Below are 134,350 nucleotides of genomic sequence, written 5' to 3' on the forward strand. Positions count from 1 at the left end.
AACCGTAAGTTTGTTTTCTATGTCTGTGAGTCTCTTTCTGTTTTTGGTAAATAGATTCATTTGTATTAGTTTTTAGGTTCCACATATAAGTGATATCAAATAATATTTGTCATTGTCTGTCTGACTTCACCTAGTACGATAATCTCTGGGTCCATCCATGTTACTGTAAGTGGCATTACTTCACTCTTTATGGCTGAGTGGTATTCGGAGAATTGACATCTTAATATTGAGTTTTCTAACCCTTGGAAATGGTATATCTCTCCATCTAGTTAGGCAGTTTTTCATTTCTTTAGGCAGTGCTTTGTACTTTTCACTGTACAGGTTTTGTATATCTTTTGTCAAATTTGTCCCTGACTCTTTAAATGCAATTGATGTTTGTATATTAATCTTGTATCCTGCCAGCTTGCTAAACTCACTTGATGGTTCTAGTAGCTTTTTACAGATTACATAGGATCTTCTGTGTATACAGTAAAATCATGTATTCAAATAAAGACGGTTTTGCTGCTTCCTTTCTCATCTGGATGCATCTTGTTTTTTCTCGCCTCGCACTGGCTAGAGCCTCCAGAATGGTGTTAAGTAGGAAGTGACGGGAAGTGGCGTCCTTGCCTTGTTCCTGATCTTAGGCCAGTAGCGCTCACTCTTGAACCATCTAGTGCTGTGTGGGCTGCAGGTTTTTGTATTTGGCCCTGTCAGGTTAAGGAGATAGACTCCTAGTTTGCTGAGATTTATTTAATCAAAAATGGATATGGGATTTTGTCAAATGCTTTTTCTGTATCTGTTGAGATGATCATGTGGGTTTTCAGCTTTGGTCTATTAAGATAGTCAGTTACATTGATTGTAAAATCAACTTTGCATTCTTAGAATAAACCCCGCTTGGCCATGATGTAATTTCCTTTTATATATTGTTAGATCTGATTTTCTAAAATTGTAGTAATTTTTTCGTCTATGTTCATGAGGAATATTGGTCTTTAGTTTCTTGAAGTATCTTTTTCTGATTTTGGTACGAGGTAACACTGGCCGCACAGTAAGTTGGAAGGTGTCACCTCCTCTTCCATTTTCTGGGACAGTTTGTGTAGAATGGGTATTATGTTGACAAAAATATTAATCAGTAGTCAATCTAAGAAACACGAAGAATTTTATTTTAGCTAACCTGAGGATGGTGACCTGGGCCACAGTCTTTCAGAAGCTCTGAGGACTGTTCCCAAGAGGTAGGGCGGAGACCAGTATAGGTGTGATTGATTTGAAGGGGTGTGTGCAACCAAGCACAGTTTGGTGGGAGGTCACTGCTGTTCACACGGAACAGATGCCTTAGCTAATGGTTTTAGTGCTTTTCTGAACATGGGAAGAAGCAGAATACTGGGTTTATAAAATTTTCTCCTGAAAATATCTAACTATCTGAGGACCAGTTCTGCCAGTTTTCCCAGAGCACAAATGCTTCATCCTTATCTTCCCTGAATTCCTTTTGGGATGTACTGTGCAGTTGTTAACGACTTGATTCTTGTAGAACTGGAGGATGGACAACATTTTTTATGTTACAGTCCCCTCCCTTTCAGTCTTAATTTCAACCAAGGTTTGGGAGGCATTTAGTGACCGTTTTGTCCCATGGTGCTAGGAATGCTCATTCCCAGCTCAGATGGGGATTTCATTGCTGGGCCCCTCAGTGTGCTGGACTAGGCCCTGTTAACAGTGTAGCCCAAAGCCTCCGGACCACCTGTCGCTCTAGTCATTTATGGTCCAGGAAATGATTCCCTCTGGTTGCTTCTTCCCACATCTAGAGTTACTCTGCTGCAGTCATTGAGCTTATGGAACTATGTATTTGGTCAATTGTTTCAGGTCACCTAGTCATCATTATTTTTATCGGGGGCTCAGTCACACATTTGGTAATGCAGGAAGCAATAATCTTGTTGTTAGGAAGAATAGGAAGAATACAGGTGATAGAGCTGGTAACACTAATAAGGTCATAAGTATTTAAGCTGAGGACCACCATTCACTGCAGCCCAGAGTCTCCCCAGGTCCTCTGACCTGTCTGTTCTGCACCAATCACTGTCTTTAAGGGAAACGACACATTGGCCTTGTCCATAAAGTCCACCAAAGATGTCTGCACGTGTACAAGGTGAGTGGTGGGTCACCGTGACCCCTCACAGGACTGAGAAAGGAATGTTATCTTCTAAGGAGTTACATGGCTGGCTCCAGAAGGAGAAAAATCAGTCTTTGGCTGAGCAGGTATTTCTGCCATGGGGGAGGTCAGGTTAACACATAACGCAGATGCAGATACACACTAGTCGGAGGGAGGAGGCCAAAGGGCAGAGAACAAGTTTATGTTTAAAGTTTTCTTGTCTTGCCTTAAAATATGACTTTCATCAGTTCTTCCTTAAATGCTTGGTAGAATTCACCAGCAAAACCGTCTAGGTCTGAAGTTTTCTCTGTGGGAAGCTTCCTGACTACAAATTCAGTTTCTTTAGGAGATTAAGAACCTTAGTTTCTTGCCACATGGACTCTGGTAGTGTGTGTGTCTTTACGGATTTGTGCGTTTCATCTGCGTTATCTCATGTATTTGTGTGAAATTGCTCATGATGTTTCCTTGTTGTTCGTCTAGTGTTTGTAGAGTCTTTGCTGACGTCACCGCTCTCATTCCCAGGACTGGCAACACGTCTGCCCTTTCGTTTCCTGTCAGTTTGGCTAGAGCTTTGTCGGCTTTACTGATCTCATTGAAGGATGGACTTCCAGCCTCATCAGTATTCTCTCGTGTGTCTCTGTCTCTAGTCTATCGGGGTTTTGGGGGGGTGGTTTTGGCTGCACTGCGTGGCTGGTGGGGTCTTAGTTCCCCAACCAGGGATCGAACCCGGGTCTACGGCAGTGAAAGCCCATGTCCTAACCACTGGGCCACCAGGGTACTCCCAGTCCGTTGGGTTTTGCTCTGGTCTTTATTATCCCTGCTGGACCTTTAGGTTCTAAGCTTCTTCCTATCACAGACAGTGAAGCAATAAACATTCTTACATCTTTGTACCGTGATGGTGGGAGAATTGTCATCTTTGCCGTATGGGGTCTAGGAGAGCTTCCTTTAAGTCCTCTCTTCTTTCTGTTCTTTGTCCTCCTTTGGAATCCTTGTCTGTCATTGTGTTGGCTCCCACCCAGCTGCTTTACTTTTCTCTCGTGGCTTCCCTCTCCGTGTCTTTGTCTTGTTTTTTGTTTTAGTAAATACTGCTGGTGTTTTACCATCTAGTGTCTTGCTGTCCTTCGGATTAATTGTGTTAAGGAATTTTAAGGGTCAGTTTCTATTCTGAGCTATTACATTCATTTCCTTTTTGGCATTTCTTGAGATAATAATTTTTTGTTCAGCCTATTCAGGAGATGGATATTTCGACTGGATAACTTTCTGTCGAACCTTTCTTATAGGCCCAAGATGAAAAACGTGGTGTTCTGTGTGGTGAATTCCTCCCGTAATGTGCTCCAAGGATTTCCTGGGAAACGTTTGGCTCGTGTTTTTATGCTGTTTTCATGCTGTTAGGGGTAAGGTGCTGGGCTGCAAGTTGGCGGGACGTCTGGTTTCCTCGGGCGTTTTAGAGTCTTTGTTATGGTGACTTCCCACTGGAAGGTTTCTTCCTCTTTAATTCATCTGCTTTAAGTTGTCTTTTCTTTCTTGGAGTCACAGCCTTGCTAAGTCCCAGGAGGGTCTTTTCTGGTTGCTGCTCCTCTTGAGTGGAGTTTATTGTATCCCAGGGGTGATGGGGCTGCCAGGAGCCTGGGGCCCTGCAGGTGAGGCTCCGGTTCCTTCTGGCCCCGTACACGCCCACAGAACGCTGCGCTGTGGGAGCGGGCCCTGACGGTGACCTGCATTTTCCGGAAATCCGTAAATCCACCCGTGGCCGGAGTTCTGAGGTGGCTTGAACCAGCTCTCGTGCCTTTGCTTGTTCGAGGCCAGATGCTCCTTTCTGAGCATTCTCTTCTTTTGTGCTTTGGAGCTTTGGTCATCTTGTTCCATTGAAGGTGGAATTTTATTTTCCATTTTTTGTTCTTTTTGTTGTGTTAAAATACAAGAGAACAGGGACTTACCTGGCGGTCCAGTGGTTAAGACTCCACGCTTCCACTGTAGTGGGCACAGGGGTTCTATCCCTGATCAGGGAACTAAAATCCCGTTTGACGTGCGGCAAAGCCAAAAAAATAAAAAAAAAATGGAGAACAGGCCCACAGTGGAGTCGCTTATACTAAGCCCCACGTCACCAAACTGAGGTTTTACTGAATTGCAGTCTTGGCTGTCCCAGAAATGGAATTGTGAACCAGTCAGCCAGGAACCCCCTGATTAGCACTGGGGGGTCGTCTCCCTGAATGACCCCTGCCGTCCCCTCAAGGACAGTGACCTTTGCCCCAACCCGCCTTTTGGCCTAAATCCGTCCTTGTCCCTGCTCCCTTCTGCCTGTAGAAGTCTTTCATTTTGAACATCTCCTCAGAGCTCTTCTGTCTGCTAACGGGATGCTTTACTGCCTGATGCGAATCAATTTTTGCTCTAATAAACTTAAATTTTTTTTTAATTTTATTTTTGCTGTGTTGGGTCTTTTCTGTAGAGATTCCCCATCTGCTCAACCATTATGTCCATCTTTAAATCTTAAATGTATTTATAACAACTGTTTTCAACTTCTTATATGCTAATTGAGTGTCCAGTTCATTTCTGGGTCTGTTTCTTTTAACTTTTCCCATGAGGATGCTTCTTATTTTCCTGCCGTTTTGCTTGTCTAATAATTTTTTAATTTATTTAATTTTTTTATTTTTGGCTGCGCTGGGTCTTCGCTGCTGCGCGCGGGCTTTCTCTAGTTGCGGCGAGCGGGAGCTACTCTTCGTTGCGGTGCGCGGGCTTCTCATTGTGGTGGCTTCTCTTGTTGCAGAGCACGGGCTCTAGGCGTGCAGGCTTCAGTAGTTCTGGCTCGCGGGCTCTAGAGCGCAGGCTCAGTAGCTGTGGCTCGCGGGCTTAGTTGCTCTGCAGCGTGTGGGATCTCCCCGGACCAGGGCTCGAACCCGTGTCCCCTGCACTGGCAGGCGGATTCTCAACCACTGCGCCCCCAGGGGAGCCCCATACTTAGCATTTTTAACATGCTTCAGTTTATTTTTTTACTGTTGTTCTGAGTAAATTTCACAGGAGTGAATCTTTACCATCAAAGTTATTTTCCTATTGATGCAGCTCTGACAGTTCACAGGCTATATTTCCTCCTTTTTCTACTTGTCCACTTTATACATTAAAACAGGAATATTCCCAGAAAGGAAGGCATCCCTGCTGTCCTGACAGGTGTTGAGAGTTTCCTCGTAAAACTCCTGCTGGTTCCTCCAGCCTGGTCTCATGTGAGTGTTTCTTAAGGGTCCCAGGGTGCTGACCCACATCACTCTCTCCCACAGGACCACCAGCAGACGGTGTCACTTTGCACTTGAACAAGTTGTCCACTTGGGCGTAAAAGGTATTAACTTTTGTGGGATGACGGTGTTACATCTTCCCAGAGTATTTTTAGAAGCGTCACGTAAAATTTTGTCTAAACCACAGTCTCTTCATTCATACATTAGAAGTAAAACTATGTGATACCCAGTGTTTTCCTTTCTATTGGGGACGTTCAGTGTTTTCTTACAATTTCAGCTATGTAGAAATAGCATGCTTAAGTTATTAAAAATAAAATGATTGCACTCTGCTTTCCCCCCTAAATGTAACTCATTTTTGTACTTACAAATAGACAAGTAAATGGCTTTGTTGCCAAGAATATGCGGTGCTGGCACTATGCTGTAGGTGAGAAGCAGTGCACAGGGCCAGAGAGGAGAGGACTACACAGACATGAATTTCTTCAGGACGAGCTGCCTCTGTTCATCTTTCTTAAGCTTTCCAGTAATGTCTACCTTCTCGCTTTTTCTTGTTCTAAAAGTGTTGTTTCCAGAAGAAATCATTTTACAGTCTCCCCAAGTGACATGGGATTGGAAACACGCACAAGACATCAAAAACCACGGACAGCCCACCTCCAAGGTATTGCTTTATTTATTTTATTTTTTATTTTTTTGGCCGTGCTGGGTCTTCGTTGCCGCACCCGGGCTTCCTCTAGTTGCAGCGAGCGGGGGCTACTCTTCCTTGCAGTGCGCGGGCTTCTCATTGCAGTGGCTTCTCTTGTTGTGGAGCACGGGCTCTAGGTGCACGGGCTTCAGTAGTTGTGGCACGCGGGCTCAGTAGTTGTGGCACGTGGGCTCCAGAGTGCAGGCTCAGTAGTTGTGGTGCACGGGCTTAGCTGCTCCGCAGCATGTGGGATCTTCCCGGACCAGGGATTGAACCTGTGTCCCCTGCATTGGCAGGCGGATTCTTAACCACTGTGCCACCAGGGAAGTCCCAAAGCTTTCTTTTTAAGCCATTTTTCTGCATGATTTTTCTAGAATAGGAAAGCCTCGAAGGACCAAACTAAGCACACCCCAGAGGAGCAGCGAGCGGGTGCCCAGGACACACCAGGGCCATGGGCGTTCGCCACAGAGACAGGCAGGCTGGGTGAGTCTGGGGACCAAGCCAGCTCCTGCAGGACTTGGTGGGGGGGGGATCTCAGGCAGGCGAGGGGACATGTGTTCTGACCCTCCTGATGGTGGGCTGCTCTTGTCCACCTGTTAACAACCACTCTTAACACCTTGGTGACACTGCACAGGTGACGCGGGGAGTGGGCGGAGTGGCCTATGCTTTTGCTCTCAGCCGACTATCCCGAAGCAAGTGGCGCTGGGACGGGTCGTGAGGGGACCAGCCGTGACCTCCGCCGACCCTGTCTCTCCCTTTGGATGCAGTCAGCGGAGCCCCGAAAGCGAAAGAGGAGTTTTTCAACCCCCTGCTGAACGAAAACCAGAAGTTGGCGGTGAGGAGGATTCTGAGTGGAGACTGCCGCCCGATCCCCTATGTGCTCTTCGGGCCTCCTGGGACTGGCAAGACGGTGACCATCATAGAGGCTGTTTTACAGGTAATGGTGGGTGGGGACGGGGTCGCGGTAAACAGCTGTGTGCTCCTGTCATCGGGAAGCATCGGTTTAAACCATAGATCAGAACGTTGGAAAGAGTTTGAAAAATCCCAGTTGTTTCGTATTTAACAAAGTTTGTTATGTGGCTATAGGACTTTAAGAGCTCATTTCCTACGTTTAGACAGGAGTCGCTCCACTTCAGAATCGAAACTGCACAAGTGTCTGGCGCCTCCACTGAGATTTAAATTGAGTTGTGGACATTGTGTTCAGTGTCCTGCGTCGCTGGGGACTCGGGTCGCCCGTGGGTACCCAGGCCCGGGAAGTTTAGGGTCTGGGAGACGGGGACTCCACCACCTGCACACAGTGGCAGGGCCAGGCTCAGACGCATGAGGGGTGACGTGGGCCCATGCAGCAAGTCCACGTCAGGAGCCCTCATGGGTGGGCCTGGCACTGGCCGCTGACCCGTCCCCTTTTGCCTCCCGTGTGTCCTGGGGAAGGTCTTCCACGCTCTGCCGGACAGTCGGATCCTGGTGTGCGCACCCTCCAACAGCGCGGCCGACCTTGTGTGCCTGCGGCTGCACGAGAGCCGGGCACTGCGGCTGGGCGCCATGGTCCGTGTGAACGCCACCTGCAGGTTCACGGAGGTGAGCGTCCTCCCCCGACCTTGTCCCAGCACCACAGCAGAGCACGAGGACTGTTTCCTTCCTGAAGGTTTAGTGACGTTCTGGGCGTTCCCAGCTATGTTAAATGCTGAAGCTACTCTCTTATTTTTCCCCAAAGGTACAGTTGCTTTTTGGTTCTGTTGGTTTACTAGAAACGCTCCCAGTTTGGTTAACAAAAGAGATTGAATCTAGAAAATGTATGTGGTTGTTTTGGGGAAGGATCTGTGGGATTCACTGTTATAGTCGTGGTTCTGGAGTCTGTAAAACATGGACTAAGTTGATAGGAAAACACAAGACGTTTTGATAGAAAGAGCAATCTTAGATCAATAGTGAGTCGCAGCTAAGAAGTGGCAGCAGGATGAGCTTATCATTCAGAATTCCAGTCAGCTTGGTGACTGTCCAGTGTAGAGAAATGCTCAGTAACCTGGCAGACGGCCTGCCCCCACAGAGCGCCACAGAGACCATCAGGCCGTATTGCAGAGACGGGGAAGACATCTGGAAGGCCTCTCGCTTCAGGGTGGTCATCACCACGTGCAGCAGCGCGGGACTCTTCTACCAGATAGGGTTGAGGTGGGCTCTTGGGGCTTCCTGGGCAGAGGCGGGGAGGAGGTGGTGTGTTCGCGGAGAGTCGGGAGGTACCCGGGGGTGGGGGCGGGAGCAGGGGGCAGGCGCCCCAGGCAGCGAGGCGAGGCCTTGCTGGGCAGGACACATGGACAAGAGTGACCCCGGGAACGTGCCTTCTCTAGAGTCGGACACTTCACGCACGTGTTTGTGGACGAAGCGGGCCAGGCGAGTGAGCCCGAGTGCCTCATCCCCCTGGGGCTGGTCTCAGACGTCAGCGGCCAGGTGAGGCTCATGCGCTGTAGTCGCCCCAACCTTGGCCCCTGCGGGCCACACACCAGGGGGCTCGCTCATGAGACGGATGCCGAGAGCCGTCCCGTTCGTGTCACAGATCATCCTGGCCGGAGACCCCATGCAGCTCGGACCGGTCATCAAGTCCAGACTTGCCACGGCCTATGGGCTGCACGTCTCTATGCTGGAGAGACTGATGTCCCGACCAGCGTATCTGCGAGACGAAGATGCTTTTGGAGCCTGTGGTGCCTACAACCCTTTGTTGGTGAGCTTGGACCCCACGTGCTTCTTGGTGGGACTCGAGCAGAGGGGCCCACGGGGGAGCTCACCACCCTGTGTCCCCTGAGCCACACCCAGGGGCAGGGCCCAAGCAGCCCACCCTCCTTCTGCCACCACCCCCAAAGTGCACCTGAGGCACTTTCAGCAACTCCACGGTCCCAGGAACTCAGGAACTGCTTCCAGGGCCTGCTGAGGGGCTCTCTGGGGGGCCGGCCCTTGCAGGCAGCGCCAGCCCCTCAGTAAGAGAGCTTCAGTCTGTGTCGCTGTGGGAAACGGGAGGGAGCTCTGGAAGTTTACCTGGTAGAGAAGGCAGCGTGTCTGCGGTCTCCCGAGGTACCGGTGGATGTGCCAGTCCCTGGGTTCTCAGCCGACCTCTGATGACACAGAGGGATGGGCCTCAGGGTCTGCATTGCAGGAGCCCTCAGCACCCTGGAGCTCGGGAGCTTTGTGTCCATGGGGTCCCCTGTTGAGGTGAGCCAATAACATTATCCTCTGGGCTCCCCCAGTATAGAGACAAGGAGAGGTTCTCCTCTGGACTTTGAACAGCAAGCCAGGTACGGTGATCGTGGGCAGATGGTCAGGGCAACTGCCTGGGGCCTATTCCACGTTCCAGATTGTCAGCCCCGGGCCCTTTCCCCCTGGAGAACAGGGAGGGCACGTGGGCACAGGGCAGATGGGGCGGCGGGCAGGTGTCCAGGCCAGTACCGTGGGGCCCGGCCCGGCCCAGGGAGAAGCCGTGCTGCTGAGTCAGGTTTGGGGTTTAGATTAGTGTCTCAGAGGCTGGACCTGTCTTGGTGACTGAGTTGAAGTTTGTCAACAGGAGAGTTCTGGGCCTCTGGCCTTCTCACCCCAGGAAAAAGGAAAGACTAGGGTGAACTTCCTGGCCAGTTGGAGGCAGGAAACAAAGCTGTCCTTGCTCCCCGTCTTGGCACTTCGTCCCCCAGTGCCTCGGGGGGCTGGCTGTGGGTAGCCATCCTGCCTCGGGGCCCAGGGCCCGGCTCCCACCGCAGCCAAGCCAGGACCAGCTCCCCGGGCTGCTCTAACGGCCGGGGTCGCGACACAGGGAATCAGGGTGCAGCTTGCAGACAGCCTGCAGCCCCACACAGGGACACTTTCTCTCCTGTTCTTTTCTGTCAGAGCCCAGTCGCCCGAGGTGGAGGTGCCAAGAGCGCTTCCAAGTCCAGTGGAGGTGACGGGGGCGGGCGTCACAGGCAGGGCCGCCCGGGTGTGATTCGAGGTGACCACGCACCTTTCCCCTGGAGGCACGTCGGGTGCGCGTGCTAGCTTTGGCCCTGGACCTGCCCCTGCTTCCTACCTGCAGGTGACGAAGCTCGTGAAAAACTACAGGTCCCACTCAGCTCTGCTGGCCCTGCCATCCAGACTGTTCTACCACCAAGAGCTGGAAGTCTGCGCAGACCCCAGGGTGGTGACCTCCTTGCTGGGCTGGGAGAAGTTACCCAGGAAGGGCTTCCCCCTCATCTTCCACGGAGTGAGGGTGAGTGTGGGCCGGGCTCGGCAGGAGGGCGACCCCTCAGTGCTACCTACGGTTACACGTCTCCTGGTTACCATGTGGAATCTGGTGGTTAACCCAGCATCATTAACCCGGCATTTCCTGAGAGCTTGTGGTGGGCTTGCTCCCTGCTGTTCCCGGGGCAGAAAAGTCAGTGAGAAAGGGGCTCTGCCCCTGCAGGACCAGCCCCTCAGCACTCGGGTGGCTGCACAGAAGGCCCCGGAGGGGGGTGGCCCGAGGTGGGCATCGAAGGGGGGCATCCTGAGGGAGTTGACAGGGTCGATCGGGGGCTGGGAGGTGAGCAGACCTGAGGAAGCTCCTGCCACCGCCCCACCCCTTCCCCCTGTGATTTGATGGTATCGAGGGGGAGGACCAATCCTGGGGACAGAGCCTGCCCTCCCCCAGGGCCTCACTGGGTGGGGGGTCCCCAGAGGGAGGTGTTAGACGCCCGGTAGCACTCACTAAAACCAGGGAGTTTGTACTGGGAGTTTGGTGGTTAGAAGCCGAAGTCAGGTTTGGCGTGAGCCCCTCCCTCGCCAAACTCTCCTGCAGAATTGGGGCTGGAGTGGTGTCTGCCCGTCCTCTCAGCAGCCTGCCTTCCCGGGGACAGCACTCGGCCCCTCGACGTTTAGCTTGACCCGCTGTGTCAGCGGTGGGCTCGTGTGTCCAGGTGTGGCTTGGGGTACCCATCCTCTGGATGGGGGCGAGTTGGAGGAAGAGGGGGCCCTGTGGGGAGACCAGCGTGGTCGCTTGGCACGAGGCCCCTCCAGGAATGCCGCTCCCCCAGCCTCTGCTCAAAGGCTTCCCCAGGTTTCAGGGGCAGCAAAGCAGACGCGGTGGGGGCAGCAGAGCAGTCAGCCAAGAAGGGGAGGTCCGTCCGAGAGCACCCACGCTCCCAGTGGAGGGACTGGCCTTGAGGAGAGGTCAGCTCTGCCCACAGCAACCCATGTGTTTCCTGCAAACTACGTAAGGGTCACAATAGGCTCATTCGCGACAAAAACTGGGTGTAGAAGGGAGTGGTAAATGTGCAAAAACGTTGTGTAGAAGGAAATGGAGACTCGAGGTCCACTGGATAACCTGCCATGGAGCTGTGGGGACGGAGGTGCTCGCTGTGAAAAGAACAGAGTCCAGAAAGGTTACCTTATTTAGTGGGTATTTCTTGGGGCCTGACTGTGTACTGGCTCCATTCTGGGCCCCCAGAAGAAAATGAGGGTGAGGCCTCTGGGGCTGGGTTGCAGGGAACAGGGGGGTCCACTCCCACCGTTGGAGCAAAAGGGCATTGTCGTCCGTTGTTTCGAGGCTGCAGCACTGCCAGGGCCCTCGCTCCCCCACAGGGCACTCCATCCCTGGAATGAGACCTCCAGGTGTCACCTGTATGCTCCCCTCATCAGCCCCTCCCCCAGAGCTCCAGAAAGACCCCCATCTCCCTCACTGCTCTGTCCCCAGCCCAGGGCATCTCACAGAGGGGCCCAGTCGAGGGGGCAGCTGAGCCCCAGCAGTGCCCAAGGGGGGCTGGGCCCAAGGCAACTGGGGTCTTGTCCTAAAGGAAGTGCGGCCGGGAGCCGGGAACCTGCGCCCAGATGGCAGGGCTGAGTGGGCAGCGTGGCTGCACCCAAGCCTCAGATTCTGACCGTCTGGCCTGTTACAGGAGAGGCAGCAGCCTTTGGTCTAATTGGAAAACCAGCTTTGGACTTTATTCTCACCTGTTTTCTGCTTCATTCGTCTCAGATTTATCTCTGCTCCTCCCCTCGCTGACTTGCTTACCTTTCCTTTGCTTGTTGTAGTTCCCACGAGGCGGGCGTGTGGCCCCTGTGCTCCTCGCAGGGGCTCGGGTGGCCACGCCCCCCAGCTCTGCCCTTCCACGCGCGTCTTCGTATCTGTCGAGGTGCTTGAGACTTTATTTTCCCTTTTGACCCAGGAGTTCTAAAGAAGTGTGTTTCCACGTGGTTAAGGATGTTTGGGTGACCTATATTTTACTTCTGAGTGTACTAGGTTCTGATCAAGAACGAGGGCCTGTAAATTCTGCTTTTAAAAACTTGTGGCCACATAGGTATCAGCCGGCCGGCCGCCTCCCCCAGGCCACGAGGTCTGCTCTTGCCAGGACGCACGGGCATTTTGGCAGGGGGTGGGGTCCCAGTTCAGAGACGCGCCCAGCCAACCCTCCTTCCCTGGCATCTGTGCATCCAGAACGAGTCCTTACTGCTGAGCATCCGTCTGTCCTGCTGGACCACAAGTCTGCACGAGAGCAGCGCTCCTCCTCTGTCTCTGCTGAGTCACCACCCTGACTTCTCCCTAGTTCATAGACCCTTCACAAGCTCCTATCGAGAAAATGACGTTTTTGTGATGGACGTGCCATTTTCTTGTCTTCCTGCTAACTCAGGGCGAGGAAGCTCGAGAGGGGCGAAGCCCATCGTGGTTCAACCCTGCCGAGGCCGTCCAGGTCATGCGCTACTGCTGCCTGCTGGCCAGAAGCATCTCCAGCCAGGTGTCCGCTGGAGACATCGGCGTGATCACGCCTTACCGGAAGCAGGTGTGGGTCTGCCCCAGCCAGCTCCTCTGTGCCTTCCTGTCTGTGGGGTCTGAGGAAGGAAGTTGGACACGGCTCTCTCTGCATCTGTACAGCCGCTGTGCCTGTGCCCCAAACGGGGTGGGGGGGCGGGGGCTGGGGACACGTGGTGACCTCACCTCGGCGCACATGCGGTCACTGCGTGTGAGAAGGCCCGTCCCCTGGGCTGAGGGAGCCGCCTCTGGCCCGCACCCTCCAGCCCCTTGTGCTGGCGGGAGCTGAGCTTTTGTCCTTCTCACAATTTCAAGTTGCATCTCCTTTACTAGCACCTCTGGAGACCTTCACACACCCCCAGTCTTGCTCAGCTCATCAGCTGTCCCCCCTTCAGAACCGTCCCCTGCCCCGTCCTCTCCCTCCTGGCTTTCCTGTTGTGGCCACACAGCCTGGTTCCTGTCATAACCACTCAGGCCCCGGGGGTGGGATCCTCTGGACGGCGCTCTCTCCCCGCCAACCCCAGGAGGCGCTCTGGACCCACCCCCACTCTCAGCACAGGGAGTCCTCGCCTCTTTACGCAAAGCCCTGCTCCTGGGAGGTGCTGCCCCGGCCCCGTACACCCCACCTGAGATCGGCGTTTGTGCTGTGAGCGGCTTAGAGTTGATGAGCCGAGATCAGGGGTTGAAAGGCCATGGGGCTCAGTGGTTAACGTTCAGCTTACGCTGTAATATGTAAAGAAATGGTCAGATTTGTGAAATTTTATCTTTGATCTCATCTCCTTCAAAGGTGGAGAAAATCAGAATTCTTTTGCAAAATGTTGATCTGATGGATATAAAGGTTGGATCCGTGGAGGAGTTTCAAGGGCAAGAGTATCTGGTTATCATCATCTCAACTGTAGGTACCCCCGTCCCAGGGGCCTGCGCCAGGCTGGCTGCTGTGCGGGGCCTCCCGGGGGCAGGAGGGGCCTTGGACCATCACCTTGAGCAGTTAACTGTAGGGCGTTCTTTTTAAAAAAAGAACGAAGGACAGAAACCCAGGAAGAAGTAGTTAAATGTTGGAGAAGGAGGGCTGGGATGTTGAAGGGGCGGGATTGGCAAGGAGCCTGCAGGCCGGGAAGGTTGGCTCGGCTCTCAGAAGTCTGTTCTTCTCTTTAAAATTCCCTTTATGGACAGTGCGTGTTAACTGCTGGCAGGTTGGGGAGTTCAGGTAGGAGGAAAAGCAGCGTTGCCTCAAGCCCCGCACCGGAGGTCACCCCTTGGCGTGTGGAGTGCCCCCTTGGCTGTAGGCGGAACGCCGGGAGGCCTGCTCCTCACCCATTGCCTTTCTCTTCTGTGACCACAGATGGAGTCATACTGACGTTGAACGTTTTTAAATGCTTTTTATATATTGAGTTTCTTTCCACACCGAAAAATTTTAAACACTATTTTTATCCATCTCTGGGTTTCTTAGGTGCGGTCAAATGAAGACATATTTGAAGATGATAGATATTTTTTGGGATTCTTGGCCGACTCAAAAAGATTTAATGTTGCAATCACCAGACCCAAAGCCTTGCTGATTGTTGTGGGAAATCCTCATGTTCTTGTCAGGGTGAGCTGGGGCCCAGGGCTCAGGGAGAGGGGCCCAGGGGGGCAGCGGGATGGCTGTCAGGTGCGAGCCCCGCCCCTTTGTGTGTCGTCAGGATCCGTGTTTCGGGGCTTTGCTGGAGTACAGCATCACGAATGGGGTGTACACGGGATGCAACCTGCCGCCCGAGCTGCAGCCCCTGCAGGAGTGAGCACTGCCGTCTCCTGCCCCTGCGGGCCCTGCCCCTGGGCTGCAGCCACCCTCCACCCGCCCCTGGGATGACATTTGGGGTCAGCGCCTCCTTCCTTTCACAGCTTAATGAGCAAACTTCAGTGCCCCTCGTAAGACCACCCTGGGAAGAGGGGGCTGCCGGCCCCCCCCCCACGGTGGTCCCTGAGCGTGAGCCTGAGCTGTCATGGGGACCCCGCTCACTGGACCCCGCATTTCCAAGTCTGCTGCCATGGCCGGGTGTGCGGCCACCCGTCTCTGCCCAGCAGAGCCCCTGCTGAGAAGCAGTGGCCGGAGGCCACGTTCCACACCCCGAGGGACGCCATCTGGGCTGTGGCCTGCCTAGTTTCCAGCCGTGGCCACAGGCCTGAGACCCCTGGTCTGACGTCTGCTCTTGCTGCTGTCAGCTCCGCACGCAGCCTGTGCCCACCCCTGGGCAGTCTCTGCAGCTGTCACCGAAATAAATGCTTGAGTGGGACACTTGCGTGGCCTCCGCATCCAATATTGGGGTTGGCGGTCAGGCTTTCACATGGCCTCCAGGCCCTTGAGCCACGTTCAGTTCACACGCCAGCTGTGTGAAGCCTGGGGGCTCCAGGGCTCTTTGCCCAGAGCTGGGCCGGCAGGGCAGGGGTGGGGGTCAGCATCCTCCCCGCCCTGCATCCTGGTGCAGCTGGGCGGGGCCTGTATCCGAGCCTTTGGAGGCCACAGGCAGGGCCACAGAGACCTTCCCGTGGGTGCTGCAGAAGTGGAGGGCGTGGCGGGAGGGACAGGGCAGACAGTGTCCGCACCAGGGTTCCCAAGGCCACCCCAGGACCCTAGCAACCCCCGTGACGGGCTGCCCCCGCCCCTGCTCCTCAGGGCCTTGTCCCTTTGTCGGCAGCTGTGAGCACTGGAAATGCCGTCTCCTGGCTCACAGGTGGGGAAGTTGAGGCCCCGGTGGCTCAGCCCGGAGCCCACAGTGGCCCCCGGGCCTGGGGTTGGGCTCTCCTAACTGCGGACACATCACAAATGGCTGCCGTGGGTCAGTTGGTGGGGGAATGGCTGGGTTCAGAAACAGAGCCAGTAGCTTGTCAGGACATGAGAAGGTTCTGGCCTTGACCGCCTGCATGGGCTGCCAGGACAGTTGCCAGGTCACTCTGAGCAGCCTCGAGCCCCACCTGGCAGAGTCTGAGTGGAAGTCGGTCCCCCTGAACCCCCTTGGTCTGCACCTCCTGCCCACTTGCCACCTGGCTCTGCCCCCCTTGGTCTTCTCCGTGGCCGAGTCCCAGTCCAGCACACCCTGCTTTGCCGTGCCACCCTCTCCAGAGCAGGGTCTTGGGGGCCGGGCCTCTGACACCAACGGGTGACAGTGGAGACCTAGAAATTCCGGGGGTGGGGGGAGAACCAGTGTTGGCTGAGCACACGCGGCTGGGTCCCACCCTCCATCCTCCGTGGCGAGTAGCGGGATTTGGTCACCACCACGTGCCAGGGCAGGAGCGGCAGGGGCTGCAGGCAGTAAGGGGCTGGGCGGGCCGGGGACACCTCAGCAGGGTCCCAGAGGTGTCTCTGGGGCGGCAGTACTCGGGGCACACCTGTGTGCCAAGGGCAGGAGGGCACTGCACAGCCTGGCTGGGCCAGAACAGGCAGGAGCCCCCATGTGACCTTTGGATGGGGATGGGGGCCGGTGCCCAAGCAGGGACGTCTGCTGCCTGTGGGCAGAAGCGCACGGTGCCTGCCCTCCAAGGGTCAGTCTGTGGGAGGCCGAGCCACCTAGACCAGCATGGAGACCTTGTGAAGCAGAGGTAAGAGGCGCCACAGGGGACTTGCCTGGTGGCACAGTGGTTAAGAATCTGCCTGCCAATGCAGGGGACATGGGTTTGAGCCCTGGTCCAGGAAGATCCCACGTGCCGTGGAGCAACTAGCACGTGTACCACAATTACTGAGCCTGTGCTCTAGAGCCCGTGAGCCACAACTACTGAGCCCACGTGCCACGACTCCTGAAGCCTGCGTGCCTAGAGCCTGTGCTCCACAACAAGAGAAGCCACCACAATGAGAAGCCCACGCACTGCAACAAAGAGTAGCCCCTGCTCGTCGCAACTAGAGAAAGCCTGCGTGCAGCAACGAAGACCCCACACAGCGAAAAAAAAAAAAAGCACCGTGGGCAGGTGTGGCTGCACAGAGATCCCCTAAGTGAAACTTGGAAATTGTGTGTCCTGCCCCTCGTTTGTAAGTTATCCAAGCTTTTTCTTCATTTTTAAAGGTGCTCATGCCCGGCACGTTGTAACTGTTGCCATTTTAAAGCAGAACAGCCCCAGCGGCCTTTTCAGCAGCTCCGGCAGCTCCAAATGCCGTTGCAACTTGACGCTCGCCTCGCCCACTTGAAAAGCACCCCAGCAAGCTGTCCTTTCACAGCTGCAATCGCCGTGTCATTCTTCCTTCCCACAGAACTGCACCCCAGTGCAGAATGTGCTGGGTTGGAAGTTACGGCGTCACGGAGGGTCTGTTCTCCCGGGCACACGGTGGGCTGTGGCCCGCCGCCCCACCCAGCCCCGCGGGACCAGCTGAGAGCTCTGGCCAACGAGGGGCCAGCAGAAGTGCCGCAGACTCGAGTGGACCAGCTCCACCTCCTCCATCAGGTGTCTGGGCGCCCCAGGGCGGCGGCTCCAGTCTCCAGAGTGAGGGGGCCGGTGGGGCAGAGCTCCCAGCCCACCTGCTGTCCAAGCGTGGGGTGAGATGACCCTCCGCCGTGTTGTGCCACGGCCTGTCCTATCCAGCACCCTCGGCTGCTCCCAGACAAAATACCTGCAGTAGTACATCGAGGGGGTCGTTTGTCCTAATCTGTGAGACCATGAGGCCAGACCTGGGAACAGGAACTTCCTCTGTGTGCTCAGAATCGTTAGGTACGTACTCAATCAACACGATGCACAGACATTGCAAATTTTCGTAACAACGTGGAAGTAGAATTGGAAATGCGTCAGTTGAGCCGCCCGTCTTCAAGGGCGAACATTACTTGGGGTTCGCCCAAGTGATAAGACATGGTTCGAGCGTTAGGCTTTCTTCCTATTTTTCGTCTTCATTGATATGCGAGCTGATAAAACGTCACCTAAATAGAGATGAGAATGAAGGTTTTACTGTAGTAATGTCCCTCAACCTTCCAAAGCCCTTCCATGTGTCAAAAGCCACATGTCAATGGATCAGCACGAGAAAGGGCAGGCTGCTCCCCTAATGCCATCCTGCCCCAGAGACAGGATTTGGGGAGAGTAGCCTCCCAGTCTGGGCTGGCTGGGGGTGAGGACCGGAGCAGCCCCTGCTGTCCACCCATGCCCAGGCGGCAGGGAGGGTGGAGCTTGGAGACTCTGCAGGGTCAGAACCCCTGTCCAGGTGTCACCTCCCCACCCAGGCCCCTCTCTGAGATGAGGACAGCGTCAGAGGGGCTGCCGTAATGGGGTAGGGGTGCAGGGCCGCCAGCTCCAGCTGCGCCCTCTGTCCTGTGGGTCCTGTGCGCTCGTGCTGCCAGCATCCGCCGCGCACCCGCTGTGCTCCAGTGGCACCTCTGCCACCTGCCATAGCCACTTGCCAATTCTGAGAGCACGTGGAGACCAGCGGTTTTTCTCCTAACCAGACTAACCAACTGAAATACACCTCAGAAAGCGGCGGCTGTTTGCAGCGGAACTACTACAGGGTGTCTTGGAAGTAACCTGAAGAACCAACGAGACGCTACAGAGAAATAATGGTTCTATTACACGAGGCACAGAAGACGTAAGTAAATGGACGGACGTGCCCTGTCCACGCATGGAACAGCCTGAGGCAGCGCAGACTTCCACCTTCCCGTCCTCCAAATGCATACGGAAAAGGAAAGGCCATGAATACCTGAGGGAAAAGGAGAATGTGGGGGGCCTCCAACAGCATGTGGGATCACGGAAACGTGCTGCTGCAGGGGAGAGGCCAGCCCTGACTGGAGGTGTCTGGGTTGTTGGGGATGGAAGCAGCCCGACTCCCTCAGTGAGCAGTACACAGGTAGAACGGGTGGGCGTCGCTCAGAAACACTGGTGAGTCTTCAAAGGCACAGCGACCCCCGGACTTCCCTGGCGGTCCAGTGGCTAAGAGTCCGCGCCCCCAATGCGGGAAGCCCGGGCTCCATTCCTGGTGAGGGAACTGGATTCCGCGTGCATGCTGCGACTAAGACCCGGCGCAGCCTAAATAGATCGTCCCGGACCGGGGCACGAACCCGTGTCCCCTGCATCGGCAGGCGGACTCAACACCTGCGCCACCAGGGAAGCCCCGGATGAATTACTGAGTGAAGTTGAAACTCCAGCTATGCTAAATATTTGACAAAGAGCACGTGTATATCCTATTACAGTGGGATGGGGACCTTTCATGAAAGAATAAGAGGTGATACAGCGAGTCTCGCAGGCAGTCTGCATGAAGGTGGCAGCTGGGCTCTGCGCCAGAGACCGAACCTAGGAGGGTGCGAGAGGGGTGGTGCCTGAAGGTGGGCACGGGGGTGTCGGAGCGGAGGGGGTAAAGGTCAGGAAGATACGGGCACAGGCCGACCGGGAGAATGCCACTGACCAAGGCAAACGGATGGGGTGATGGGGAGGAGGTGCAGGGCTAGAGAGGCCGCGGGACCGCGTGGAGGTGACGCGGGGTGGGGTGGGGAGGGCACCGGGGAGACGGTTGCAGTGCACAGGCCGTGAGGAGACGCCCCGCAGCGTCCGCCGGCCGGCTGCCCTGCGTGGGGGGCGGCAGTCCCCCGTCTGCGTCCGCAGCAGCCCGGGTGGGTGGGAGCCTCAGCGCCCACGGTGGCGGCCAGGCTTCGGTAGAGAGCAGAGAGCGGGTGCGGGAGGCGGACGAGGAACCCCCCTCTCCGTGGGGCGGCTCCCGGACGCGGGGCTGGAAGACGGGGGCCCAGGACGCGGCCGGCCCCACCGCAGCTCCGCCGCGTGCAGCCACCGCCGACCCTCGGGCGAGGGGAGCCCCCCACTCGGCCTCCCCCTCCTCCCTGCCCTGAGGAAGAGGAAGAACCAGTCATTGTTCATTCATTTTATTTAAATATTTTTTGCCAAGTCATCACCGGCGCCGCATCTGCGTGCGGGGGTGGGGGGGGGCGGGGGGGCGGAGCCACGCCGCGCGTCGCCGCAGGTAAACAGCCCCCTCCCCGCGGCGGGACCGCAGCCGCCGCCCGCCGCTCGGGGCGGGGGTCCCGCCGCCGCCCCCGCCGGAAAGAAGCGCCGGGGCCGCGCCGTGGCTGCAGCCGAGGCGGGGGCGGCGGCCCCTGCGCCCCCCGCAGCCCGCGCCGGCCCGGGCGGCCCGACCCCTGCCCCGGGGGGCGGCGGCGGCGGAGCGCCCCCCGCCCCCACCGCGGGCCCCGCGCCCCGGGTCCCCCGCGCCCCCCATGCACCACCTCCTGGAGCCGTCCGCGGACATGGCGACGGCGCTGCTGGCCGGCGAGAAGCTGCGCGAGCTGATCCTGCCCGGCGCGCAGGACGACAAGGCGGGCGCCCTGGCCGCGCTGCTGCTGCAGCTCAAGCTGGAGCTGCCGTTCGATCGCGTGGTCACCATCGGCACCGTGCTGGTCCCCATCCTGCTGGTCACCCTGGTCTTCACCAAGAACTTCGCAGGTGAGGCCGGAGGCGCGCGGCGGGAGGGGCGCGTGCCCTCCCGGGCCACCCTCGCTGCGCCAGCCGCCGCCGCGGGCCTCCCCACTGGGGCCGGCCGTGTGGGCGGTGCCCCGGGGTCTCCCCGCAGACCCTCAACACTCCCCCACCCTTGCATGTGTCGCCGGTCGCTGGGGCTGCCTTCCTGACCCCTCTCTTCCGATGTATTGAATTTACCTTCCGTGGGCTCACAGCTGGCGGACCCGGCGGTCCCAGGCATCAAGGAGATGTGGGGTCTGGTGTGGAAGAGGGGCGACCAGAAGGGGGAGTGGGCAGGGTCTGAGGGAAGGAGGAGTGGCCAGGTGGGGACCAAGAAAGGAAGTTACAGGTGATGGGGACAGTGGACACCAAAGCACGGCCTCTGGGCAGGGTTCTGGGGCGGGTGGTGGGATGAAGACCCTGAGAAGTGGGCAGATTCTGGTCGGTTGCTGTGGGGGGGCACTGGGAGCCTGGGCAGGTCTTGGGCAGGGGCCCCCCAGGGCAGGCAGGGCCTGGAGGAGCAGCAGGCACTGGTGGGCAGTGGACCCTCCTGGCCTCAGCAGCAGGCCCAGCGCCTGTGAGGCTGATGCAGGTAGAAGAGGAAATCGGACAAGGGCAGTGACCACGGCAGCGTGGACGGGATGAGAGGTTGAAGGTGCCGTCAACAGACGTGGTCCTGATTAGATTCAGTGCATTTGGGGAGCACCTGAGGGCCTCCTAAGGAGAGGTGACCCCAGGTGAGGCAGGAAGGAGGAGTGGGCTCCCGGGGCCCAAGGGTCCACACGCGGCAGGTGGGTGGGCGGCTGGAGACGGGAAACGGCCCCCCACGCAGGGTCTGGCTGGCAAGCGGTCTCAGGGCCCAGATGTCCAGGGAGGCCCCTTCGCAGCCCATCAGCCCGTGGCACGGAGGGCGACTCTCCCCTGAGGGACGTGGACAGGCTTCCTTGCACAAAGGACTCACCCGTTAGGGGTCCCTGTGACATGAGGGTGGACGTTGTCCAGGCTGCCTCATCCCACCCCCGGGGGGGGCACTCCCGGCCTCAGCACGCTCCCCAGGAGCCTGGGGGGGAAGTCAGGCTGTGCACAGGTGTCTCCTGGGGCAGCCTTGACAGATTAGCACAAACTTGTGGCTCCAAATGCTAGAGCCTTATTGTCTCACAGTGCAGAGGCCCGAAGTCCAAAATCCAGGTGTGGGCGGGCCGTGCTCCCGAAGCCCCAGGCAGAGTCCCTCCTTGCCTCTCCAGTGCTGGAGGCGCCGCAGTCCTGCGCCCTCCTTGGCTTCATTGTGGCCGCATCACCTGATCTCTGCCTGCATTTTCACACCTCCTCCTGGGTGTCTGTCCAAATTTCCCTCCTCTTATGAGGACACCAGTCATTGGATTGGGGCCCCCTTGATCCAGCGTGACTCATCTCAACTTGATCACATCTGCAAAGACTCTTTCCAAACAAGGTCACATTCACAGGGACCAGGGCTTGGGGCTAGAACATCTTTTGGGGGAACAATCCTACCCACTCCAGATGCACACGGTGGGGTAGGCTGAGGACTCAGTCGCCGTCAGGCGACCTCCTGTGACAGGGCCCCCACCTTGATATCCTGCTGTGAACCAGCTTCCCCCATGTGGGGGGGCCTCAGCACCTCTGCATCCAGCCAGGCTGGGCTGCTGGGTCTCCCCGAGTGTGTCCTTCATCTCTGCTCCTGGCGGTGCCCTTGGTCTCCCTGTGCCGCCTGCCCTTTCACACCCACCTGCGTGTGTCTGGGGACACTCCTGGGCCCGATGCTGGTCGGGAGGGGCCCGGTGCCTCCCTAGCGAGGGCGAGGCAGGCCTTCTGAGCCAGGGCAGGCGGGTGCCGGTCCTGCGGCCCAGCACCCCACGACCCAAAATCCACTCGGTGGAGCATGTCTGGCGCGTGGGGCCCAGGTCTGCCCCATGGTAATCCTGTTCCAGGTCACAGAGCAAATGGGGAGTGGCGGTGGCTTCACGAGCTCTCCCGCTGCTGAGTGACTGAGGCCGCGCAGTCCCCTTGCTCCCACCGCGGTTCGGGGCAGTGGTGGCTGCCTCTCCTGCTCTCCTGGATCAGGGTCCGTCTACCTGGTGCTCCTCACAGAGCTCAGAATCGTCCCCGGGTCCCTTCTCCAGATGTGAGGACAGTAGGGGACCACTGCAGTGGACCAAAGAGGGGCAAGAGGAAGCAAGGTCAGAAGCTCTGACCCTCAAGGGGCGCTGGAGGCCCCTCCAGCTGCATCCCCCACCCCCAGACAGGAGCACACCCGACCCGTCCCCTCAGCACTGGGTCGCCATCCATCTTCAGGTTCCGAGCCCAGAGTATGTCCTGCCACTGCTGGAAGGATCCACGTCCCATCCACCGGAGCCCGGCTCAGCTCGAGGGGACCCGGCGCTCACCCCCACCAGCCCACCCAGCGCCCAGATCCTCACCTGGTGCCCTGGCGCAGGGGGCGGGGGTCCGACGTGTCTGCCTGTTGGTGACACGTGGGCAAGCACGTGCTGGCCGTTGGGCTCATGGTGAGGAGCCGGCCCGGCGGGGACCTCCCTGGACACCGGGGCCTGTGCGCATCCCCAGGCTGGAGGGTGGCAGGTGGCGGGAAGGCCCCGGTGGCTCCACAGACACCCGCGCTGCGCAGACCCGTTCGGTGGTGGATGGAGGGTCAGCCAGGCGCGCGGCCAACAGAGAGGATGGCGGGGGAGCGGGGCATTGAAGGGCTACCGGCTTCTCCAGATGTTATGTGGGCCCTGGGAAGGGGGGACCAACAGCTGCTTTTTCCTAAACTGGCCAAACGCAGGCAGACCTCGTTTTATTGTGCTTCGCAGATATTGCGTTTCTCACGATTTGAAGGTTTGTGACCACCCTGCGACGAGCAGGTCTCCTGGTGCCATTTCCCAACAGCATTTGCTCAGTTCGTGTCTCTGCGCCATATTTTGGTAATTCTCACAATATTTCAAGCTTTTTCCTTATTAATACATTTGTTACGGTGACCTGTGAGCAGTGATCTTTGATATTACTATTGCGAAAAGATTACGACTCGCTGAAGGCTCGGACGGTGGATAGCATTTTTTAGCAATAAAGTATTTTTAATTAAGGTACGTACGTTGGTTTTTAGACATACGTGCAGCGTGTAGACATAGACCACAGTGGAGTATAACCAGTGCTTTCATACGCGCTGGGGGAGAAAAGAATTTGTGTGACTTGCTTCGTTGTGATCTTTGCTTTAGCGCTGGCGTCTGGAACCAAACCCTCGACATCTCCGAGATGCCTGTAACGGGTGTGCCTCTTCTACCCTCAGTCAGGCAGGGTCTCCAAAGGAACTGGGGCGCTCGCGCTGGGAGGGGACGCTGTTGAGGGCTGGGCTTGGCCTGGGGACCGGGAGCAGCCCCGGGATTGCAAGCGAATTCGGAATCGCACACGCGGCTCCTTCCCCGAAGCAGCCTCGCAAGCCCTGGCAGCTGCTCTGGCTCGATGTTCTCCACGGCACCGCAGTCGGCCCCGCGCGCTCCACGACGGGGTCTCTGGGAGCACCCGGGGCTGCGAGGGCCCTGGCCCCGGTGTCCTCTCGGGGCATAGGCAGGGGCGCTCGGGTCCGGAGTCCACACAGTGCCATCCTCAGGAAAGGTGCCCTGGGTGAGCTGGCTGGGTCTGCGGGTCCCCGTCGGACACCCGTGCTGGCACCGCAGTGTTTGAGCGCCCGGTGCCCAGGCCCCTTGGCTCAGCGGTCGCCCTCACCCCCAACCAGAGTCCGGCCCAGCACCCAGGCCCCTGCAGCTCAAGTCAGGACATGCGGCCACAGCTCTTCCAGGCCAGGGTCACTGCACACGTGTGTCCTGAGGCACCGGCATGACACATCCGGTCTCTGCTAGGCTGTTGGAGCTGCTTTGCAGGTCAGGGAAAGACAGAGACCCCGGTGTAGAGCCCGAGAGGCCCTGGAGCTGGGCCTCTCCTGAGCCAGGGCTCATCCCTCCTCCCTTCCCAGCAGCCAGGGGGCGGTGGCAGACGTGAGAGGATGTGGGGACCCATGGGGGCCCTGCTTCCATCCACGGGTGACCCAGCTCCCCTGTGCCTGCAGCACTCACGGCCAGAGGACAGGCCCCCTCCGTGCCCCAGAGCCGCGGCACCCTCCCAGTTCCCCTGGGGCCTGGACCAGGGCCCTGGGGGTCCCAGGGACCTCTCCCCGCCATCCTTTTCCCCCAGAGAAGAGCGTCTGCCCTTCCTTGGCCTGGAGTTGGCTGTGAGGACAAAAAGCAAGTGAATAAAATGCTGTCTTCTCAACCACGAGGGGGGATCCTGTGCCTTTTCCACGTTCTCTGAGCCCAACTCACCGCTAGGCCCCAAACCTGTGTCCTCGTCAGGGGCCTTGGGCTGTGGGTACCAGCGTTTCCTGACCCAGCGCCATCCTTGGCCAAGCCCATCCCTCGTGCGCCCACGGCACAGCCTCCTCACGGAGCCCCTGGCCTCGCCACCACAGCTGAGCAGAGCTCACCGCCCGTCACTCCTGCCCCCAGCCCTCCGTGACTCCCCAGTGCCTGCCACGTGGAGCCCCAGGTCCTGCTGCCGTGGCCGTTGGACCACACCACCTGGAACGAGCTGTGGGCCCCACTCCGGTGACCCTGAGGCCCACCTCAAGCCCCCCTCAACCCTCAGGATGGTGCGGGGCTGCCACGCTGGTGGCAATGGCTGGGGCTCTGCTTATGTAAGAGGCCAGGTGACCTCCGTGCACTGGGACCGAAGACACTTGCGGGGTCTCCGTGCCCAGATGTGTAGCTGGCCCCCTCGGCCCCTGCGAGGCACCAGCAGTGACCTCAAAGGCCGGGCTTAACGTGGGGCAGGCCTTGGGAGGAGCCTGCACAGACAGACAGACAGGTGCGTTGGTCCCCGCTGCTTCCTGGTCTCAAGCCTCGTGGGGTGAGGGCCGTAAGCTGGAGCGGAGGGAGACTCGGCGGACCCGCCCTGGGGGCCGTTCTTCGGGGCGCGAGGGAGGGTCCAGGCTAGGGCGGGCTGGCATGTATGCTAGCTGTGGTCGGGCTGGGGGCAGTGACCTCCTGTCAGGGGGACGCTGCGCTCTGGGCGGGCGCCCGGGCTCTGCCACTTGCAAGAGGGCACATGTGCCCAGCCTGTGGTGACAAGGACTGGAGCCTGGCCTGACAGCCGAGTGGCCCCGCCTTCAGGGGCCGTGAACGGTGACGCCTGCCCTGAGCACGGCTCTGAGCCGGCCAAGCTCTTCCCTCTGAGAAGCATTCAACGGGAGGCCCACCTGGAGGGCGGGGGGGGGGGGGGGACAGCGTCCCACGTTCTCCGCTGTTGGTTGGCACCTGTCCTTACCTGGGGGGAGACAGCTCAGTGACGACCGTTTTTCCTGCGTGACATTGTGGGCTGGGTGGTGAATCCTTCCTGTCGGATCCCCGGGGTGGCTGCCCCTGCCCACCCAGTGTCCGGGGACCCCAGGCCTGCCCTTCCCCAGGACAGTGGGTCTTGGGGGGACACTCCTCAACTCTCAAGAGCAGGCAGGGCCACTTTTGCTGTTCCTTAGATGTGCCACCGTAACCGGCTCTGGGTAGGTAGGACCCGGCCAAGACACCTGCCCTTCTCAAGATGGAGCCCGTGGCAGTGCCAGGCTGGGGGCTGGTCCAGCTGTGCCACTGGAAGAGAAGCCCCAGCTGAGTGGTGTGGCCTGTGCCGCCCTCTCTAGGACTCGTCCCTGTGTGCACATGGGGACGTTATGGCACTCGAAGGGGGGCCTGAGGTTCCAAGTGCAGGTCGGCCCCCCAGGGCGGGGTGGGCACGGCCGTACCCTCCACCTCCAACCCACCTCTGTCTGTGCCACAGCTGACTGCAGTACGTGGGGGGCAGGGTACCCGGGGGGAGACCCACGCCACCACGCTGAGATGTGCGGAAGGGGGCTCAGCGCGGGGCAGGCGGGAGGGGTCCGATGCCCGGCTCGCCCCCAGCCCCCTCTCCTCTCTGCCCCCAGAGGAGCCCATTTACTGCTACACGCCGCACAACTTCACCCGCGACCAGGCGCTGTACGCCCGCGGCTACTGCTGGACGGAGCTGCGGGACGCGCTGCCCGGCGTGGACGCCAGCCTGTGGCCGTCGCTGTTTGAGCACAAGCTGCTGCCCTACTCGCTGCTGGCCTTCGCGGCCATCATGTACGTGCCCGCGCTGGGCTGGGAGTTCCTGGCGTCCACGCGCCTCACCTCCGAGCTCAACTTCCTGCTGCAGGAGATCGACAACTGCTACCACAGGGCTGCCGAGGGCCGCGCGCCCAAGATCGAGAAGCAGATCCAATCCAAGGGGCCCGGCATCACGGAGCGCGAGCGGCGTGAGATCATCGAGAACGCGGAGAAGGAGAAGAGCCCAGAGCAGAACCTGTTCGAGAAGTACCTGGAGCGCCGCGGCCGCAGCAACTTCCTGGCCAAACTCTACCTGGCGCGGCACCTGCTCATCCTGCTGCTCAGCGTGGCGCCCATCTCCTACCTGTGCACCTACTACGCCACCCAGAAGCAGAATGAGTTCACCTGCGCGCTGGGCGCGGCCCCGGGTGGCGGCCCGGCCGTGCGTGTCACCTGCAAGCTGCCATCTGTGCAGCTGCAGCGCATCGTGGCGGGCGTGGACATCGTGCTGCTCTGCTCCATGAACCTCATCATCCTCGTCAACCTCATCCACCTCTTCATCTTCCGCAAGAGCAACTTCATCTTCGACAAGCTGCACAAGGTGGGCATCAAGACCCGCCGGCAGTGGCGCCGCTCGCAGTTCTGCGACATCAACATCCTGGCCATGTTCTGCAACGAGAACCGCGACCACATCAAGTCGCTCAACCGGCTGGACTTCATTACCAACGAGAGCGACCTCATGTACGACAACGTGGTGCGGCAGCTGCTGGCCGCGCTTGCGCAGTCCAACCACGACGCCACGCCCACCGTGCGCGACGAGGGCGTGCAGACCGTGGACCCCAGCGCCAACCCCGCCGAGCCCGAGGGCGCCGCTGAGCCGCCCGTGGTCAAGCGGCCCCGCAAGAAGATGAAGTGGATCCCCACCAGCAACCCGCTGCCCCAGCCCTTCAAGGAGCCTCTGGCCATCATGCGCGTGGAGAACAGCAAGGCCGAGAAGCCCAAGCCCGTGCGCCGCAAGACGGCCACCGACACACTGATTGCGCCGCTGCTGGACGCGGGCGCACGCGCCGCGCACCATTATAAGGGTGGCGGGGGCGACACGGGCCCGCCCCCCGACAAGAAGCATGCCCGCCACTTCTCCCTGGACGTGCATCCCTACATCCTGGGCACCAAGAAGTCCAAGGCCGAGGCCATGCCTGCCGCCCTGCCAGCCTCCCGGAGCCAGGAAGGGGGCTTCCTGTCCCAGGCAGAGGAGTGTGGGCTGGGCCTGACCGCGGCACCCACCACAGGTAGGGATGGGCAGGGCTGGAGGGGTGTGAAAGGGGTTAAGGACTGAACCAGCTGGGTGGAAGCAGGGAGTGGGCAGGGGAGCCAGCTGCCGGGGTGACGACAGGCGGGACCCTCACTCGAGGGCCCTGTGAAGCACACGGGATGAAGGGCTGGCGGGGACACACGGTAAGGTTGCTCGGCACCTGAAGAAGGTTCTGGAAACGGGCGCTGTGTTCCTGGGGCGGCCAGAGCCCCTCCAGGCCGGCCGCTGTGTGCGGGAGCTTCAGAGCCTGAGCGGGCCAGGCGGGAGGAGGGGGGAGGCAGCGGGTGGGGAGAGGGGCCTGCAGAGGCTCTGTGCTCTGGGCTGTTTGCAGATGCACCGCTCCCCGCAGAGCCAGCCCGGGCCGCGCTGCCCTCAGGGGGCCCGTTTCACATCTGCTCGCCCTCCGCCGCCCCCGCCACGGCCCCTCTGTCGCCAGCCAGCCTGGGCAAGCCTGACCCCCTCGCCGTCCTGAGCCGCAACGCCACCCGCCCGCTGCTGCATATCAGCACCCTGTATGAGGCACGGGAGGAGGAGGACGTGGCCCCCCGAGCGCCCCCGGATGTGGGCAGCCTCCTCACCATCCCTCCCCCACAGCAGATCCTCATTGCCACCTTTGAGGAGACAAGGACAGCAGTGAGTGCTGTGGAGTTCTGAGGGGACAGGGCTGCCCAGGCCGTCGCAGGCCCCCCTGCATGACCGCAGTGCGCCACTGCCCCCAGCGCCCCCGTGGACGCGGCCTCTGCTTTGCCCGGCACCGCCCACACCCTGGCCTCCTGTGCGCATGCCACGGGGCTCAGCACCTCGCCTCCCCGGCCCCTCAGATGGCACCGTCGGGGCGCTGGCTGGGCCAGGGGCTGGCCGCGACCCCCGTCGAGCCCGTGGCCAGAAAGGCCCAGAGCCACCCCCCGCCCCCTGCATCAGGCGCTCGGTTGTGAAATGAAGAATTTATTTTTTTAGTTGATTTTGTCTTAGGCCTGGGACGCTGGCCCATGAGGGGCCGGGCAGTGGCAGGACAACTCAGGAGGGAGCTGGGGGTGGTGGCACGTCAGGGCTGCCCCCTGCAGGGACCGGGAGCCCTCGGTGGGAGGGGCCCCCCTCCAGTCAAAGGTCAACGTGCACTTTCTCCTCGTATCCCGACAAGCCTGTACTTTATTTTACTATGATTACTGTAACTAGCGAGTATATTTATTACCAGGCGGCTTCAGACGCATTCAAAACAAAGGATGTCGTGTGTGTGAGTGTGGGAGCGTGCGGAAGAGAGAGCGAGGGCGCCAGCGTGCCAGTGGGTGTGTGCGTTAGCGGTAAGCGTGCGAGTGTGTGCGTGAGTGCGCACGGGTGAAGCTGGGCGAGGGCGCCAGCATGCCAGCGAGGGCAGGAATCCAACGCAATAACCACGTCCCTCCAAGGCCATCAGCACCCCCCCGCCCGAGGGTCCACGACGCTTCCGTGGGAGCCCAGGGCCGGCGCTGGGCGGGGCCATCCCTATTACCTCAGCCACGGCGACAACGTGACAGTATTAACAAGGCAGCACCGAGCATATCAATAAAGATTATTCTGATACCCCTGAGTCCTGAGTGGTCCATCCTGCCGGAGGCCTGTGGTCCAACTGAGGCCTCCTGTGTCCAGGGCCTCCACCCAACCTGCACGGGGTGGAGGTGCTGGGGGCGGGGGGGGGCAGCAGGGCCGTGGGAGGCGCCCCGATGCCTTCCAGGTCGCGTGGGGGCCCTGCTGCATCCACAGCTGAACGAGAACACGCAGTCCTCATGCGGCTGACACACCGTGGTCTCCAGCTAACGTGCGTGCATGCTGGGCCACGGGGTGATTCACACAGACTCAGTGGAGATGGAGTGCGCCCTCCCAGGAAGCCGGCCCCCCCATCAGACGCTTGAGGGCAGGGGCTGCCAGGTACACTTGGGGGGAATAGCAAGAACTGGCAGGACTCAGGAGGGCTTCCTGGAAGGGGTGCCCCTGATGTGCTCTGGAGGTGTTCATGTCATGGGGATCGCAGGCGCGGGGGTGCTTTCCTCACCAGGCCCAGATGCAGGTGGGGCTGAGGCTGGCCCCGGGCGTGCACCAGGGAGTCACACACCCCATAGGCCACAGCAGGAGACCCCGAGGGTCTGAAGAGAGGCTCCTTGGAGGCAGGTAGCTGGGGCAGCTGGGCCAGAAACCCCTGGGGGCTAGACCAGGTGGGCTGCGGGCCTCAATCACCAGGGGGCTCAGGCGAGACCGGGGTGGGACCACCTGCTGCACCGTGTGGAGGCCTGACTGGTCTGGCCTCCTCGAAGCCCCTCCGCAGGCCCCTCCCTGGAGCAGCCCTGAGCTGGGCAGGCTGGGCTTCCCGGGAGTGCAGCCGATCCGTCATCCAGGGCTGCGTCCCAACTTGGGTGTTTCTGTTTTTGTTTTTCATAAATTTATTTCTTTTCGGCTGCGTGTGGGCTTCCTCTGGTTGCGGTGCGCGGGCTTCTCGTTGCAGTGGCTTCTCTTGTTGCGGAGCACGGGCTCTGGGCGCGCGGGCTCAGTAGTTGTGGCTTGCAGGCTCTATAGGCTTAGTAGTTGTGGTGCACAGGCTTAGCCGCTCCGCGGCATGTGGGATCTTCCTGGACCAGGGCTTGAACCCGTGTCCCCTGCACTGGCAGGCAGATTCTGAACCACTGCGCCACCAGGGAAGTCCCCCAACTTGGGTTTTAGATGTAGGTTTTTATCATCACTCAGGCATGGTGAAGCCAAGAGATCAGGAGACGACTGCCACTGCAAAGACAGTTTATCACAGGTCCCAAGAGGAGGGGGCCCCAGGGCCGGTCAGGAGGCAGGGAGAGGGGACACGTGGGCAGGAGCCTTCACTGGGTTTCCGCAGGGAGAGATGTGAGGCAGGGTGAGCAGGCTCAGGACCGGCCAGCGTGAATAATCTCGGTGCGCTCAGGGCGGAGGGGCTGCCCCTAGTTGTCGGTGCCTGGCCCAGATGATTGGGGCAGGCAGAGGGTGGCCCCGAGGACATAGTGCACCTCATGGAGGAGGGATGATCTGGGGCTGTGGATGGCTGGTTTGCTTGTGACACTGTTTGCTGTCTCTAGGAATTGGCTGACTCTGGGAGTGGCAGTCTCTCCAGGGTCAGCGCGGCCCCAGATGGCAAAACGGTACAATTCATACCCCCTGTTCCCAGAAAGCACTCACCCTCAGCCAGGTCAGGACACTCTCCCCAGCCCAGCATCCCAGGTCATATGGCCAGCTGCCTCTTGGGCTGGCCCTCACCATTTCCACTCATCTGGGGAAGGGACCCCACAGGACCCAGGCAGGCTGACCAGGTCCTGCAGGGTGGGATGAGCCCCTGGCCCCTCGGTCCCACATGGGCAGCCAGCTCCGTGGTGGTGGTGAGCCAGGCACTGGGGCCAAGGTGACCCTGCAGGGGTAGGGGCTGCTGTGCCCACCCAGGAGTCCGGTTCCCACTCACCTCAGGCAGCAGTGTTTGCCACGGGCCCCCCGGCAATCCCTGAGCAGGGCTGGAGCCCAGACCGGCTCTCCACCCCTGCCCATGCACACTCAGGGGCTCTGCTCAGAGTGGAGACATTCCCAGAGACCTGCGGGGCGCGCTGCCTGGCCGTGCGCTGAGTCCACAGTAGTTCCTCATGCACACGTGTCCAGGTGGGGCTAAGGCACACCAGCCACTGAGCCCCACCCCGCCCCCGGTCTCTGTCTTCAGCGGGACTGCTGTGCCCAGCCCTGCCCCCCGAGCCAAGGCCCAGCAGGACATTTCAGGCCAGTCTCCTCCAGAGGTCTGTTCCTTGGTGTGTGAACTGACCCACTGCCCTGGGGAACAGAAGGGAGGCAGCGTCCCACAGAAGCAGACCTCTTCCTGCAGATGCCAGGGATGCCCCCTTGCCCGGAGGGGGCAGAGGGCGCACCGTGGGCATCAGCATTCCTTTGACACACCCTCCACCTGCCTCCTTGCTCCTTCCCTCCAGCCCCGGGCAGGGCAGGTGGAGGTGCCTTCCCTCTCCCAAGAGGAGGGGCTGTGGGAGAAGCTCAGACCCCACCCCAGACAGCCAGGCCTGGAACCCAGGCCTCTCTCCATCACACAGCCCAGCATGGACATCTCAGCCAGACTGGCTCTAGGTCCTGGGGCAAGTGCCTCGAGGGGACAACATTGCGCTCACTCCAGCTCTCTTGTGTGGGTGGCCAAGGTGGGGGGCGGGCAGAAGCGATCTGTGCCAGCACAAAGGAGATGAACAATAGGAACCAGACAGAGAGGGCAGGACAGGGGTCCTGGACCACGAGACGGGCAGATAAACGTCAACCCAGAGCCTCTCGCGTAACAGAGCCCCGCCTGCCGACAGGAGCCTGCCCTGCATGAGACTGGACGGGGCAGCACCTCCCACGTCAGCCAGCCTGCAGGAGGGCCACCCCCAGACTCAGAATGTGGGAACCCGGACCCTGTGCGGGACAGAAGGGCTGGGCCAGCACCCCCTTCCTGGAACCTGAGGGGAAGCCCGGCGCCCAGCTCGGACCGCTGGTGGGCCGGCCCGGCAGGCCCAGACCAGGCCCCGGCCAGACGGGGCTATCCCTCACCCCGGGGCCCCGCCCCCACCCTGTGCCCCCCCCTCCCCTCCAGCCGTCCCACCGCCCCCGCCCGCGCCTCCCCGGACCCCAGCCGCCAGGCCGAGGGGTGGCCCAGGTGCTCACATGGGTGCAATCCACGACCCGAACTCTCTGCTCCTCGCGTTGCACTATCGCTGACCCCTTCGGGCGGGATTGACGGTTCTGTATCATAGCAGGTCATATGAACGTCAACCCCCTTTTACTGACCGGGAGATGCGGCCAGAGAACTTTGGAGCGCTTCGCAACGCCGCCCCAGTCGGGTGGCAGGCCTGGGACTCGAACCCGGGTTGTTAGACGCCGCTTGAGTCCTCGAATCCCGACGCTGGAGGCGGGGCGGGGAGGGGCGGGGCTTTCTCGCGCGCGGCCTTCTGGGAAGTGAAGTCCGCGGCTGCTCGCGCGCGGCCCCCTGGGAACTGTAGTCCACGGGCTCGGGACAGGCTCGCTGCAAGGGCGGGCCGAAGGCGCGCGGAACTACACTTCCCGGCATGCCGCGCTCCGCCCGGCCCTCCGGCCCCGGCCCGTCCGGCCGGCCCGCCCCGCGGCCGCGGTCCGCCCCGTCTGGTGGAGCGACGAGCCGCATGGAGGCCGGCTGAGGAGCGCCGCCCCGCCTTGGTACGCCGCGCGGCACGGGCCTGGGGCGGGGGGCGGCGCGCGGGGGCCCCGGCGGGTCGAGGTCAGCCCGCGGACCAGGTCGGATGCTGCCCCGCATCGGGCCGGGCCCAGCCAGCTCCCAAGCGTGAGGTCTTGGGCCGGAAGGATCAGCCCCGACCTCCGAGGAGTGCGCGCGGGGCCGGAGTCGACCGCGAGGGTCGCGAGGGTTCGAGGGCTCGGATGGTGCAGGCCGGAGGCGGGGCCGGGGGGCGGGGCCCGGAGTCGGGGGTCGGGGCCGGGGGCGGGGTCGGCCGGAGTCGGGGGCGGGGGACCGGGCGTGAGGGGCAGGGTCCCCTCCTCCCCAGACGGCGGCGGCAGGGTCTCAGTGGAGACCCTGGGTCCTTCTGCGTGCCGGAGGCCTCTGCCCTTCAAGCCGAGCTAGCAGAGCTGCCATATGGGCAAAGGAGACCAAACTTCCGAGGCCTTGTAGGTCTTTACTTACCTTGTTTCTGTGAAGAGCTATATTGCTACATAACTTACATGCCACAAAGCCCCAGAGTTCACGTATGCGTCTTTGTGAAAACTGTCCCGAGAAAGGAAAGCAAAGCGCACCCTTCAGCGAGGAGCTCGCTCAGAAGTCCTCGGCTGACTTTAGGCGTCAGGGCAGCCTCATCATCAGGAGATTGATGGTTTCCAGGCTGAATACTCCTGGCTTTCGGGGTCCCCTGGAGAGGAAGATGTCCGGGCCACCAGCTCGGCGCGCTCCTGTGCAGGCTCCACTCTCCCTGGGCCTCTCCCTTTTGCCGCTGTTGCCCCCCTTGCGTGGCTGGGAGGGAGCCCTGACCTTGGGGCCACTGGTCAGCCTTACAGGATGGCGGTGATGTTGCAGCCAGGAGAGGGCCTGGCACGGTGGGCGGGCAGGCCCCTACACAGCACCCTGCAGTGGAGGTCAGTGTGGGGACCCAGCACTGGGTAGAGTCCGGGTTCCAAGAGGGTTGGCCGGGTGTGGTAGGCCTCCGGCTCAGGTGTGAGTTGGCATGTGCCCTCTGCCCCCATCCTGCCCTCAGCCACACCTCCATAAAGCAGAGCCTGCCAGACCCAGGAGGGTCTCCGGTGGCCAAGGTGCCCAGACTTCAGAAGTGGGGATGGATGTAGGGGGTCAGGGCTTTGGGCCACACCCTGCTGCCTCCCAGGTCTCCAGCCCGCTAGTCTGTCCAGTTTGGAACCCTTGGCTTTGTGAGCAGGCCTAGTGGGTTGGTTGGGAGATGTTTTTTCTGGGAACTCCATCTGGTGCTGGTCAGCTCTTGGTCTGGGAGGCAGTTTCTGGCTTCCTAATTTTTAGAGGGGTGAACGAGAGAGCATGGCTGTCTCAGTCTGCTCTGCAATCATGACAACATACCACTGAAGGGGCCTTAACGGTTTTCTCACAGTTCTGGAGACGGAAAAGTCAAGATCAAGGTGCTGGCTGATTTGGTAGCTGGTGAGGGATCTTTCTTCCTGGTCTCCAGACAGCTGCCTTCTCACTGTATCCTCACCGGGCAGCTCTCCCGGGTCTCTTCCCAGGAAGGCTCTGATCCCATCCTGGGGCACAGCCTCATGACCTCACCCAACCCTCACCATCTCTTAAAGTCCCCGCCTCCCAATTTCACCCCCACTGGGATTAGGGCTTCAAACTATGAGGGGACACAATTCAGTCCATAGCCGTCCCTGGAAGGGGACAGCTGCCTGGACCGGGCAGGCGGGAGCCCGTGGCCTGCCACGCAGCCTGCACTGTCCGGTGTCCTCAAGTCTGTCCTGCAAACCGTTTCCTACGCTAACACCCCATCCAACAAGAGCACCTTGACACGTTCCCTGGGGGTCCCTAATGCAAGTGGGGCTCTCCCTGCCCTGTGAGCAGGTGCATTCTCTGGTGAACCCGACAAGATAGGTCCTCACGGGGGTCAGGGATTCCCTCGGATTTGGAGTTCGTTTTCCTAGAAGCGCGTGGGTGGCGCTGTCATCTGCGTGGAGCCAGATAAGGGTGGGGTCCCTCTCTGTGGACGAGTCTCCTGAAACCAAGTGGCTGGTTCTCTTCATGCCCCAGCAGAGGGAAGCTGAGGTGACATCTCAGTGTGGCACGCCTCGTGCTGCTCGTGGGTGGCTGGGTGGCTGTTCTAACCACCTCGGCCCTAAAGGCAGGAGCTAAGAGCCTGGCGGGTTGGAACGACTTGCCCAAGGCCGTGCCGCGCCAAGCAGCAGCCTGAGATCTGGCCAACCCTGTGGCCGTCCCCCGCGGGACAGGTGCTGGCAGCCGCCTAGAGGGCTGGCCTCTGGTGGCCAGGCTCAGGAGGCCTTTCCCGCCACTGAGCCTGATGCCTCCCCAGGCGGTGCTCCGTGGACAGTCCGGCTCAGCAGTGACGCCTCTTGGGGGGGGTGAGCACCGGAATCGGGCAGAAGGGTCTCCTTTGTGCCAGGCTCCCCAGGGTCTCGGCGTTGGTGGCCGCGGCGTGGCCAGGTTGCTGGGCGGAAGCCTGGTTCCGGGCTCCCTGGGGCTGTGCTGGCTGGTGGGAGCTGGGCGCTGGAGACTGGCTTTAGGAGCGGGCACGTCGATCTCCCCGCGAGGTGTTAGCCTGGGGTCGCTGGTCGCTGCAGCCTGTGGTGGTGTGATGAGCAGCCAGGACCCGTCGTCCAGAGATTTTGTGGCCAGAAACACAGCCTGCGGGTGTGGGAGATGGAGGCCGGGCCCGGGGTTCTATGGCGTTGGGCCCTTTGCTCCCCTCCCGTAAATATTTAGAGAGGCTCGGATCCCAGCCGTAAATATTTGAAAATGCATCATGGTGAGCGGGGCTGCCTAGGGGTGGAGGGATTGATGACCCACTGAACTTACTGATACATCCTACAAGGGTAGCAGCAGGGGCCCTGGCGGAGGTTGCAGGAAACCAGGATATTGGGAAGTGTGTGCATGTGATAACATCAGAGACGCTTCTCAGAATCACAGGCTCTTGGCCCTGAAGGGGCCTCGGTGGCCTTCCTGCCTGACCCCTCCCAGGCCAGGCACCCACCCCAGCGAGCTCGAGGGGACCTGGGTCCTGGTGCTGCGGTTGGTGGCCCAGCCATCTCGGGGCTCAAGGCTCGTCTGCCCCCTGGGGACAGAGTGAGTCTGGCCTGGCCTGGCCAGGCCAAGTGCAGGGAGGGCAAGGGCAGGGCCGACCCAGACCTGTGACCCCCACCCCTGTGGGAGGGAGGCTGAGGCCTCGGTGGCCCTCCTCTTACCGCCTGTCACGCAGGCTTCCCAGGGCAGCACTGGACGCTCCCTTGAGAAGTTTCTCTAGTACTTTGGCAGCCCTGTGTGAAGCGGACCGGGGGGATGCTCTCCTGGGCTCGGGAACCTGAGAGGCAGGCGGGCCCCAGCCCGGCAGCACACACGGCTTCCTGTTTCTATTTCGGTCGGTGCCTTGCATCAGTGGAGCGCCTTCGTCTGTGAAGTGGGAAGGAGGCGGCCCTGGGAGTGGTGAGGCCGGGTGAGCCGCCGCCCCTGGGGACCGGGCGCCCCCGTGCTGCGGCTCCTTCCCCGATGGCGGGGCGCCCGGGGGCCCAGGCCGGGCTCAGACCCCAGAGCCGGCTCCCCTGCCCCGTGCGGAGGCCCACGGCTCTGCCTGCCGCCCTTCTCCGCTGGCAGGCCTGCCCCCTTCTGGTCCTGAGCCAGTTTCTCTTCCAGACCCTTCCCCCAACCTCATTTCTTCCAGAAAGCACAGCCGTCCTCGTCCTCAGGATGGGCTGCCCCTGCGCTGAGCCACCTGCCCGAGCCTGTCCTGCCGGCCGCAGGCGAGGAAGCGGAGCTCCAAGCAGGCTGGGAACAGAGCCCGGGTTAGGGCTGGGCTCAGGGTCACGGGTACGAGGGGGAAGGAACTTGACCTAGCGTCGTGTTTATTTATTATTTGTTTTTCCTCTTTGTTGTGAAAGTGCAACAGTGAAACTGACAGGCGCCCCGGGGGTGTCCCACTGCCCGCATGGGGCCTCCCGGCATGTCCCGTCGGTTCACGTGTGACAGACACGGACTCTAAAAACCCACGATACGGCGCCCACGACTGAAACCAAATTAGACTCGTTCCTCACGGGACGGCCTCCAGTCATCTGTCAGGTTCTCCCGCGGGTGCCAAGCCCCCTGTCCTTTGGCGGCCAGACCCCGGCTCTAAACTCAGAGCTGGAACCGGAGGCTCTGTCAGACTCTGGTTTGAGTTTCCGGCAGGACCTTGGGAGGTTCGGGTGAAGTCCGTGTGGCGGATGTCCAGGACACCGTGTCCCGGGCCCAGCGGGGATCTTCCCTCTGCTGAGAACAGCCTTGCTGGGCTCCTGCACCCCGTCTCCCCTCCGGAAGGGACAGCACAAGCGGCTCCCACGTGACCTCGGGGGCTCGGCTCCTAGCTCAGCTTCTTCGAGTTTGTGCCTCTTTTCTCCAACCAGAAGAAGTCTCGGTTCTCAGTGACGACGGCACACCTGTGCTGTTCGCCATCCCTCCCCCTGCCCCTCCTGAGTCTGTGCCGACGCCTGTGTGATGCTGCTGGTGACACGTATTGTCGCCACATGTGGCTCCTGAAAGCGGGGCTGCAGCCGCACCGCCTTCCGCGCCAGCCCAGCACACAGGTTCCCTTCTGCCGCCTGGTTTTGTGTTTTTAGGGAATTTTATAAATTGTGTTGTATTCCAAAGTCAAACAGGAGGCCCCCAGGTCTGGCCGGCTGCCCCCGGGGGTAACCCCCTGCTGGGCGAGCGGGGGGCCGGGCGGCACGTCCTGCTCTCGGGCGACTCAGGCTCGCCGCCCGGGTGTCCCCAGCCTGCTCTCAGCCCCGCACCGCAGATCCCGAGATCACCTGTGCCCGGGGCCGAGGTCCTGCCCACGGATCATTCCCGATGGACGCAGCACCACGGGGCACTGACCCCCGTGCCCGGCCCCGGGGCTCCAGGTGAGGACGCAGCTCCTGTGTTTCCTCAGGCTTCACTCGTCGGTGCCGGGAGCCACCGCCCGCCATGGAGGGGCAGGACGAACAGCCCCTTCGCGAGGTCAGAGCCCTGGGCCGGGGGGCTGGGGAGCGAGGGCGGGGGCGGGGGCCGGGGCGGCCCCGCGGAGAGTGGGGCTCCCCCCGTGAGGCTCCCTGGGGTCCCTCTGGCCTCTGTGCAGAGAAGCCCCTCACTGGTCTTCCTGGGATGTTGCTAGTCAGCTGAGGGCCCGGGGCAGGGCGCCCTGAGGGCGGGCCGCCTGTGAGGGGATCGTCTGGGGGACACAGCCACAGGGCGCCCTGAGGGCGGGCCGCCTGTGAGGGGATCGTCTGGGGGACACAGCCGACAGGCTCTGGGGCTTGGTGGGGCAGCCGCACGAGTCCCGGCAGGCCCCGGAGAGGCGAGCACCGCCGCTCGAACGCTCCCCTTCCCTCCGCAGGCCAGCACAGAGCCCATCGTGACTTCAGGGGGTTCGGAGGTGGTGCCCAGGGTGCTCCCCGGAGAGCCCCAGAACCTGTGTGCGTGCTCCCTGGGTCACCGTGCCGGGCGGGAGGGGCTTGGGCTGGGTGATCTCCAGAGCCTGTGGTGGATCAGGGGCCCCGGCCCACCCTGGGGGGGTGGCGGCGGGGAGGGTTCTTGAGTGCGAGCAGGGCTGTGGCAGGAGCCCCCTCCTCAGGTGTGGAGGCCGGGTGCCCTGCACAGCCCCACCCCGTCCTGGGCCCCTCGGCGGCCTGGGGGCTCCCCTTGGCGTGGGGCCTGGCCGCACGTCCTGGTGAGCAAGTACCAGTGGCTCGAGGCCCGGAGAGGCCCCCACGTGCGTCCGCGTTCCGCGGGGCAGCACGCACCCCCGTCCCTGCGCCCCGGAGGCCCAGGCTGCCCGTGTGGGAGGATGGCCCCAAGCCGGGCCTTGCTGTCCCTGCAGCCGACGTGGACGCTTTCCACCTGCTCCTGGAGATGAAGCTGAAGAGGCGGCAAGAGCGGCCCAACCTGCCGCGCACGGTGACTGAGCTGGTGGCCGAGGATGGGAGCCGCGTGTACGTGGTGGGCACGGCCCACTTCAGCGACGACAGCAAGAAGGACGTGGCGAAGGTGAGGCCCGTGAGCCGCCACTGCTGCTGCGGCAGGACACGCAGACCCGGGCCGTCCCTCCCGCCGTAGTTACTTCCGGCACCGAGCTGTCTCCACGGCGGCTGAGCGGCGGTGGGGTCGACCTGGGGGTGGGCCTCCGGGTCCGGCGTGGCTCTGCCCATGGGGCCCGCGGTGAGCTGGCATGTCCGTCGCAGACCATCCGGGAGGTGCAGCCTGACGTGGTGGTGGTCGAGCTGTGCCAGTACCGCGTGTCCATGCTGAAGATGGACGAGCGCACACTGCTGCGTGAGGCCAAGGAGATCAGCCTGGAGAAGCTGCAGCAGGCCGTCAGGCAGGTGCGCGTGCCCGCCCCGTGGGGACCCTGGCCCGAGGGACAGTGAGGAGAGGCGGCTGAGGCCCCAACCCCAAGGCAGGAGCTGGTCAGGGACCCTGAGGGCCCCGGAGTGTGCTGGCAGGTCACCAGGGGCGGGGGTGGGGCCTCAGCTTGTCATGTGGCCCAGAGCTGCGACCCCACTGTGCCTCACGCAGGGGCTCTGGACCCAGAACCCAAGTCCACTCACACTGACAGGTGCCCCAAGGGGGATGTGGGCAGAGGAGCTGGGGGTCTGGCCTGGAGGGGTGAGGGGGGAAAAGGGGCACCCGTGGGGCAGAGGCCAGGCAGCCGGTCTGAGACTGCACGGCCTGCGGTGGGCCTGCTCTGGGAAGGTCGTCTGAAGGGCCGGGAGAGGCCTCTGAGCGTGCACCGTGGGTGAGGCGCCCACCATGAGGCCCTGCTGGACGTCAGCGTGGCCCTCGCTCCTCCCCAGAGCACAGGGCAGGCCTCCCGCAGGGCCGCAGGCACCTCACGCTCTGCCGCACGCCGGCTGACCGGGCCTCTCCCTGCAGAACGGGGTCATGTCGGGACTCATGCAGATGCTGCTGCTGAAGGTGTCCGCCCACATCACTGAGCAGCTGGGCATGGCCCCTGGCGGCGAGTTCAGGGAGGCTTTCAAGGAGGTGGGCCCGGGCCCGGCCGGGGGGCGGAGGGGGCTCGGCGCTTGGGAGCTGCCCGGGGCCTGAGGCTCCCCCGCCAACACCCAGCCTCTGCCCAGGCCAGCAAGGTGCCTTTCTGCAAGTTCCACCTGGGCGACCGGCCTATCCCCGTCACCTTCAAGAGGGCCATCGCCGCCCTCTCTTTCTGGCAGAAGATCAAGCTGGCCTGGGGCCTGTGTTTCCTGTCGGACCCTATCAGGTAGGGCCCCTCGGCCTCCCGGCCCGGGAATGGTGACCAGTGGCCTGAGATACCCACAGAGCACTTGGTCCACCCTGGCCTGGCCCAGACCGCCACACGGCAAACGCCTCTCATTCTCGGGCGGAGCCTCCTCTCAAAGGGCCTCCCCAGCCCTTCCTCCTGCCAGGATCCCAGACAGAAGGTGCGAGGTCCCCGCCCTGGGTCAGCCGTCCCTCGGGCTGGCAGCACGCCCTTCTCCCCCAGCAAGGATGACGTGGAGCGGTGCAAGCAGAAGGACCTGCTGGAGCAGATGATGGCCGAGATGATCGGCGAGTTCCCCGACCTGCACCGCACTATCGTGTCTGAGCGGGACATCTATCTGACCTACATGCTGAGGCAGGCGGCCCGGCGCCTGGAGCTGCCCCGTGCCTCTGACGGTGAGGACGGGCTGCGGGGTAGTCGCTGGGGACCCGCCAGGGCCAGGCGGGTGGGCAGTGCTGATGCGTCTCTCCCCCCTGCAGCCGAGCCCAGGAAGTGCGTCCCCTCCGTGGTGGTGGGCGTCGTGGGCATGGGCCACGTCCCCGGCATCGAGAAGAACTGGACCACCGACCTCAACATCCAGGAGATAATGACGTGAGTGCCGCCCACCCAGCCCTCCGTCTCCGTCCCGCCCCACCCCACCCACATGGAGCCGGGCTGGGGGCTGGGGGATCGTGCGTCCCCAGCCAGGCCCAGCCCGCCCTCCCTTCCCCAGCGTCCCCCCGCCGTCCGTCTGTGGCAGAGTGTCCTGGCTGGCCGCGAAGGCCGCCTTCCTGGGCCTCCTGGGCTACGGCCTGTACTGGATGGGGCGCCGTGCCAGCAGCCTGGTCTTGTCACTGCCTGCCGCCCAGTACTGCCTGCAGAGGGCCTCCGAGGCCTGGCCGCACAAGTAGGAAGGACAGAGGGAGCCACCACGTCCGTCCAGGGGGCTGCCCGCGGCTGCTCCTGTGACACGGCCGAGGGGCACGGGGGGCCGGCCCCCTGAGGAGCTCCTGGGTGCCACCCCCCATGGGGGTCCGGCCTAGCCTCACCTGCCCTCTCCCAACCCGCCCAAATAAAGAATTATTTCACTGTCTGAGCTCGGGCTTCCCAGCAGCCCCCCTCCACCCCCTCCCTGCGGCCGCTGGGAAGTTCACCGGCCCGGGATGAGCTGGCGGGGGAGGGGTGAGGTGCGGTGGGCCGCAGCCGGCCAGCCCCTACCTCACTGTGCCTTCTCTCCGCGTCGCAGGCGGCGCCTCGCGGGGGTGCCGGGCCAGCAGGCGGGGAAGGGCAGCTTGGCCCGTGCAGCCCTTCGCGTGGCTCCTTGGCGGCCCCGGGTGAGCGCCAGCAACGGCTGTGCCTACAGAGGTTGTGCGTTTCTGGCTTTTAAAAGTGTCTGAAACTTTTCTACTCAGGTATTTTTAACTTAAACCGAAGCAAATGTCAGGAAATACTAGCCTTAAATCTGGTTGGGACAAAGAGAACACCTTTCTCTTGGGGTCTCGGTCCCAGGAAGACAGGGGTGTGGCAAGGGTCAGTTTCGGCCATGGGCAGCCAGGCTGGCCTCCAACCACTGCCCGTCCAGCTGCCCCCGTGGTCTACCTCCAGCCGTGGGGGCTGCAGGGCCGCCGCCCTCTCGGGGTGGAGCCTGCCTGGCCCACAGGCGGTTGAACCTGCTTCCTGTGCAGCTAGTGGTGGGACCTGGGGGTCACCCCGACCCTCAGTGGATGGCTGGCAGCGACCCACCAGGGCCGCCAGTTTACACAGGAACCGCGTTGGGTGCAGCTGGGCCCAAGGTCGAGCTGGCCCCATACAGCACTTGACCCCGGTCATTACCTGTTTGCGTCGTGTCCTGGTCACCTGTTTTCGACGTAGCATCTGTGCATCCCGTCAGGGGCCCAGGGCCACGTTTGGTTGTGTCTGTGTTGACTCAGTGTCTAAATCAGGTGAAAGCCATGGCCACAATCTGGCCCGAGGAGCCTTGGGCTGGGCCATGTCCTTGTCATTCACACGCTCGTGTACACGTCCCTTAGAGACTGAAATAAAATCTAATTTTGGAAGCCTGCTTTGTGAAATGTGCGGGAATGGGACTCAAGTGACAGGGAGGGTGGGGAAGGGCATCAGGATGTTGGTGGTACCCACCCATCCCTTGTGGACCCCTGCCCTCCCTTCTAGTCCGCACCCTGGGGCTCCCCTCCCTGCCCAGCCCCACACCCTGGCATGCCGGAGGGGAGGAGGTGGGAGCGAGCCCAGCACCTTGAACAAAACTCAGTGGGGACCGGCGGCTCACATCGCCCAGAAAGGCGACAGTGGGCATGGAGAGGCGTGTGGGCCGCCCCGGGGGCGCGGCAGGAGGCGGCGGGGTGGCGCTTCTCCACGTGTTTGTCCCCCAGGAAGCATGGCCGCCTGCCCTGCGCTGGGTCTCGGGGCTCTTCTGTGCCTCTCTGCCCTGGGCCAGCTCTGAGGCACATCGTCAAAGGCTGGTAGGAGTGGGTGGTGGGCCCATGGTGGGCCAGGGGCTCCAGGGGCTACTGAGCTTCCCTCTGCCCGGGGTCTTCTCTCCACAGGTCCAGGCGGTCCTGCTGGGACCCCAGGGTCTGGCCGGGTGTGGGGGAGTGGAAGGGGCCCAGTGCGTAATGGCTGGGTGGCCTCGGAGCTGTCACCCACAGGTCTGCACCCTGCAGGCTTCTCACTCCCCTGAGGACCCACCTGGGTGCCTGCCCTAAACAGCCTGGGGGAGGGGCAGGCAAGGACCAGGCCCCCTCCAGGCTGGTGTTAGGGGGGGCCAGCTGGGCCGAGCGAGGGAGGCGGGGAAGCCAAGGCAGACCCTCCTAGGGCAGCAGGTGAAGGCCACGTTGGACCCACAGGGAGAGGTGGGTCCAGGGGCGACAGGAGGAATCGAGGGTCTGACGGAGGGCTGGGGGCCGGCAAGTGCTAGGAGCCTGAAGGCCAGCGGCTTCCAGAAGGGAAGAGGCCTGAGGCAGGTGTGGCCCAAGGCGAGAGGACAGTGGCTGCGCGTCTGCCAGGACCAAGGTTGTAAGTCACCTGCTGGACTGTCCACGGGCCCTTCTCGGGCTCTGGGTCTGGTCACCCGGAGAACTCTGACCCCTCCTGGCCCAAGTCTTCCCCAGGGAGAGGCTGCTCTCAGATCTGGGTGGAGAACCAGAGGGCCCCAGAGGTGTGTACGCCAGCCAGCCAGAGGAGCCAGTGCCCCGTCCAGGAGAGCAGCCTGCAGTTCGTGTATCACTTTGGCAAAAACAGATGTTACCGTGGGCTGTTGGGAGGGAAGGGCCGGGCCAGGCCAGAGGCCATCCTCAGACACCTGCACCTGGAACAGAGATGCTCTCTGGGCGCTGGCTACAGTCAGGAAAGGAGAAGAGAAGTCTACTTCCAAGGGAACAAAGATGGCCAGGATACAAGTTAAGTATAAAATAACATCCATTAAATTGAAGCCGTCAGCCTGAGGCCTGGGGAGTTACTGTGGGTCTTCACCCTGTTTCTGAGAATGTTAGTGATTCCAATGCAAGTTTGTATTACACTGACAAGCAGGAAAACAACAAGGTTTCATTTCTCAAACATATAAAGAGTGCTTAGGGGAGAGCGGACATCCCTCCCGCCTGGACCGTGGAGGGGCAGGCCCCTCCGACCCACCCAGGCCCAGCCAGCACGGGAGGCGCTGACGTCCTCGCCCCCCCCAGGTTCTGTGACAAGCGTGCAGACAGTGGTTGGACGGTGATTCAGAGTTGAGACGGGCGGGGAGAGGCTGCTGGAATTTGAGAGGTGCCGGCAGGAGTACAAAGAGGGCTTTGGAGACTGGGGAGGTAGGAAGGCCGTGCAGCCAGGGCCCCGGGGCCTTGTTGAGAACACAGGGCAGGCCTGAGCCTGGGTGACCACTGGCCGGGGCTGGAACACATCTTGGGCCTGACTTCCCAGCCCGGCCCGCACAGCGAGCTGACGGTGGATCTGCGGGACGTGGGCAACCACTCGCTGCGGGCCCGCTATGACAGCTTCCGCGTGGACCAGGGAGACCGGTTTTATTGGCTCTACCTCTCGGCCTGGACTCAGGGCCGCAGGTGAGTGCCTGGGAGGGCTGGGGGCTTTCGTACCACCCCCCTGCCCACAAGCATCGTGGTGTGCTGACATGCTTCCCGGGCTAGGGGCTGGGAAGAAGGTTGGGACCCCAGAGTCCCCAACTTCTCAGCCTACTTCTGCCAGCCTCAGCTCTCTGGGAAAGGATGTTCCTCCCGGACCACCTGCCGGGGGGCCCAGATGGCCAGGATCCAGGACGGGGGTGCAGCTGAAGGGCTGCAGTGCCGCGGCCCACACCGTACAGGGTACCCGTTCCAGGGCTCCGGCGGTGTCCACACCGTACAGGGTACCCGTTCCAGGGCTCCGGCGGTGTCCACACCGTACAGGGTACCCGTTCCAGGGCTCCGGCGGCCCACACCGTACAGGGTACCCGTTCCAGGGCTCCGGCGGCCCACACCGTACAGGGTACCCGTTCCAGGGCTCCGGCCGTGTCCACAACCAGGAGGGCTGCGGCTTCAGCACGCTGCACCGCACGCCCCATGGCTGAACGCCCTGCGCCGATGGCCCACATCTCTGCCAGCTGCAGCCGCGAGCCCTCACGCGCCAGCTGGTGGTACAGCGATGGTGACCAGGCCAACCTCAACACACCGAGGCCGGAGCGCACCGGGGCCGGCTCAGGCATGCGCTGGACGACCGTGGACCGGCCCCGTGCTCTAGCGGGCTGCGCACTCGCACTGCCACCCCCAGGGCCTAGGCCTGCCCTGCAAGGATGGCGCAGCCTGGCTGTCAGCTGAGTCTTCTTTGCAGGGAGGGGCCAGGAAGGGGCCAAGCTCAGCTCCCACGCATCAGGGCCACGTGGACCCTGTGCTCCAGCGGCACCTGCAGGTACCGGATGGGCCTAGGGAGGTCCACGAGGCCATGCAGCCCAAGAGTGAGGCAGAGGCAAGGTTGCCAGGGCTGGGAGGGCCACTGACCCTCCCACACTGACCTGCAGAACCACTGGAACCCACCAGATGTTCCCTCTGCTGTGAGCTCAGGCAGGGCAGGCAGTAGGGCACAGAGCCCGGCACTCACAGGCCCTCAAACACCCAGTCCCACCAGATTCCAGAGTAGGGGTAGGACAGTGGGGTGAGGCGGCCAGGAGATGGGGCAGGAGGGCCTGGGCCTGGGGAAGAGGGGAGTCTCAGGTCAGGTCTCCCAGGTAGCTAGGAAGAAGGCTGGGAACAGGGGATCTGCCAGCAGGCCACGTGGGGAAGAGCCCAGGTGGGTCCAGGTGGAAGGGAAGCCGTCAGGCTGCAGGAGGGGGATCCAGGGTGCCAAGCACCTACCACGTTGTCCCCGTTGTCTGTGGGACCCCCCACCCCACACAGAAGGCAGTGTCATTGCTCACGTCGGGGAAGAGGACCCCGAGCTGGAGGGGGGTGAGGGCTTCCCCGAGGTCACAGAGCCGGCAGGGGCGGAGCTGGTTCACACAAGGTCTGGGGCGCCATGCTGGGGCCCCAGGGGGAGGTTCCGAGGCGTCTCCCTGAAGTTGGTGTGGAATCGGGGCAGCGGGAACAGAACAGCCCCAGCCACAGGCGGTCTCGGGTGTGACTCTGGGTCCAGGTGGGCAGGGGCTTGGGAACCCCTGCAAGGACCACCCGTGCCACGCAGGCATCAGTGGGGTCGCCTGGGGGGCCCTCCACAAGCCTCTTCTGAACGGAACCCCTGAGTCATTCTGCAACACTGACCGCAGCTCCTCACCTGGGGGCGGGCCCTTCAAGGCCAGGCTTGCCCTCCCCACCCTGCGCCCACCCTAGGCCTCCTGGGCATCTATGGGGGGTTTCTCTGGGCCAGGCTCTGTTCTGGGGGAACTGGTGCCCAGATCACCAAGGCTCCCACCCTTCCAGAGCGTAGGTGAGAAGAAAGACACACAGGAAACAGGAAAATAAGGGAATGAGCTAATTTCAGAGAGAAGTGCAAGGAAAAACACAGGAGGCAGGCAGGAGAGGTGGGCCTGGGATCCAGCCCGCGTGTGAGGAACCCTGCTTGGAGCAGGGAAAGAGCAGGAGCAAAGGCCCTGCACGAGGGAGTCGCCTGGCCCCAGGCTGGCAGGCTCTCAGCTTTGGCTTCGCCCTGGGGCTCTTCCTGGCCCAAAAATGTCCCCCAACCTTCGGACAGATCTGGACAAAGGTCCTCTTTCCCTCCTTCCCTGTGCGCAGTGGGCAAAGGACAATCCAGGGCCAAACCTCAGCAAAGCGTGGGGCCGGGTCTGACCTTGGCTTCACCGCGGAGTTGGGAGGCACCCCGGAGGTCCCATGGGGACGTCACTCGTCACGGCCAGCGGCCCGGAGCGCTCAGCCCGGACTGGCCGGTGCCTCCGGGACGGACCGCCAGGGACCTGCCGTTGTGGCGCAGGGCAGTCATTCCGGACGGCCCAGTCTCCGCCGCACGCTCCAGCCATCAGCCGCAGCCCCGCGGACCGGGACCCGGACGGGCCGGGACCTCGCAGTCCCCGAGGCGAAACCTGAAGCAGAAGCAGATAGATGGCGTGACCAATCAGAGCCAGGCTTTCGCGGGCACCGCCCCCGGCAATTGGGCGGTGGGGCGCGGGGCGGGGCTTCCGGTCGGGGCACAGGGGCTTCCGCCGCCGCGGCGCCTCGGATGGCCGCGCTCCGGCTAACGCTCGCGGCCTCGCTCGCGGCCTCCCGCGCCCGGCCGCCCCTCGCCCGCCGCCCGCCGCCCGCGCCCTGCTCCGCGTCGACCGGCGCCATGGAACCTGAGCCCCGCTGGCTGGCGGGGCTGCGCTTCGACAACCGCGCCCTGCGCGCGCTGCCGGTGGAGACGCCGCCGTCTGGCCCCGAGGGCGCCCCGTCCGCGCCGCGGCCCGTGCCCGGCGCCTGCTTCAGTCGCGTGCGGCCCGCGCCCCTGCGGCAGCCGCGCGTCGTGGCGCTGTCGGAGCCCGCGCTGGCGTTGCTGGGCCTGGGCGCGCCGCCCGCCGACGCCGCCGCCCGCGAGGCTCGTGAGGCCGAGGCCGCGCTCTTTTTCAGCGGCAACGCGCTGCTGCCGGGCGCCGAGCCCGCCGCGCACTGCTATTGCGGCCACCAGTTCGGCCAGTTCGCCGGGCAGCTGGGCGACGGCGCCGCCATGTACCTGGGCGAGGTGTGCACGGCGGCCGGAGAGCGCTGGGAGCTGCAGCTCAAGGGCGCCGGGCCCACGCCCTTCTCCAGGTGTGTTTGCGCCCGTACCCGCGGAGCTGTCCTCCCCGGTGGGGCGGTTGGGGGGGAGATTAACTACGGAAAAGTGTGACGTGGGGACGTAGAACGTGGTGGGTAGCAGAGCCCGAGCCACAGGCCCTGAGGCCAGGACAGGAGGCGAGGGAGCAGGTTCTGTGGCTCGTGGCCGCCTCGGAGCGCCCGTCTGCCTGGAAGAGGGGGGGAGGGGAGGGTCCTGCCGCCCCTCAGGTCAGGCTGAGCGTCTGATCACACAGCGCTGGCAGCTGCCCATGCTCTGTTCTCATAAACTATCCAGAGAGTTCGGAGTCAGTTCTACGTGCAGCACGTTCATGTTTACCGCGTGCCCAGCCCTGCTGCTTGCTCGGCGCACTCGGCTTCCGGCTTCCTCTGAATGCTGAGCGGGCAGTCAGCTTCGCTCCCACACCCTTTAGCACTGCAGATGCCTACTGTGCAGCCGGTGCCCTGGACCGGGACAGATCCTCGGCCCAGTGGACCTTCTCCCAGGCCCGGGCTTCCAAGCACTTGGGGACCAGCCATGTTCTAACCCCGCAGTGAGGTGGGCAGTGTCAGATGCCCATCCAGGGGCTCATGGGCCAGGGCCGGGGTCCAGATGCCCACAGCCTGAGCCAGCAGGGCACCCTTCCCGCAGCTGTCATGCCTCTCCTGTACACACAGTGTTGATAGTCTTTGCTCCTTTTCACTAAAAAAGGTCATATATTTAGCCCATATTTGTTAAATGCTTATTGAATGGCTGAAAGAATCACACCTAACTTGGCGTTTTATGTTCCAAGAAATCCCGAGGGTGTGTCTCTGGTCTGGCCCCTCCCATGAGCTCTCCCCTACCCTCCCTTCAGAGACCGAACCGGGCCCCCACCTCTAGCAGCGCCACCTCATATCCTCAGGATAGCTGGTGCTTCCACATCCCCCAGTCTTCAAACCTTGGTGTCTCTGAAGTGTCCTGAGTGAAGCCTGGCACCCACCCCACCCTCCTGGAACAGCCTGCTCAGAGCTGTCTGCACTCGTGGCCGGCAGAAGCATTTCTGCTCCTCGGGGTCACGGTAAATGTTTATCGCCCTGGGGCCTTCACACTGTACGAGCATCTTTCAGCTTTATGTGTTCATTTTAATCATTTGTTTTTGCCATTTATAAAAAACATTTTTGTGAGAGTATAATCTGCTGTTGCAAGTTGCTTTTAATATTTGAAGACTTGAGCTGTAAGTCAGTGTTTCCAGACCTGAGGTCCTTTAAAAGAAAGAGGCTGTTTGACCCTTACCAGATGTGCACCCACCCACCACCCCCAGCATTTCCTGGGGTCCCCAGCCTCAACAAGGCTTGAGGCTAACATCTGAAGTGGTGTGAGTGGCTTGAGGCCAGCAGCTGCTCGAGTCCCCCCGGCGTGGGTTTTGGGGGGTGCGCAGGTGGCTTCTTGCTTCTGCCTCCCATGGGAGTTGGGATTTCAGGACGGCCTCTCCTGCCAGGTGCAGAAGAGCTTGCCCTCAGCTGGGTCCACCCCAGCACTTTGGCTGGGAACAGACGTGGGCGCCCAGGAGAAGGGACCATTGTCACGTGTCCATGCGGCTCTCTGGGGGCAGGGCCACCCTGAGGCCCTGCACCCTTGCTGTGTAATCATTATTCAGTTCTGCTTTCTGCTCTGGGCACTTTGCCCCAGGCAAGGAGATAGGCAGCTTGTTTTCTGGATCATTTTTATCAGATCCACAATTAGCTTGGACTGTACTGGCTTCCTGCTAAACAGGCTGGGGGCGGGTGTGGAGTGACATTTGAGGACGGATTACAGACTAGAAGGGGGTGAGTGGAGTGCAGCTGTGGACCGAGGGTCTCGTCAGCCACGGGCAGGCACAGTCACTCTGCAGACAGCCCCGGGGTGACTGTCAGGCCGGGTTTCTAGAGGTGTCACTCACACCCAGGCTCCTAGGTGAGGGCAAGGCAGGAGGCCTGCAGAGATCTCCACTGACCCCTGGCCTAGGCCGCAGCACCCCAGACTCACGCTGGGCCCGGCTCTGGCCTCTTCCCGGCAGAGGACGTGGGCAGGCGTGCACCCTGGGCACCTTCACTCAGCCTCAGTGTCCTTCTGCAGGTGAGACGGAAGTGAGCCCAGTGTCTTCCCACCAGTTTTTGTTCTTTCCTAGAGAATTTTCCAAACTGTTTCAGGTGCCTTCCTGCCTGGGAGAGTGCTGGCACACTGCCATGCCCTGGGCCAGGCCAGGAAGCCAGGCCCGACCCTGAAGAGCAGAGATCCAAGCTCACTTTGTTGTTGTGTCTGTTTGCTGGGTGGAGGCTCTTGGAGGTCGAAGTGTCCAGCGCCCTTCATCTTACAAGGAGGGGCTGAGGACGCGGCTCATGCAGGCCAGCTGTTCTCGTGTGCTGCTACCACTTTCCTTCTTTAATTTTAAAAAGTAATAAGAGTTTCCAGTCCAGCATGTAAGAAACTTTGGAAATCATCACTCCACTCTAACAAGTAAAAAGCTGAACAAACTGAAAAATCAACAAGTCTTCTTAGATCTGCAAGAAAAGTGAGGTCAGAGGGCAAATTGCTGCCCCACCCCCCAAATTGGAGAGACTGACGGGCAAATGCAAAGAATTACGAGTTACCAGAGCGGAAGTCTGCACAGATCCTTGCCCTGTAATTGGTGAATTGCTGGAGGCTCAGTGTGTACGAGTCAGTTGAAAATTTCGGGGCCCAGTCATAAGCGAGCCCCACACTCTGGTGAGTTTTACCTCCTGGAGCTCTCCTGTCTTCTCACAGTGAATATTGGTGGAAAATCCCTTTGTGCTTCTGGCAGGAGGGGGGAAAAGGAGGTCTGTGGAGTACACCAGAGCACTCTGTTCTGAACAAGGCTGCCCTTGGGGGAAGCTAATTAACCAGAGCCTGACCTGCTGGGGTGTTATCAGAGCCCCTCGGACCTGGGGAAGGGAAATGCCCAGCTCCAGCGCCCTCTGGCGGAGAGGAGACTGAAAAGCACATATGGAAGCTCTCAGTCCAGAGGCACAGGGTCCCTGAGAGTCTGAGGCCTCCACCTGACACCTGTAACCCACCTCTACATCACTGAAGGCCTGCTTACAGTAGTTCCTTTTACCCCATACATCATGCCTGGCTATCAAGAAAAAATTACAAAACATACTAAAAGGCAGAAAACACAGCTGGAAGAGACAAGGCCAGCATCAGAACTAGCCTCAGACATGGCAGAGATGTTGGAATTATCAGACCAACACAGTTCCAATTGTGTTGGAATTTAACATAATTATGATTAATATACTCAGGGCTCTAATGGATAAAGCAGGCAGCATTCAAGAATAGATGGGCAGGGGGCTTCCCTGGTGGTGCAGTGGTTAAGAATCTGCCTGCCAATGCAGGGGACACGGGTTCATGCCCTGGTCGGGGAAGATCCCACACGCCGCAGAGCGGCTGGGCCCATGAGCCGTGGCCACTGAGCCTGCGCGTCCGGAGCCTGTGCTCCGCAAAGGGAGAGGCCACAACAGTGAGAGGCCCGTGTACCGGGAAAAAAAAAAAAAAAAGAATAGCTGGGCAGGACTTCCCTGGTGGTGCAGTGGTTAAGAATCCGCCTGCCAATGCAGGGGACATGGGTTCGAGCCCTGGTCCGGGAAGATCCCACATGCCGCAGAGCATCTAAGCCAGTGCGCCACAACTACTGAACCTGTGCTCTAGAGCCCACGAGCCACAACTACTGAGCCTGCATGCCAGAACTACTGAGCCCATGCGCCTAAAGCCCGTGCTCTGCAACAAGAGAAGCCACTGCAATGAGAAGCCCGCACACAGCAACGAAGACCCAGTGCAGCCAAAAATAAATAAATTTATTTATTTTAAAAATAAAAATAAATAAAATGAGACTAGAGGAATTCCCTGGTGGTCCACTGGTTAAGGCTCAGGCCTTCACTGACAAGGGTCTGGATTTGGTCCCTGGTCGGGTACTAAGGTCCCTCAAGCCGCTCAGCATGGCCAAAAATAAATAAATAAAACCTTTAAAAAAAAAAAGAATAGATGGGCAGGCAGAGCAACTAAGCCCATGCACCACAGCTACTGAGCCCATGCTCTAGAGCCCACAAGCCACAACTACTGAGCCCACGTGCTGCAACTAATGAAGCCCTCACGCCTAGAGCCTGTGCTCAACAACAAGAGAAGCCACCGCAATGAGAAGCCCAGGCGCCTCAACAAAGCCCACGCAAAGCAGCGAAGACCCAACAGAGCCAAAAATTAAATAAATAAATAAATGAAAACAGAAAGAATAGATGGGCAGTGTAAACAGAGAGATGGAAATTCTGAAAAAGATGAAAAGGAAATGCTAGAGATTTCTAGCAAAAACACTGTAACCAAAATGAAGAATGCCTCTGATGGACATGTTGCTAGACTGGACACAGATGAGGAAAGAATCTCTGAGCTTGAAGATATCTCATGAGAAACCTCCAAAGATAAAAAGCAAAAAAAGTTAAAAAAAATAAAGACTGAAAAAATCCAAACACTCACCAAGAATTGTCGGACAAATGCAAAAGAGGTAACACATGTGTAATAGGAATACCAGGAGAGAAAGAGAGAAGGAAACAGAAGAAATATTTGAAGAAATGACTGAGAATTTCCCCAAATTAATGTTAGACCCCAAACAGATCCAAGAAGCTCAGAGCACACGGAGCGGGATGAATGCCTCCCCCACCCCCACCAAAAGACAAAAACAAAAAAACTATACCTAGGCTCATAATTTTCAAACTACAGAGAGGCAGAAATAAAGAAAAAAAGTGAAAGAAGCTAGAGGAAGGAAACACTTCACCTACAGAGGAGCAAAGATAAGAATTACATCTGACTTCTCAGAAGCCAGGGAAGCAAGAGGAAAGTGGACTGAAGTATCTAAAGTGATGAGGAAAAGAAAACACCCACCTGGAATCCCGTACCCTGTGAGATTATCCTGCAAAAGTGAAGGAGAAATAAAGACTTCCTCAGACAAACAGAAATTGAGGGGAATTGTTAGCAGCTGAGCTGTCTTGCCAGAAATGTTAAAGGATGTTCTTTATAGGGAATGAAAATGATGTAGGTCAGAAACCTGAATCCTCATAAACAAAGAGCATAAGAGAAAGAAGTGAAAGTACAATAAAAACCTTTACTTTTTCTCATCTTAATTGATATAACAGGTAATAGCTTGTTTAAAATAATAGTAACGATGCATTTATGTATAAATGAAACTAATGACACCAGTCAAATAAGGGATGGGAGGGAGGGATTAGGATTATTTTGTTATTATAAGGCACTCATACTACCCATGGAGCAGGATGGCGTTACCTGAAGGTAGACTTGGATTAGTTGTAAATGGTATATTACAAACTCTAGGGCAGCCTTTTTAAAAAATTATTATTATTTAATTATTTAATTTTTGAATGCATTGGGTCTTCGTTGCTGCGTGCCGGCTTTCCCTAGTTGTGGCGAGCAGGGTCTACTCTTCGTTGTGGTGCACGGGCTTCTCATTGCAGTGGTTTCTCTTGTTGCGGAGCATGGGCCCTAGGCGCGCGGGCTTCAGTAGATGTGGCTCACAGGCTCAACAGTTGTGGCTCGCAGGCTCTAGAGCACAGGCTCAGTAGTTGTGGCGCACGGACTTAGTTCCTCTGCAGCATGTGGGATCTTCCCAGACCAGGGCTCAAACCCATGTCCCCTGCATTGGCAGGCGGATTCTTTACCACTGTGCCACCAGGGAAGTCCTAGGGCAACCATTTTTTAAAGAGTAAAACAAAACAAAAAAGTATAACTGATACGCTAGGCGAGAACTGATGAAAAAAGAAAAAGTGGAATCACAAAATGCTCAGTTAAAACCACAAAAGGCAGAAAAAGAGTGAAAGAGAAAACAAAGAGCAAGGCCAATAAATTAAAAAACAAGACCAAACTCTATATTGTCCATAAGAAATCCACTTTAAATATGAAGACACATGTAGATTAAAAGTAAGTGGAGGGGGGAGTTCCCTGGTGGCCTAGTGGTTAGGATTCGGCGCTTTCACTGTGGAGGCCCAGGTTCAGTCCCTGGTTGGGGAACCATCCCGCGTGCTGCCAAAATACAAAAAAAAAAAAGGAAATGGATGGAGGAAAGCATACCATGCTAACACTAGTTAGCAGGAGTAGCCATATTAATTCAGAAAGAGTGGACTTCAGAGTAAGGAAAGTCATTAGGGATAAAGAGGCGTGTGACAAACTGATGAAGGGGTCAGGGAGGCAGAACAGTCCTTACTTGTATATGTGCCAGAGTACCATGAGGCAGAAACTGACAGAACTGCAAAGGGGCACAGATGAATCCACTGTCATTGTTGGAGACTCAACACCCCGCTATCAGAAATGGACAGAGCAGGGCCTTCCCTGGTGGCGCAGTGGTTGAGAGTCCGCCTGCCGATGCAGGGGACACGGGTTCGTGCCCCGGTCCGGGAAGATCCCACATGCCGCGGAGCGGCTGGGCCCGTGAGCCATGGCCACTGAGCCTGCGCGTCCGGAGCCTGTGCTCCGCGGTGGGAGGGGCCACAACAGTGAGAGGCCCGCCTACCGCAAAAAAAAAAAAAAAAAGAAATGGACAGAGCCAGCAGGCAGAAAATTGGTAAGGCCATCTTTGAACTCAGTTAACACCATCAATCAACTGGATATAAAGAACATCTATAGCCTATTTCATCTAACAAACAACAATGGGATACATATTCTTCTCAGGCCCACATGGAACATTTATCCAGAGAGTCCACATTCTAGGCCATAAAACACACCTTAACAAATTTTTTAGAATAAAAATCATACAGCGTCTGTTCTCAGGCCACAATGGAATCAAACTAGAAATCAATAACATAACTGAAAATCCCAAAATACTTGGAGATTATGCAACATACTTCTAAATAACACATGGTCAAAGACAAAATCTCGAGAAATTTTTAAGTATTTTGAACTAAATGAAAATGAAAACACCAAATGTATGGGGTACGGTGAAAGCAGTGCTTTGAGGGAAGTTTATAGCAGTGAGTGCATGTGTTAGTAAAGAAGAGAGATCTAAAACCAATCATTTAAGCTTCCACATTAGGGAACTACAGAAAGAAGAGCAAATCAAATCCAGAGTAAGCAAAAGAAAAGAAATAATAAGAATTAGAGCCGGAGTCAGTGAAAGTGAAATAGGAAATCAGTGAAACCAAAAGCTTGTTCTTTGAAAAGATCAATAAAATCAGTAAACCTCTAGCCAGGCTAACTAAGAAAGAAAGTGAGGACACAAGTACTAATACCAGAAACTAAAGAGGGGACATCATGCAGATCATAGGGACATTAAAAGGCTAATAAAATTACTCTGAACAATTGTGCTCACAAATTTGATAACCTAGGTGAAATGGACCAATTCCTTGAAAGACACAATTTGCCAAAACTCACAAGAAAAAAATAAGGCAATCTGAATAGGCCTATATATATTAAAGAAATTGAGTCAACAATTAATAATCTTCCAAAACAGAAAGCACCAGGCCCAGATGGACTCACCAGTGAATTCTACCAAACATTTAAGGATGAAATTATTCCACTCTTTTTCGCAGAATGGAAGCAGAGGAAATACTTCCTAACTCATTCTATGAGGCCAGCATTACCCTAATACCAGATCCAGACAAAGACAATACAAGAAAACTACACACCAAAACCCCTCATGAACGTAGATAAAGAAATCTTCAACAAAATATTAGCAAATCAAATCCAACAATGTTTGAAAAGAATTATACATCACCACCAAATGGGATTTATTCCAGGTATGCAAGTCTGGTTCAGTATTCAAAAATTAATTAATGTGGTCCATCAGATCAACAGGCTAAAGAAGACTCGCATCATCACATCAGTTGAAGCAGAAAAGGCATTTGACAAAACCCAAGACCTATTCGTGGTAAAAACTCAGTAAATTAGCAACAGAGAGGAACTTCCTCAACTTGACAGAGGATCTGCAGAAAACCTATAGCTAAATCTACTTAATCATGAGAACCTCAAAGCTTTCCCACTAAGATTAGAAACAAGACAAAGATGTTCCCTCTTTCCATTGCTTTTCAACATCCCTGGAGGTCCTATAGCTAATGTAACAAGACAAGAAAAGCAAAGGCATACAGATTGAGATGGAAGAAATAAAAATTGTTTTTGTTTGCAGCTGAACATCTATGTAGAAAATCTCAAAGAACTGACCAAGAAATGAGCTCATAAGCAGTTATAGCAAGGTTGCAGGATACAGTTACTACATAGGTCAATCACTTTAGTATATCCCAGCAGTGAACAAGTGGAATTTGAAATTAAAAACAATACTGTTTACATTAGCAACCCTAAAAATTAGATTCACACCTAAGTGTGAGTTCACACTTAGGTGTGAATCTAACAAAATATAAGACGTCTACTAGGAAAACTACAAAACTGATAAAAGATCTCAAAGAAGAACTAAATCAATGTAAAGATATTCCACGTTCATGGATAGGAAGACTCAGTATTGTCAAGATATTGGTTCTTCCCAACTCAATCCATAGATTCAACGCAATCCCAATCAAAGTCGCGGCAAGTTATTTTGTAGATATTGACAAACTGATTCTAAAATTTATATCGAGAGGCAAAAGACCCAACATAGCCCTCAGAATACTGGGGGAGAAGAACAAAGTCAGAGGACTGACACTACCGCACTTCAAGACTTACCATAAAGCTTCGGCAATCCAGAGAGTGTGGTTTTGCAACTACTGAAGCCCGTGCACCTAGAGCCCGTGCTCTGCAACGAGAAGCCACCACAATGAGAAGCCCGCGCACGACATCCAAGAGTAGCTCCCGCTCGCCACAGCTAGAGAGAAAGCCCACGCGAAACAACGAAGACCCAGTGCAGCCAAAAATAAATAAATAAAATAAATATTTTTTTTTAAAAAGAGAGTGGTTTTGGCCAAAGCATAGATAGGTCAATGGGACAGAACAGAGAGCCCAGAAATAGACCTACATAGATGTGGATCTTTGACAAAGGAGCAAAGGCAATCCAATGGAGCAATGATAGTATTTTCAGCAGATTGTACCGGAACAACTGGATATCAACATACAAAAAAAAAAAAAATCTAGACACAGACCTGACACCCTTCATGAAAATTAACTCAAAATGGATCACAGACCTAAACAAAATGCAAAAATGTAAAACTCCTAGAAGATAAAATAGAAAATCTGGATGACCTTGGGTATAGAAATGACTTTTTAGGTACCATACCAAAGACAGGATCCATGAAGAAATAATTGATAGGCTGGACTTTATTAAAGTTAAAACTTCGGTGAGGGACAATGTCAGGAGAAATGAGAAGACAAGCCACAGACTGGGGGAAAATCTCTGCAAAAGACACATCTGATAAAGGACTGTTATCCAAAATATACAAAGAACTCTTAAAACTCAACAATAAGAAAACAAACTGATTTTAAAATGGAGCAAAGACCTTGCTAGACACCTTCCCAAAGAAGATACAGAGATGACATATAAGCACTTTAAAAGATGTTTCACATCATGTGTCATCAGGAAAATGCAAATTAACAAGGAGACGCCATCACACAGCTAGGAGGATGGCCAAATTCCCGAACACGGACAACACAACATGCTGGCGAGGATGTAGAGCAACAGGAGCTCCCGTTCACGGCTGCTGGGCCTGCAGGACGGTGCAGCCGCTTGGGAAGACGGTGTGGTGGTTTCTTACCAAACTAAATACACTCTCACCACGTGATCCAAGGATCACGCTCCTCAGCGTTTACCCAAAGCAGCTGAAGACACGTCCACACGAAAACCCTGTATATGGATGTTCACAGCAACTTTATTCCTAATCGCCAAAACTTGGAAGCTGCCAAGATGTCCTTCAAGGTGAATAAACAAACCGTGGCCCATCCAGACAATGGGATATTAGTCAGCAAAAGAATAGAAAGAAAAAAAAAAAGAAAAGAAATGAGGCATCAAGCCATGAAGAGACGTGGAAGAAACTTAGATGCACATAGGAAGTGAATCTGAAAGGCCACACAGGGATTCCAACTCTGTGACATTCTGGAAAAGGCAAAACTATGGAGACAATAGAAGACCAGGGGTTGGGAGGGGAGAGATGACCAGGTAGAGCACAGAGGGTTTTTCGGGCCGTGAAAGTGTTCTGTATGACACTGTAATGGTGGATCTCTGTCAGACCCACAGAGTGGACGACACTGCAAGTGAACCCTGGTGTAAGCAGTGGACGCTGGGTGACGATGATGTGTCGGCATAGCTTCATCAGGTGTGACAGATGTCTCCCCTTGGTGGGGATGTTGATACTGGGGGAGGCTGTGTGTGTGGTGGCGGGGTATATGAGAAGTCTCTGGCTTCTGACCAGTTTTGCTGTGAACCTAAAACTGCCTAGGAAAAGAAAGTCTATTTAAAATAACAGTAATAATGAAGGTTTAGCATAAGAAAACACCCACGTGATTCAGAGCTGCCTGAGGGAGACTGGGGTCCTCCCCGCCACTGCAGATGATGCTCTGTGTCTGCGCTGTTGTAAAAGGATGTCCACAACGTAAATTCATAAACACAGAATTGTGGATTTGCGAGCGTGTGTGTGACCCTGGGAGTAGCCTTCCCTGACTTCTGTGTGGACTTGGCCTCCTGCTGCGGGCCAGGCACCCTGTGCTGCGGTTCCAGGCCTGGAGGAGGTTAGGGGCTTAGCTCCTGGGATCGTCCAAAGCAGACTCTTTACAGTGATGTCAGAGCTGCTCGTGGGTTGTTTTTATTTTACTTTATTTATTTATTTTTTTTGGCGGTATGCGGGCCTCTCACTGTTGTGGCCTCTCCTGCTGCGGAGCACAGGCTCCGGACGCGCAGGCTCAGCGGCCATGGCTCCCGGGCCCAGCTGCTCTGCACGTGGGATCTTCCCGGACCGGGGCACGAGCCCGTGTCCCCTGCATCGGCAGGCGGACTCTCAACCACTGCGCCACCAGGGAAGCCCATGGGTGGTTTTTAAGAAGCCATTAGGAGGCGTTCTTCCAGCCCCTTCCCTCTGTGACCATGTCTTGGTGTTGAGTGGAGCCCAGCAGTGACCTCTGTGCTTGACCTCAGACAGGCCGACGGTCGCAAGGTGCTGCGCTCGAGCGTCCGCGAGTTCCTGTGCAGCGAGGCCATGTTCCACCTGGGCATCCCCACCACGCGGGCCGGCGCCTGCGTCACGTCTCAGTCCACCGTCGAGCGGGACGTGTTCTACGACGGCAACCCCAGGCCCGAGCAGTGCGCGGTCGTGCTGCGCGTGGCCCCCACGTTCCTCAGGTAACGCCCGTCCTCGTGCTCCTGTGTCGCCCCGGTGGCCGGAGTGCACCTGCCCGGCCAGGGTGCAGGGCCTGGGGCGACCAGAGGAGATCGCCCAGTGCAGGCTCTGGGGCGGTGTGTCCAGAGCTGTGGACCCGGAGTTTATGACCAGGAGCTACATAAGATGCACCCAGAAAACGGCCTCGCTGTGCTGCTGGACGAGCGGCCGTGACGCCTGGTGTGCCCGCTTTCACTGACTGGAGGCCTCCTGGCTGCTGTCTCCAGCGGGGCCTGTCAGTCCTCGACGTCACCACGCTGTCTGGCGTCGGGTGCTCAGTACTGACCACCTGAACCCAGAGTCGCCAGGAGGTGGCTGTGGCCGTCTGGCGGGGTCAGGTGACCCAGGCCGACCCTGTGCGTCAGCTGTCACCAGCTTTCCGTTTGTCCTCCGGGGGTGGAGGTGTCGGGGCAGGCGTTGGCCTCGTCCTGGGAGACCCGGGGCCTCCAGGCACAGCTGCACTAGTGGCCTTTGGACCAGGTCGTCTTCGCTGTGAGCTGATCTGTGTCTCGTAGGGTGTTCAGGCAGCGTTCCTGGCTTCCACCCACGAGCTGCTGGTAGTAACCCCCATCGTGACAACCAAAAATGCCTCCGGACGTTAGCCCGCCCCCTGGGGGCTATAACTGCCCCACCGCTGAGCCTGCGGGTCACCCCACTACAGGACGCCGGTGACGGGCACATCCCTCGGTGTGGGAGGCCGGACACAGAACCCCTCTCGTCCCTGCAGGGCGGCCGTGGCATTCCCGGCCCCATGCACCCCGGGAAGTGCCCTGTGTCTGCCTGAGTCACTGAACGGCCAGCTACATTTGGTGGTTTGTCCCCCCTGCCCCGCCACGAGGGCTAGCAGCACCCTCCCTCCTTCCTTACTCGTGAGGGGGAGGCATCACATTTAACCTGTTGTCAACACGGGTCTTCCCTCCAGGTTCGGATCCTTTGAGATCTTCAAGTCCTCGGACGAGCACACGGGGCGCGCAGGCCCCAGCGTGGGGAGGAACGACATCCGAGTGCAGATGCTTGACTATGTCATCAGCACTTTCTACCCCGAGATCCAGGCCACCCACGCCAGCGACAGCGTGCAGAGACACGCCGCCTTCTTCCGGGAGGTCGGTGGGAGCTGCCCCCCCCGGGGGCAGACGCTGGGTGCCCGGCCCCAGGGGCAGCTTCTCAGATACGGCTGAGGGTCGGGGTCTTGGGACAGACCCCAGGTCACTGTTGGAGCAGCATCGAGGGGCCACGTGGGGAGCTTGGGAGGGAGTCAGGGCTGGTGGGTGCTGGGCCTCCCGCGTGGGGCCTGTGTTCACGGTGGCCCCAGACACACACCCTTGGCCTCTCCATTTCCCCCAGAACTCTTAGGCGTCGCCTCACACGACAGTCACAGTTGTGGGAGGTGGCGCAGCCTCAGCCAGTGAAACAGGCAGCAGGGCGAGGGGTCGGCCTGAGGGCCGGAGGCCACTGTCCTGCACCTGTCACTCCTCGGACCCCACTGCAGCCGCACTGTTGCCTCTCGTCTGTCACGTGGGTGATAGGGGGCGGCAGCGGGGCTGTTTGAGCCCCTCTCCCTGCAGCCCAGGGCGAGGCGGGGCCCTGGGCACAGCATCTGGACCTGGGCAGTTCTCGCCTGAGAATGTGTAACTTCTTCCCTTGTTTCCACGTGGTCATCCTACGGGGCCTGAGTCATGGGAATGTCCAGGTTCCCTGACTTTTCTGGTTTGGATTAAAGCCAAAAAATAGTGAGTACATAAGAGAGAGAGAGGGTGTATGTGAGGAACAGAGCCACTGATGTCAACTCATCCAAAATACTTTTCCCTTCTTAACCGTCCTTGGTTGTTCTGCCCACAGCTGAGCGTCAGCTCACAGGACAGGACACGGTCGCTGGCGCGGGGGGCGGGGGGCAGAGGGGAGCACCCAGCGGCTGTCCTGTGCCACTGTTGCAGGTGACGCGGCGCACGGCCCAGCTGGTGGCTGAGTGGCAGTGCGTGGGCTTCTGCCACGGCGTGCTCAACACGGACAACATGAGTATCGTGGGGCTCACCATCGACTACGGGCCCTTCGGCTTCCTGGACAGGTGGGCATCCCGCCGCCTGCCAGGGGGCCCTGGCGGGGGGCCCTGGCGGGGAGGCACGTGACAGCGCGGGCATCTCAAGGCGACGGGAAGGACCTGCAGGGCTGTTAACGTTTTGTTCGGTGTTTAATTCTCAGCAAGGCCTGGTCAGCCAGCCATCCCCAGAGCAGGAGTCCCTGGAGGGTTCTGAGCACAGGAGCACTTTAAACAGCACCCTCTCGGCTCCCGGGTGGAGAGTGGGCTGAAGGGGCGGCCGCGGGGGCCGCGCTGGAGTGCGGCTCCCCTGCTCTAGAGGCTGCGGGGCCCCGTGGGGCAGGCAGTGGAGCGGCAGCCACCCAGGGCCTGCACTGTCCTCGGCAGGTCCTCTCAGGCAGCTCCCGGCTCTCCCCACGTGGCAGGTATGACCCCGACCACGTGTGCAACGCCTCCGACACCGCCGGGCGCTACTCGTACAGCAGGCAGCCCGAGGTGTGCAAGTGGAACCTGCAGAAGCTGGCGGAGGCCCTGGACCCCGCGCTGCCCCTCGAGCTGGCCGAGGCCATCCTGGCAGAGGAGTTCGATGCCGAGTTCCACAGGCACTACTTGCAGAAAATGCGCTGGAAGCTGGGCCTTGTGCGGGCTGAGCGGGAGGAGGACAGCGCCCTGGTGGCCAGGCTCCTGGAGACCATGCACCTGACAGGTGAGTGTGGGTAGGGCGCGTGCACCACGTTGTGGTGAAACAACATGAAACCGACCTTTAACGTCTCGGTGGCTTTAAGCACATTCACCTTGTCTTGCAACCATCACTGCGTCTACAGAACTTTCTCGTCTTCCCAGACGGACATCTGCACCTGTGAAGCGCCAGCTCCCCGGCCCCTCCCCCCACCCCTGGTAACCTCACGCCTGCTTTCTAAGAACTCGCCTCCTCCAGGGACCTCAGGCAAGGGGATCATGAGGCTCTTCTCCCCGTGTGTCTAGCTCACCCCATGCAGCACGACGTCCTCCATGGTGGTCATCCCTGCTGTACGGACAGTCTGTGCGGGTGGCCTGCCTTTTGCTCGTCCCTGGTCTGTGGGACACTTGGGCTGTTCCACCCTGTGGCCGCCATGCATAATACCGCTGCTGTGAACACAGACGTGCCATGTCTTTGCGTTCCTGTTTCCCATCCTCTCCAGGGTGCCGCTCCGGCTAGGACGCCTGGTTCTGCGTGGCAGAAGTGGCCGAGCCAGCGTCACTTACTGTTCCTGCTCTTGGGGGAACAAGCTCCGTCGCACACGAGTGTGATGCGAGCCGTTGGCCTGTGTACACGTGGCTTTTCTCAAGTAGAGGATGTTTCCTTCTGCCCCTCACTGGGTGTTTCCACACTGGGCCTCAGTTGAGGTGATCACCAGGTTTTACTTCCTCATTCACGTCCTGTCTTAGTTCAAACTGCCTCTCACGGTCTGGAAGCTGGGGGTCGAGGATCAGGGTGCCGCCTTCTGGCTGTCCTCACACGGCAGGGTAGGGAGCAGGGGCATGACCCTCGTGACCTACCTCCCAGAGGCCCCCGCTCCAAACACCATCACCCTGCAGAGCTGGGTTTCCATATATGAATCGGGCAGGGGACACACACACGCCTTGCGTTCTGGGGATAAACCCTGCTTGCTCCTTCTGCTGTTCTGGTGAGGTTCCTTTTACATCTGTATTTACAAGGGACACTGGTCTGTGGTTTTCTTTTCTTGTGCTGTCTTTGTTTGGCTTTGGTATCGAGGCAGTGCTGACCTCATGAATGAGTTAGGAAGCGTTCCCTCCTATTTGTCAGAAGAATCTGAGAAGGACTGGTGTTAATTCTTCTTTAAATGTTTGGTAGAATTCACCAGTGAAGCTGTCTGGTCCTAACATTCCCTGTGTTAGGAAGTTTCCAGTCTCCTTACTTGCTATGGGACTATTTAGATTTTCTGTTTCTTCTTGAGTCAGGTTTGGTAATTTATGTGTTTCTGGGAGTTTGTGTCATCTCTGTTATCTAAATTATTATAGTGTTTTCTTAGTCTTTTATTTCTGTACAGTCTGCAGTGATGTCCCCACTTTTATTTCCTTTATTACCTGTGTCTTTTTTTCTTTCTTAGCGTAGCTAAAACTTTGTCAGTTTTACTGATCTTTTCAAAGAACCAACTTTGGTTTCAGTGATTTTCTCTTGTTTTTCTCTATTTCATTTATCTCTGTTCTAATCTCATTTCCTTCCTCTATGCTACTAACTTTGGTCTTATTTAGTTCTTTTTCTACTTCTTTAGATGTAAGATTAGATTATTGATTTGAAATCTTTTTACTGAGAAGTAACTGGCGTACGGCATTACATAAGTCTCAGTTGTGCTACATGATTTGCTGTATGTGTATAACGTGAAATGATCACCACACAGTTACAAGTTGATTTTTTTCTGGTGATGAGAGAAAAGCTGCTCTTCTAGCGCATTTACAGCCATAAACCTCCCTCTGAGCACTGCTGCTTTTGGTTCATACCTCTGAGTATTTTCTAATTTCCCTCGTGATTTCTTTGTAGACCCAGTAGTTGATTCATTTTCACATCACTTGTGAATTTTCCAGTCGTCCTTCCATTTGTGACTTCATGCCATCGTGGTTGCAGAAGACACGGGTCTTTTCAGTGTATTAAGACTGGTTTTATGGCCCAACACATGGTCCGCTGTGGAGAACGTGCATCTGAGAGCTTGGGTGGAGTGTCGTGTCTGTTGTTCACGTTGTTTCCTCGTTGACCTTCTGTCCACGTGTTGGGTGGTGACGTCCCAACTCTTACAGAACTGCTCGAGTCCACCCTTCAGGTTTGTTTGTTTGTTTTTAAATTGGAGTGTAGTTGATTTGAAACGTTTTGTTCCCCTTCAGTTTTGCGAGTCTTTGCTTTGTGTACTGGGGGCTCGTTTGGTGCATGTTTGTAATTGTTACATCTTCTTGGTGAACTGACTCATCAATACATAATGCTCCTCTTCGTCAAGTTCTTACATAAAGTCTATTTTTCTGACGTCAGCGTAGCCACCCCAGCCCTCTTTAGGTTACTCTCAGTATGCGAATCATGGGATATTTTTTCCATCCTTTTGCTTTTGACTTATGAGTGTACAGCGAGTTATCTTACTGTAGTTGGATCATGGTTTTTTTTTTTTTTTTTAATCCGTTCTGCCAGTCTCTGCTCTTTGAATGGAGACTTTAATCCATTTACTTTTTTTTTTTTCTGGTTTGCAGCATCTTTGTTCCCCAGCCAGGGACTGCACCCGTGCCCTCAGCAGTGAAGGCACAGAGTCCTAACCACTGGATCAGGGAATTCCCCAATTCGTTTACTTTTAAAGTAATTACTGATAAGGGAGGACTTACGCTGTTTCGCTCTTTGTTTTCTGTCTTACACCATTTTTGTCCTTTATTTTCTCTGTTACTGCTCTCGTGCCTAGGTGATCTTTTGCAGTATACCGTTCTGGTTTCCTTCTCATTTTCCCTTGTGTCTGTTTGTTTTTTGGATGTTTCCTTGGGGGTTTTGGTGACAGTGTTTTAGCAAGTTGCTGAGGCCCTCACAGCGTCTGTCTGTGTCACGTCCTGTGCCGTCTCGACCCTGCAGCTCCCGAAGCAGGCGGTGCTAACTGCCGCGACAGTGACGAGGGCCAAGGCCCGGCCTCGGTGCCTTCACTGTATTTACCCATCTTACAGATGAAGAAACCAGGCTTGGAGGCCTTGAGAGACTGAGTGACTCGTCAGGTTCAGAGTGGGGGCTGAGCTGGGAGGACTGAGGGGAGGGCTCAGGAGTCCCCAGCCTGACGCTGAGCAGGGCACCACACACGTGTTGGATGAACACGTATGGTCCTCTGGTGATGGGACGGTGCCCTGAGCAGCTGCGTGTTCCAGGTGCTGACTTCACAAACTCCTTCTACCTGCTGAGCTCCTTCCCAGCCGGGCCGGAGTGTCCGGACCTGGACGAGTTCCTGGCCGCGCTGACTGCACAGTGTGCCTCTCTGGAGGAGCTGAGGCTCGCTTTCCGACCCCAGATGGATCCCCGGTGGGTACTGGGGTCTTGCTTCCCTAGCATTTGTTTCTGGAAAGGGAGGAACATTTAGAACGAAGCCTTTGGGAGGACGCTGGAGACGGAGTGCCCAGGCGGCCGCTCCACTCCCAGGAGTGGGATGGTCAGACCCTGGCTTTGTGGCACTGAGGCCCTCTGGTCAGAGGAAAGGATGGAGATGCTGACACAGGAATGGGGAGGCCAGGCAGCACAGGCTGGGGCATGGTGGTCTCTGCTCTGGGGAGGCTCCCCAGGAAGAGCCTGGGTGTGGGCCTGCAGACTCCAGCCAGACCAGGCTTTCTGCGCCATCGTGTCACGTCCTGAGGGTGCAGCTCAAAACCCATCACCAACGTGTCCCGTCCCATGGCAAACAGGCATCTAGTGCAGCAGTGCGGGGAGGGGCTGAAGCTGGCAGGACCTGCTGAGCATGGAGCCAGGGGAACTGGGGGAGGGGGTGTCAGGGGCTGCCCTGCCCCCAGAGGTGGAGAAGCGTCCAGCCCTGTGATCACCGTGGGAGGAGCTGGCAGCAGTGAACCTCTCCCAGAGGGACTGGGTCCTGGGTTGGATGTCAGTCGGTGGGTAGCTGCCGGCAGGGAGCCGGGGCCGGCCCGGGTCAGCCTGCGGCGTCCGTGTGCCCCGTCACATGCGGGGGCTGCGGTAGAACAAGGGCGGACGGCTGGTAGCGGTCCCACGTCTGCTGCATCCGTCGGACCCAGGCTCACCCCTGGTGGGGCTGGGGCCAGGGCAGCGGCGGGGACGACGTGGCCTGGGGCCCCTCACGCGCCCGCTCCACGCAGGCAGCTGTCCATGATGCTCATGCTGGCGCAGTCGAACCCGCAGCTTCTGGCGCTCATCGGCACGCGGGCGAGCCTGGCGCGGGAGCTGGAGCGCGTGGAGCGGCAGTCGCGGCTGGAGCAGCTGAGCCCGGCCGAGCTGCACAGCAAGAACAGGAGCCACTGGGCCGAGTGGCTCCTGGAGTACAGGTGGGCCCCCGCCCCCCACACCCCGCCCCCAGTGGGGACCCCAGGGCCGCGGGGCGGGGCTGCTCTGCTGACGCTCGGCTCGGGTGTGACTCCAGAGCCCGGCTGGAGAAGGATCAGGAGGCCGCCGGCGACACCGCGGCCTGGCAGGCCGAGCGCGTGCGCGTCATGCACGCCAACAACCCCAAGTACGTCCTGAGGAACTACATCGCACAGGGCGCCATCCAGGCCGCCGAGAGCGGAGACTTCTCAGAGGCAAGCGGCCCGCCCGGCCCTCCCCTCCTGGTCCCCTCCCGGTGCCGGGGAGGCGGGGCCCCAACAAACACTGCACCCCCTGCTCTCCTCCAGGTGCGGCGGGTGCTGAAGCTGCTGGAGACCCCTTACCGTGGGGAGGGGGAGGCCGCCGAGGCCTGCGAGGTCGCCGAGCCCGAGGAGGCCAGCGGGGAGGCCGGCGGGGCAGCCAGCCGGCGGCACTCGTACAGCTGCAAGCCCCCGCTCTGGGCCGCGGAGCTGTGTGTGACGTGATCGTCGTAACCGCCTTGGAGGCCTCCACACGGGAGCCCCGAGGCCCGAGCCCTCGAGTCCACGAGGCGAGGCGGTGCCCGCCCCACCCGTCTCTCCATGACGGCAGAGATGCCCAGTCAGGACCTGACCCGTCTCTGTCCGATGCCGATGCCGACTCGGCAGCACCGCCCAGCCCCCAGGCTCTGCTCCCGGCGACAGGCTGCTTTGCGCCAGGACTGCTCAGCTCAGCAGAGGGGACCGGCGGACGCACAGCCCCCGCCCGCCTCGCCAGCCTGGCGGGGGACGCAGCCCCTAAATAAACTGCCAGCTCCCTCGGTCGCCTCCGCCTCCGTGCGTTCGCTCTGCCCCCGCCCCGGCCCCGCCCGGTAGAGAGAGGCGGGAGTGGGGCGGCCAGCACCTTTATTGCAGCGCAGGCACCCCCGCCGGGGCCGCACAGGCCTCAGGCGTCCTGGTAGTAGCTGTTGAAGTTGATGCGCAGCAGGAAGTCCTCCAGGTGGGGCTGGTAGCCGCGGTTCACCAGCTTGCTCACCACTGGGGGGAGGGCGTCAGTGAGCAGCTCAGCCCCGCCCCCACCCCGCCTGGCCCTGCCCGGCCCCAGGGGAGGGTCACCTTTGAAGAGGAAGTGGGAGTAATACTTGAAGGTGCTGTAGGACTGCTGCAGGAGGGCGAAGTTGGGGTGCTCGGGGCCGCGCCAGGGCTGGGCGATGAGCTGGCTGCGGAACTTGAGCACCAGGCTGAAGGTGCTGTGAATGATGTTCATGACCGGCGCCGCCTTCTCCGTCAGCAGGCCCCTGGGGGGGCAGGCGGGGGCTGCGGTGAGCGCGCCCGACGCGGGGGACACGGGGGACGCGGCCCCGGCCCCGCGCCTCACCTGAACACAGCCTTGTGCAGGTACTCGGCATGGGCGCGCTGGATCTCCTCTAGGTCGCCCACCGAGGCCAGCCTGGCCTGGAACTCACACCAGGTGACATGCAGGATCTGGTTGGCGATGTAGCCCTGGATGACCTTCACGAAGTGCTGCATCTCGTGCTTGAACAGCTGTAGCTGGCGGAACTGCACCGAGCCGGCTGCGTGGCTCACCCGTGCTGCGGGGGGGGGGGGGGGTGTTGAGCTACAGCCACGGGCTGAGGGGACACCGGGGCCCCGCCAGGCTCACCTGTGCGCTTGAGGTGGAAGCAGACATCCTTGAGCGTCCACATCATGAGCTTCAGCTGCAACAGGAAGGAGAAAATGCCGCTGTACCTGCTCAAGCAGCCCTCGGTGACCACGATGTTGAGGGGCCAGTCAACCTGCCAGGGAAGCCAACTCAGCACGCCTGCGTCCCGGGACCGTCCCCCGCCCATCTGCACCAGGGCGCCCTGCTCACCTTGTACCTGAGCTCCAGGCAGCTCAGCACGTCCGGGGCATTGGGGGCAAACGTCTCGGGCAGGAACTTGAGGGCGAAGGAGAGGTTGGCGGCGTGCGGCGTGTCGCCGTGCAGGCTGTACTGCAGGGCCTTGCTCAGCACGGAGTTGAGCACCAGCGGGCTGAGGAGCTCCCCAGGCGTCTGTCCCGCCCCGAGCTGCAGCAGCAGGGCACGGCTGTCCCGAGGCGTCCCGAGGCCTCCAGGCCCCCTCCCGCAGCCCCACCTGTGCCCGCCCCACCCGGGCCTCACCTTCTCGAAGAGCAGGTCGCTGAGGGACTGCGCAAACTCCCCGTCCTCCATCAGCAGGAAGTGCCGCAGCGCCTCGAAGTGTGCCCCGAGGTGCAGCTCCACGAAGAAGTAGTCGACTGCGGCCTTGTTCACCAGGGAGACGCTGGCAGGAGGGGCCAGGCGTCACTGGCCGGCAAGGCGCGGAGGGCCGGGTGGGGAGGGCCGGGCGGGGCGGGGCGGGCCGGGCGGGCACTCACTGGGCAGCCAGCGGGGCCGTGATGGAGTGCTTCATGAGCACGGGCAGCGGCAGCAGCTCGCTCAGCTGCACTGCACTCGCGTCTGCGTCTGACTGGGCCCCGGGGTCCTCGGGGAGGGCAAAAGCTCGGGGCAGCCCGTGGTGCAGGAGGCGGGCAACGGGAGGCTCTGCTGCAGGGGTGACACGGACCACGGTCCCGCACCAGGGACGCGCCGGCCAGGCTCCCTCCCGCCACGGCCAGCCCACTCACACATGGCCTCGTAGGTGTCCGGGTACCGCTCCAGGCAGTACTGCCCCGCCAGGCCCGCCAGGTAGGCCTGCTCCCTGTCCCAGCGTTGGGCCGCCTCCTCGCCAGGGCCTGGGCTGCTCCGGGTGTCTACGCCCTCCTGAGACAACCCAGCCTCAAGGAGCCCGCCTGTTCCCCTCGAATGGGAGAGGACGGACTGGGCGGGGGGCATCCCCCGCGTGCTGCCCAGTCCCAGGGCGGAGCCCTCACTGCCCACGACAGGCCAGGCGGGGGCAGGGGGCCCACCAGCAGCACACGCTGCCCCGACTCCTGGTCCCCAGCCCCTGACCCCGTCTGCCCTGACCTGTGAGCTCGGAGGGCCACTTGGAGAGAGGTCCTGGGAGTCCCCACTCGCCCCCGGGCCTGAGCGGAACGAACGGGGTGGGAGGGGGCGTCAGGGCCCAGCACCTGCCGCTGGACAGCGCCCCACCAAGTCCCCGGGGCAGCCAGCTTCTCACCCGCCCCCCGGGCTCACCGACGCCCCCCGTCACAGGACAGCCCTGGGGGCCCCACTGACCTGGCTCCTCAGGGATACTGTCTTCCAGAGCAGTGGGCGCAGCCTCCGCAGACAGCAAGTCCTGCAGGCCAGTCTCCTCCCCACGGCCAGAGCCGCCTGAGGCCGTCTCTGCAGGCAGCCGTGGCTCGTCTTCCCGGGCAGGGCTCTGGGCTCCCAAGCTGAGGCCTGACCGGGACCCATGGTCAGGGGGCGCCCAGGGGGCCCCGGGCACGTTGGGCTCAGCTTCCCCTGAGAGCAACCCCAGCATCACACTGGACTGAGACACGTGTCCGTGGACGTTCCACCGTGGCCGGGAGGGGGCCACATCCCACACGTTCTCCCCCACCCTGATGCTGGCATCAGACACGTGTCCGTGGACGTTCCACCGTGGCCGGGAGGGGGCCACATCCCACACGTTCTCCCCCACCCTGATGTTGGCATCAGACACGTGTCCGTGGACGTTCCACCGTGGCCGGGCGGGAGCCATTCCAGAAGCATAACCCTCTGTGGGAACACCAGGCTCTGCCACTTGCCCACAGAGCTCCCCCGGGTCCTGGCTGCTCTCCTCCTGGCAGGAGGGGTGCTGGGGGGGGTGCGCGTAAGGCAGAGCCACCCGCCCATCTGGGACACACGTGTCCAGCTGCACGTGAGTGTCCTCCCGCAGCCGCTGCCCCTCACTGCCCAAGCTGCCTCCTGCAGTCTGCAGGGCCCCTGGGGAAGCTGGGGCGGCCACAGACGGCCTCAGGATGGTTCTGAAATCGTACTCCTGTGGCCCGGAGGGCCCTGTGTCCGCTGCTGCAGACAGAGCCAGGGGAGGCAGGTCCGAGCCAATGGTCTGCAGCGCCTCGTCCAGGACGGGGGCCGGGCTGGTGAGCACAGGCTGCTCAGCCCCCTGGGCCGTGGGCAGGAAGTCTCGGATGCTGAGGCCCACAGAGAACGGCCCCGGCCCCTCCGCCTGCTCTGACGGCGGGCCTGCTCCTGGCCCTGAGCCGCAGGCCCCAGCTGCTGGAGGCTCGAGGGGCTGTGGCGTCAGCACGCTCTGCCTGTCGGGGCTGTCCCGGGCAGCCTCGTGCCGCCCCTCATGCCCAGGATCACAGCTGCCGCCTCCGTCGGGGTGCTCAGGGCCCAGAAAGGAAGCCTGAAACACAAGTGCGCGTTGGTCCCTCCCATTATCCGGCTCTGTCCCCCAAGTTCGGTTCTGCACCCAGCACCAAAACCCATGACAGGGGGGCAGTGGGGACACAGGCCAGGCACAGGGCAGCCAGCTCGGAGCCCCACGCTATGTGCCCTGGGTCCTGCCCCGGCCCCTCGCCCGGGAGCGGGCACTCACCTGGAAGCGGGCACCCGGGAGGATGGCCAGCGGCTCCAGGGGCTTCCCCTCCGCCATGTCTTCCAGCAGCTCCTGAAATTCAACCAGCAGGATGTGCGGCGGCAGCCGTGGGGGTGGAAGTCACAGCCCCACCGCCCGCAACTGTCGGGCACCGCGATGCGGCGGGGCTCACGCGGCACTTGGCTCGCAGCCCGGCTGGCGCCCAGCACCACCTGTGTCGTCTGAGGGCAGCACGGCCTCTCCGGGTCACGACCCCTCTGAACACGCGATGAGAGCCTTACTCATGCTCCTCCAGCGGGCACACAGGAAGGTCTGCGTGCGACCTCAGGGCTTCTGAGTCCCCGGGGGGCCGGGGAAGAGCTCCCCTGTGAACAGCAGCACTACCTGAACGCGTTTCTGATCTTCTAAGAGAAAACGAAGCCGAGCGCCGGCCAATCTGTGCCTCTGGACCTTCCACAGCGCCTTCTGCTCCCGACGAGCTGCCTCTGCAGACAACTTGCTGTAATGATCCACCAGGGCCTGCCTGTAGCCACCAAGAGAGGACTGGTCACCATGGTCACCCCACTGTCCAGCCAGTGCCCCGTGGGCTGGAGGCTCTCCGTGGCAGAGACCCCTGATGGGCAGTCCACATGCCCAGCACCTTCCCCGGGCAGGTAGCTGCTCCCGCAACACCTGCAGGGGCCTCGCTGGGCAGGTCTTTCTGGCCCCCAGACTAGGAGCCCCCAGCGGGCAGGCCCAGTGAATTCACTCCGCAGAGTGAACACCAGATGAGCCCCTACACAGCCTGAAGCAGAGGGACTGGCGAGGGGCCGGGGGCTGCCCAGGGCCTCTAGGAGGTGAGGCCTCACTTCGTCAGCTGCGTAAAAGGCAACTTCCCGTTCTGCTGGCGCAAACCCCAGAGAACTGATTATCAATGCAAAAGGGTACCCAGGGTGCAGTGTAAACATTTTATTTGCTTCATTCAAAGCTGGCCTGGCATGTTAACACCCAACGATTTTGATCCTCTCGCCATCAGGAACTGGTTTCAAACCTGGACCGGCCATTTTTAATTCGGTTGTCACAGGCCAGGGACACAGCCTCTACACCTAGTTTCCTCCTCGTGTGAACAGGTGAATAATGTCTACTTACACACACACACACACACACGTGTGTGTACACACAAGACAGCACGGATGCACGGGCACAGGCATACATGCACTCATCACTTGCTGGCTCAGTCACAGCTCCATAAACCGCCCCCAAGGTCAGGACAACTGAGACCCCGAGACGGTGAGCAGGAAGGGACAGCCCCTCCCACAAAGGGCCCCCCTTCGAGATGCCAGCTCTGCTGCCAGCTTATGGGAAATGCAGGGGAGGGCGGGACAAGCTGATGGCACAGCAAGAGACAGACTCGCAGATACTGTGCTGGAGAAATTCCTGTTTCTCTGTCAAACTGCTAACAGGTTTAAGAAAAAATTAGAAAAACAGGAGCTGTTTAACTTAAAAGAAACAAAGAGACAGAGAGGCGACAGGAACACAGAGTGTGCCCCAACCCTGAACCCGAGTCCACACAAACCGACCGCAAGGAGACCTTCTGAGCTCAGACCACTACTCTTCCGGCCTGAACGTACACCTGCAAGGTGTCAAAATAAAAGGTAAAGGCCCATCAAAGATCAAACGAGCCACGGTGTCCCCACGGTGCCCTCGTCCCAGGGAGGCCGACCCGGAGTGGCCACTACGCCCGCGGCCACCTACCTGGCCTTCCTCTCCAGCTGCTCCTCCAGGGCCTTCAGCCTCCTCTGCCGGTCCCGGAGCTCACGGGCGTAGCTGAAGTCATCATCCAGCTCCTCCTGCCTGGCCGCCCGGCGGCGCTGCACAACACCCCCGGCGGCCCCGCTGGTGAAGCCGCCTCCCCGAGCCTGTGCCACCCCCGGGCCAACCCCACCCACCTCCTGGTCCTTCACAAACTGCTCCTTCAGCCTCTGAAACTGCTCTCGCTTCTGGGCATCCAAGGCCATCCGCTCAGACAGCTGCCGATCTGCGACAAGACAGTAAGGGGCATGTTATGAGGAGCCCCAGCAGGCAGCCCCCCGACGCAGAGGGGGACCCGAGCCACACGCACCGCTGAGCGCGCTCAGGACCCTGGACGCCGCTTCCCGGGCCTGGACGATTAATTCTTGTTTTGCAATTTCCATTCGTAATTCCTGAAAAAGACCACCATTGATTGACGCATCTAATCCTCCCTCCCATGCCCCTGGGATGGCCTGGGAGAGGGGTCCGCTCAGACCCTGGGTGGGCTCTGGGGGCACGGTGCCCACCCCACACAGTGGTGAGGCTGGTTCCCAGGCAATCGATACGCTCTCCCAGAGCAATCTGGAGCCAAGACCCCAGGCCTGTATGCCCACCCTGAAGGGGACGGGCTTCCCTGCGGGGACGGAGGGCCAGGCCAGGCCGCCCCAGCAGGGTGTACAGCCTCCTCTGCACCTCCAACGCTCACCCCCGCCACTTGCTCTCTGGGGTCTGCCCAGCCCACATCTCCCTGCTGCCCACCAGGTGCCGGGCCAGGAAGGACTTTCCATCAAACCCCTCCCCAGGCCACAGGAGGCGCAAAGCTTGGGCCCCAGTACACCTGCCCCTCCTGAGCAGGAGGGGAGCCCACTGTCCAGCCCACGCTGGGAGGAGGGGGAGAGGCGCAAGGAACCCTGGGAGGAGAGGGAGGCGCAAGGAACCCTGGGAGGAGAGGGAGGCGCAAGAAAAGGCCCGTGGCCCAAGGCGCCCCTCCCTCACCTTCTCCTCCTTGCTGATGGAGCTGTGGCGCGCCACCCTCTCCATCCGGCCCACGTAGATGGCACAGTCCTTCTCGATGTCCTTCAGCTCCTCGAGGGAGAATATCACCGAGACGCGAGGGACCGGGACATCGGAGCAGCAGAGGTAATGCTGCCGAGGAGGGAGGACCTGCCGTGAGCCCGGAGGCACGCAGACCCACACCCCTCTCGGCCTCCCTGTTTCTGGCGACCCACGCGGACAGCCTGCTTCCTCGGACACCCTGCACTCCTCGCTGGCATCCTCCACGGCTCCAGGACATCACAGGCTGGGCGGGTTTCCGCCCAGGCCAAGGCTGCCCTGTGGCAGAAGCCAGGTCTGCCTCCCACAAATAACACTTCAGAAGAAGCTGCCCAGAGCCGGACACGCCCACACGCACTTCCTAAGGTCAGCTCAGACAGGACTGCCCCAGCCGCCACGCCCTCCCCCCAGGGCCGAGCCCACCATGTCGTCCAACCTCTGGGCTGCTCCTGGGGCCTCACCAGTACGAGTCTCCTCCCCTGCATGGGACGCTCCCACCCAGCCCTGAGCCTGTCCTGGCCGCTCCAGTCTGATCTCAGCCCTGCACTCGGCCGGCTGCTGCCCCCTGATCCAGCCTGCACTCGGCGGTTCCACTGCCAGGAACCCCCAGGTCCACACGCCTGGCCAGCCTGCTCGGACATCAGACAGCACCTCCAGGCAGAGGCTGCCGGTCCACACCCCACCACTGCCACCCGGCCATCTTCCGCAGAGCCTCGGCCGCACGGAGCGCGGCCAAGCCCTGTGAGCGCTGCACAAGAGCCCCTGGGTCCACCTGCCTGGCGACGCAGCCCATCCCTGCCCTGCCGGGGCGGTTTCCAACGCAGAGGAGGGCAGGGAGGAGCCCGCTGCCCCCCGGCCTCTGAAACGCCCTCGGCTCTCCTCCCGTGTGAACGAGCGCCCAGAAACTCAACCGAAGCTGAGCTCGTGAAGCTCTCAAGGGAAGCTGAGGGAGAGGTCGCCACGACCCCTGCTCCAACACGGCTGACCCGGAGCTAAGGACAGAGCACCAGGCCGCGGGGGGCCGGCACACGGCGAGCGGGCAGCACCCTGCGGGGCGCGCCAGCCGCCCTCACCCGGGGGCAGCAGAGCTTCAGCAGGTTGATGGTCTTCCCGCAGACATACACGTCGTGGGCGACGTGCCTCAGGAACACGGGGACGCAGTCCTCCACCTCTTTGGAAATAAGCACGTAGCCGTGGGTCCAGTAAAACTTATCTACGTGCGGGACGAGACAGCCGGCTCTGAGTCCAGCCACGGCCCCGACCCGCCGAGGGTGTGGGGTCCCGGCCGCAGCCGGCCGCCACCTACCTCTGAAGCCCAAGTACTCGTGGTTCACCTGGATCATGAACTCGCCGTAAACGTCTCTGAAGACCCCACTGTACACCCAGTCGTGGATGAACCTGCCGGGGGGGTGGGCCAGTGGTGAGGTGGGTGGCACCCACGGGGGTAGACAGCTGCGCCCCGGTGCCCACAGTCCGAACCCCCCATCGTGCCCTCCCCGTGCCACCCCAATCTCTGATCCCTGCGCTGAGCAGGCGCCCCGACGCGAGGACGAGCTCGAACGTGTTAGGGCTGAGCGGGGCCCCGACCCCATGCCGGCCCCCACCGCGTGTAGGGCTCGCAGCTGGTCTTCAGCAGAGACAGCAGGACCGGGTAGTGCTCGTTGCTGCAGTTATCCAGGGCCTCCTGGTAGAGGTAGGAGAGCAGCTTCACCCCCTGGAGGCGGCAAGAGGAGGGCTCAGCGCACACGGCACAGACAGCAGGCGGGGAGCCCTGCCCGTCCCGTGGGGCTGGCCAGGCCCACACCCGGCAGGAACCCAGACTCACAGTGGGGAACGCAGCCCCGGGCGCTCCGCCCCCAGCACCCAGGAGTCCAGTGCCGACACCGCAGAGCTCAGCCAGGTACCTGGACACACAGGCCGGTGAGACCAGGTGAGCAGAACACGTCCCAGGCCCTACTCTGCCTGTCCAGATGGTCTGGCTTTAAAACCACCTGCACCTCAAGGACCTCAGGTGTGAGCCTCCTACCGGGCCCCTCCCAGGGCACCCCACGCAACGCCACCTCCTCCCCAGGTCTGGCCAAGACTGAATCCCCCTGAGTCCACAACCCTTCCCCAAACCTGCCACTATCCGGCCTCCCCCAGGCTGCCACCTCCTCTGCCCTGGATGGCTGCCAAGTCCCCCCTGGGCCCCTCGCCCCCAACACCCCGCTTCAGGCCGTGCTCCACACGTCAGCACAGCCCGACAGCACCCTCCAGATGCCCCCAGGCTCCCATCTCCAGCCCCAGGACCTCCACACTCCTGCCCCTCTGCCTGCAAGAACTCCTCTCCCACTGAGCCCCTCAGCCCGCCCCAGCCCCCCACTTTGCCTTCTCCAGGTGGCACCTGCCAGCAGCCCTTGGCCTGGCATTTACTAACTGGCTCCTGGGTGCCAGGGGCCGGGTCTGTCTGTAGGCACCCTGTGTGCCTGTCAGGCAGGAGCCCCCGATCCTGGGCAGGGCCTGCATGGTGGGCTGCCAACAGACAGCGCCCAGCACCTCGTGAACTCAGCTGGGTCAAGGGGCTGTCCAGACGCCTACCAGGAGGGCTGTTTTCATGGCCGCCCACCACCCAGCAAGCCCCACACCTGCCCCTGTCCAGCTACCAGGCTGCCGTGCTGAGGCTCACCTGAGCTGCCGGCCCAGTTTCTTGAAGAGAAAGGCAATGGTGAGGAGGCTCAGGGTGGGCGGGGTGGAGAGCACACAGGCCCGGTAGTACTGCAGGTACCTCCTCAGGCCGCTGGTGAAGGCCTGCGGGGCAGGGGGCAGGGGGCTGGGAGGAGGACGGCTAGGCACTTGGGGAACTGCCACCAAGCTCAGAACCAGAGGACAAGCCGGTGCAGGCAAAAGGCAGGGCTTCCAACCCCAACCCTGGGGCTCCGTGTTCCAAGGAACGGGCATCTGTGGGTCACGTGCGGACACCGAGCCTGGCCGGAGCCCGAGGCCACTGCAAATCCTGTCCCCGCAGCCAGGGCCAGCTGCACCGGGAAACCGGACCCTGCGGATCCCAAGCAGCTGGGCTCTGTGCACAGACGCCAGCCCTCAGAGGGTCTCTGGCTGCTCAGATCACTGGGGTCTCGAGGACACACGTGTCCTGGGCAGCCACAGCAGTATGGCCCCAGCTCAGCTCATGCCGTTCCAGGAGGTCTGCGTGGAACACTCCAGAACAAACGTCAGGCACCCCCCAGCAAGGAGACAGCTGTCCCGCCCTCACACCCCAGAGAGCCGACACATCAGTCCTGTCTTGGTTTCCTTCTGCCCTCCTAGCCCCACTGTGACCCATCCTAGAACCTGAGCCTCGTCACGTCACCCCAGCAGCCCCGCTGCGTTGCCCGCACCCTTCTCTCAGTCTGGATGCCCCTCCCACGCAGCTGCCCCCGCTGCCCTGGGGGCTGTTGCCAGCGAATGGGCCAAAGACAAGGCTTTCAAGAGGACCTGGTTCAGCCCCACACCAGGGACCCAGTGGGGAACAGGCAGCATGGGCCCAACCCACACCGCCTGGCCTGCCCCCGGGGCCCCCAGCACTGGCCACACCTGCCTCGCACTCTCTCGTGGCCCCAACATGTCTGCCCCAGGTTTCCAGTGAAGTGACGGGCCAGGTAAGACGTAATCGCCGGCCACCCCATTCCTGAAGGGCAACTGACGGATTTGGGACATCACCGAGGAGAACACCGTTTGTACTCAGAGGCCCTGGTGCAGGACCTGTGGACAGCTCTCAGGCACACCTGCAGCAGCATGAGGCGGGGCCGTACCTGGAACACGAGGCCCTCGCTGCACGAGGAGTCCAGCACAGGCTGCAGAGAGAAGTGGCTCAGGCGCGCGTAGTGGGTCCCGCACTCAGCCACCTCCGAGAGGAGGCTGCTAATGCTCTCGGGGGATGCTCCTGAGACGTGGACACCCTGCTTCACCGTGAAGGCCTGCGCTGGCTGGACAGGACGAAGGCGGGGGTCACTGGGGCCGGGCATCCAGAGCCAGTGTGGCTGCATCCCGTTCCACCCGTGCACCCCACCACAGCACTGCCCACAGCACCCCCAAGACCAGGGGCCCCGACCCAGATACACACACAGGAAAGGGCGCAGGAGGCAGAAGGCCTTCCAGGCTACCTGAGGGGTGCACACAGACACCTGCTTGGGGCTGGGGCTGTGAGAAAGTGCTTGCCGTTAGATCAGGCACCTGTCCTGAGAAAATAATGGAAAAGGCACACAGACACCTGCCATGGCGTGTTCCCCACAATATGGTTTACAACCGCAGAGCACGGAAACAACCTAAAAGAGGGCTGACTGCAACCACACTTGTGGGATGCAGTGAAAGCTGTGTGAACAGGAAAACGTACAGCTGCAGGTACCTGCGCTGAAAAGAAGGTCTCAAATAAATACCCACACTGTACACCTTAATGAAATAGAAAAAGAGCAAATGAAACCCAAGGCTAACGGAAGAGAAACAATAAAATAGGGAATAGAGGGGCTTCCCTGGTGGCGCAGGGGTTAAGCATCAGCCTGCCAGTGCAGGGGACACGGTTTGAGCTCTGGTCCGGGAACATCCCACGTGCTGTGGAGCTACTGAGCCTGCGCACCACAAATACCGTGCTCTGCAACGAGATAGGCCACCGCTATAAGAAGCCCACGCACCACAACGAAGAGTAGCCCCCGACTGCCACAACTAGAGGAAGCCTGCGCACAGCAACGAAGACCCAACACAGCCTTAAATTAATTCATTCATTAATTAATTGGAAAAAAATAGGCTGGGACCAGCACAACACCTCCCAACAAGATAATAAATGTTAACGTCATGTGAATTTTACAATTTAAAGAAAATAAAATCAACAAAAACCCCAAAATGAAAAGTCCAACACCATATGGCTTCACTGGTAAATCCTACCAAACAATTAAAGAACTACCACCAGTTATTCTTAAACTCTTCCAAAAATTAAAGAGGAGGGAACACTTCCTAATTCTAAGAGGCCAGTATTGCCCTGATGCCAAAGCAAGATAAAGACATTACAAGGAAAAGACTACAGGCCAACATCCCTTATGAACACAGATGCAAAAATCCTTGATAACATATTAACAAACTGAATCTATCAGCATGTTAAAGGATTATACACCATGACCACGTGGGTTTTATCTCAGCAATGCAAGGGCAGTTCAACATACAAAAATCAATGTAGGGACTTCCCTGGTGGCGCAGTGGTTAAGAATCCCCCTGCCGATGCAGGGGACACGGGTTCGAGCCCTGGTCCGGGAAGATCCTACATGCCACAGAGCAACTAAGCCCGTGTGCCGTAACTACTGAGCCTGCACTCTAGAGCCCGCAAGCCACAACTACTGAGCCCGCATGCCACAACTACTGAAGCCCGCACGCCTAGAGCCCATGCTCCGCAGCAAGAGAAGCCACTGCAATGAGAAGCACGCGCACCGCAATGAAGAGCAGCCCCCGGCTTTCCACAGCTAGAGAAAGCCCACACGCAGCAATGAAGACCCGAGGTAGCCAAAAATAAATAAATGAATAAATTTATTTTTAAAAAATCAATGTAATACACATTAATAGAACGAAGGAAAAAATTAGATATGATCATCTCAGCAGATGCAAAAAAACCAAGTGACAAAACTCAATACTCTTTCATGATGAAAACACTCAATAAACTAGGAAAAGAATGGAACTTTCTCAACAGGATAAAGGCCACGTGTGAAAAACCCACAGCTCACGTGACACTCAGTGGTGAGAGACTGAAAGCTTTCCCCCGAGGATAAGGAACAAGGCAAGGATGGCTGTTTTCACCACTTCTGTTCAACATAATACTGGAAGTCCCAGCCAGAGCAATTAGGCAAGAAGAAGCAATTTTAATATCCAAATTGGAAAGGAAGAAGAAAATTATCTGTCTGCAGATAACATGATCTTATATACAGAAAACACTAAAGAATCTACAAAACACCTGTTAGAGCTAATAAAGGAATTCAGCAAAGTTCCAGGATATGAAATCAACAAACAAAAATCAGTTGTACTTCTATACACTTGCAACGAATAAGCCAAATAAAGGAAACTAAGAAAACAATTCCAGTTACTAGTGTAACATAAGAATAAAATCCTTAAGAGAGAAACTTAACTGAGAAGGCAAAAGACTTGTTACAGTGAAAACTAGAGAACATCGCTGAAAGAAATTAAAGACCTAAGTAAACGCGAAGACACCCAACGTGCACGGACTGGAATGCCTAGTAATGTTAGGGTAATAATACACCCAGGGACTTCCCTGGCGGTCCAGTGGTTAGGACTCAGCACTTCCACTGCGGGGGGCACAGGTTCAATCCCTGGTCAGGGAACTAAGATCCCACATGCTGTGTGGTGTGGCCAAAAATAATAATAATAATACACCCAAATCGATCTGTGGATTCAATGCAATGCCTATCAATATCCCAATGGTGTTTTTAGCAGAAATAGGAAAAACCATCCTAAAATTCATAATGGTATTGCAAGGGGCCCTGAATAACCACAGCAATCTTAAAAAAAAGTTGTAAAACTCACACCTCCCAAGGTCAAAACTTCCTACAAAGTTACAGTAATCAAAACAGTGTAGAACGTGGGGAGTTCCCTGCTGCCCTAGTGGTTAGGACTCGGCGCTCTCACTGCCGTGGGCCGGGTTCAATCCTTGGTTTGAACTGAGATCCCGCAAGCTGCGCAGCACGGCACCCCAAAAAAACAGAACACTGTAGTACTGACATTAGGACAGACGTGAAGACCAGTGGAACAGAACAGAGGCCAAAAATAAACACTCACATATACGGTCAATTAATGCATAAGGATACCAAGACCATACAAATGGGGAAAGAACAGTCTTTTCAACAAATGGTGCTCGGTAAACAGACTATCCACATGCAAAAGATTTGAGTTGGACCCTCCCCCTGCACTTGAGTTAATACAAAATTAACTCAAACTTGATCAAATATCTAAACTTAAGAGCTAAAACAATAAACTCTTAGAAGGAAACATAGAGGCCTTGAATTTGGTGATTTCTCAAATATGACACCAAAGGTACAAGCAACAAAAGAAAGAAAAAGAAAACCTGAACTTCATCAGAATTAAAAACTTTTGTACTTCAAAGGATACTATCAAGAGAATGAAAAAACAACCTACAGAATGGGAGAAAATATTTGCAAATCATATATCTGATAAGGGATTACTATCCACAATATATAAAGAACTCCAACTCAACGGCCCAATTCAAAAAAGGGCAAAGGACATGTGAGGACACAGTAAGAAAGCCGCTGTCTGAAAGCCAAGGAGAAAGGCCTCAGGAGAAATTAATCCTGCAAGCACCTTAATATTGTACCTCCGGCATCCAAAACTCTGGGAAAATACATTTCCGTTCTCTAAACCCAAAAACAACCAAACAAAAAAAAGGCAAAGGACCAAAATAGACATTTCTTCAAAAAAGACAAGCCCATGAAAAAATGCTCGGGACTTCCCTGGTGGCGCAGTGGTTAAGAATCCACCTGCCAACGCAGGGGACACGGGCTGGAGCCCTGGTCCAGGAAGATCCCACATGCCATGGAGCAAATAAGCCCGTGTGACACAACTACTGAGTCTGTGTGCCACAACTACTGAAGCCCGTGCGCCTAGAGCCCATGCTCCACAACAAAAGAAGCCACCGCGGGCTTCCCTGGTGGCGCAGTGGTTGAGAGTCCGCCTGCCGATGCAGGGGACGGGGAAGATCCCACATGCCGGGGAGCAGCTGGGCCCGTGAGCCACGGCCGCTGAGCCTGCACGTCCGGAGCCTGTGCTCCACAACGGGAGAGGCCACAGCAGTGAGAGGCCTGCATACCGCAAAAAAAAAAAAAAAAAGAAGCCACCGCAATGAGAAGCCTGTGCATCGCAACGAAGAGTAGCCCTGCTCGCCGCAACTTGAGAAGGCCTGCACAGAGCAATGAAGACCCAGCGCAGCCAAGAATTAATTAATTAAAAACAAAAAGGGAAAAAAATCTTAAAAAAAACAAATGCTCAGTATCATTAGCCATGATGGAAATGCAGATCTAAACTACAATGAGATACCACTTCACACCTGCTGGGGTGGCTACTATTTACCAAAAAAGGGGTGGGGGGATAAGTACTGGTAAGGACGCAGAAAGACTGAAACCCCAGGCCACTGCTGGAGGGAGTGTGAAAGTTAAACGTATACCGGATGACCCCTGCAATTACTGCAATTCCACTCCTAGGAATATACCCAAATGAGCTAGAGGCTGGGGCTCAACAGATTCTCGTGCACCCGTGTTCACACAGCACGATTCACAACAGCCACAAGGTGAAATCCACACAAGTGTCCATCAACGTGATGAATGGAGAGCAAGTGCGGTCTATGTACGCATGGAGCACTTCTCAGCCTTAAAAGGGGGAAATTCTGACACTGCTTAGAGCATGAATGAACCCTGAGAACATTCTGCTGCATGAAATAAGTCAGACGCAAAAGGACAAACGCTGTATGATTCCACTCATGAGGAAAATCACAGAGACAGGAAGTAGAAAGGTGGGTACCGTGGGCTGGGGGAGGGGGAAATGGGGAGTCAGTGTTTAATGAGGACAGAGTTTCAGTTTGGGAAGATGAAAAATTTTGGAAACAGACAGTGGGATGATTACACAACATTGTGAACATAATTAATGCCACTGAATAGTACGCTTGATAGTGGGTAAGATGGTAAATTTTAAGTTACGTCTGTGTTACCACAATCTTAAAAGGGTGGAGAGGGCTGCTTCCCCTCCACAGAGAAGGGCCATTCACACAACAGAACACTATGAGGCCACGAACGCGGAGTCGGAACAGCGTCCCAGAGGGCATCCCAGCACCAGGACCGCCTAGAGTCGGCTGGAGCGCGTCTGCGCCAAGCCCAGGACGTGCTTCTAGCACACGCTCCACCTGAGAACAGCCCTGGGAAGTACACTGAAGACACAGAGAGACCGGGCACAGGACAAGGGAAGCATGTGCAGAGCAACACATACAAAAGGCCCCACCCCCCCCACCCCCCACCCCCGCCCGCACTTCTCGAGGATCCACGGAAACGGGTACATTTCTCTTCTTTCACTGACGGCAAGAAACATCTTACTTTTATTCAGTTTTTAAAAGGATGTTAATGAATTAATACTTTTTAGAACTGAAACGAAAAGACAATCACCAGGCAGGCGGCCAAGTGGGCTTCCCGACCACACGCCACCCTGGACTCCGTGGCCGCTGCCCTCCCCCTCCCACCCAGCGCCCAGGTGTGTCACGTGTGAGCATGTCCTTACCTGGCAGAGGGAAAACGTGGCGGACACGACCCCAATCAGGATGTTGAGCGCATCCTTCACCAGCTCGCACTCCTTCACCAGGACGGGCTGCGGGGCTTGCAGGAGGCCCCCGCCCAGCACCTGCAGCCCTGCTTGGCAGAGCCGGCAGGACCTGTCGAAGGCGGCCCTTCCGGCCTCGGTGAGGTAGGGCTCCTCTCGGTGGCCAGGCGGGCTGTGGGGGACAGAGGGGGGCAGCGAGTGGACGTGAACAGAAGGCGGGACAAAGCGGTTCAACAGCATAAAACGTCTAAGACCAGGTGTGACTCCCCACGGCCCCCAGCCCTCCAGCAGCGCCCGGCAGGCCGTCAGACGGCGCCGCGCAGACAGGGTCCGGAAGCAGCAGCACACGCCCGCCCCGCCCAGCGCCTCCGGGCACACGGCGGTCCTCCGGCTGCCCACCGGCTCGCGACGGCCTCTACATGGGAAACAACACCCAAGCCTGGAGCAGAACATTAACAACAGCGCACGTGTCCATCGCCAGAGGAGTGGAGAAGAACGCGATCCGTCCACACGAGGGAACTATTATCCAGCCTTAAAAAGAAAGGAAATTCTGACACAACGTGTCAGATGCTACAACACAGAGGAACCCTGAGGGCGTGACGCTGTGATACAAGCCAGTCACAAGACAACAAGTACTGAGTGACCCCACTCCTGTGGGGTCCCTAAAGTAATCACAACCACAGAGACAGAAAGGAGAAGGGTGGGGGCCAGAGGCTGGGGGAGGGGGAGGGGGAGTGAGTGTGTAATGGGGACCGAGCCTCAGTTTGGAGAATGAAACAGTTCTGGAGACGGATGGTGGTGATGGTCACACCACGTGAATGTCCTTAATGCCACTGAACCGTACACTTAAAAAGGGTTAAGATGGGGCTTCCCTGGTGGCGCAGTGGTTGAGAGTCCGCCTGCCGATGCAGGGGACGCGGGTTCATGCCCCGGTCCGGGAAGATCCCACATGCCGCGGAGCGGCTGGGCCCGTGAGCCATGGCCGCTGAGCCTGCGCGTCCGGAGCCTGTGCTCCGCAACGGGAGAGGCCACAACGGTGAGAGGCCCGCGTACCGCAAAAAAAAAAAAAAAGCCTTAAGATGATAAATTTTACGTTATGTGCATTTTATCACCCTCCCCCCACAAAAGCACAAAGAATGTACAGAGGAAAAAGTCTCCTGAAATTCCAGGAGAAATCAGGCCAGCTGGGTCTCACAGAGGGTGGCTCTGGGCACACATCCACCCCTGAGGTCTTTGCCTATGGGGGTCCTGTAGGAAGTTCAGGAACTACCAGTGTCTGCCCAGCCCGGTCACACTGTTCAAAAGAGGCCAAAAAGACAGTATCACTTCTCTCTTTTTTTTTTTTTTGCGGACCGGGGCACGAAGCCGTGTTCCCTGCATCGGCAGGTGGACTCTCAACCACTGCGCCACCAGGGAAGGCCAGTATCACTTATTAAACATTCCTTTGGAAACCACCAACCCTACTGAAAGTATGAAAGAACTGTTCTTTAAAATCCACTGGAAAGAGTAATTTCTCAATAAAAGGAACCCGAGAAAAATCTCAGAACTTGTCAAAACCAAAAATGCTTTTTAACGAACACTGCACCATAATGCGCTCCTTCCCTCACTCACCAAGTGTCTGAGAGCAGCGGCCAGAGCAGGACAAGCCCAGTCCTTATGGGGCAGGTGCGCGGACACAAGCTACAAGGAGGCGCGACTCACCGCCCATGACACGGGTCCCAGAGGGATCCGAGACACTGGTCAGGAAGGCCCTGGGAGCAAGGCCACACCTGGAGCAGTGTCCCTGGCGGAGGGAGCGGCCTGTGTGAAAGCCCAGAGACAGGAAGAGAAAGGGGCCAGGTGCTCGGGGCTCAGTGTGGGGAGGGCGAGGGCAGGGGCTGGCGGTCCACAGTCCAGATGGGGAGGCCATGAGGCATGGCAGGCGGAGTGGCGGTGCACCTCTGATTTCCATCCCTGGAAAGTGGTACTGGCCGAGTGGAGGACAGCCTGAGTGGGCAGGAGAAGCGGGCAGGACGGTCCTGAGTGCCCCGATCAGCAGGTGGGGCCCAGCCGGGCCACGACACCAGCCCACACTCCCTTGGGGCAGGAAGAGCTCGAGGAAAGGAGGAGACTCGGACCTCCAGGGTCCTTCCGAATGGCCCTCCAGGGGGTCCCCCGGGGGATGCATGTGCTGCAAGCACCACCCCACTGCGCACGAGTGCTAGGCTCCTGCCCACCCTTCCAGGGCCAACTCCCGACCACTGTGGCCACACGACCCTTTCAGTGGCTCAGAGCTGAGGGAGGAGAGTCCATGAAGGAAAACAAACTCACACTTGGACCCACAGAGAACTTGGCCTTTAACATCAATGAAACCACTTCCCCAGAAAGGGCGACAGACACAGAGGACTCCTGGCAGCAGGGAGACCGACGCTGGCTCACAGGGTGAGGCACAGGGGCAGGGGTCCTCTGGGGGTTCTCAAGGAGAGGGCAGAGCTCACAATCCAGGGGCTGCAGGTGGACAGGGCGCCGCAACTGCCCATTCGTCAGAGCTCCCGGCAGGAAACTAGTAGGCGGCTGGGATTCAACTGCAACAAGTTCCCGAGATTCTCCAAATGAACTCGAGTGACAGGCCTCAGGGGTTGGGGCAGCAGGTTACGATGGAGCAGGCAGTGGAAGAGCTTTGGGGGAGTGAGCTCAGGCCGTGCCCAGCCACGAGCTGGCCGGGCGTCTCCTGCGGGAGCGCGGGGCACAGGCTATCGCACTGGCTGCCGTCCTCCTGGAAGGGACACCGCAAGGTACTCCTCACGCTGGAGCTGTGGGGCCAGTTCTGCTTTCGGGGGACACTGAGGGGATTAAGCGCATTCAGAAAAAGGGACGAGGATGTTGACCAGCTGAGCAACCATGTCTCCTGAACAGTGACCTGCAAAACTGAGCCTAGCAAAGTGGGAACTGGTAACTGAAATACCACTAGCGAATATTTACAAAAGAAAGCAGTAGCTGCTTGACGGCCAGTGCTTAGACTCGTGAGGGGTTAGCAAACAGCGGAGCGACTAGATTTGCTCTGTGCACACAAGACAGGGCAAAGACTTAACAGGAAGTCACAGAGCAGAGAAGCCCCTCAAAGACAAGACAACCACCAAAACCGACGGTGCCTGGGGGAATCCATGTGGGGGAAGATGACCACGCCAGGAAAGCGACCCCAGCAGGAGCAGGGCCCACACAGCATCCCCGAGGGCGTGCTCACCCTTGGGAGGCACTCGGCTCCCTGGGAACCCCACCTCGTTCACTCAGTGCTCCCCAAACTGGCATCCCACAAAAATGCCAGCAGATGAGATGCAACAAGAGGATCCCATGACCAAACATTTGGGAAATGTGTCCTCTACCCCCACTCTGGGAGGTTGCGAGACACCAGCACACTACAGACTGAGAGATCCTGTGTGCAGAGGCCGTGGACGGGAAGAGCATCTACCAGGGAAACACTGCGAGGACCGAACTTCTCACCAGAGGACCACCCTCAGTCGTTATAGACGTGAAGAACGTTCCCTCGTCAGCACCCCAAGCCCAGCACTGACCACACACCTCCGACTGGGAGCCACCGTGGCCAGGATGTAACTCAGTTACCAACTGACCACTCGGACTGCGAAGTGCGATCTGCAGAAGTTACTGGTTCAGTGGGAACCTGCGTAGGCCCAAGAGCCCTCTCCGCCTGCACTTCTCTCAACCCCTCGGGCGCAGACAACTTGTACACAGCTTGACTGAAACTTGCAAGTTCCTAAACCCAACCACCTGGGCTCTCTGAGTAAAGGCCAGGTTCACCGGGGGCGGGGGGGGGGGGGGGGCACTGTGCATTTTAAGGCAAAGCTCACGAACCATCCAACTTGCTCCCAGCACCTCCGCTTGCTGGCCTCGTAGGTGAGCACGGCGTCCCACAGGTCAATGTCTGGAGTCATGCCCGGCTCAGACTGGGAATCAGGAGTCAGATTGGATGCTGATTGAAACCCTTCATCTTCCGACTGATCCACACTCGAAGAGACCTAGAGGCCAAGGGAAAAGGACATTTCACCTGGACATGGTGTCTAGATTTCACCTGAGTGGGATGAGAGCTCCAGGGGCACTTCCACACGCTTCCATTTACTCTATGGGAAGGACCCGGCAGAACGTTTCTTCTATTTTCCTCAAGCACATAAGCAGTACACCATGTTTTCACCCCTAAGGAATCATTTAAGGAATTAAACTCATTCATTACCAATTCCCAATTTCACACAACACAAGCTTGCTGAGGCTTACGAGCCTCAAAATAACTTACAATGACATTTTTCACAAGATGTCTCCGATCTGGAAATTCCATTTTGGGGAACCCAGCATGAAAAAGTCACATAGACACAGAAAAACTCACGTCCGCCCAGATGTTTGCCACAGCATTACGGTTGAAAACAATCTAAATGCCTCACAGTAAGGGAATAACTGAACGATGACAGAACACCCTTTCAGCAAAGCCGCAAAATGCAAAGGCAAAAGAAAATTTACTTAATAACGGAAAAATCCCACCTTACCGGGAAAACAGCACATAACACTACACGAACAGCAGGAACAAATGTTTTTTGCCACCTATGGCTACTGAACACTTGAAACGCAGGAAAGAACCGGATTTATTTCATCTTCATGAACTTGAATTTAAACATCAACTCGAAGGCAAAAGAAGTGACTGAACAGTAAATACAAGAGGAAAGCGGCACGTGGCCGGGGGCTGCGCGGGAGGGGAGGGGGGTGGGGTGGGAGTCCCCACGGCTCAGCCGCCAGTGCTCCGAACTCCAGCTGTCCTCCTTTTGCCCCGATGGAAGGAAGGTCAAACGAGGCCCTTCCCAAGCCCGGGGAGCCGGAGGCAGGAAGCAAACACTCTACCTTGATGGCCAGTCCGGAGAGGTCTGCGCTGTCCGGCACCGGGGGCAGGTCCAGGCGGACGTCCAGGTCGGCCGTGCGGCTGTGCACCAGGGCTCCAAAGAGCGAGACGCGGGTGTCCCTCTCAAACCTGTCCCCGCAGGGGTCGCCATACGAGAAGAGCCCGACGGCGGGCAGGCCGGTGCCCGGCGCCGCCTCCATCACCTGCAGCGTCTTCCGGACCAGGTCCCGACACAGATACTCCTCTCCGGAGATGAGTGACCGCACGTCCGCCTCCAACCCGCTCAGGTCGGCGCAGTCGTAGCCGCCGTAGGGAACGTCTCTCCCGACGGGCCGGCTGTGCAGGAAGAAGTCCCGCCGGCGCCGCAGCATTCGCGGGGGCCCGCTGCCCGCCAGGCGCACCAGCAGGTCCAGCACGGATCCCAGCTCCGCCAGCGGCCGGCGATGCGCGGCCTCCAGCTCCTCCACCAACTCCTCCAGGCGGTCGGCCTCGGCGCCCAGGCCGCTCACTCGCAAGTCGAAGGACAGCATGAGGATCCTGTTTTTCACCGGGAGTCTCGGGAGGCCGGGCTGCAGCTTGCGGGTCTCATCTTGAAAGAGGCTCGTGAACAGAACGTTGTAGGCCACCCTCTTGAGGCTCTGCTTGGCCTTCTTGCGGCTCCCGCGGCGCTGGCCAGAGTGAGCCTTCGCGGCCGGCAGGAGGGCCTCGCACAGGTCGTCCACCAGCTGGGGGACGCTGGCCATGCCCCCTCCTCACGCCGGGCCCTCGAGCGCGGCCTGACTCGCCTTCTCGGGGCCCCGGAGAGGGGACGGCCGGCAGAGGCACCGCCGAGGACGGAGCGTGGGCCACACCCGCGCGCCCGCTCGCCTGCCGGATCCCCTCACCCCGGAGACAGCGCGCAGCCCCAGCTCCCGCCACCGCGTCACCGCCGCGCGACCAGCCAGACAGCCGGAGCAAGCGCACCGGAACTGCGTCACCTGGGAGGCGGGCGGCACGCGCGGAGGGGGCGGAACCTGGAGGCCGCCTATCAAGGGCCCTTCCGCCCTGGAGCCTCGTTCCCACCGGTGGGGAAACGGGCCGGAATCAACTGAGTTAACTAAATCGGGCTCAATAAGGGAGACGGAGTCAGACTTTCGCTTAACCGACGTTTACTGATTGGGCGGGGAGGGAGCGAGGGAGGGGCCGTCCGTGCAGAGACGGGTCGCCGGAGGGGGAGTCCGCGCTGGGGCGGGGGGACACAGAGCCCCTGAGCCAGTGTCCTGGGCAGCCCCGTAGCCTAGCCCTCAGGACAGAGGCCTGGCGCAGAGGTGTGCTAGTGAATGGTTAACAACAGGCTCTTGGGGGACTAGTTGGTAGTGTCTTTTCTGGGGTGTAAATACTCCCACACTGGCCTATTTCAAGCTACCAGGTCACAGCACGCAAGGAGGAGCTAGGAAGAGGTGCACAACTGCTTGACGCGGCTATGAGCTTGTTCAGGGCAGCACCCCACTCCCCAGGACGTGAGCCCGTCTCCCCACAGAGCTCTAAGGCAGCTGTCGCCCAAGGCCCCAAGCATTCAGCCTGAGCCTGGCCCCCCAGCCTCACTGGCCACCTGCAGCATCTTCCACCGTGGCTCCAGCTGCCCTCTCAGCTGCATCAGGGCCTGCACGTCCTCTGGGGAGGCCATGGAGAAGGGACCCAGGCTGGGGGCTGCCTCTCCATGCAACACCCTGGCCAGGACCACCGCAAGCTGGGGTGTGGATTCCTGAGTCAGCAGCAGAGGTGGAAGCAGTGAGTTGCTGGTTTCTCCTCACTCCCACCCCACAGCAGGTCCACCCCGCCCAGCTCACCTCATCTACAAGGGCCAAGACTCGGCCCCCCGCTGGGCCCCGAAGCAGCGCAGCCAGGAGTGCAGCTTGGGGGTCCTGCAGGCCATGGGCGGGCCCCAGCGCCACCAGCACCAGGTCAGGCTGGAAGCTGTAGGCCAGGGGCAGCACCAGGGCCAGGACACAGCTCAGAAACCCTCCAGTCGTCTGTGGGAGGGACAGCAGCATAGCCCAACCCCTCATCCAGGGAACACCCCTCCAGCTGGCTCAGGCCACCCCACCTCCCAATCTCAGGTGGGCGGACACACCCACAGTCCCGCCAGGAAGGGCAGGTGAAAGCCAGGGGTCTGGCCCTCATGCCGATGCCAGTGAGCTGCAGCTGCCCTGCCCTGTGACACCACCACTCACCCCTGGCAGTGGCACAGAGACGTGGAACATGGACAGGGCAGCTGCCTCCTTGCCCCCAATGTTCAGCCATAGATTCCTCCTTCCAGGGGAGAGCAAGCATATGGATACATGAGCTTGTGTGTGAGACGCCGCCCACCGTCGAGAGCCCGGACAGAAGAAGAACAGCTCAGGGGCAGGGATGCTAAGACTGCTGACCCTCTGTGCTGGAGACCCTCCTGGCATTGCTCCCAGGGGCCCTCTGCCAAACTCCAGCTGCGGAACGCCCCGCCCACCAGTCACCCCTGGGGATCCAGGGTGATGTGCTCACCCACATACTTGCAGAACTGGACATACCCGTGACCTGAGAGTCATACCCGTCATCCGTGAGATCTGGGGGCCGATCCAGCTGCCCCACAGCCAGACAAAGCAGCCTGGAGGAAGAGTTGGCTCCTGGGTAAGCTGCACTCACCCCGCCTGGAGCCCATGCCCAGAGCCACTCCCACATGGCCAGCCAGGGCAGGGGGTGCCCATGGGCCCTGCCTCGTAGCCTCAGACCAGCCATGTGAGGCTTACCTCTGGGCTCCATGGGACAGGCCACACCGAATGGCCACATCCAGGGTGGCAGCTGCAGCACAGGCTGGGGTGACTGCAATGCCACTGCTCACCTGTGAAGTGAATAACAGGTGTAGAGGGTAACCCCCAAACCAGGTAAACAAACCCATCTGCCCCTTCTTTTGGCCCGTGTCTCCGTGGCTGTCACCTGTGCACTCTGAGGTCTAACTACTCCATTTCTGAAACTAAGTTGCATAAAACTATAAATCATCCCCTTCACTTCTCTGCCAAAGGACATTTCGTTGAGGGAACTGAAGGGGGTGTTCCTGAACCCTGCCCCTGGGGGCTGTTTTGGGAAGGGTCCTGGGCACAAGGCAATGCTCATGTCCACATGGTTCTGTACCACCCAGCCCTCCCCTGGACAGGCCACCTGTCGCAGGCACGTCCTGGGCCCTGCCCCTGACTCCATGGCCACCCCCCAGCCCCTCCCCAGTGCCCTTACCTGCCCATCCAGGATCCTGTCCAAAAGGTACAGGACTTTCCCGAGTGCAGTGAGGGCCCTGTCCTGGGCCAGGGCCTCATGTGGCCTGTGGTGGACAAACCAGAAGGACACGAGGACACAGAATGACACACAGACCACAGATGAGTCACACAGACACATGTGCAGACATGGTCCCGGGCTTCTCCCCAGGCCCACCCTGCCCACCTGGCCCAGGCCTGCGTCTCCTCCTGTGGGGCTGACCCCTCCTCACAGAGGACGTCAGAGGGCAGGGCCAGGGCAGCATCTGGCGCAGCCAAGGCAACAGCCGTGCGTACAGGGGGCGTGGGATTGAGGCGCGGCTGGTCCAGGAGGGAGCTCAGGGCAGCCACGTCCTGGGTTGCCGCTGCCTTGAATTCGGGCCTCCCGGTCAGCAGCAGAGACGAGGGCCTCCCCTCTGGGGAGTAGGGGCTGGGACTCAGTACAGGGGCCACACCTAGGGGGTGGTTCAGTGTCACAGCCACTGCACGAGAGCCTGCAGCACCATCCCACCTGCCGACCCAGGCCACGCTGACCTTGCTGCTGGAGGCTCATCCAGTGAGGGGCCTGGGCTACCCGGACACTCTGGATGGACTCCAGGGCGCTGCGAGGAGAAGCAGTATCGGTGAGGCCTGGTCTCCCACCCCTGGCCCTCCCTACCCTCCTCCGTCCTGCCCCCCGCACCTGCCATGCGGCACCATGGGCCCCAACAGGGGCGGGGCAGGGTCGCCCAGCAGCGCTTGCACCATCATGCACACGGACTGTGAGAGTGACTCCAGGTGGTAGCCACCCTGGGATAAGGAGGGGGCAGAGACACGAAGGGCAGGGGTGTCAGGGGCCCAGGCAGGATGCCCTGCCCCACGAGGCAGGACCCCTCCAACCACATCTCAGCCTCCGGTGCACGCACCCTCCCAGCTCGCCACAATCACCTCCAGCACAGCGCAGACCCGGCCACCAGCCAGCACCTGCAGCAGCTGCGTGAGGTGGGCAAAGCACTCTGGCGTGGCCTGCATCTGTCCCTGCAACCAGAACCAGGTGTGATGAGGCCCTGGCCCCAGGACTCCAGAAGCCCTCCCCAGCCCGGCCAGGTCCTCACCTCGGGATCCCCGATGGCTGAGTCAAATCCCGCGGAGACTAGGACCAGCTCAGGGTTGAACTGCAGGCAGGGCCCAGTGGGGAGAGGCAGAAAAGAAGCTGGAGCTGAGGCGGAGGAGAGGCCCCTCCAGAGAGACCCTCCTCACCCCAGGGGCTCTGTTCCACTTTGGGCACCGCATCGCCCCCACCCCCCTGCCACTGAGACCGCTTCCACCCCCCTCACGGTCACCTCAAAGGCCACAGGCAACAGCACGTGCAGGAAGGCGGCCACGTAGTCAGCATTTCCCATCCCGACCTGTGGCCAAGGGGCATCAGTGCTGGCCCTGCCAGGGAGTACGGCGGGGTCCTCACCCCTGGGGCCTGGGCTCTGGGGGTGATCGGGGCACGACGCCCTGGGCTTGCACTCGGGGGAGGGGGGAATGTGGGCTGGGGGAGGGGCTCTGGGTGGGGGGCCCGGGGTGAGGGGCAGGCACCTGGTTCCAGGGCAGGTTGACAGTGAAGCCAAGGCCCGGGCCCTGCCCAACAGCGTCTGCATCTGACTCTCGGAGATAGGGCCAGAAGCGCCCGTGCTCATAGCGGTGCCAGGAGAAATAAAGGACGCTGCGACAGTCAGCCGGGGCCAGAGGACAGGCCCCTCAGCCCCAGGGCTCCTTGCAGAAGCCTAACCGCACCCCATCGAGCACACAGCCACGTGCTGAGGGAAAGTCCCTCAGACTTTCCCAGGCCGGGCAGTGCTCATCCTGAAAAATAGGGTCGCAGGGGAGGGTCTTGTCCCCACTCCCAGCTTACCTGGGGTCGTCCTCAAAGATATACTGGATGCCCTGGCCATGGTGGACATCCCAGTCAACGATGAGGATCCTGGGGACAGACAGCTCTGGGGTCACTGAGGGCAGGGCCTCCCACCTCCAGGCCAGGAGCCAGGCCCAGGATGGGAAGGAGCTGGGTGGGGTCCCTCAAAGGCCCCCTCCACCCCCTTCCCCGCTGGCCTGGGCCTCACCCTGCAGCCAGACCGGCACAAACCTGTGCAGCCCGTGCTGCCGCTGGGCATGTCTGGCCGCTATGGCCACGTTGTTGAACACGCAGAATCCATTGGCGGCAGCCCTCTGGCTATGGTGCCCAGGAGGCCTGCGGGTGGGAGTGGGGTGTGGGGCGTGTCAGGGTCATCCTGCGTCCTCACAGGGCTACCCACAGGTCGGGGCGGCCAGGGAAGGGGGCAGCTCTCACCTCACCAGGGCGAGCCCGTTGCGCACAGCTCCCGCCAGCACTGCATCCACCAGCTGCAGCGCCGCCCCCACAGCCAGCCGGGCACAGTGGAAGGTACTCTGCCAGGGCAGAGGTGCAGGTAAGCCCCCTGCCCACTACCCCTCACAGGCTCTACCAAGCCCTGTGCCAGGCTGCAGGGCACCAAGCACTGCGCAGAACTGGCCAGGCCAGTCCCGGTGCCCGCAGCAGCAGCCAGAAGGGCACTGGCACACGGGAACATTGCCCGTGTGAACAGGCACGAGTACCCGGATGTGTGACTGGGTGGGTGGGTGGGTATGTCCCCAGGGCACGCACCGGGTGGAAGTAGACGGCATCGTACTGTCCAGACAGGGTCTGGAGCTCCCCGGTGCCCAAGGCCTGGGTCCCCCGCACCAGGGCCACATACTCCGGGCTGCAAAGGGGTTAGGCAGGCAAGGCAGGGTCACCTGGAGGAGCAGGCGGAGGAGAAACAGGGTCTGGACCCCCAGTGGGACCACCCCCCTCACTGCTCCCTCACCCACCCATCCAACGGTGAAACTGAGGCTTGGGGCGTAGGCTCTGTTTGCCAGGCTCCAGCAGGCTGGGGCAGGCCCAGGTCCTGGACCACGGCTTCAGGGGCAGGGGGCCCACCCCAACTCTGACCTGTGCACCAGGCCCAGTTCCGCCTCCGAGGCCTCCCGGGCTGCCAGCTGCAGACACCTTTGCTCCAGGCCACGCTGCTGCAGGCGTTCCAGGGCTGTGGTCAGGCGCTCCGGGCACTCGATCTCGCACTCGGGGCTGAATGGACAGAGAGCTCAGAGTCCAGAGCCCCTCCTCATCCCCCGCCTCTGCCCCTGCCAGGTCCCACTTACTCGTCCCAGAGCAGCCGGGCAGCTGTCATGTCCTCGTGGTATACAAGTGCGGTCCCCATGGCCTGACCGTGGTCACTCTGGGCCACTTAGGGTGGGCAGGACCCAAACACTACCACTCACAGGCAGGTGAGTGCACTGCCCGCCCCCCTTGCCAGCCCCAGGGAGCAGCCCAACGCCTGGAGCACAGCCGGGGGCGCGGGCGCGGAGCCCGGACAGGAAGGAGGCCCCAGGTCCGGCTGGCGCCAGAGCGGGGCAGGGGTCGATAGGCTGGCTCGCGGGGCTTGGCTTCCGGCTTCCTCCAACTCGGACCTGGCATGGACCCGCCTCCGGCTGCCCCAAACCCCGCCCCGATGCAGCGGGGCGGGCCGAAGACTGGGCCCCTCAGGGCTCTGCCCACGCCGCCCTTCCCTCCAGCTGAGGCTCCACCTCCTACTCTCGCCGGAGCCGGGAGGGGGTCGCCGGCCTCGGCGCCCCTGCGTAAGTCGGAGGGGACTGGTGCGAGGACGGAGGGCCAGTGTGCCCAGGCTCCTGCGGGCCGTCACGGCGGCCCCACCTGCGTGCTATGAGCCGAGCCACGCGGGTCCGTGCCCCCCCTCCCCAAGCCTCCCCCAGGCCCACCCTGACCCCGCAGGCCACGGGTCAGACGCGTCAGTAGCCCATTGCGCCCAGCGCTGACCGAGGCCCCCCAGCAAGGGCTCAGGGAGGAGCTGCGCGGGAAGGATCGCGAGGCCGAGGGTCCTTAGGGGCAAGGCCACAAGGAGAGAGCCTCGACCGGGGACGGTAGTCGTGGCTTAGCCCGGCCTGGGCCGCAGCGCAGCGCTGCCCCCAAGGCTCAAGAAGGGAGTGACAGTATCCGATTTAAGCTCCAGGAAGACCCCTGACCGAAGAGCGGACGAGTCGGAGGGTCAGGGTTATGGCAGAGAAACTCCTGGACAGGAGCGGCGCAGCGTCGGGGTAGGCAGGGCGGAGGCCAACAGAGGGAGTGTCTGGGCGAGGGATGAATGAGAGAACGAATGAGGCCAGTAAAGGAGGAGGCGCGGGCCCAGCCAAGACCAAGATGGCCAAAGAGGGGAGGAAACAGGGAGCCCCCGGCCTCAAACGGAGGGGATTTCTGGGGACTGAGCCGGGGTCGGGGGGGGACCCCGCGGGTCTTTGGGGACGGAGACATGGGCGGAGTCTGGTCTTGGAGGCGGGGCCCAGGCGGACACTTTTGAGGCAGGGCTTGGATGGGGGGGGCGGTTCCTGGGGGGGGTGGGGGTGTCTGGGAAGGCGGGCATCTTCGAGGCGGGGCCGCCGCGGGTTGGGTCCCGGGTCTTGGAGGCGGAGCCCTGGAGGCGGGTCTCTTGGAGGCGGGACGTGAGCAGGGGCCCTGAAGTCTAGGAAGTGGGGTCCTGGGGCGGGCGTGCCCCAGTCCCGTTCTCTGGTCGCCCCGGCTGTTCGGGGGCGATCCCTAAGGTGGGATGGATGCAGAGGGAGGCCTTGACAGGGTCCCGCTGCCCGCGGCAAGCAGCGCCACGTGGATCGCCACCTTTCTGGCCAGGCTACCTGCTGGTGCGGGTAGCCGGCGGCCTGCGGGGCTCTGGGAAGACGTGCCCGCCCCTGAGCCAATCACGGCGGCTGGAAAACAGCGTGCTGATTGGCCGTCCTGGGCACGTGGCCGCGAAGGCGGGGCCTGCGCCAGGCCGCCCCGCCTGGATCGCTGAGAGCCGGGGACCCGGGCGGGGCTCCGTCAGAGGCGCGGGAGGGCCCCTGGGCAGAGAAGGCAGGTACCTTACTCTGGCAACTCGTCTGGCCGTATTCGGCTGGACCAACTGGGTGCGTCCATCTGAGCCCCAGGCCGGGAGGAGGGTGACGGCCTAGCCCCGCTTTGGGCGCGCCTGCCGGGGGACAGGTGGGAGGAGCCAGGGCGGGCGCAGGAGCCCTAGAGTGGCCCCTGACCCAGCTGCCAGTCCTCGGAGACGTCGAATGGCCGGCAGAGGGCCCCGCGGGCTCGCCAATGGCGGTGGGGCATGGCCGGGGCAGGGGCAGGAAAAAGGGCACCGAAACCACCCTTCTGCTAAGGCACAGACGTGTCAGAGACACCTGAGGTGCCTCGAGGCGTCTAGCGTGACCCCACCTCCCCAAGAACCTGGCCTTGGAGAGCGCAGGGAGCCCAAACACCTGGTACTGAGACCCGAGCTGGACCCTAACCCCCTCACCCCCATCAGGCCGTGCCCTGGGTCTGACTCCAGGGTCTTAGCTTAGAGGAAGGCCACCCCACAAGAGGGGCAGGGCCAAGTCCTAATGTGGGGGGCTCCAGACTTGGGGCTCACTGGCACAGGACGGGGGTGTAGGTGGGCACCAGCTTTGTGACCTGGGAGGGAGGAGGTGCCCAGGCCCGGTGGCTCAAGATGGGGCCGAGGCTCCCAGGCCAGCCCCCTTACTCCATACAAAAGCCTAAAGGTGGAGATGCAGCCCAGAAATCAGGAAGTGAAGCAGAGCGGGAGCTACAAAAGGCTTTATTTCCTCCAGCCGTGTGGCCATACCACGTGGCCAATGTACATTTAAGGGGGGTGGTGCAGAAGCGTCCACACCAACGCCCCCAGGAGACATGTCCCTGAGTCAGTGCTCTGCACCCTCCCGTCCTTCCTTTTCAGTACAGTCCAGAGCAGGCAGGGTCAGAGGCTAGGCTTTGACCCCAAACCCCATCCCACTCCACAGGTTCTGAGGCTTCTGCTGCACCCTGGGGGAGGGGACCACTGCTCAGGGGGTCAGAGCCCAGCCCCAGGTCAGGTGGGCGTCCTGTCCAGAAAGTCCAGATGCTCCTCCAAGGTTAGGCTGAGGTGGGCTCTGAGAGCAGGGGAACAGGCTTCCAGAAGAGGCTCCATGGAACGAGGGGACTCCTGGGATGCAAGCCCCAGCCAAGGTCCCAGTAGCAAACAGGATCTCCCTTCCAGGCCCAGGGCCCAGGGGTATTCACAGGGCCGTCTCCTTGGAGACCTTGGCCCCCAGCTGTCGGGGAGGCTTGAAGCTGAGCACCTCTCTGTATGTGACACCTGGGGCAGGATGAGAGGGACAGAGTCATGGGAGAAGGGGCCCATCACCTGTTAAGACAGCTCCACAGTGCACACCAAGGATGGACGCCAGTGACCAAGACGAAGCACTGGGCCCGGCTCACTGGTGCTCGCGGGGACCAGCGTTAAGCCCCATGAGATTCCACTTGGGGTGGGGGTGGAGAGCGGAGGCCCAGAGCACAGGCTGTTAGTCACTGAACTAGGGGGCCCGCCCGTCCCCCAAATTAACAGGGTCAGAGACCACCGCTAGGGTTCAGGCACCAGGTGGGCTCCTTTGTCCCACATGTGCAAGTCCACCTGTGTCCATCCACAGGGACTGTCCACCCTGACAGGGCTCCTGTAACCCACACCCACGGCCCCTAGGGTGGCCTTGGCTCCACAGCCTGCCTCAGTGAACAGAGGACATCTGAGGAATGTAAACCAATGTGTTCACTTGAGTGGAGTTGCTCAGGGTCCCACCAGGGCACACCGCAGCTTCTGGATCCAGAACATCTATGAAACGAGTATGGGGACTTCCCTGGTGGCACAGTGGTTGAGAATCAGGGGACATGGGTTTGACCTCTGGTCCGGGAAGATCCCACATGCTGCGGAGCAACAAAGCCCGTGCGCCACAACTATTGAGCCTGCACTCTAGAGCCCGCAAGCCACAACTACTGAGCCCACGTGCCACAACTACTGAAGCCCACGCGCCTAGAGCCCAAGCTCTGCAGCGAGAAGCCACCGCAATCAGAAGCCCTCGCAATGCAACGAAGAGTGGCCCCTGCTCGCCGCAACTAGAGAAGCCCGCGCGCAGCCACGGAGACCCAACAACAAAGACCCAATGCAGCCAGAAATGAACTAATAAACGAGTGTGGAATTCCCACCAACCACCTGCAGCATCCAGCTTCCTCGCCGGTGCTCACGTTTCCTGAACCTGGCCCAGAGCAAGCCATCCCAAAGGAAGGCGGGCGCTGCCCCGCCTCCCCTCTGACCAGCCTGCAAGAGGACGGTTCCGCTCCACCTACCCCAGGGTGCCCACGCTCACCTGGCCACAGGAACGCGCCTTTGGGGGACCACTGGTACTCCACAAGCCCAGTTCAGGAAGGACTGTGCTTTTAGAGCAGGTGGTCTGTGTGCTTTGCCCAGCACACGGCACAGTTGTATTGCTACCCCGTGAGGTGCCTCCCAGGCCCTCATCTAACCCTGGTGCAGGGGCCCATCCACACAGGGAAGGTTTGTATAGAGAGGTCCTTGCTGTAAAGCTGGCTTGTCCCGGGGAAACAGGAGGTGATGAGTTTGCATTCCTGACCAGGGGCTCAACCACAAACAGACCACATGTCCACCACGGTCTGTAGTAAAAAGCAAAAGCTCTTACTACAGTTTGTGGCGGAGACCGCAGAGAGGATCCTGTGGCCCGTGGTTTTCGGTTTTCTTGTTATCTTTCTAGCAACAGAGAACTTACAAGCACAAAACACAGCACAGATAAGGGCAGAGCCGCTGCTGGGACTCCCCGATGACCCTGAAGAATGTGGTTTGAGAAGCACAACCCGTCCAGCCCCACCTCTACCCCCCACATCCAGGACCGCGGCCCCAGGTCTGAGGCACAGCCAGGATGGGGTCTAGGACAGTGGCGACCAGTGCCACAGCTCCGTCGGCGCTGACTGCTGCCCTCAGACGTCCCTGCTCCCCCAGGCGGGTCCGGCAGCCACCGAGAGAAGATGCCTGCCATGCCAGGGTGGAGCTAGACAAGGCCCGTTCCAGCATGGGGCGTCAGGGCCCCAGCAGAGGGAGGCCCGGGGACTGGGCAGGCGTCCCTGAGCCCAGCCTCAGGCTGAGGTGTCGGGAGCCCTCAGAGAAGAAGAGAGAGGCCCTCGGTTTCCAGGCCAATGCAAAGCCTGGAGATGCAGAGCACAGGTAGAGGGAGGTCTCAAGTGCTCAGTGGGGCTAGAGGGGGCGGGCGAGGGGTAGTGAGGAAGGGGGAGGTGCTATGGACTGCCTGGAGTGGGCCTGATCCTGCTGGCAGGACGAGGGGTGTGCAGCTGTCCAGGTAGGAGGGGTCCTGAAAGGGACACAGAGGCCAGAAGATTCAAGAGGTACGAGCAGAGGCCTGGGGGAGTGGGTGCTGGGGGTCTCCGGGGTAGCCCGGTCTCCGGCCTAGACGTGGGGAGGCACGCTGGCAGGCCTGGGGGCCGGGAGAGGCCAAGTGCTCAGGTCGCCTTGGCCCGGAAGCCCAGCTGCCCCCTGACCTCCACTGTGTTCCTCACCTAACCTGCATCCCAGGGTGGGGGGACCCAGGACTCTGAGCCCTGGCCACCTGCACGGGGCTGGTGGGGTCCAGCCACAGGCCCTGCCCAGAGCCCCCCACTCACGCTTCCACTCTTCCAGCGTGCGGTCCACGTCATCAAAGGATTCATCGTACTTTTGGGCTTTGGGCTCGTCCTCCGTGTCGTGGAGCGACTCGAAGTAGGGGTGGGTCAGCGCCTTGGCCGCCGTCACCCGCCGCTCCGCATCCAGCACCAGCATCTTCTCTAGGAGGTTCACGGCTGGGGGAAGGGGGGATCAGGCCAGGCTGAGGGGCGGGTCCCAGGCCCCGGTACCCACGTCACTGCCCCGTGCCCACCGCAGCCCCACCCTACCCAGAGGGCTTGCGTTGGTCAGGATGGCGGCAAAATCCTTTTTCTTTAGCTCGGGGAGGCCGTTCATGTAGTTCTGAGCCTGTGTGGGAAGAAAGGGTGAGGCGCCGGCCGCCAGGCCCAGACCCAGGCCTCCAGCTCACGCCTGGCTCCCAAGTGACCTCGGCACTCTGCAGCCTCTGCACGAACTCGGCGGGAGGCGTCCCCGTCACCTTCATGATCTCCTTCAGCTGGTCCAGGTCTTGGCCGAGGTCAGGAGCACAGCGCGGGGCCAGAGGGCAGAGCTCACCTACCCCCCCAGCCCGGGCAGTGCGCCTGGCCTGCTCCCCCCCAGCCCGGGCAGTGCGCCCGGCCTGCTCCCCACAGGTGTAGGGCAGGCCTCCCCCGCACCCAGCTCCAGGTGTAGGATACGGTCGCTGCCTTTGAAGAGCGTCTCCCCTGTGATCATCTCAGCCATGATGCAGCCCACTGACCAGATGTCCACTGAGACAGAAGCCCCTCCATCAGGGCTCTGTGGGCTGGGGAGCGGGGCACACACAGACGCAGGAGTGGGGGCGGCGGAGGGGGGCATGGGCCCAGGAGCCATCTAGCCTACCACGCCCTGCCCAGCCCCGGCCCAGCTCAGCAGCCTCCCCGCAGAGCAGCTCGGGCAGGGGCGGGCTAGGAAGCTGGTGCCACGTCTCCGGGCAGCTCCTCACCCGTCTGTGTGTAGTGCATCCAATTCAAGATGACCTCAGGCGCCCGGTACCACCGGGTCACCACGTACCCAGTCATCTCGCTATCTGCCTGCCGGGCCAGGCCAAAGTCCAGGATCTACAGCCAGAATCAGAAGGTGGGGCAAAGCGGTCCCTGGGGAGTGGGTGGGCCAGCCGTGGGCCAGAAGACCCCAAGGGCACTGGGCACACCGGGGCCTCCTGCCAAGCCTCTGGGGCCCGAGGTTGCAGCCAGGTACCCCTAAGCCTCCCTGCGGGTTCCTCCCCACAGCCAGTGCACCCTGCGCAACCGACGGTGCCTGCCCCCGACCCTTACAACAGGCACCCCGGGGGGGTCTCCTGCCCCTGGGCCTCCGCTCCCTGTGAACCACCGGGCCCCAGCCAGCACTTTTGGGAAGGCCTGCTCAGCCCTGCCCTGGCTCGGGCACGGGGAGCTGGGGACACCGCCCGCCCTTCCCCTCAAGCAGGTATGCCCCCGTGCCACCCCACCCAGTGCCTCCCCAGGGCCCATCTGCCCATCAGCTGCTCGGCCACTGCCTGGATGGCTGTGGTCTGTCCCTCCGCCTGGGCCTGGGCCAGTCCGCCTCCAGGCCTGAGGGCCAAGGGGCCGGCGGGCAGATGGGCAGGTGCGGGGGAGGTCCCGAGCCCCCAACCCAACACACACCTTGAGCTCACAGTCCTCGTTCACGGCCAGGTTGCCGGGCTTCAGGTCCTGGGGGCAGAAGAAAGGTGGCTGTGCAGCCCCGCCCGCCAGGGCGCAAGGGCAAGGGCCAGGGCAGCAACTGAATTTGGGAGCATCGGGCTAGACCGGGCCACCCTGCAGCCCTTCCAGGAAGGGTGGAGGTGCACAGCCCCCAGGGCTGTGGGCAGGCAGGGTGCCCCCTCGCGGGTGAGAAAGGAAGCCCCAAAGGTGGAGCCCCTCGCGCGCCCACAGCCAGGGGAAGCGCCCACCTTGGCCAGACTCACCCTGTGGATGACGCCAGCAGCATGGATGTACTGTGGGGACACAGAGGGGTCAGCAGCAGTCAGTTCGCAGGAACGTCTAGGGGGACCCCACCCACTCTGGCGGCACCCCAAGCCCCCACCTTCAGCCCCTTGAGCATCTGGTAGACGAGGAACTGGATTCGGTCCTCACTCAGCTTCTCGTGCTTCATGAGCTTCCCCAGGTCGGTGCCCATGAACGGCATCACCAGGTAACTGCGGGGCCAGGGAGGGGCCAGACAGCAGGGGTCACGCCCGTGGGCCTGGGCTCAGGCCCTGGAAGAGCCTGTCACCCTGCAGCACCCAGTCCCCACCCCCCACAGCACTGCACTGGGCTCTACCCTCCTACCACCCACCGGGCCCTGCGATGCCAGGCAGGTCGGGACTGCGCTTTGGGGACTCCTGGAGGGTGGCCTAGGGGCTGGGAGACCAAGGCTCATAGGCAGGGGCGGGGGCGTGAGGAAGGAGGGAAGAGCCTGTGGGCAGGGGTGTGACAGCAGGACATCTGGCTCAGAGGGGCAGGCTGGGCAGGTGGACGGAGACACAGAGAGAAGTGCTTAGCACCCTGCCAGCATGAGTCCTTGACCCCTGCCAGGTCAGGCAACGAGGAGCCTGTCCTGCCCCCCCTTCCTGGGCCAGGCCCCTGGCTCTTGGCCAACAGCAGTGTGAGGCCAGGGGTGGCCACCCAGGCAGGCACAGGGCAGCACTGGGTCCCCCCCAACCCGCCGGCAAAGGTCAGCAGCTCCAGTTACAGGCCACACTCTTAGCGCCAGGGTTCCAGAGCACAGGACCCACTCACAAACCCTCAGGTACAAGGCTCACGCCTCCGGCACTGGAGGAGGAGGCCCAGATCCACCCAGTGGTACCAGCACCGTGGGTCCCTGGGGCACGTGGCAGGGGGTGGACTGTGGTGTGGTGAGCGGGTGGGCAGTGTGCACCTGACGCCCATCCAGGCTGCAAGGCAAGGCCTGCCGCAGGCGGCCCACCTGCCGACCCCGAAGCTGAAGTGGGCACCCAAGAGCCACCCAACACCACCTGCTCTGCCCGGCCAGCCCCTGGCCGGCACTCACAAGTCCGTGAAATCATCCAGGGTCTCATTGGGTGTGAACACATCCAGCAGCCCAATTACCTGGGGAGGAGGCCAGAGCACCAGGTGGGCTGGGGACACAGATACAGCTGAGGGCACACCCTGCTCTGGGCAGGAAGGGCCCCTGCAGCTGTCCTGGTCTCCCCCCACTGCCCACAGGGCCCAGCTCTGCCCACTGGCAGCTCAACCCTGCCCTGGCACACATGCCCATAAACAAGGGCTATTTTTGGATGGTGGCAGCCGGGATCCTTTGGGGGAGGGGCAGCCCCAAGTCTGGGTCAGCTCCCAGCCATCCAAGGAGCTCCAGCCCCTTGGCCCTTCCTCCCCCTCTTCCTATCCCCACTAAAGACCCAGGAACAGCATGGGGACAGCCAGTATCTAGCAGGCCCTTCCAGGGGCCGTGCCTCCGCCAGAGAGGCCCAGGCAGGCAGCCCTGTGAGCACACCGGCAGCCACAGCCGGCCCCGCAGCCCTCTGGTCGGGGCTGCTGGACAGCAGACGGGGAGTGTGACAACTGGCACCTGGGGCTTCTGGTGACAGGGCCTCCAGGGACCCCAGGAGGCCTGCACATCAGAGTGGCTGGAGGCACAGGTGGATGTGCTGGCAGGGGACACCTGGCAGAGGCCACGTGAATGGTGGCCGGGCAGGACGCAGAACGCTCGGAGCGCTTGAGGAATACGGGGAGAGAGGCCAGGTGGCCGAGGACCAGGCCACCACGCAGCCAAAGAGAAGCCAAAGAAAACCCAAGCACGCCCGCAGCACCTGGTGAAGGCTTGCTTTGATCCCAGGAGCTTCGGCAGAACAGTTTAAATAGGTGTGATGCTGAATGCGTCCCCTGGCTGCTATACGGGGACAAACTGGAGTGAGGTGCAGGGACAGCCACCACGGCCAGAGACATGGGTGGCGGGAGGAGAGAACAGTGGGACATCCAGAGAGGGGCCTGGAGGCAGGTGAGGCCCGGGCATCGGGAGGTTTTAGCAAGAATCCTGGAAGTTAAATGGGGGTCCACCAGGTTGGTGGAGACTTCTGGGCCTCTGCAGCACGGGGTGGGGGAGGGGGAGGAGGCCTGAAGTGGGCACAGAAGGGGCAGGACTGGGACCTCAGCCTCTCAGAGCCTACTTCCTCCGGGAAGAGGGGTTTACGAAATGCAGCGCTGGAGGGAGGCGGCGGCACCCGGCTGCTGAGGGGCTGCTGCGGCTCAGGAGGTGGAGTGGGGTCAGGAGAGCAGCTGCAGGAGGGGGGCCGGGTGGGGCGGCAGGGGGGTGTCCGGGAGAGGCTAAGTGCCCCTTCCAGGAAAACCGCTCCTCCCACCTGAAGTTCTCTCTCACCTCGGGGCTCCTGGCTGGAGGCAGGGTTTGGAGTGAGACCTGGAGGATCCCCTCGGCCTGGGCAAGTGGCTGTCCCCTGACCAGACCCTGGGCCGAGGAGCCAGATGGGGCTCCAGCAAGAAGCCAAAGAGCTAAGTCCTTCCCGGGACTGGCCCAGGCGGAGCGGACTAGACCCCGGGGAAGCAGCTCTCTTAGGACGAAGCGGGGCTCGGCCCTCACCACTGTGACCAGCCCCCCCCCCCGGGGACACTGCCTGACCCCTCGCCTCCGCCCGCCCCGCCACCTAGGGGAGCAGCCCAGGGGCTGGGTAGGAGGGACCGGGTCTTCGGGGCACGGTTTGGGGGGAGAAGGGAGATGAGCAGAGGCGAGATGATGGACGCGGTGCCCGGAGCTGGGGACTGCGCGACTCACGTTCTCATGGCGCATGTGCTTGAGCAGGCGCAGCTCGCGGTAGGCGCGCTTGGCGAACAGCTCGGACTGGAAGGGCCGGTACAGCTTCTTTATGGCCACCTTGGCGCCCGTGCGGCTGTCCACCGCCGAGCTGCGGGGCGCACCGCTTAGCTGGAGGCCCGGGCCACCAAGCCCCCGGCCACCCCGCCCGGCCTGTGCTCACCACACGGCGCCATAGGCGCCCGAGCCTACGGGCTGCAGGTCCTGGTACACGGCGCGCACCTCCCAGGCCGTCTTGGTCACCTCCTGGCGGTAAAAGCCCTTGCGGGCGGGCGGCGGAGAGCTCATGGCTGGCCGGGCACCGCCCCCGCCGCGGACCCCGCGGGCGCTTCGCCTCGAGGGCCGGGGACCCGGGATCCGTGAGACGCCCTGGCGCGCACCCCGGGCCACCGCCGCGCGGGCAGAGCCGGCTCCGCGCCGTCGCCGGGGCAGCCCGCTGCTGGCTTTCGCGTCCCGGCTCTCCGGAGCCGCCGACCCCGGCCCGCGCCCAGCCTCCGCCCGGGTAGCGCGAGGCCCCTCCCCTGCGGGCGGACCAACCGGCCCCCGGGCCGCGCGCACGTGACGCCCCTTCCGCCCTTCTGCCCCTCCGGAAACATGAGGCGGCGGTCGCCGCCTGGGAAGCCGGAGGCTGGGGGGAGGAGGGCGCCGCTTGGCAGCTCTGTCCCATCGTAGACCCAGACGCGGCGCCCGAGACCCCGGCCCTCCTCCGCACTCCGCACTCGGGATGAACTACGCGGACCCGAGTGGAGGCTGTGTCAGCGGGGCCTCGTGGGGCTCGCGCCACCTCCTCAGGACCGCGCCCCCAGGGCGCTAGCCCATCCTGGCAGCCTGAGCTCGTCGACTGCTAACCCCAACCGCAAATCACTGACCACCAGTCCCGCCCACTTCCAACTCCCCACCCCGCAGGACGACCTTCACCGTGGGGCTGACCCATCCACCCCCCAGTACGGGGTTCCCCGGCCCCTATCTTGCTTCCATTCCCCTTTCCCAGTGAAGAAGTTGATTCTGTCTCCCAAACTCAGGCTGCCTACCAAGCCGGAAGCAGAGAGGGTGCGTCTTGTAGGCCCCCCGGGCCCCTGTGCTCTGAAGGCTCTTCCTCACTGCACGTCTGGGTGGAGGCTGCTCCAGAGATTTGCACGTCCCTCTGCCTGTCCCACCCCTGCTCCGCTGAGGCCCTCAGGCTTGCTCTTCAAAGCCCAGCTCGAACCTCTCCAGTCTCTCCAGGGAGATGTGCCTGACCCCAGGGCTGAAGGGGGTCCCTACTGGGGCTCGCTCGGTGGGTGCCCCCTTACCCTTAGGTGGGGACATCATTTCAGGGGTCTGGCCCCATCCTGGACCAGATGCTGCTGGACGACAGAGCCCCCAGCCCTGTGACCCAGACCTGAGAGTGGGGTAATAAGATCCCCAGGGCCCCCTGCCCCGCCCTCTGTGCCTTGCGCCATGAATCAGCAGCTCAGCAGCTCTGGCCTGGCCAGAGCAGCTTTACAGCTGGGGTGCGCGGTGATCTGATCGGGGTGCTCAGGAATTGCAGGCTTGTCAGTGGGGGCAGCCTGCTGTCACTGGAGCCACAACCGCCCATCCCCGTGCCCTTCATGCCCTGGGCCGCCTGTGGCACTCCACCTGCCTCCTCCAGGAAGCCCCCAGCTGGCCCCCTTACTCCCTGAGATGGGGTCCAGAGGTCCAGAAAGGTCGTGCATCAGGCCAGACTCCCAGATGCGTCATGTCCCAGTTGTGCTCCCATCCGCCACCACCCCCCCACAGGACTTGGCCCAGCCAGGTCTCCAGGGGTTCTCCAAGACCTGAGGGCCAGCACCCACACTGACCAGGCCTCTGCAGGCCCAGCTCCCAGATGATCCCCACCCCCACCCCCAGGGCCTAGGGCAAAGGCATAGCAGGTCCCCATCCTGGGGACGCCCTGCTTTCCCAGCCTGAGCTGCAGTGAGCGTCAGGGGCTGCAGCTCAGTGTGTGTCCCGAGGCGAAGCAGCCCTCTTTCCCCTTAACCAGGAGGGAAAGGAAAGCTGCCTCCCTGACCCTGGGGAAGGGCAGGCCTTTGCTCCCAGAGACCTCAGCACCCCCGACCCGCGTCCTCGCTGACCACTGAGTGAAGGGGCAGGTCTGGGTCTGGGCCAGATCCCGCCCAATGAAACTCTGAGGGCAGCGGGTTGACTGCTGGTGGCCATCATGCCCTGTCCACCTCAGACCCCATTGGCCCTCAGGGAGCAGGGAGGGTGAAGGTGGCTGCTCTGACCAGGGACCAGCGGAATATGGCCGCCCTCTCCAGGCAGTGGGGGCAGCGCGGGAGCAGAACCTAGAGCTGGAGACACGAGCCGGGTGAGAGGGGAACTTTATTGCGAAACCCTGGGGCAGGCACTTAGCATTCAGACCTCCCTGGTCCTGCGAGGTGAGAGGTCACCACCTGACAGACGCCCCTTGACGGAGGACCCACACCTCCCACACGCCTGGAGCAGGGCCCTGTCCCAGAGGTCGCTAGGTCAACTCCACTCCGGAAGGCGGGAAGAGGACAAGGGCTGACCCACAGACTTGAGTGCCCCAGCGCCCGGCTGCAGGGCCAGAGGGTGGGCAGAGGTAGAGTGGGCATAGGTTTCTTCATCAGCTCTGGACCAAGGTCCAGGATCCGGGTCCACATCGGCATGTGTGTCCTCGAGGCTGGAGGCCCCCGTGCCTGCCAGCCCCCCAGCTGGCACAGTGCCCTCATGCCTCAGAACCCTGCTGCAGCCCTCACACCCAAGGAGCAGGGGCTTTTGCTCACATGGCTGCCCACGGCCACCCGAGCCCCTTGCATGCTGCCCAGCAGGATCTCAGCAATGCCCCCTCCCCACCCACACCAGGAACTGAGGGGAGGGGAGGCAACAGTAGAGCCACCCCAACTTGGGCCTCCTGCTGGCCATGGCCACTGGCCCTCAGGTGCCCTCAGGTTCACACACGTCTGCATCTACTCAGACATGTGAATTCCAGGAGCACATATGTGCCACACAGCGTAGGTGAACACACGGCTCCAGGCAGCTGTCCCCACTCTGCCACAGCCATGGAAGATCCTTTGAGTCTCAGCACTTTCCAGGGTAGCCCCCCACTTCCAGGCTGAGCAGCTCTGACCATCGAGACCCCTTCCTTTGTCTCCAGGAGGCTCCGGCCCCAAGGCACTGCCCCCCACAGACAGCCCTCTGCGACCCAGGAGATCTGGAAACAGACACCCCCCCCCAGGGGGGGAGCTCTTATGGCACCCAGGTCCCCCATAGCGAGGTACCAAAGGAGACCCAGGTTGCTGGGAGGGGGTAGGAGGACCAAGGAAGTCCAGCATGCTCTATCCAGACTCCTACACCCGTGGCTCACACACGTGCAGGCTTCCCACAAGGCGCGGCGTGTAGACAAGGGTCCCAAGCCAGGGGTGGGCGCTGCTGGCCGCAGTGGTGTTGGGAGGTGCCCCTCGTGGGAGTCTGGCGGGCCGAGGCGGGAGGGCAGGCGGGCTCAGGCCCCTCCTCGGGTCCGAGTGCGGCTGGCGAGCCGCATTCCCCTCACTGCTTAACGTCCAGGCTGCCAGGCGGCTGCGGTGGCTCTGGGGGCTTGAAGCTGAGGACTTCCTGGTAGGTGAGCTCTGCGAGGGGAGGAGGAAGGGTGAGCTCAGGCCTTCAGCAGCCCAGGCCCACCACCCTCCGAGAGCAGCCTCGGCCCATGGGCCCCTTCCTGGGCCTGCCCCGTGCTGCCCCCAAGCCTCTGCTGGACACACCCAACCCCAGCTCTACCTGACCCCCTAGAGTGGGGCTGGGGGGCCGTGTCGTGGCCTCGCTCAGACCACTCTCAAGAGAAACTGGAGCACTTCCTGCAGAAAACAGGCAGCGCTCAGCCTCTGGGGGACGCAGCCCTCAGGCCCACCCTTCCACTCCTCCACCGTGCGCTCCTTGGCCTCAACGCTTTCGTCGTAGGGCTCGGCCTCGGGCTCATCCTCGGGGTCGTGGTACTGGCTGAAGTAGGCATGGGCCAGGGCCTCGGCTGCACTGACCCTCTGGTCACTGTCCAGCACCAGCATCCGTCCCAGGAGGTCCACAGCTGCAGAGGGGCGGGGTGCAGGGCTGGTCATCTCCACAGCCAGGGCTAGACGTGGAGCCCAGCCCGGACCCAGGGCCCATCCTCACCCAGGGGGTTGGCTCCACGGAAGATGCTCCTGAGGTCCTTCTGGGGCATGTGGGGCAGGGACTGGATGTAGGTCCGGGCCTAGGAGCACAGGGGAAGGGCCTGAGGGGTGGCGCGACGCCTGCCCGAGCCAGGCAGGGGCCTGCCGGGAGAAGCCCCCACACTCAGTCTCTCCAGCAGGCCTGGGCGAGGGCACACGCGGACCAGAGGCCGCCCCGCTTTGGGCCTGGTGGCTACAGCACCTTGCCTGGGCCTGCGTGCCTGCAGGTCCCGGGCCCGGCGCCTCTCCACTGTCCACGGCCAGGACATTGCAGGTGCCGAGGTTTTACCCGCAGTGTCCCTCACGCCTGGAATGTCTCCCCGGTTCACCTGTTTCCCCCTGAAGGGGTCGGCGCCTGCCCTGGGGTCTATTCCACTGTGACCCATGCTCCCCCCGTGGTGCCCCATCTATCCCCACAGCGCCCCTTCCTCCGGAGTGCGGGCAGGGGAGTGGCTGGTCAGCAGAGGGGGCTGGTGGCCGATGACTCACGTGTTCCGACGATATCTTTGCCAGAACCTCAGGGCTGGGTGTGCCCACCACCTCCATGATGCGCTTCAGCTGGTCGATGTCTGCCTGGCTCAGGAAGTGCCCAACGGCCAAGCACGGACTCCCCCCGGGACCCCAAACCCCAGACCTTGGGTCACTGCCCAGAACATGCTCTCCTACCGCTGGGGACAGCAGTGAGCCCAAGGTGGCACGGTGTGGGGCAGAGGGGGCAAGACTGGCCAGAAAGGGCCAGAGCCCACCCCCCTCGACCCCCGCCCCACAGCAGGAGACCCTGGCTCACCCCTAACCTGCGCCAAGGATACAGTCATTTCCTGGGAAAAGGGCCTTTCCCTGGAGCAGCTCGGCCATGATGCAGCCCACAGACCAGATGTCCACTGTGGGAGGAGGCGTCTCCATCAGTCTGCCCACCCCAAGTCCCTCCTCAGAGAGCTGGGGGCTGGCTGCACTGCACCAGCTCAGCGGCCCCGCACTCACGCTCAGGCCCAAAGCCAGCAGCCCCTCCTCTCTAGACACAACCCTGGGCAGGGGGAAGCGTCAGCCCAGGACCCACCGTGCTCTGCCTTTCTGAAGGTCTGTTTGTGAACGCAGGTCCCCCACCTGGCCTGTCCCCCAAGGTCCTTGGCCTCTGGGTCCCAGCCCCACCCCCTCCCCAGGCCCACCGGCCCCAAGGGGCTGCCCCACACGGGCTGACGTCACCTGTCTGGTTGTAGTGCATCCAGTTCAGCATGATCTCAGGGGCCCGGTACCAGCGCGTGGCCACGTAGCCAGTCATCTCCTCGTCCGCCTGGCGCGCGAGCCCAAAGTCCAGGATCTAGAGGCACCGCCAGGCGTGTCAGCGCCTCCGGGTCTCTGCCTCCCGGCCGGCCGACCCGCCAGCCCCTCCCCCAGCGGCTCACCCGCAGCTCGCAGTCCTCGTTCACAGCCAAGTTGCTGGGCTTCAGGTCCTGCAGGGCGGGCGCGGCGTGAGCGCCGGCAAAGCCGCCGCCGCCGCCGCAGGAGCCCCACGCCCCCCGTCGCGCGCGGCACCTACCCGGTGGATGATCCCCGCCGAGTGGATGTACTGCGAGGGGGAGACGGCGGGGGCGTCAGGTTCTGCCCCCTGCGCCCCCGCCCGCCCCCCGCTTCCGCGCCCACCTTCAGCCCGCGCAGCAGCTGGTACACGAGGAACTGAACGTGCTCGTCGCTCAGCGCCTGGCACTTGACGATGTTGTTCAGGTCGGCGCCCATCAGCGTGGTCACCAGGTACCTGGGTAGCGGCGGCAGGGATGAGCACAGAGTCCCCACCCCAACCCCGCGCCCTCCCCGCCACGGCCGCTCACACTTCGCTGAAGTCCTCGAGGGAGGTGGCCGGCGTGAACACGTCCAGCAGCCCGATGACCTGGGTGCAGAGGGCAGTCAGGGCTCGGCGGCCCGCGGGCGCCCCCCTCCCCCGGCCCGGCCGCCCCCAGCTCACGTTCTCGTGCTTCAGGTGCTTGAGCAGCCGCAGCTCGCGGTACGTCCTCCGCGCATGGATGAGCGACTGGAAGGGGCGCGACAGCTTCTTCACCGCCACCCTCTGGCGCAGCCGCGTGTCGTAGGCTGAGCTGCAAGGCGGTCTGTGAGGCCCAGCCTCGGTCGCGAGGTCCCCACAGGCCAGAAGGCCTCCGGCACCAGGAGGCGGTCTGAACACTCCCTCCAAGCCTCTCCCCTCCCTCCTGGAGTCCTGCACCTTCCTCCAGAGTCAGTTCACCCTCCACCCCACCCTCTGACCCCCAGTCTTCCCAGCCCACCTGGGAGCCCAGGGCAGGACCTGGATTTCTCCTGTCTCCTGGCCCCAGTGACTCTTGCCCCCAGCTCAGGGTGGAAATAACAGCCCAGGGAAACAGCCAGTGGCAGACAGCAGGCAGCACCCCCAGCTCCCCCATAGGCCAGGGGGTCTGGGGGGCCCCCTGAGGGGGTTCCAGAGTCACCTCCAAAGCCCCCAAATATCCAAAATATGGAGAAAAACCTGACCAAAGGGGTTTATTGCATCGTTATCTTTCACAGTGAGAAACTGGACAGCAGGAAGTACCTAGCAGAGGGTGGTGCCTGGACCCACAGAATATTTCCCCTCGTGCAACCCCACTCCCCTGAGGTCTAGACCCTCAAGCCCCACACCCAGCTACTCTTCACAGGAGATGCCACACTCACGGGCATCATCCTCAAACAAACACAAGTGGCCTGGTCGTCCAGTGGCCCCACTGCCCCTCGGGAAGGGATGCCTTCGCCCAGTGTTCCCTCTGGCTGCTGCCCCCCCCTTCCCTCCCACTTCATCTCCAGGATCCAGCCTCCCTCCAGAGTGAGTGGAGCCTCAGCCCACCTCCCATGCCCACGCGGCCCAGGGAGCAGCTCCTGCAGGACCTGGGGTGCGCATGGGCCCAGGCAGTGGTGGAGGAAAGTCCCTCCCCCATCCAAGTCACTGCTGGGGTGGGAAGTAGGGGAGTGGCTCTTCACGGGGTACGTGTGCACGCTCGTGTGTGTGTGTGTGTGTGTGTGTGTGTGTGTGTGTGCGTGCGCGCGCAGCAGATCCTTTTGTGTCTGCACAGTCAACAAAGGACTGTGGGAATTGGCACCGGGTCACCAGCTTCCTCAGACATCAGAGGAGGGAGGGAGCCCATCACCGGCATGGGGGCCCTGCAGAGCTAAGTGGTGGAGAGAGACCTCCCCTGGGGAGCCTGACTGTTCCTACGAGTTCCCAGAAGGCACTTCCAGCAAGGGCCCTGTCAGATCCCCCAGGGACCACTCACACATTGGCCCACACCCTCTTCCTGCCCTTGTGGTCTTTGACATGAAGATAGAGGCCTGTGGCTGGAATGGCTGGAATGGCCTGAGGTTCCTGATGGCTGGCCAGTGGCAGAGTGAGATCTGAGGCCCAGGGGACCCCAAACGTCTGCTCCAGGCTCCAGTGCTGGGCCTCGTAAGGGGGTCTGAGAAGTCCCACTCCCAACCTTCTGCAGGATCCTGGAGCAACACCCTGCCCCCAGGGGCCCTGCCTCCCCACACCCATGACCCCCGCAGTCACCCCGCATTTCACAGGTTCTGGGTTCTGGGGGGACACCTCTCAACGTCCACACCCACAGTCAGGCTCACTGTCAACACTGCAACTGCAGCCTGGACTGTCCGCAAGCAAGCCCCTTGCCACCCAAAGCCCCCTCCGGCCTCCACCCCACCAGGTCCAGAGGCCTCCCCCGGCCCCACCCTCCCTCCTGTCTGGGCTCCAGGGCCTAACTGCAGGCTGCGTGTGAGCTCTCTTGGTTGGGGCAAAAATGGGGTGGGGTGTAGACGCCCCCTGGGGGGGATGGTAGGCGTCTCTGATCGGGCCTAAGCCCCATTCGGAGCCTGAGATCCCTTGGAAAATGGGGCAGTGGACTGGACCCACGGGGGAGCTTGAGGTCGTTCTTAGGTGAGGGGTCTTGCCCCCCAGCCCCCAATCTGGGCTCTTCCTTTTCAAACAGAGCTACCCACCCTGGGGTGGGGGTACCTGCCGGAGCCCAGGGCTGCCTGGCCCTTGACCGGGGGCACCCCCGATGCATGCTCAGACATCAAGGGCCCCGGGGGACCTGCCCGCCCTTTCGCCAGCTGTGACGCCGCAGGATTCGGGCCCGGAGGGGGACGCTCCGGGTTGGAGGGGCGGGAGGACGACCCCTCTCCCGCCGGGGAGAGGCTCGGGTAGGAAAGTTTCCCTCACGCCCCCACCCCCCATTCATTCCTCGGATCTGCGTAAGGCCCGGGGGCGGAGGCAGGGCGAGCCCCTCCCCACGCCGGGAACCCCGCACGGGCGGGGAGGGGGCGCGCGCTCAATCCCCCCGCCCTTGCCCCGTCCCGCCCCTACCAGACGGAGCCGTAGGCGCCCGAGCCCACCGGGCGCAGCCCTTGCAGCCGCTGCGGCACCTCCCACACCGTCTTGTTCAGCTCCTGCCGATAGAAGCCGGCGCGCGGGCCCGACATGTCCAGAGCGGCCGCAGCTCGGCCCGCGCCCCGCCCCGCGCCCCCCGCCCCGCGGAGCCCGAGCCGGAGGCCGGAGGCGGAGCGGAGCGGGGCGGAGCCGGGGAGGGGGTTCCCGCAGACGAACGCGCGGCTTCCTGCCCCTCCGCGGCGGCGGTCGAGCGGAAACCGGCCTTCCCGGGGCGGGGTGGGGAGGTGGGGGGAAGGGGATGCCGTGGAACGACTTACCGCCCACCTCCCGGGGTCCACGCACTTCCCCAATGTCCGCCGCGTGGGTCCTCGGCGCGGCACCGCCCGGACCAGGCCGCCACCACCTCTCAGGACTCAGCTCCCCGCACCCTCCCCTGCCGGCACAAACGCCGGCACCGCCCCGCTGTCCACCTCCCGTCCCCGCATCCCGCCATCCGCCTAGTCCGGGTCCTGCGGTTAACGCGCCTTCAACCTGCTCTGGTCCGTGCATCCCTACTCTCCTCTCACCTGCACCGCACGTCTCCCCCCAGCGTGCTCCCACAGAAATGAAGGTAGAATCCTCTAAATCAAAGAAGCCAGGGACAAGCCATGGGAGGTATTTTTTATCAGAATAGAAAATGCCCCCTAATAAAAGCTAGGCATTTGCTTGCATAGGGCCCGTCCGCCGCGGGCAGATGTAAGTGCCTTGGATCCTGGGTCAGCCTGCCTTCCCTCCCCCGTGGAGGCCATCCGGCCTTGGCGGTGTGCTTCGCTTCCCAGGAACCCTTCCACGGTCTGCTGTGGCGTCCTGCACGGGCTGGCTCCGGGGCTGGGCCCTGCTGCCCCTTGGGAGAAGCGTGACTGCCGGGCCAGGCCCGGAGACCAGCCCTCAGGACCAGGGACAGCGGCGGCACCAGGGGCCTTTGGGGTGTTGGGCCCATAAGAAGCTCTCCCCAGATGGGTCCTCTTTGGGGCCTGGTACCTTTCCTCCTTCTGAAACAGCTCCCTCAGCTGTCAACTCTTCGAGGAAGCCCACCCTGACTTTCCTAGGTCCTGCGGGGCTCCCCTATTTGGAAACCACCGTCCCCCGAGATCGGCGAACTCTGCCCAGCACCGCACATCTCCTCTCTCCACCTGGAAGGTGTAGTTCGCACAGGCGGCAGAAACTGTGAGGGGCCTGTTCCCTAGTTCAGCACCTGTCTAGAGCTCTAGGTCAGAGTGATTATTCCTACTTCCCACTTAAAGTGACAGTGGTTCGGAGAGAACATTGCCTGGGATATAAATACCTCCTGACCCTCCACCCTGCAGAAGCAGTGGGTAGAGGTTGGGCTGCCCCCGCCCAGGAGAGGGGGAAATCAGGCTGAGGTCCCAACCTTCCACTTTTCTGAAACAAACTAAAACCTGAGTTTTTATGTGAAATCTCCTGATACTCAAACATTGATAACCAAATTAAAATAAAACATGTCAACACAGTACCAGGCAAACGGACACTTCTGCCTGGCAGATCCGGACCCTGGGGGGAGCCCAAAAGTGAGAAAGGAAGCAGGGTCCCAGTCCCAGCTGCTCCGGCCTCAGTTCCCTCTCTGGGAGCCAGCAGAGGTCGGCGGAGATGGGGTGAGGACGCCGGTGTCCCTTCCCCCAGCCGCCCCACCCGGGGCCTCCTCGGGGCCTCACGCTAGGGGCACTTTCCCGGCAGCCCGCCGGGCGAAGCAGCCGAGGTTTTGTGCGGAGTTAATGGAGCTTCAGCTAAAGCAGGGGAAGAGGAGGCGGGAGGGAGCAGCGGGCCGTGGGAACCGGCCGCGCTGCAGGGAGGGGCGGCCTTTGTCCCTCTCCCCCACGGGGGCAGGGGTGTCTGTCGACCCGGAATCCCAGCTGCGAGTGGTCAGCGCTGACCAGAGGGGAGCGGCCTCACTGCCCTGCTCAGCGGTCACACACCGCACTGAGACCCTCCCTCAGCGTTCAGCAAACCTGCCCTGGGCACAGGGGCGCCCGCAGTGTGCCCCGCTGCCCCGGCAGATCAGTCTCGGCCAAGTTGCCCTCTGGAGGGGAGGGGGCTGTGATACTGCAGGGGAATGACCAGGGAGGATTCCCCGTGGTGGTGGGGTGGCAGGGGGAGCACAGTCAGAGCCCCCAGAGGTGACAGCAGTGATGCTGGGCCAGCTTCCAGACGGTCCTGCCTCTCAGGACTTAGCCTGACTTGAAGACCAGAATGGAGAGTGGCGGCCATGGGTGCAGGGCCGTGGCAGGCTGGGCAGCGAGCACCGACAGGATTTCAGATTTTTATTCGCACTGTGCTGTGTTTTCACAGCGTTATCCCGGCCGGCAGGTCGAGGACTGAGCCTGGAGGGAGGGTGGTGTGGATGGAGGGCAGCCAGGAGTGGCAGGCCTTGCCAGTGGGTGTGCAGATGGGGCACGGATGGGGCGGCACGGAATAGCCTCCTGTGAGCCCTGGGTCCCCGGAACCCCCCCCCCCGCCTCCTTCCACTCTCTACTGCGATTCACAGCTACCCCTAAGTACCGAGATGCCCCCACCATCCGTGTCCACTGTCCCCTCTCCACAGGTCCAGGCCATCCCCTCTTCAGCCCCACACTGGTCTCCTGGCTGCACTTCTCCCTGAGGTCAGAACGAGCTTCCTAAAATGCTATCTGGCCCTGGCACAGGGGCCCCATGATTTAGGTGAGGTCTCCTGCTCTTAACAAGCAAGCAGGGTGTGGTCCTGGGCTGTTTTCTGCAATTTGGAAGGAAAGGTCATCGAGGTCGCTGGTCACCTCCATCCCTGCATCTCCCCACTCCCACTGCATTGGGAGGAAAGTGGGAAGTGGAAAGTGAAGAAGGCTGGGTCACCCCTTGGTCTGCCAGCCTCCTGCCCACCCCCGTGCACCCAACATCCATGCCCAGTTTCTTCACTGGCCCCATGAAAGCATGGCCCCTGGATCCCTTCACACTCCTGTCCTCCGAGGGGGAAGGGAACCCCACCTGTTAGACCCGCAGCAGAAGGTGGGCTCACTGACTCTTCTCCATCTCATGCCTGGCCGAGGAGCAAGTGGCCCACAGGGGTCCAGTCTAGAAGCCAGGCCTCCAGGTTCCTGCTCCCCCTGCCCCCGCTCCCCCCAGGGTGAACACTCCCAGACCATGCCACCCCTGCTCTGGTTTAGAAGTACCTTGTTCAGATCTCCTGCCCATCTGGGTTTCTGGTCCTGACCATAGCACGCTGTCATTTCAGGGTCCCTGGGGTGGGGGACGTCAGCTGTTTGCCTAGTACCCCTTCCACGTGGGAGGGGTGTTCCACGTGGCTCAAAACGGGCTGTCCCTGTACAGAAGTGGCTTATGATCGAGGCCGAGCCCATTGAGACTTCTCAGCCACAATGGTGTGCCCCAAGTGGAGGAGACACAGGCTGGGGTGCCCTGCCACCAGCGTCCCAGGTGTCTGAGAATAAAGGAGCACGTGTTGGGGAGAAGTTCAGATAGATGGAACCCAAAGACATGTGAGCACCTGGATCCAGCCATATCTGAAGCTGGACCCGTTCGCTTGCCTTTACGGAGCCACTAAATCCCTTTTCTGCTAGGGTTGGTATTCTTGGAACACAAGGGCTCCCTCAAGGAAGGCCCTCTCTGCCGCCTTTACTGCTGTGTCCCTAGTGCCCAGGACCACGCGTGTTGAGTGAACGAGTGAGGGGCCCAACGCGCTGGTGCTGCGTGTGCACGCACACGCGCACGCCCGTGTGGTCACGGTACGTGTGCCTGACTGGCCACAGAGGAGCGCATCTCACGGCTCCTGCCCTGTGTGCAACACAGGGGTTGGGAGCAGTCTGCCTCCCCACATGGCCTGCCTCTGGGAGAAGCCCCTCCTTCCTACAACAAAGGTGCCATTTGCTCTCAGGTGCCTGGGACCCCAGGAGGAGCTGACCCTAATGGCCCCACAGCCTCGAGCAGGGGGACACAGGGCCTCCCTCCAGGAACCACCGTGTCCAGTGGGGTCTGCACCCAGTAGGGCCTTACTAAACGTGTGCTGGGTGGACCACACCTGTGAGGCACCGCACCTCAGGAAGGAGAAAACAGGTCCCCGAGAGCTCGCGCCACGCCCACCCCTGCCACCAGGTGGCGCCCAAGCGGGCCCAATCCCGCACCGTGGGGGGCGGGGCCGCCGCCCTGTGCCCTTGGAACCCCCACCTGCTTCAGGATCACTTTCAGTGCTGGGGTGCACCAGGATGTGCCTCTGGGACAGGTTCGCACCCCAGCGCTCACCTCCCAGCCCTGACCACCATCCTGTCCTGCTGGGGCAGCAGGAAGGCGTGGACTCGGCCGAGCTGGTGGCCGTGGACGGGCTGCCTCAGCACACCCAGCAGGCCTGGCCCAGGGGAGCCAGGGACTGTGGGGTGGGTGTGCGAGGCCACACGGGCCCACCTTCAGGTGAGCTTCTGGGGCCAGGAGTGCACAGGAAGGGAGGCCGTGGGCAGGACAGGCCCGGTACCAAAACGGGGCAGGTGTGTAGGGACGGCGGGTCGGCAGCCCCGGGAAGAACCCAGCCAACCAGCAGAGTGAAAAAGACAGCTGTATTTGATTGACAATTAACAAGATTTACAAAAAGGGTTGCGGGTGTCCTGGCGGAGCTGCTCCCGGCCCCCCGGACCTGGGCAGGGCCTCCAGGTCAGCCTGTCTGACAGGCTGGGACCCTGATCCCCAGTCTGCTGGGTCCCTTCTGGCCGCCTGGGCCTCGACGTCTGACGTCCAGCTTGACCTTTGAGGTGGGGCCTGCAGCACGGAGTCCCCCGGGAGTGCCAGTGCCCCGCAGGGCAGGCCAGCGAGGTCAGGAAGGCATCGTACCACTTTTCTGCCCCAGTCCAGGTAGGGCAGACGGACAGAGTCTGGGCACTAGGTCCTGGGGGCCGAGGGCACTCAGACCTCACCCCAAAAGGCCCAACCCAGGTATCTGAGGCGGCTGCTGGTGCCTGGGGAGGGGGGCTGAGGCCCGACTGCCCCCAGCAACCCAGCGTGGCGCCGGGGACATAAGGCACGTTTTCGAATCACTCAGGAGGCTTGAAGGAGACACCCCCGATGCTGGTTCTGCAGGAGGGAACTGGTGCTGGTGGGCGCCCGGCACTATTGCTCAGGAGAAGGGTGCTATGAGGCTACAAATGCTGAGGTGGGGGCCCCCCTGCCACGCACACACTCGGAAGCCCGGGGGCTCTTCCTCTGCCAGAGAGAGAAGGGCTGAGTCCTGCCCGCTTGGCCGTGCTCCCCCGGGGCCGCCCAGCGCCCGGCAGTGGGTGTCACACACCTGTGTCCCGAGACCATGACGGTGGAGGTCGCGGTCAGAGGTCCGTGACCTTGTTCTCAAGTGCAGCCGCGATCTGCTGCAGGCGGAAGGCCAGCTGCATCTTCTGGGCGGCGGGATCCTCCTCCAGGGCGTTGATGATCTGAGGAGGGGTCACGTCAGAGCACAGGCCAGGGTCAGGGTCAGGGTTAGGGTGAGCACGGCCGTCCTGGAAGGACCGGACCCCTACCTCGTCGTAGTACTTCTGCGTGTACTGGTAGAGCTGGTGCAGGGCCACGAGGGTGTTCAGGGAGTCCGTGTGCGCCTGGGAGGGTGGCGGAAGGGCTGCGTGACCCAGGGACAGGAGGCTGTCTCCCAGTGGAGCAGGCAGACGCGAAGGGTCCCCCCGGCAGTCGTGACACGCACAGCCACGGCACACCGCGGACAGAGAGTCTCCCACCCATGCAGACCCACGGCAGGCGGGGCTGGCTCAGAGCTGCTTGCGAGCCCCGCCGCCCCCCAAGCCCCCTCGTCTGCGCCTCTCCTTTCCCCCCCGTGGGCACAACTTTGCCCGCCCCCCGTGCAGTCTCCTGGCCCGCGCAGCAGGGCCTTCCGGGGGGGCGGGGGTGGTGGAGGGCTAATCCTGGGGGGGGGCTCAGCTTGTGGGTCCCCTGTGCCACCCTTACCCGGGAAATCTCTGCCAGGTGTGTGTTCATGTCCTGGTCGCTGACCTGCACCATCTGTCTGATCCCCTTGTAGTAGCTGTGAGGGGAGGGGGAGTTACACAGGGTGGGCCGCAGGGGGCGGGTACCGGAACGGTGGGGTGGGGGGCGGTGGCTCCCGGACGCTGGACCCGAAGCTACCCACGGGCCCCACCTCCTGATCACAGGCCTGCACCGCCCGGGGGCCCCGCTGGGTGGGGGCTGAGGGTGGGCAGCCAGGCTCTGGCCTCGTTGGGGGGTGGGGGGGACTCACTCCTCCACCATCTTCTTATAGGTGGAGATCTCCTTGGCGTAGAGTAGCTTGTTGCTGGGAGAGTCCTGTGGGGGTCAGAGCCAAGTGACACCCAGGCCGAGACACCTGCACGCGCTCAGGATACCCAGAGAAAGAGGGGTGTGCGGGGGATGGGGGTCCAACGGCGGTAGCTGCCCTACCTATCCACAGACCTGACGGTGTTTTCGTCATTTTGTGATTAATGGTAAAACTCACTTTTTCTCTCTCACGGAAGGGAAGGAGCTCGGGGTCCCAGGCTGCCACAGGTCCACTGCCCAGGGGGCCTCCCTCCGCCCCAGGTACCCTGCACCTGTCTTTCTACTGAGCTCCAGCCCCCGCTGTGCAAATCCACGCCCCAAAGCGACCTCCTCACCTGCACCACAGCCCCCTCCCCTGATGCTTCGCGCTGCCAGGAAGCGGGCTGGGCCGCCCGCAGCTGCACTTACGCGGCTCAGCTTGTGCTCTGTGCGTGTGCAGGCGTCCATGAAGGTCTGTGCGATGACCGACAGGGAGGCGTCCACCACCTCGTGGACGTGCACGTCGAAGATGAAATGGGGGTTCTTGAGGATGTTCACCCAGAACCGGAGAGGTAAACTGAGGCGGAACGACAGGGTGTGAGGGGCCGCCGAGGCCTGGAGCAGGGCGGGCGGGGTGGGTGGAGGCACGGAGCCCACACCTGTTGGTCTTCCAGATGTGGATGGTGTCCTCGTCCTTGATGTCGTGCTTTTCTGCCTGCTCGTCCAGGAAGTCGAAGAAGTACTTGACCGCGGGCGGCACCGCGTGGCCAGGCGCCAGCACGCTCTGGAAGAAGTTGTCCACGAACTGCTGCAGCGTGCCCTGCGGGGCGGGAGCGGGGCTCAGCGCGTCCCACTGGCGCCGTCCCAGGTCTGCCTCCCACACGCCCTCCGCGGCCCACCTTGACCGAGAGCAGGCGGGTCAGGTAGATCTCGGTGATGGCCTTGGTGCGCTCCTTTTCCTTCATGCTGCCACGCTTGGACTTGCCTTCGTCCACCTCGTCCGTTGGCCGCACCAGGTGCCACACCCGGTTCTCCTCCTCCAGGAGGGCGTGGCCTGTGGGGGAGGGGGGTGCTGAAGGACGAGGACCGGGGCCCGGGGCCTGGGTCCCACGGCGGGCTCACAGCTCCCCCGAGACGGCGGCATGGGGCGGACGCTGGCTCACGATGACCTCCAGAGGCCAGAGGGGCCCGGACAAGGGGAAGGGACTCACGCTCCCCAGGCAGGTCCTGCTGGCTGTCCTCAGGCTGCTGGGAGACCCCCACCTTCGACAGGATAAGAGTGGCCCCATCCCGGACCTGGGGAACAGAGTCGTGAGGGCGGCCCGCCTGCCCCGCTCTCAGCAGGGGCTTCGGCCCGCCCGGCCGCCACACTCACGTTGTAGTGCATCAGCGTGTTGACGCGCTTCCACCGGCCCTCCCGCTGGGAGGTCAGGTCCAGGTCTGACAGGATCTGGGCTGTGGACCCAGGACGCCACTCTGTGGGAGGACACAGCCCAGCTCCTGGAACCCGGCCACAGCCCACCCTGTCCGGGCCTCCTCTCGCTATCCCCCACCCGACCTGGCCGACTGGGCTTCCACGGGCACAGAGCCAGGCACACGAGGGTGGTGCTCACCGAGGACCACACTGTCAGCCTTGGGCCAGCGGGAGCAAGGCTGCGTGCGGTACACCTGGTCAATGATCTTCTCCTTGACCTGGGAGATGGTGTCACAGTTGAGGACCTTGACAGGGATGGCGTCGACCCCTTCGTCCTGGACGATCACGCTCACCATCTGCCAGGGGACACAGAACGAAGGGCCAGTTGGGGAGGGGCCCTCGCCCTCGCTCGCCCCAAACTGGGGGCAGTCTTGGGGCTCCCCCCGAGTGGCGACACCCTCAGGTGGAGGAGTGGTGGTGGGGATCCGGAGCCCCTTCAGCACCCAGGCCTCACCCTTTCCTGCGTGCCATGGCTCAACAGGACAGAGGGCAGAGGACTGCTCACTTCTAGGTATCACGCAACACACAGGCGTCACGGGGGCACACGCCACGTACCACCTCCACACGCGCACGAGTTTACCACCACTCACTTGGTGTGCCCAGGCCCCTCAAATGCCTGCAGCAGGCCCGGGCACCCAGGAGGCAGCTGGCTTGGGGCCGTGACACTTAGAGCCTCTCTCCAGTGACCCACGAGCCTGCTGGAGGCCCATGACCCAGGCCCCTCCCTGAACACGGGTGGGCCCAGCACGGGGAACGGGCTCTAATGCAAGTCCACGAAGGAGGCGAGTGGCATCAGCCTCTGGCCCTGAGGCTGGCCCGGAGGCCGGCCCCTGAGGTCCCGCAGCAGCCCGCCCAGCCCCAGGGGCTCACCAGGGGCGCGTACTCCACGTCGTCCCCCAGCAGCCCTGTGTCGTTGAGGGTGTATTTGGCTTTCTTCTGCACAGCATCCACCGGCCCCTTCTCCACCTGATGCTTGATGGCCTTGAAGAGCTTGTACAGCGGCTCCCCTGCGCTGTCCTGCAGCAACACGGGCGGCTGAGCCACGGTGGGACTGATCGTGCCAGGGTGGGAAGCAAACCCGTCCAGGTGGAGCTGGGCCGCAGGGAGGTGGACATCCGGGGGGTACAGCACCACCTCGTCCCTCCCCACCCCCTGGCAGGGCTGTGTGGAGCCCACCTTGAGATACTGGTACAGGCAGATGGACATCCAATTAGACAGCATCCTCTCCACCACTGTCTCAGACCTGGAGATGCAGAAAGGCCTTGTGTTGAGGGGCCCTTTAGTGCCCCTAGGATCAGCTGGCTCTTCCAAGTACCCAGACCACCCTCAGAGCAGCCCAGCCTCCATCCAGGCCAGAGCCTCCGTCAGTCTATACATTTACTGCCTGCAGTGACCAATCTCCCAGCCCCCTCAGGGTGGGCCTTTCATCTTCCACCCCATCCTACAAAGGGCTGATGAGAAGGGGGAGCAGATAAGTGGCCAGCACAGACCACCTGCCAGCAGCGATGCCCCCCCGCCATCCCTCTGCCCTACTCACTGGCACTGGCTGTACTTGCTGGCAAACCAGGTGCCTGGACAAGCCTGTGCTGCCCCACTGCCACCCCCTAACACCCCCACCGCGGCCTCTGCCCTTCCCCACACACCTGCGCAGCATCAGCTTGGGGTTCTTGGCCACCACATACTGCTCCATGAGCTCCAGGAAGAGCGTGCGCATGATGTCCGTGTAGTACTCCAGCTTCCCGTGCAGCGCCACCGTCAGCAGCGACGCAAAGTAGACCTTGGCGCGGGCCGAGAACTCCCGCTGGTTCTCCAAGGTGTGGATGAACTGTGGGGGAGGCCGGTCAGAGCCCCGCCCCGCCCCGCCCCCTCGCCCCAGAGGCCCCGCCCCTCGCGGCCCCGCCCCACGCCCCAGAGGCCCCGCCCCGCTCACGTTGATGAGGAAGCACTTGCTGTTGAGCAGGTTGGAGAACTGGTAGAGCGCCTGCTCCACCAAGGGCCGCCGTGACTCAGGGATGTCCAGCTTGCCCGTGATCATCACGTCCTTGTCGCCGTCCTTGGAGGGCAGGAAGAAGACGCGGTCGGTGTAGGTCTTGTAGTCCAGCACGGGGATGCCTGCCTCGTGCACGTCGTTGGTCTGGTCCTCCATCTCAATCATCAGGTCTGCAGGGAGGTCGTGGTGAGGCATCCGCCCACCGGCAGCCCCCCTCCTCCGTCCCTCCCAATGCAGCCTCTTCCGAGCCCTCCTCCCCCGGGACCTGCAGGACGGCCCCGACCTGTGAACTCCTTCTTGCAGCGGTCACGCACGCTCTCCTCCAAGCCCTCCAGCTGGGACTTGATCTTCTCGTACTCGCGCTCTGCCTGTTGGCTCTTCCTCCTGGGGGCACAGGGAAGCTCCTGGGACCTGGCCTGGATTGTGCTGGCCGGTGGGTGTGGCCAAGGGGCTGAGGCTGCCGGGGGAGAGGCTCACCAGTAGCAGTAGACAGACACGGCGATGACGGCCACCATGGGCACGATGACCAGCGGCAGGATGAGGCTGAGCGGCACGTCACTCACACGCGTGTCATACTCCACGCGGCCCAGCACCCACTCCCGGGAGCCAAACTTCACCTGCGTGGAGAGGCGGAGTCAGCAAGGACAGGTGCGTGGCCGAGACCACGAGAGCCCGGTGCCCTGTCCCCTCCCTGCCCCCACCCTACACGCACAATGAACTCAGGCAGGTTGTGGGTCGTGTCCCGCTTCTGCCGCCGCTTGGGAGGGGGCTGCACCTCTGGGGGCTCACAGTACAGATCGGTCTCCGTCAGGGTCTTCATGACGCACCGCTCGGCACCCACGAAGGCCTCGGCCTCGTGAATCGTCATCGCCTTGTTCAGATTGGTGCCCTGGGGGGCGGGGGATGGGGCCACAGTGCCCAGGAGGGGTTCAGGGATGCCCCGACCAGCTCAGCCCAGACCTTGGGCTGCTCCCCTACACGCACCCGCTCAGGACCTGACCCCGGGGCTGCACTGGTCCTCACCCGCGCGTGAATGAGCTTGTTGACCTGCTTCTTGACGCCCCCTGTGAAGTTCTCGAAGGTGGGGTCGGCGACGTACTCAAAGGCACCAGCCTCAGTCCTGAGCAGGGCTTGGTGCCCATCCATCTGAATGAGCGCCGTGAGGTTGTAGGCCTCGGGCTCCTCGGGGACGGCCGGGGACAAGAACACAACCTTGGAGTCACTGCAGAACACGTACTCCCTGCCCACGACCTAAGAGCCGAGGCAGGACCGTTAGGCCACTTGGCACAGGCTGCATCCTGCCCTGGCGTGTCCCCAGCAGCGGGCGCCGACTGACCGTCACGGGCTGCAGGGCTCCGGCCTCCCGCCGCCGCCTCCAGGACTGCAGGGGCTCGGCTATGACCACCATGGCGAATTTCTGGATCAGGCTGAAGCCCTGTCCTGTGACGTTGATGCTCCGGCCACCACTGGGGGGCAGGGAGGGGGATGGTGCCTGAGTGGGCACACCCGGGCAAGGGAGGTGCCCAGCCAGCTCCAGAGCAGGTGGCCTGCAAGGCTGTGTCCCCGCCCCCACCCTGCTTTTGGATACCCTTGCAGGTGTGTGCAAGGTGTGTGCAAGCCCAGACCTGCTGCAATGGCAGGGGCGGGGGGTGGGGTGGGGTGTGTGTGCTCAGAGCACGTGACTGAGCACCGCCACCCTGGACTGTCAGAAGCAGGGCTGGGCTGGGTGGCGGGGGGAGGTGGAGGCGGGATGTCGGGCCTGCCCGACCTGGGGGTACAGTGGGGATTTTTGGAGGCCTCCTCCTGTCACCCAGACCAGCTCTGCCATATCCTCACAAGCCCAGTGAGAAGAGGGCACCTGCGAAATAGCTAGATGGGGTGGGTGTGGCCAGCAGTGTGGGAGTGGGGGGCACCTGCCACGGGGGGGGGGAAGAGGTCTCACCTGACAAAGCTTCGCAGCGGCTCGAAGGCCCGCAGGACTGGGTTCTCACGGTAGGTGAAGGTGACGCCAGGGCTGGGCACTTCGGAGCCCCCATAGTAAATTTTCAGGGGCAGCTCTCCCGGAGCCGCCTGGGGGCCGGTGACACACTGAAGCTGTGCCCCAAACTGCGTCCTGGGGGTGGGGATCGCCAGTCAATGCCAGCCCCACCCTGGGACCGCCCGCAGCCCCAGGCCAGTGGGTCAGTGGGTCTGGTTGGTTCCACTGCCCCCTCCAGGATAGACACAGGGTCACGGCCAGAGGGCCCTCACCCTGTCCCCAGGACCAGGGCAGACCAGGATTTGGCGGCCTGTGGGTGACACCCACACTTTACAAGGGATGTCATTGAGGGTCACCCGCATGTCTTCCTCAGAGCCTGTGTCCAGGTGGGTACCATTGATGGTCAACATGGTGCCGCCCGCCTGTGGCCCCTGCTTTGGCTCCACACTGAGGGGCTGGGGCTGCTAGAAGAGAAAAGCAGGGACATTTGACTCAGGGCTGGGGCGGCAGGGCTGGGGCGGCAGGGCTGCGGCCCTCCCTCCCGGGCCTCGACTGGGCCATGACCGTTGTCAGAAAGAGGCAGGGGCACAGCCTCGCCTCACCCCGAGTCAGCGCATGGCCCCCCAGATCCCACCCACATTTGTCCTGACCTGCAAGAGCCACCTGCCGGGCGCTTACCTGATAGGTGAATTGGACATGGGGAGGCGAATGGCCGAGCTTCCCGCTGATGTCCACCTCGACGCCCCCCGTGAAGGGCGCCTCTGCAGCCTCGATGGTGCACACGATCCTGCATGGGTGGCAGGCAGGTGGGCACACTCTGTGTGTGTGCAAGCCCTGGGCACCCACGCATACCTGCACCGTGTCCTTCCTCTCCATCCCCCCAGTCCCCCGGCCCCCCAGGGTAGGGCCTGGCCCAGCTCGGAGGGCCCAGGTTGCCCACTCACCGGGTGGACACGGAGTAGCGTTCTGGCTCAAAGGCACAGTTCCGGCCAGCCACGGTGACCCTCTTCACGTCGTCTGCTCTGACCCCCAGATTTGACCCAAGGATGGTGACGCGAATGCCTCCGCCGAGCGGACCGGTCTCAGGCTGGATCTGAAATTGGCAGAGCCCGGCTGACCTGGTGGCTGGGGCAGGCCAGGCTGCGCAGCTGGTCCCGGGCCGGGCTGGAGTCCCTCCTGCCAGGGAGGTCAGGGGTAAGGGGGCTTACCCTGGTGATGACGGGCGGTGGGCACTCGGAGGTGGCGTTACCACACAGGGCCGCGTACACACACCTGTTCTGCCCGCTGCACCACACGCACCTGTAGACAGGGTCAGCGGCCAGGCACAGGCTGCAGTCGCTGCGGCCGAAGGAGCAGTTGTAGAGGGTCACTGCGGAGGGAGAAGCTGGCCGTCAGCAGGGCCGCCCTGCTGCCCTTGCCCGCCCACCAGCCCAGCTGCCCACCCCACCCACCTTGGAGCCGGCTGTCAATATTCTTGCCGTAGGACTTGACATACAGATGCAGGGGCAGCGTCTCGTTGGCATCGTGGGAGAGCTGGGGGCACACAGGGACACGCTGCACCCCCGCCTCCCACCCGAGCCCCCGAGAGTGACCACCGTGTGTCCCCTCACAGCTGACGGGCAGCAAGGGGAGGCCTCCAGGTGGCTAGAAGCTGGAGGCTCAGAGACTGAGGATGACTTGGATTCCAGGGAGACGGGAGGCCCAGGGATGCTCTGAGGCCACACCTGCCTGCCGGCCCCGCTTCCCCAGAAGGGCAGCTGGTGAGCCTGCCCCCGCCCCACCCCTCAAGCCCCGGAGGTAACTGGGCAGCCCCCGCAGGGCCAGCCCTCGGGGTCCACCAGCCTGGCCCACCCACCCCGGGAGGCGTACCTTTGGGGTCCGAAAGGAGAAGGTTCCTTGCTCCTGTGTGCTGACTGGCTCCTCAAACTTGAGCAGGTCACTGCCCACGCGCAGGGAGGAGCTCTGCCAGACAGGCCAGTCAGGATACCCGAGGCAGGCCAGCGCGTCCCACATGCCCACCCTGGGCCCCGGGGCCTGCCGTGCCCCACACAGCTCCCGGGCCAGCTTGGGCGCCCCCATCCCGACTGACACCCAGCCGCTCACAGACAGGCCCCGCCACGGTCAACACCCAGACTCACCGCCCTGCTCCCTCCTGAGTGGCACTTGGCTGCCCAGCCCCTGCACGCCCTAAACCCTCGAGGCCCGTCCAGATGTCCCCACGTCCACCCTCTGACCCCTCTGCCTCCCTCACGTGCTGGGCCCTGAGCCGCAGAAGGCTGGATGGGCCCCGGCGCTTAGCTTCTGGTCTGCAGGAGGACGGCTCTGAACAAGCCTGTGCCTCCCCACCAGCCATCACGGCCCCTGCTGGGACCCCCAGGCCTGGCCTCACTGGTTAGCCAGGGCCCCACAAGCCCCCCGCACCTTCACCGTGTCCAGGTTCTTGCCCTGGAAGGTCACCGCCGTCTCGTGGTTCATGGGAATGACCAGCGGGCTGGGGTTCAAGAACTGGGGGCAGTCGTCCTCCTGGGGGGGCAGGGCTGGTCAGGTGCTGCTGGCGTCGGCCGAGCAGCCTGGCCCACGTGCCCTCACGGCCCCTCACCATGTGGGCACGGACGATGCCGTCCTCAGGGTTGGGCGAGGCCTCCCGACACTCGTGGTAGCGCAGGTCCCACTGGCAGGTCCAGCGGTTGCTGGCACAGGAGATGCACCTGGAGGAGAGGGTGGTGAGAAGTGTGGGGTCCGCAGCGGGGGCTGGGAGGGACAGGCAGGGGCACTCACGGCAGGTTCTCCTCCAGGCTCATGGCCACTCGGCAGTCGTAAAAGGGGTACAGGTGGGAGGTCAGGAAGACGTTGCCGCGTTTGAAGAGAAGCTGGATGGTCACGGCCACGTGATCTGTGGACAGCAGATGGGGCCAGCGTCAGGCGGGGCCGCAGGGGGAGGCGGGCTTGGGCTGGGGGGAACAGGAAGCCGGAACTGGGCCCCCCCGGCCCCAACTCCTCCTTCCATCAGCGCTCCCCACAGGCGACCCAGCAGAGAACGGGAGGCCGCGTGTGGAGACCCTGGTCTGAGTGGGGCCCCGCAGGGCTCAGCAGGACCCGCCGCCGCTATCAGATCTCGGCTCGTGTGTCGCTCCCCAGGGCTCTGCGCTGCTGGGCCCTCGCTGTGTCCCTGCAGGCACCGAGGGCCGTGGTTCCTGGGCGTCTGGGGCAGAGCGCCTGCCAGGTCCCAGCCATGTCACCGCGTGGCCCCCACCTTCACCAGTGAGTCGTCCTCCGCTGCCCCAAATGCTCAGGGGACAGGCTCGGGCGGGGCCTCACCCTGGCCAGGCGGCGTGCTGGGGATGCTGCTCGGGGAGTTGCAGACCACGGCGCCCCCCTGCATGCTCGCCACGTGTGGCGGTGATTCACCGAAGAGGCACAGCAGCTTGTCCTCCTCGCTCAGGGCCGGGAGGGGACTGACGGTCAGGTGCACCTGCGGAAGGGCCACTCAGCTCACAGCAGGACTCCTCTGCCCAGCCTCAGGGTGCAGGCAACCTCCCGCCCCCGCCCTGAGCCCCAGTCCTCTGGCCATTCTCTGGCCGCCCTCCTGTATGTGTACACCTGCCCCCTGGAGAACCCTCTAGAACCTGGCTCCATTTCATCTGAATGGGCCCCTCTGTGGTCACCTAAGCCACTCCTGGGACAGGGCCTGGGTCTGCCCTGGATTCTCAGAAGCCCCTCGGGTCAAAGGGGCCAGGGGACCCAACAAAGGATGGGGTCCCTGTCCCCAGGCTCAGCACCGCCGTCCAGGCCAGGAGCGAGATACTACGCGGGTCTCCTGCCGTCCCCACAGCCCCAGGCCAGCAGCGCCCCTGCCTCCACCCCCACCGCACACCTCTCCCTGCGCCCGGCCAGCAGCGCCCCTGCCTCCACCCCCACCGCACACCTCTCCCTGCGTCCGGCCAGCAGCGCCCCTGCCTCCACCCCCACCGCACACCTCTCCCTGCGCCCGGCGGCTCATGTTCTGCGGCTGGGTCTCGGTGACGGCCACGCAGGCCTCACTGCGGCTCCACAGCCAGTGGCCACTCTCTTCGGCCCGCGGGCACTCAGCCCTCCTGGTGCATCTGCGGGGGCAGGGGGCACCCGTGAGCCCTCAGGGTGGGGCGGCACCCCCGGACCCAGGCTGGGCCGAGCACCCCAGACTCCCGGATGCTCACCGTCCCTCGACGACACACCAGCCGCAGTAGGGGTCCTGTGAGCTGCGGCACTGGGCGCAGGTGGAAAAGCTCTCACACTCCTGCACGGGGAGCCGGAACACCTGGGGGCACCGGGGCGGTGAGCGGGACTACGGCCGCCGCAGGTGTCGGGCCAGCAGCCACGAAGGACCTCGCTCAGACGCCAGACTTTCCCGGGACCACCAGCTTGATCCCACCTTTACCGCTAAGGCTTAGAAGCCTCAACACGACTCAAGGCTGGGCAGTGAGGGCTCCAGGCAGCAGCTGCTGTCCAGGTTGTGTGGGACCCGGCCGGGAGGCTGGACCTGACCCAGGATCGGGTGGCGCAGGAGCCCGGGGCCCATGTCCCCCACCGTCTGAGCTCACAGAAGCTGCCTGGGGCCCCGCGCCTCCCTGTTTGCACTTGGGGAAGGCCCACTCAGAGCACTGATCCTCTGGTCAGGAGGGGCCCAAGGCCGGGCCGGAGACACAGAACAGCGAGAAACGGTTTCAAAGACGGGAAAGGTGCTTGAGAGACACCGTCAGGACCCAGGGAGATGACAGTTGGGCCCCCTCCCAGCATGCTCTGCGTGTCTCTAGGGGCTGGACCACCAAGGCCCCTCCTCCCAGGCTCCACAGGCCAACCTTGTCCTGGGTCATGGCGTACAGACTGGCCAGGTCTGCGGCCAGCACCAGGTCCTTCTTGATTCTCTTGTTGATCTCCACAAGGACAGAGCCATACTCCGCGGAGCTGCCATCTGGAGCGAGGTACACCTGTGGGCACGAGAGCAGGTGCACGGTGAGGGCAGGGGGCCTCGTGCACTGAGGACCCCTCCGGAAACCACCCTGCCCCAGCCCTGGGCCTCACCTTGAGGACCCGGCCGTCCGAGGTGCCCAGGAAGGCGATGGTGTGGCCATTCTCGGTCGTCACTGTCACAGCTGTCAGGTTCAGGCCTCCACGGTGCAGCACGGCTACGGCTGAGAGTCCGTCTCGGCTGCCCAGCGGGTAGGGCAGGTGCTCTGAGCCACACGGGAAACTCTCACTGGCACCCTATGGACCATGGCGTCAACGGTGGGTGCAGACCCCCGCCCGAGGCCTCTCCCCACCACGACTCCCAGCACTCGCGGCCCTGCACACGTCCCCCAGGACCGGCCCAGGCAGGCAGGGCCCCTACCCACGTGCTCACTGCTCCAAAACCCAATGCCCAGCATGGCTGACACCTGGGAGAAGTGGCACCTACATCTCACGCTCACCTGTCCGCAGGGACACACACGTACACGCGCACGCACACACACACACCGGCCTTCACAAGCATGTGGGACGTGGACACGGCAAGCAGTGCCACGCGCAGAACCACACGCGCGTGGTCTAAGCCCGTGGGAGAACGTGCTGAGGCCACATACCGACCCGTGGCCACCACACTGGATCTCGCCGTGGAAGGGCTTGTAGAAGGTGTCCCGGCCCGCCTCCCGGGTGCCCGTGTAGCAGGCGTCGCGGCTGGTCTCCATCTTGCTGTGGACCTCGTCCAGCGGGAACAGGCAGAGGCCCGCCCGCGGCCCCCCGCCACCCCGGCCATCTGTGCTGAAGACAGTGTAGAGCACCCCAGTGGCGCCTGGCCGGGCCACGGAGGCCGCCAGGCAGGTGCCGAAGGCGGGGACCCGGGTGTCGTCGGGGCCCAGGCAGCGCAGGTCCACCTCCAGGTAGGAGTAGTAGAACGGGTCGGACTTGCACATACGTGCCAGCAGCGTGCGGTTCCGGGCCGGGTGCTTGTCCTGCTGGTTGAAGACGAAGAAGACGTAGTGGCCATCCTCGAAGGCAGCCACGAACTGCTGTGTGTTTGTGGACAGGTAGCCGGCCTTGTAGGTGGCGTGGTCCGTGTAGGCCTCAAAGGCCTCCCTGCCCTCCGTCCGGTCCAGCAGGCGCGTGCTCACGATGATGCCGTTGTCGTGGGGCCCGTTGCCCTTGCCCACAAAGAGCACGTGCTCGCCGCTTGGGCCCGTTGTGCTCACCAGCCCCACGGTGGCCACGCTCTCGTCGTTGCTGGCCACGAAGGACTTCTCGCCACTGCCATCCTCGTAGAAGAGGAGCGAGGAGATGTTGCTCAGGGAACGCAGGGCGCAAATGCCCTTGAAGAGGCTGCCGCACTCGATGAGGCGGTTCCGGGAGGGGTCGAGCAGCAGGAGCTGGTTGACGTTGTCAGTCTGCACGGCCTCGTGGCACTGGCTCGCCTCGATGGGCGGCGTGCACTTCTTGTTGTCCAGGGCCGGGCCCGTGGCCGCCCGCTGCTCCAGCTGCAGGTCGGCACTCAGCTGGTAGAGCGCGTTCACCGCCCCCACGTACACCACGCCCGACACCTCGTCCACCACCAGGTGGTTCAGCTCTGTTTCGCTGCGGAAGAAGTCCAGCTTGCGGGACCGCAGGCTTGCACTTGTGCCCGCCAGGCCCAGGAGGGTCAGGGTCCAGAGCTGCAGCGCCATTGCCCCTGGCACCCTGTGGGAAGGGAGGAGGGTCAGGGGAGCCCCAGCCTGGAGGACCCACCCCACCCCACAGGAAGCCCCCGGTGCCTGACCCTGCCCAGCCCGCAGCCCGCCCGAGCCCACGACCCCTTCCCTGCCTTCCCACCCATCTGGCCAGACACACGCACTCTCATCTCTAAGGAGATCATCTCCCAGCCCTCCTCAAGAAGGAACACCTGTAACCTAACCGCTGAGGGGCCAGGCCACCAGCACTGCAGCTCCAGGCCTGGGTGCAGCCGCCCCCGGAGGACTGCACCCTGTCCTCTGCCCCCAGGTTCCCAAAGCACCTTCAGGCCCACCTCCAAGGCAAAAGAGCACCTCCTCCAGAAAGTCTCCCAGACACTCACTCATGTGCCCACCCTCGCACCCCATGACCCCAAGAGCCCCAGGTGCTCCACACTGTCCAGAGCACAGACCCAAGCTGACCGACAGGCCCTGAACATGCAAACAGGTGGGCCACACACCTGTTCTATGCCTGACTCTCGGCACACACGGTGTAATCTGACAAGCAGCAGCAGAGCCGCTGGTGGGCCTGCCTCCCCACCCTCTCACCAAGCCTTCCAGGCCCTGCCTCCAACCCCGCTTCCCCTGATGAACCAGCAGGAGGGCCCCAGCAATCCACCCGCCCTGCCTGTGCCCCGCCCAGGGCAGACCCTCAGACGCAGGCACGCCGGACGCAGGTCCTGGGAGGGTGTTCTGGGGTGAACCAGGTCTCTGAGGGGGGACCCCGGAGGCCGCGGGGGGTGCTGCGTGCAGGGCCGGGGCAGGCCACATCAGGGTGCGGGTGTCCATCCGAGCACACACACGGCCCTGCGTATGTGCGCGCGCCCGTGCGTGTCTCTGGATGTATGGGGGCGAGCTACTAAGGCCAAGGGTGGGCTCAGAGTCCCCAGCATGGAGGCCCCTCCCACCTTGGGGTGGTCCAGCACGATCGCCGCCCTCGGGACCCTGATCAGAATCCCCTAAAGTGGTCTTGGCCGCCACCCCCACCGGCCACCCTCTCACAATCTGTGCGTGAGCCCTCACTCCTGGACCCGCCGGAACCTTCCCTGAGGGGGCCTGTGCCCGGCAGGACATTTAGGGCAGCTGTCCATGCCACGTGGCCGAGTGGAGACTGACCCCAACGGCAGAGGGTCATGAGGGGCTCAGGCACAGATTGTGAGAGGGTGGCCGGTGGCGGTGGCCTCCCAGACTCCCCCCACGGCTGCTGCACCTCTACAGAGGAGCTGACACGCCCCCTACGGCCCCCTCAAACACCACCGCCCTGGAAACGCGCTCATTCCCTCAAGAAACAATTACTTTTTTCCCCCCCTTTGACAGCCTGCCCTGCCCCGCCCTGAGTCCTCCTCCTCCAGGAAGGCAGAAGGCTGTCTGCTCTGCTCCATGGCCAGGGGAGACGTTTCTTTGGGGGCACTGGCTTTGGGCAAAGCTGTGCTGACTGGAATAGGATGGACCCTGTGATTCTCACATCAAGCCAGCTTCCTTCTTTGCCCGAGCCACTAGGAAGCCCCCTGGCCAGGCTGTGGCTGTTTTCTATCCCCCACTGCATCCCTCTGTTCTGAGTCTCCACAACATTCCTCAAGCCCCTGGAGGAAGCATAACCGAGAGGCAACCAAGGGACAAAGCCCAGTGACAAAGCCAGAACAAGTGTCACAAAGCCAGTGACAAAGCACCGCAGAATCACCACTGGGCACTGACAGGGGCAGGTCTCAGGGCTGGGGAAGGCGCCCCTCGGCTGTGCACTGAAGCCCCTTGCTCTGGAGTGCTCAGTTCCTGCCGGGCCCCTGGGGACCCCACAGGCCTCCGCACGAGCTGCTGGCTTGACAGTGTCCAGGAGGCAGCAGGGACCTGGGAAGGAGCTGAAAATGGCCTAAGAGAAGGCGGTGGGATGAGGAGACAGGGTGACCCCAGGCCGCACCAAGACGAGGTGATCAGGTCGGGGAGGAGATGGTGCCTTTGGTCAAAGACAGGAAGAGTTCACAGGACCGCGCGCAGACTGTGCAGATCCTGGGCGGAGGCGGGCCTCTGCCACCGCAGGCTCCGCTCGTCTCCGCGGGCAACTGAGGCCGTCTAGGGGAGAGGAGGGTGCAGTTCAGAAAATCCCCAGGTTGGAGCCGGGACGCCCGCGACGCCAGGACTGCACAGAACCAGGCGCGCCAGGAGAGGCCCCGGGCGCTCAGGCACCCTCCGGTACCTTCGCTCAGGGCCCGGGGAGCGGGGGCGGGGAAGGGCAAGGCTGCAGGGCCCCGCCCCCCGCCGCCCCTCCCCCGCCGCCCCAGCTTCCCTGCCGCCCCGCCCCAGCGCTCGCTGGCTCGCCCGCCGCGGCGCAAAGTCCGCTCCCCGGCGCCGCGGAGGCGGGGGGCGTCCAGGCCCCTCGGCCTCGAGCCCAGGCTGGCCCTACCCACCCCGCCCCGGCCCCGCTCACCCGAGTCCCCGCCGCGACTCTGGTCCCGCTCGGCTTTGGCGGCGGCTGCGGCTCCAGCCACGGGCCGCCGCGGCAAGCGGGGAATGAATGGAATGTTCCCGGAGCCCAGGGAGGGAGCGGGCGGGCGGGGGCGGACCTGCGGGTGCGGACGGACGGGCGGGGGCGGAGCCGCGGCCGGAGCTGGAGCCGCCCGAGCCCAGGCCACCCATGGAAGCAGGCCCCCTGGTCCCCGATGGACCCGTGTCCAGGCCCCTCTGCCGGCCGGCAGCGCGCCTAGGACTTGAACCCAGAACCGACCAAGCGGGGAAACTCCGGCCCCCCCCCCTTCTGAAAGATCTCTGCTGTGACCCTGAGCCCTGCCTCAGTCCTGGTAGCTCACAGACCGTGACAGGACCCAGGAGATGGAAGGGTCACAGTGCATAAAAAAGAATGCTCTGGGGCTTCCCTGGTGGCGCAGTGGTTGAAAGTCCACCTGCCGATACAGGGGACGCGGGTTCGTGCCCCGGTCCAGGAGGATCCCACAAGCCGCGGAGCGGCTGGGCCCGTGAGCCATGGCCGCTGAGCCTGCGCGTCCGGAGCCTGTGCTCCGCAACAGGAGAGGCCACAGCAGTGAGAGGCCCGGGTACCGCAAAAAAAAAAAAAAGAATGCTCTGGCCTCCCTCTGGTTGATGTCCACTTGACTGAGCCCCTGGGGCAGAAGCCCAGCCCTGTCCTTGGCCCCAGGGGCCCCCAGGGCTGGCACACCAGAAGTGCTCTATGAAAGCCATGTGTGTGGTCACGGAGCCGGAACAGGTCTTGCTGCTGACAGTAACACTGGCCCAGACACTGTGCTGCTGCCCCCGCCCCGCCCCCCCTCAAGCAGGCCAGGGCCAGACCTGGGCTCCCTGGCCCAGGACCCCTCTTGGTGGTGGGCAGAGTGAGCCTCAAGTCCAGGGGTTCCAAGGGCCCCTCACGCTGAGCCC

At 61.5% G+C, this 134,350-nt stretch overlaps 8 protein-coding genes across 22 annotated transcripts in view; 3 read left to right on the forward strand and 5 right to left on the reverse strand.

Annotated features, from left to right (window-relative positions):
• Positions 1–19,921: 19,921 nt before the first annotated feature.
• On the forward strand, positions 19,922–28,250 carry PANX2 (pannexin 2; the record flags this gene model as incomplete). The annotated part of the gene is made up of 3 exons (XM_082666514.1): positions 19,922–20,147; positions 26,143–27,573; positions 27,928–28,250. The coding sequence occupies 3 exons, from the start codon at positions 19,922–19,924 to the stop codon at positions 28,248–28,250; spliced, it is 1,980 nt and encodes a 659-aa protein (XP_082522640.1).
• A 4,457-nt stretch (positions 28,251–32,707) lies between these two features.
• TRABD (TraB domain containing) lies at positions 32,708–42,135 on the forward strand. Its single transcript, XM_082666799.1, has 10 exons — positions 32,708–32,804; positions 37,754–37,821; positions 38,198–38,276; positions 38,681–38,847; positions 39,042–39,182; positions 39,733–39,843; positions 39,939–40,078; positions 40,322–40,494; positions 40,579–40,690; positions 40,812–42,135. Exons 2-10 carry the CDS (start codon positions 37,789–37,791, stop codon positions 40,987–40,989), a joined length of 1,134 nt encoding a protein of 377 aa, XP_082522925.1. The 5' UTR covers positions 32,708–32,804; positions 37,754–37,788; the 3' UTR covers positions 40,990–42,135.
• A 4,597-nt stretch (positions 42,136–46,732) lies between these two features.
• SELENOO (selenoprotein O) lies at positions 46,733–66,523 on the forward strand. Its single transcript, XM_082665670.1, has 9 exons — positions 46,733–47,313; positions 58,398–58,601; positions 59,561–59,741; positions 60,573–60,703; positions 61,099–61,379; positions 64,559–64,709; positions 65,510–65,695; positions 65,791–65,947; positions 66,041–66,523. Exons 1-9 carry the CDS (start codon positions 46,748–46,750, stop codon positions 66,215–66,217), a joined length of 2,034 nt encoding a protein of 677 aa, XP_082521796.1. The 5' UTR covers positions 46,733–46,747; the 3' UTR covers positions 66,218–66,523.
• A 6-nt stretch (positions 66,524–66,529) lies between these two features.
• Positions 66,530–88,008, reverse strand: TUBGCP6 (tubulin gamma complex component 6; the record flags this gene model as incomplete). Of its 8 annotated transcripts, XM_082665668.1 has the most annotated exons (25): positions 66,530–66,748; positions 66,827–67,008; positions 67,089–67,302; positions 67,374–67,506; positions 67,584–67,778; positions 67,872–68,013; positions 68,108–68,276; positions 68,357–68,492; positions 68,697–68,755; positions 68,910–70,026; positions 70,219–70,290; positions 70,603–70,741; positions 71,953–72,068; positions 72,147–72,235; positions 72,320–72,401; positions 72,985–73,134; positions 74,115–74,254; positions 74,348–74,439; positions 74,646–74,755; positions 74,867–74,945; positions 75,707–75,828; positions 76,830–77,003; positions 82,348–82,558; positions 86,236–86,399; positions 87,268–88,008. In XM_082665668.1, the coding sequence occupies 25 exons, from the start codon at positions 88,006–88,008 to the stop codon at positions 66,657–66,659; spliced, it is 4,920 nt and encodes a 1,639-aa protein (XP_082521794.1). In that variant the 3' UTR covers positions 66,530–66,656. The 8 variants fall into 8 exon arrangements, 7 of the variants coding, with proteins under 7 accessions (XP_082521794.1, XP_082521791.1, XP_082521793.1 ...); XM_082665665.1 differs by having other exon boundaries at positions 68,357–68,755; XM_082665667.1 differs by having other exon boundaries at positions 74,115–74,439.
• Positions 88,009–88,406: 398 nt separating this feature from the next.
• On the reverse strand, positions 88,407–93,969 carry HDAC10 (histone deacetylase 10). Of its 2 annotated transcripts, none has more exons than XM_082667054.1 (19): positions 93,715–93,969; positions 93,506–93,640; positions 93,179–93,275; positions 92,846–92,943; positions 92,642–92,746; positions 92,411–92,479; positions 92,095–92,221; positions 91,851–91,916; positions 91,623–91,682; positions 91,456–91,545; positions 91,211–91,317; positions 91,063–91,130; positions 90,716–90,983; positions 90,512–90,596; positions 90,031–90,122; positions 89,832–89,888; positions 89,479–89,557; positions 89,095–89,277; positions 88,407–89,009 (listed from the first exon to the last, which is right to left on the reverse strand). In XM_082667054.1, exons 1-19 carry the CDS (start codon positions 93,771–93,773, stop codon positions 88,821–88,823), a joined length of 2,034 nt encoding a protein of 677 aa, XP_082523180.1. In that variant the 5' UTR covers positions 93,774–93,969; the 3' UTR covers positions 88,407–88,820. The 2 variants fall into 2 exon arrangements, with proteins under 2 accessions (XP_082523180.1, XP_082523179.1); XM_082667053.1 differs by having other exon boundaries at positions 91,851–91,988.
• Positions 93,970–96,209: 2,240 nt separating this feature from the next.
• Positions 96,210–104,412, reverse strand: MAPK12 (mitogen-activated protein kinase 12). Of its 3 annotated transcripts, XM_082665508.1 has the most exons (12): positions 104,101–104,412; positions 103,899–104,028; positions 102,144–102,202; positions 101,178–101,289; positions 101,059–101,088; positions 100,757–100,804; positions 100,078–100,192; positions 99,791–99,862; positions 99,541–99,620; positions 99,383–99,461; positions 99,116–99,289; positions 96,210–96,749 (listed from the first exon to the last, which is right to left on the reverse strand). In XM_082665508.1, exons 1-12 carry the CDS (start codon positions 104,223–104,225, stop codon positions 96,670–96,672), a joined length of 1,104 nt encoding a protein of 367 aa, XP_082521634.1. In that variant the 5' UTR covers positions 104,226–104,412; the 3' UTR covers positions 96,210–96,669. The 3 variants fall into 3 exon arrangements, with proteins under 3 accessions (XP_082521634.1, XP_082521635.1, XP_082521633.1); XM_082665507.1 differs by lacking the exon at positions 96,210–96,749 and having other exon boundaries at positions 96,766–99,289; XM_082665509.1 differs by lacking the exons at positions 102,144–102,202; positions 104,101–104,412 and having other exon boundaries at positions 103,899–103,921.
• A 2,909-nt stretch (positions 104,413–107,321) lies between these two features.
• On the reverse strand, positions 107,322–112,600 carry MAPK11 (mitogen-activated protein kinase 11; the record flags this gene model as incomplete). The annotated part of the gene is made up of 12 exons (XM_082665510.1): positions 107,322–107,551; positions 107,830–108,003; positions 108,090–108,168; positions 108,617–108,696; positions 108,937–109,008; positions 109,331–109,445; positions 109,531–109,578; positions 109,665–109,694; positions 109,769–109,880; positions 109,954–110,012; positions 110,088–110,217; positions 112,485–112,600. The coding sequence occupies 12 exons, from the start codon at positions 112,598–112,600 to the stop codon at positions 107,472–107,474; spliced, it is 1,095 nt and encodes a 364-aa protein (XP_082521636.1). The 3' UTR covers positions 107,322–107,471.
• Positions 112,601–117,086: 4,486 nt separating this feature from the next.
• PLXNB2 (plexin B2) overlaps positions 117,087–134,350 on the reverse strand; it is a 17,996-nt gene continuing 732 nt past the window's right edge. Inside the window, exons 1-38 of one of the 5 annotated variants that reach the window (XM_082666432.1) lie at positions 133,389–133,448; positions 132,882–133,033; positions 129,851–130,937; positions 129,315–129,497; positions 129,092–129,220; positions 128,450–128,550; positions 128,230–128,356; positions 127,572–127,725; positions 127,032–127,146; positions 126,853–126,961; positions 126,675–126,776; positions 126,123–126,215; positions 125,705–125,786; positions 125,462–125,622; positions 125,198–125,346; positions 124,932–125,040; positions 124,581–124,717; positions 124,218–124,388; positions 123,612–123,741; positions 123,299–123,526; positions 122,988–123,164; positions 122,753–122,892; positions 122,559–122,659; positions 122,216–122,445; positions 121,929–122,110; positions 121,462–121,528; positions 121,156–121,302; positions 120,425–120,581; positions 120,187–120,287; positions 120,023–120,107; positions 119,711–119,865; positions 119,471–119,631; positions 119,241–119,388; positions 118,777–118,841; positions 118,488–118,563; positions 118,052–118,126; positions 117,826–117,964; positions 117,087–117,611 (exon numbers count right to left, since the gene is read on the reverse strand). In XM_082666432.1, coding sequence (XP_082522558.1) covers positions 117,860–117,964; positions 118,052–118,126; positions 118,488–118,563; positions 118,777–118,841; positions 119,241–119,388; positions 119,471–119,631; positions 119,711–119,865; positions 120,023–120,107; positions 120,187–120,287; positions 120,425–120,581; positions 121,156–121,302; positions 121,462–121,528; positions 121,929–122,110; positions 122,216–122,445; positions 122,559–122,659; positions 122,753–122,892; positions 122,988–123,164; positions 123,299–123,526; positions 123,612–123,741; positions 124,218–124,388; positions 124,581–124,717; positions 124,932–125,040; positions 125,198–125,346; positions 125,462–125,622; positions 125,705–125,786; positions 126,123–126,215; positions 126,675–126,776; positions 126,853–126,961; positions 127,032–127,146; positions 127,572–127,725; positions 128,230–128,356; positions 128,450–128,550; positions 129,092–129,220; positions 129,315–129,497; positions 129,851–130,924 — 5,526 coding nt within the window. In that variant the 5' untranslated portion in view covers positions 130,925–130,937; positions 132,882–133,033; positions 133,389–133,448 and the 3' untranslated portion in view covers positions 117,087–117,611; positions 117,826–117,859. Of the gene's footprint in view, positions 117,965–118,051; positions 118,127–118,487; positions 118,564–118,776; positions 118,842–119,240; positions 119,389–119,470; positions 119,632–119,710; positions 119,866–120,022; positions 120,108–120,186; positions 120,288–120,424; positions 120,582–121,155; positions 121,303–121,461; positions 121,529–121,928; positions 122,111–122,215; positions 122,446–122,558; positions 122,660–122,752; positions 122,893–122,987; positions 123,165–123,298; positions 123,527–123,611; positions 123,742–124,217; positions 124,389–124,580; positions 124,718–124,931; positions 125,041–125,197; positions 125,347–125,461; positions 125,623–125,704; positions 125,787–126,122; positions 126,216–126,674; positions 126,777–126,852; positions 126,962–127,031; positions 127,147–127,571; positions 127,726–128,229; positions 128,357–128,449; positions 128,551–129,091; positions 129,221–129,314; positions 129,498–129,850; positions 130,938–132,881; positions 133,034–133,388; positions 133,449–134,350 lie in introns of those variants that run through there. The other 4 variants (XM_082666431.1, XM_082666428.1, XM_082666429.1 and 1 more) reach the window with 4 other exon arrangements.

The sequence above is a fragment of the Grampus griseus genome (genome assembly GCF_964374135.1).
Source record: "Grampus griseus genome assembly, chromosome: 11".
Taxonomy (NCBI): Eukaryota; Metazoa; Chordata; class Mammalia; order Artiodactyla; family Delphinidae; genus Grampus; species Grampus griseus.

Excerpts from the sequence above, each read along its gene's own strand:
- MAPK12 (XM_082665507.1), bottom strand. The coding sequence starts at position 104,225 with ATGAGCTCTCCGCCGCCCGCCCGCAAGGGCTTTTACCGCCAGGAGGTG. Across the intron at positions 104,029-104,100 it reads GGCGCCTATGGCGCCGTGTG|CTCGGCGGTGGACAGCCGCA; the intron begins GTGAGCACAGGC and ends TGCGCCCCGCAG. Across the intron at positions 101,290-102,143 it reads CTGGATGATTTCACGGACTT|TTACCTGGTGATGCCGTTCA; the intron begins GTGAGTGCCGGC and ends CTGGCCCCGCAG.
- HDAC10 (XM_082667053.1), bottom strand. The coding sequence starts at position 93,773 with ATGGGGACCGCACTTGTATACCACGAGGACATGACAGCTGCCCGGCTG. Across the intron at positions 92,480-92,641 it reads CGGCAGCACGGGCTGCACAG|GATCCTCATCGTTGACTGGG; the intron begins GTTTGTGCCGGT and ends GTCTGTCCCCAG. Across the intron at positions 91,318-91,455 it reads GGGTCTGCGCTGTGCTGGAG|GGTGGCTACCACCTGGAGTC; the intron begins GTGATTGTGGCG and ends TCCTTATCCCAG.
- TRABD (XM_082666799.1), top strand. The coding sequence starts at position 37,789 with ATGGAGGGGCAGGACGAACAGCCCCTTCGCGAG. Across the intron at positions 39,183-39,732 it reads TGCAGCAGGCCGTCAGGCAG|AACGGGGTCATGTCGGGACT; the intron begins GTGCGCGTGCCC and ends CTCTCCCTGCAG. Across the intron at positions 40,495-40,578 it reads GCTGCCCCGTGCCTCTGACG|CCGAGCCCAGGAAGTGCGTC; the intron begins GTGAGGACGGGC and ends TCCCCCCTGCAG.
- SELENOO (XM_082665670.1), top strand. The coding sequence starts at position 46,748 with ATGGCCGCGCTCCGGCTAACGCTCGCGGCCTCGCTCGCGGCCTCCCGC. Across the intron at positions 64,710-65,509 it reads CGACCCCAGATGGATCCCCG|GCAGCTGTCCATGATGCTCA; the intron begins GTGGGTACTGGG and ends CGCTCCACGCAG. Across the intron at positions 65,696-65,790 it reads GAGTGGCTCCTGGAGTACAG|AGCCCGGCTGGAGAAGGATC; the intron begins GTGGGCCCCCGC and ends GTGTGACTCCAG.